Source organism: Cynocephalus volans, chromosome 11, assembly GCF_027409185.1.
Source record: "Cynocephalus volans isolate mCynVol1 chromosome 11, mCynVol1.pri, whole genome shotgun sequence".
Classification (NCBI taxonomy): Eukaryota; Metazoa; Chordata; class Mammalia; order Dermoptera; family Cynocephalidae; genus Cynocephalus; species Cynocephalus volans.
In genome coordinates, this window is record NC_084470.1 from 92300322 (window position 1) to 92422217 (window position 121896).

General features: G+C 44.4%; 3 protein-coding genes across 5 annotated transcripts; all 3 read left to right on the forward strand.

Annotated features, from left to right (window-relative positions):
- Nucleotides 1–4126: 4126 nt before the first annotated feature.
- Nucleotides 4127–10739, forward strand: VHL (von Hippel-Lindau tumor suppressor). Of its 2 annotated transcripts, XM_063114454.1 has the most exons (4): nucleotides 4127–4555; nucleotides 6832–6954; nucleotides 8356–8522; nucleotides 9447–10739. In XM_063114454.1, the coding sequence occupies exons 1-4, from the start codon at nucleotides 4231–4233 to the stop codon at nucleotides 9639–9641; spliced, it is 810 nt and encodes a 269-aa protein (XP_062970524.1). In that variant the 5' UTR covers nucleotides 4127–4230; the 3' UTR covers nucleotides 9642–10739. The 2 variants fall into 2 exon arrangements, with proteins under 2 accessions (XP_062970524.1, XP_062970525.1); XM_063114455.1 differs by having other exon boundaries at nucleotides 8356–9538.
- Nucleotides 10740–22065: 11326 nt separating this feature from the next.
- On the forward strand, nucleotides 22066–88379 carry IRAK2 (interleukin 1 receptor associated kinase 2). Its single transcript, XM_063114592.1, has 13 exons — nucleotides 22066–22222; nucleotides 29415–29597; nucleotides 57064–57210; nucleotides 63556–63662; nucleotides 65636–65830; nucleotides 65913–65977; nucleotides 68403–68517; nucleotides 70226–70335; nucleotides 71896–72091; nucleotides 74185–74247; nucleotides 82219–82419; nucleotides 85714–85993; nucleotides 87242–88379. The coding sequence occupies exons 1-13, from the start codon at nucleotides 22129–22131 to the stop codon at nucleotides 87352–87354; spliced, it is 1869 nt and encodes a 622-aa protein (XP_062970662.1). The 5' UTR covers nucleotides 22066–22128; the 3' UTR covers nucleotides 87355–88379.
- A 3087-nt stretch (nucleotides 88380–91466) lies between these two features.
- Nucleotides 91467–120125, forward strand: TATDN2 (TatD DNase domain containing 2). 2 transcript variants are annotated; one of them, XR_010024879.1, is made up of 8 exons: nucleotides 91467–91985; nucleotides 92114–92518; nucleotides 99588–100076; nucleotides 110945–111835; nucleotides 115311–115438; nucleotides 117229–117412; nucleotides 117614–117711; nucleotides 117837–117906. XR_010024879.1 is itself a non-coding variant. In XM_063114260.1 (8 exons), the coding sequence occupies exons 2-7, from the start codon at nucleotides 92120–92122 to the stop codon at nucleotides 117975–117977; spliced, it is 2232 nt and encodes a 743-aa protein (XP_062970330.1). In that variant the 5' UTR covers nucleotides 91467–91985; nucleotides 92114–92119; the 3' UTR covers nucleotides 117978–118010; nucleotides 118173–120125. The 2 variants fall into 2 exon arrangements, 1 of the variants encoding a protein (XP_062970330.1); XM_063114260.1 differs by lacking the exon at nucleotides 117614–117711 and adding an exon at nucleotides 118173–120125 and having other exon boundaries at nucleotides 117837–118010.
- The last annotated feature ends 1771 nt before the right edge of the window (nucleotides 120126–121896 follow it).

A 121896-nucleotide genomic window follows, 5' to 3' on the forward strand; every position in this document is an offset into this window, starting at 1 on the left:
CCTTGAAGCCACTGACAGGATTTTGGTCTGAGGGGTTGCAGGACCATGCTCTAATTTTTTAAGTTTAGTTTTAATGTCGGGGTAGGATTGGGCCAGGAAATAGGTCATAAGGCCATGCCGGCCGTCTTCTGAGTTGGGGTCTAAGTTACTGTATTGTTGAAAGGCCTGAGTTAATCTATTGAGGAACTCGGAGGGAGTTTCCTCCTTTTTTTGGACAATTTCTTGAATTTTTTGGAAATTGATGACCTTGCGAGCCGATTTTTTGAGGCCAATTATTAAGCAAGAGGCAAAACGGTCTCGAGCCTGGATTCCCTGGGCTGTGTTATAATCCCAATTAGGTTCCTGTTCTGGGACTGCTTGGGGGCCTGGCAGGTGATTCGGATTGGTACGAAGGGTGTCAGTGGCATGGGTTTGGGCTGTATCCCAGACCCTGCGGCGTTCCTCGGGGAGGAGGGTATTGGCTAGGAGCATGAAGATGTCATGATGTGTGAGGCTATAGGCCTGCAGGATCCATTGGAACTCTTTAATGTAGGTGATAGGGTCGGTAGAGAAAGAGCCTAGTCTTTTTTCTAATTCTGTAAGGTCAGCTAGGGAAAAGGGAACATGGACCGTAACTACTCCTTCAGCCCCAGCTACCTCACGTAGTGGGGCGATTGTTAAATGGGTGGGGGGTGGTAACGGGTGAAAGGGGGGCTTAGTGGGTCAGGAGTAGGGGAGGGTAAAGACGGAGGAGTGGATGGTGCAGGAGGTGCAGAAGGTGACGTGGATGATGGGGGAGGAGGAGCAGGCGCCAGAGGCGCTGGGGGAGGAGGAGGTCGGTAGGGTGGGGGTTCATCAGCAGGGTCAAAGGTGGAAGAATCGAGGGGTGACTGTGAAGATGGTTTACAGGCTAAAAGGACTTGAGAGGGAGCACAGGAGGAGCAGAGGGTGGGGTTCTGAGCCAAGAGGCGAAATGCCTCGATGTAGGGGATCTCCTTCCATTTTTTTAGGCGCTGGCAGTAGTTAAAGAGGTCTTGTAGAATGTCAGGATCTAGTGTGCCCTCAGGGGGCCATGTGTTTTGATTATCTAAAGGATAATAAGGCCAATCTTGTGTACAGAATTTGGTGAGGAGTTTGGGCTCAATCATTGAAGTGGAGAGTCCCCTAGAGAGGAGGAGGAAGCGCCCATTCTGGTCTCTTAATGGGACAGAAATCGGACAGAGATTTAGTGATAGGACAGATCCTTTGGCCGGTTGGGAAAGGTGGGATCCTAGAGGGCGTCCCCAGTAGGTCACATCAGTCCCGGCAGGTTCAGGTATGAACCAGGAGGAGAGAAGGGAGGTGCGGGTCGTCACTCAGACCTCCACTTCTCTAGGGCAAAAGCCCAGTGCCTGAAGGAACCTAGCGCCAGGATTTTCTGGTCGGGTCCCAGACCCGGGAAGTGGAGAGAAGAGAGTGGTGGACAGGAGGGTGAAGGAGAGAACAGAATGGGGCTTTTAACCTCCAAAAATGAAAGTAAAAGTTTACCAGGGCTTTGGAACCTGTTATAGTTTGGGAATTTATGGTGGTCATGAAGACCGTGGTGGGGTGGGGTATGGGCGTTAGGGGCTACTGGACAATCTAGACTCCCTGTGGTAGCCTGAAAAAGGGCTGGTGCCCTTTAGGAAAGCAGGCTTACCTAATGATGAGCTGATGGTGAGTGGAAGGAGCCAGCGCCGAAAAGAATGGATGAGGGTGTACCGTCAATGGTGAGCGGTGGAAGGGAGGCCAGTCCTGGCGGGACGGAGTTCCCGAGGGGCGACTTGGAAAGTGCTGCCGCTGCGATTCGAAAAGTGTCGCCGCTCGAGAGAAGCTCCGTCCCAGGTTTCGGCACCAAATGAAAGGACGAGTCGACACCAGTTGACGATCCACCGCAGAGAGCTCGTTTATTAGGCAGCACACACACATATATATATAGGGCTTTAAGGGAAGGCTGATTGGCTTAAAATACAATCCCTACTTAGCATACCGCATGGGGCTTGGGGTGGGTGTGGCCGAGAAGGATCAGGGTGTGATCCCTTGGGGCATTTGGGTTCTTACATTCCTCTGTGTGATCCCTCAGGGCATTTGGGTTCTTACACTGGACATTAGCCCCTTGTCAGATGTATAATTTGCAGACACTTTTTTTTTTCACACTATAGCAGTCTTGGGTTTTTTTTTTTTGTTTGTTTTTGTTTTTTAACACCTACTGTATTGGTCTGTTTCTGTTGCTTATAACAAAAACATACTGGATGATTTATAAGAAAACGAAATGTATTGCTTACAGCTTCTGGGGCTGGGGAGCCCAAACTCCAAGGAACACATCTGGTGGTGGTGACAGTGACCCTTCATGCTGCAAGATGGTAGAAGCAGAAAGAACTTCTCATGTGTTCTTTTAAAGCTCTCAGAACCATGCCCATGACCACCATTTTTAATCCATTCGCTACAGCATGGTCCTACAATCTAATCACCTCTGCAAGGCCCCACCTTTCTATTACCATAATAGGATTTTCCACACTCCCAACAGTTAGAGTAGGGATTAAATTTGCGGGGGGGTGGGGGGGAATTCAACCCAAGGCACTCATTATGTCATGAATTTATAGGGAATAAGTTCCAGAGGTTCAGGCTCCTGGCCATTGGTTCTCACAATGTGTTTTTCTCTGGGTGGAGCAGGCTGGCACTTCAGTTAACCCAGGTTCCTTTCTCTTTTGCTTTCTTCTTTTTCTGATCATTCTCCTTCATGTGTTCCAGGAAGCTGTCTTGGCTCTTAGAGTGTTTAATATGCTAAATACCCACATTAATGCTCTTGGCAGGAATCTAGCCCTTGTTTGTCTACAACAATGCCAAGAGCATGCTGGGTAACACTGCAGACTCTTTGAGTTTTGCCAAGGTAACATTTTAGGCCTTCCTTTTTGAACAGTACCCATTCCCTTGATGTCTACAATATCACCTTTCTTGTAGATTCACACGTATGTGGCCAAAGGAACAACTCTATGTTTTCTAAAAGGCCTAGAAATAAATAAATAAAAGGCCTAGAGAACATATATCAGGTGCCTCTCCTCTTGCCCTTTGTATTCGTCATTTTGGCAAATTACTGGAAGATGGTGGTTCCAGTTGAAAGGGAAGTTTTTGCAAATACTTTCTCCCATTCACTAGGTTGTCTCTTCACTTTGTTGATTGTGTCCTTTGCTGTGTAGAAGCTTTTTAGTTTGATGCAGTCCCATTTGTCTATTTTTGCTTTAGTTGCCTGTACCTTTGTTGTCTTGTTTGAAAAAGTGCTGCCCACTCCCATTTCGCATAGCATTTCCCCTGTGTATTCTTCTAGTAGTTTCACAGTTTGGGTCTTTGATCCATTCTGAGTTGACTTTTGAGTATGGTGAGATTAATGTTGCAGGGTCTTTTGTGGTTCCATACAAAATTTAAGATTAATAACTGTTTTTTTTTTTTAAAATTTAGTTCCACTTTAATCTTCTATGGCAAATGACAGTGAATTTCTATGGATGGTAATGATATAAAATTCTTTTTTTTCCCCGGAGGCTAGCCAATCCGAACCCTTGACCTTGGTGTTGGTATAAAATTTCTCCTTAAACTTGATTAATTGCTTTTGTATGCATAAAAACCTTTAAAAGGAAGCAGAAAAACTGACAATAAGTATTGCCTCCAGGGACTTTCTGGGTTATTGGGTAAGGAGGGATATTTTTACTTTTTTACGCTGTTCTATAAATTTTTAATTTTGTCACCTAAAATGAAGACGAAACAAACTTGACTAGTGAGATTATTTTAAAATAAATAATCGCACACAGAGTAGTAAAAATATAGCAAACACCGTGAAGGTCTTAAGAGAATGAATGAAGCCAAAGAAACTCTTCTGCCAAAAACTTACAGGGCTCAGTTGGTTAGAGTTTGGGGCTGATAACATCAAGGTCCAGAGTTCGATCCCTGAACCAGCGAGCTGCCAAAACAAAACAAAGCAAACTTACATGGGGGGGGGGAAGTAAAAAACAATTTACAGTTGAAAGAAAGTGAACGGGGGCCTAGCCTCCGCCCCCGCCTCCGCGTGGGTTTTGGTCCTGTGGCTAGAAGATCCCTCTGCGCACGCGCGGTCTCAAGCCGGCCATTTCCGAGCGTGCGAACGTAGTGCGCAGGTCTGCCTGGGAGAGCGCGCGCCCAGCCTTGCGCCCGGCCCAGGAAACCCGGGGTGGCCAGGCGGGTGTTGTCTAGGTTCTTGAGGTGATGCCCCTGGAGGCGGGGGGCCGGGAAGAGGCCGAGGCGGGCATCGAAGAGTACGGCCCTGAAGAGTACGGTCGGGAGGAGTCGGACACCGAGGAGTCCGGCCCTGAAGAGCCCGACCCGGAGGAGTTGGACGCCGAGCCGGAGATGGAGGCCGGGCGGCTGCGGCCGGTGCTGCGCTCGGTGAACTCGCGCGAGCCGTCCCAGGTCATTTTCTGCAACCGCAGCCCGCGCGTCGTGCTGCCCGTGTGGCTCAACTTCGACGGCGAGCCGCAGCCCTACCCGACGCTGCCGCCGGGCACGGGCCGCCGCATCCACAGCTATCGAGGTACTGGCGGGCGCGCCGCCCTCGGTCCAGGGCTGCCCCCCGTGCTGTGCGGTGCCTGTGCCGAGCGCGTGGCAGGCGCGGGGGGCCTTGTGGCGCGAGCTCCTTGAACCCCCTCGCAGTCCTGGAAAGCAAATGATCCTGTTGTTCCCATTTTACGGATGAGGAACTGAGGCCCCAGAGGGATTGTGGCAAATCCAAGTCGACACTGCTAGAAAGCGTCAGAGCATTCATCTTTATAAGACTGAATAACTTGCATTTGAAGGTGGTTCCCCCCTTCCACGTGCATTTATCCCTAAAGAAGTGCCATTCCTAAGGCCCGTCTGTCCCGATGTCTCCAGTGGACCAGTTCCGCGTAGGGTCTCCGACATCAAGAACACAGCCCCGTCGGGGAGACATAAATGCACAAATAGACGAGAACAAGCCCGTGTCGTAATTGTTGGAACAGGAACGCAGCACACGGGGCTGTGGGATCTTGGAGCCCACCTGCGGTGGGGTGGGGGTGTGTGGTTTCAGTTCAAAAGAGCTTTCCAGAGAAGAAAGGGAGCAGGATAGATAGGAGCTAGCCACCCCAGGATAGGAATTGAGTTTTCTGGACAGAGGGAACCGGGTGGGCTAAACCTTGGGGCCTTGAGGGTGGGGGTGGGGGTGGGGGAGCTCAAAAGGTGGTTTTACTCCTAAGGAAATGTGGCCATTGAAAGTTTTTAAGAAGGGAAATGACGTTGTCACACGTACGTACTGAATAGCTCACTCGGGTTGCAAAGGGGTTTGGAAGGGGAGGACTACTGGTGAGGAACCGGTTAGGAAGATGTAAAAACCCAGGTGAGAGGTAACTAGGCCTTACCTCAGGTGGAGGCGATCATCTTCCCATGGCCTTCAGGTAGAGAAGCAGTTTTAGTCTCACTTAAGTCTTACAACCATACTCTGAGGATCCTGATGGATCTTTTCTTCCTTGAGGGTGGTACACGTAATAACTTCTTATGTTAGATGAGGAAGAACACACTACTTCCAGGGATCAGCATTTTTGTTTCTTTTAGCGGGGAGGGCCGCTGGCCGGCACAGGGATCCGAACCCTTGACCTTGTTTTTTTTTTTTTTTTTTTTGGAAACATCAGCAATCATTTTTGTAGTCTCTGATTTATATAGAAAATTATGTGAATTTTGTATTCTACTACAAAATTTATCTACCTGGTGCAATTTAAATCTTTAGGAAAAAACTATTATGAATGTACTTAATGCCACAGAATTTCACACTTAAAATGGTTAAAATAAATTTTGTTATGTATATTTTACCAAAATTTTAAAAATTAGTAGTTTACATTTCTTAAGTTTTCTCACCAAATCTAGTAAGTTTATGCCCCAGAAACAAGTTTATTGTTCCTCTCTCCTTGAACAGAATCTTAGGCCTGGGGGTTTGCCTCATTCCTCCTTCCCATTTTTTGGTATGTGATGTATTTGCTTTTAAAATTTAGGTATAATTTACACACAGTAAAATGCACAAATCTTAGGGTTTGATGAGTTTCGGCCATTGTAACAACACTTAGATCAAGTTATAGATTAAAACATTTCTATCACCCTAATGAGTTCCCTCCTGCCACTTCCCACTCAATCCTCCCTTCCAGAGCCAACCATTTTTCTGATTTTTCACCCTGTAAGTTAGTTTTGCTTGTTCGTACTGAATGTCCCCTTTTCTGTCTGGCTTCTTTCTCTCAACCTGCTGTTTTTGCACCTCGTTCTTGAGAAGCGTAGATTTGAGGAGTCAGTGGCCTTCTCATAGTTTGCAGTGTTTGGTATGATTTGCAATCATGTACTTTACCCACTCTTGGCTTTTCCATCACAGGGCATGCGATTTGTCATTTTGTGTGGGGGGTGGGGGTGGGGGGGTGGGTGGTGTGTGTGTGTGTGTGTGTGTGTGTGTGTGTGTGTGTGTGTGTGTGTGTGTGTGTGTGTGTGTGTGTGTGTGTGTGTGTGTGTGTGTGTGTGTGTGTGTGTGTGTGTGTGGTGTTTTTTTGTTGTTGAGCTAACTGGCCACCTGGGGTGTGGTATTTGGAGCCTCAAGTAATGCTCTTCTGCTTGCCTTGAGTAAGTCATTTGCCTTTTTCAGAACTGTTTTCATATCTGTAAATGGGTTATTTGTTAGGATTGAATGAGATAATGCTCTGTATGACATTTAAGCAGAATGAAAAGTAAACATTTCATGTAGGTCAGGAGAGATGGAGAAAATAGGTGCCCTGACTCAGACCAGTGTGGCTCCTTAACAGCCTCTGTTTGTTTTAACAGGTCACCTTTGGCTCTTCAGAGATGCAGGGACTTATGATGGGCTTCTGGTTAACCAAACTGAATTATTTGTGCCATCCCTCAATATTGATGGACAGCCTATTTTTGCCAACATTACACTGCCAGGTACTGATGTGCAGTCTTCTTAAAAAAATAAGGTTGCTGTAACAAGTGGAGGACAGGCCACTTGAAGGAGCCAAGTCCTTACTAATTTTTGCCTGATGCTAGGCAAGGTATCCAGCCTTCTGTGTCTTATTTTCCACCATAAATAAAATGGAAGTAATTTATTTGTATGTTCTATATTGAACAATGATGTTTTGGTATCTCAAAAGCGCTTTGGGCTCTTAAGAGATGGGCTAAATTAAAGTATCCAATTATTGAATTATGAATGCCTTTTGATTCCCTGGCCTTACAGCAGAATTGTGCCCTGGAGTCCCAGGAGAAGAACAAGGTATAGAGAATGAGATATCAGGGCTTATTTGCTGTTGACTTCTAATATTGTATTTTTAATTTAATCCAGGCAAGCTCACAGTGCCAATCACAAGTTAAAAAAAAAATTACACAGTTGAAGATTAGCATCATAGTTCACTATTTGTTTAAGGCTCAAATGATTTTATTAGGTTGAGCCCTAAGAAACTGATGTTATTGTGGATAAAAAGCCCTAAATATCTATAGCTTCCCTAGGGTAGCTATAGATATTTGATTAATATGTGTATATAGGTCCTGTTTTAAGGAAGTGGGTATACAGGACTGGATGGTTAGCTTGCTTGGTTAGAGAATGGTGCTGATAACACCAAGGTCAAGGGTTCAAATCCCCATACCATCCAGCTGCCAAAAAAACCCACAAAACAACAGAAAAGGAAGTGGGTATACAAAAATGAGCATTGATAAGTTAAATTTGGTAAATTTTCCTTATAGAATACCTTTAAAAAGTAAGTTTCCAGTGAGTTTAAAATAGGAATTGACTTACCCCCAAATGCAATTACATGCTATTTTGGTTATCTATCACTGTGTCCACAACCACCCCAGAACTAACAACCAGCATTTAATTTGTTCATAATTCTGCAGTCTGGCCTGAACTCAGCTAATAACTATTCTACTGACTGGTGGTCATTGGTGTGGCCGCCTTTTGCTGGCAGGTTGGCTGGGGCATGTCCCTCTTTGTGTGGTCTCCCCAGCAGGGTAGCTTAGGGTTCCAAGAGTGTAAAAGCAGAAGTTGCCAAGCCCTTCTTAAGGCTTAGGACCAGAATTGCCAGTATCACTTCACCCACATTCATTTAGTTAAAGCAAGTCACAGTTCCAGCCCATTTCAGGGGGAAGTTACTACAGAAGGGCTTGAATACCATGAGGTGTCCTTTGAGGGCTATCAGTGTAACACACTGCCACAGCACATGCACTCTCTTTTTTCTACCTAAAGTGAGATCCATCTGTTGTAAATGTGATTGCTGTGGTCAACAAAGCCTCATGCTCATAGCTTGTTCCAAGGCTTGAGTCTGCCACTGAGGATTTGGTTTTCTGCCCTTACAGTGTATACCCTGAAAGAGCGATGCCTCCAGGTTGTCCGAAGCCTAGTTAAGCCTGAGAATTACAGGAGACTGGACATTGTCAGATCACTCTATGAAGATCTGGAAGACCACCCAAATGTGCAGAAGGACCTGGAGCGGCTGACACAGGAGCACATTGAAAGTCAACAGGTGGAAGAAGAGACTCAAGATTTTCATTGAAATTTGTACTCCTGCATCTCTGTTTTTGATTGTACTGACTAATCTCGATCTAGATATAGGACTGGTCACTTATTCTTGGTTTCAAGATGTCTCATTCTTGCAGTAAAATATGCTCCATTGCTTAGAAGAAAGTTAACCAACTTCACTAGGCATTGTGATGTTTAGGGGCAAACAACATAAAATGTAATTTAATGGCTGCCCTTTCTAGAAGTATTTACCAGGAGAAAGTAGGTGCATTTTTGCCTCCTAGTTAGCCAGGAAAGTTTGTATGTAAGGATGTTTATGTAAGTAATTCAATGAGAATTGCAACATATCCTTTAAGTGTAAGAAAGCAGTGACATCTGCTTTTAATTGATGTTTTGTGGCTGGTGATGTGTCTGCCTCCAGCTTTGGGAAGACCAAGACATCCTTGAGGCAGGGACAAGTCTTTCTCCTATGAGACCCCAGTGCCTGGCACATTATGAGCCTTCAGTAGGATAAACAAACCACTGGATGCTTTGATAAGAAGTGTTTGGAGGTTTTGCCTCTTTTTTTGTTGAGGGGGGACTTATAGTGTGTACAGTATATACAGTAAGCAAATGTCTTAAAGGGAATCATTTTTATAGGAAGCACTTTTTATGATTTTCTAAATCTTGGTGCTTTTCTCAGTCCACTATTGTAGTACTGTTTTATTTTTTGTTTCTAAGCCAGGATTGACTTTCTACAGTTATTGTGATAATGACTTTTTGTAACTTGACATCTGCACAGAAAATAGGAGAAAAGACCTGTCTTCATGTTTAATTCTAGTATTAAGGAGCTACTGAACTGTAAATAAGTTTTTGCCAGGTGTGGGTATTTCTGTTCTGTTGTAAGTCCATGACATTTCCATGTGGTTCATTGTTTTTCATCACGCAGGATCTGGTGACACTTTGCACCCGGCTGGAGGAGAGACTGAAACTCTACAACTTCTGGCAAGTTATTCTTAACATAGTGGGTTCATGGAGTAATCTGGAATGTTTTTATAGTTTTATGAATGTACTTAATTCATTAACTCAAATTCAGTACTTCTATCAGACTTACTTTTTTGTAACTAATAGTTTTTTTCTTTAAAAATCCCCCTAGTAGAGAAAAATTTAGAAGAAAAGTAAGAGAGAAAAAAGATCCCTGTAGATACACTGCTTAAATACAGCCATTATTAACATTTTGAAGTATTTCCTTTCGGCCTTTTTTTAGGGCACACTTTGGTTGGTTTGTATTTACATAGTTGAGGTCATAGTGTATGAAGGTACTTCAGAAAGTTCATGGAAAAATAGAATTAAAAGATAATGCAAATCTTTCCATGAACTTTTTGAAGTACCCTCAGATATATATACAGTTTTTTGTCTTACTTTTTCATTTAACTTTATAACTTAAATATTTTTCCATGTTATTATAAGCTCTTTATAAACATTAATATAGTTTCTATGATTAATGTTTGGGGTATCTCTTGTTATCTTCAGTTCCTTACCTTAACCTTTGGGTACAGTTCCTGTTGTCTAAAATCAGAATGAATTGAGGGAAACTAACACGTCACAGTTTTCTCACTACCCTTTAAGTTTCACCAAATCTTAGTCCCCCTTTTCAACACTCAGCAAATAAACTGACTTTTTCTTTTTTTTTTTAGCATGATGTAGTAGTGCTCATTCAATGACACACCTCTAAATATTTATTTTTGTTGAAATGTTGGGTAGGGAAGAAGAAATGTTGAGGGAGAGTGTTCCATGTGCTGGTTTAGAAGGCAGCTGTGAGAGTTCCAGAGTGTGAGAGGGTAGGGGATTTAGGGAAGTCTGGTTCTGGAGTAGTTCGACATTGGTTTTATTTTTTTTAACCTGTCTCTGTGTCAAAATGAAATTTCACGTTCCTTTTGTTAAAACATGCAGTTTGAGTACTGTGTTTTTTGTGTTGTCCGGGGAAGATTGAAAACCTGTAGCATGAATAATGTGTTTTTTTCTTCTGAAACCCTGTGAATGTATTAAATGTATTGCTCTTAAGAGACTGTGGTTTACCGTTTTGAATTTAAAAAGCGGTTCTTTAATACATTAAATGGTGATAAGAAAAGGACATAGGATGTGTTGTGGTGTTATCTTAGTTTTGAGAGTTTTGAAAGCTGTGTTTGCTTGGAGGCTTAGGGTAGGGAGGGGATAGCAAACACAACTAGCTTCATTCTGAGTCCCTTCCCTTTCCAACTGTAGATTTTTTTAATTCAACATTGTTTCCTTTAGCTTTTCTTTTTATATAAGTGGAATATCACTGTAAAAAAATTTTAGCAGTACAGAAAAGTATTAAGAAAAGCATGCACATTGGGAACAAAGTTTTTTCCCTTGAAAACAGAACCAAAAAAGATAAGTGTTAATATCTTACCAGCAATTACACGGAGAATCAAAGGAGAGAACACTGCTCTAGAAATCAGTGCACTAAGGATATGAAATAGATTCCAGTGTTTTGTACTCTTGATGCTTGAACACCAGTGTGAACTTTTGAGATACTTTCACATTAGGTGTCTGTATCCCATTCTTTAAAATTTTTTATTTTTATTTTACCTTTTTAATTTTTTGGTGGCTGCCCAGTGTGGAGATCTGAACTCTTGACCGTGGCGTTATAACACCGTGCTCTAACCAACTGAGCTAACTGGCCAGCCCCATATCTCACTCTTAGCACCTCAGTCCCACTCTGCTATCGCTGGACTGCCTGATAGTCCTTCAGTATTTCCCCTTTCTTTTGGCACATCTAAACTCCCTACCCCAACAAAACATTTTCCTGCCCCACCCCGTCCCCTCACCATACATACCTAGTAGTCCATTGGAAGATCACAGAAAAATTAGATACACTTATGATGGTCATCAAAAGGATTAGGTGGGCTGGCTGGTTAGTTCAGTTGGTTAGAGCATGGTGCTGATAACACGAAGGTACAGGGTGTGATCCCTGTACTGGCCAGCTGCTGAAAAGGAAAAAAAAGGGATTGGGCAATGGCAGTGGATACTTAAGAGAAAAACCCACCAAACTTGTTTCTGAATTTGAAACAAGAACTCTTAGGAAAGTATAAGTCAGCTTAACATACAAACTAATAGCAATACTCATAGGCTTTCTTCCTGTTCATCAGGTGGAAAACACGAAAGATTGCTCTGTTCCGACTGGGAAAAGTTAAGAATCCTAGAGGCTTGGGAGTGGCCCTACAATGTTAATAACATCTAAGATTACTGAAAGGCCCAGAGGAAGTCATACTGAACCATTAAGACAAATTGAAGGAGAGTGTAGTGGATTGAATTATGTCTCCCGCAAACTCCCTGAAGCTTGAATTGTGTCCCCCGAGTTTTATGTATTAGAAACTTGGTCCCCACTGTGACTGTTAAGAGGGTGGGAAATCCTATTATGGTAATTGAAAGGTGGGGCCTTGAAGAGGTGATTAGATTGTAGGACTGTGCAGTAGTGAATGGATTAAAAATGATGGTCAGGGGCGTGGTTCTGAGGGCTTTAAAAGGAGAGGAGAATGTCTCTCTGTGCTCTCTCTGCTTCCAGCATCTTGCAACGTGAAACCTCAGGTCACTGTTGCCACCACCAGTTGGACTTTGGATTTCCCAGCCTCAGAAACTGTAAGCAATAAATTTCACTTTTCTTTATAAATCATCCAGTTTCAGGTACTTTGTTGTAAGCAACAGAAATGGACTAATACAGAGAGTTAATTGGCAAAGGAGAGCTTAGCAGTTTGCTTTATAGGAAGTGACATGATATGACAGTTCTTCACTTGTGGGATGGTGATTATTACCTAGACCCAACCCAAAGATTTTGAGAACTCGCTGTAGTTATTTAGTGCTCAGAGGCATCAGATAGGAACTAAAGGTGAGGGTTGTGTCGGGTTAGGATGGCTATTTTCGGAATCCTGCCGACATAGCCAATTGTATTGCTAAGGGCTAGGGCTCACAGACCCTTCAACCCCTTTGTACAGACAGGGTCACAGACCCCTCACTTGCCAGGCTGGGTCACCAGACCCAAGGTAGGTAATTGGGAAAGATCCTGGGAGCTGTTGGCAGACAACATGAGCTCAGTCCTCAGCTTCCTCAGCAGCAGCAGCACGTTACAGCAGCCTTCAGCAGATGCAGCAGCAGCCTCCAGCAGCAGTAATGGCCTCCCTGTGGCCCCCCTGGGGGTGGGGGGCCCCTGTGGATCAGTGCCACTTGTCCTTTATACTTAAGTCCGATAACCCAGGATACTTGGGTGTGAGTCAGACAACCCGGGAACACCTGGGTACACGTGCAGTTACACTGGACAATAACCAAGGAACACCTGGGCTTACATGCATATTAGCATCAAATGCTCAGCAAGATTCTGAACATCTGAGGGGCCTTGACCATTTTCCTATATTTTCCCTACAGGTTGTCACAGCAGGTTTGGATTATCCTGTCCCAAAGCAATTACAGGGAGCAGAAAGGAATTTTGAGGGTGGTCTGGTGTGCCCCCGGAGCAGCAGTTTTCCAAATACTGGTTTATGGTTTTCCTTGACAGACGTTAGAACGTCTATCCATCATACAGACAGAGAAGGCAGATCCCTCTGGAACAGACCCCAACTCTGGAAGTAAATGTATGTTGATAGACCAGCCATGCGGTGAGCATAGGGTAGAACTGCAAAGCAGCACAGTGCAGCTGAAAGCACAAGGGACATGAAGTAGTGCTGTCTGTGTGCCCACCATGTACCAAGTGCTGTTCTAGATACAGGAAGTACAGTGGGGAACCAGACAAGTGGTCCCTGCTCTTATGGAGCTTATACTCTTGTGGTGGAAGACAGTAAACAAGAAAACAAGGAAATATGTAACTACACAATGAGAAAGGTGTGATGAAAGTAGAGGATAGTAATTTTTGGAGAATAACCATTTAGTGGAGTCATCCAAGAAGGTGACTTCAGTGTTGGTTGGACATGATGTGTTTGTGAAGTGCACCTTCCCAGTCAGTGTGCATTTTCTGTCCCTCCCAGTTAATAAATTTCCTCACCTTAGTCTAAAAGACCAGATATCATCCTGGGATCCTATCTGAGCTGGCATCATTGAGAGTGATAGTATAGTAACAGGAAAGGATACTCCTGTGGCTATTGGTAGGTTTAAAACATGAAATCAGCTGGCCAGTTAGCTGATTTAGAGAGCATCATGCTGATAGCACTAAGGTCATGGGTTTGGATCTCCAAACTGGCCAGCTGCAAAAACCAAAAAACAGTGAAATCATGCAGAATAAATATCTCTAAGTCCCAGGTCTTATAATTTTTTCCACTCTAATCAGACATTGACCAGTCTTCTTGAATTTTGGGTTAACCTTTGAACATCCAGATTTCTTATGAGCCCTGGTTAATTATGAGCCCTGTGATCAGAAAGCCACCTGTATACTGGCCCATAAATTTTTATTTGAATTAGGCAGGTAAACAAGTCCTGCATTTGGGGGAGATGTGAACAGGAGCCAAAGGCATCTCATACCCCACTGATTTGGGAGTATATACATCGATGTAATTTTTTTTGAGGGCGATCTGGAAAAATCCATCACAGCATTAGATGGGCTCACTTTTACTGCAGAAAATCTAGTTTTAGGAAATTACCTTGAGAAAAAAGTGTGAAAAGATATATATATACATGAAGATTTGCTGCAGCATTATTTAGAATAGCATAATACTGGAAATAAATGTATATTGATAGGAGTCTGGTCAAATAAAGTATGGTACTCTTCAATAAGCCATTAAAAAGGAAAAAGTAGGTGCTTATTTATTGACATGAAAAGCTATTTGTTATAAATTGAAAATAATTTACAGAAAATTGTGGAGGGTTAGAAATCTTGATTCTCATTTGATTTTAGAATAGTGTTTTTAGGTAAATGCATGTATAGGGCAAAAGCCCTCAGGTAGGGGGCCACAGCCCACAGATAGCATGGCAAAAGCCCATCTAATCAACTCTAATCACTGCTTAGGTATGGTATTGTATACTTTAATGATTTTAGAGATAACAGGTGGTTGTCATACCAATCCTGTTAAGAGATTTTAAGAATTGGTGAAGGGAAAGTTGTGGAAAAAATGTTTGCTAGGGGCAAGCTGTCTGTTGGGGGAAACTTTAGAGATAATTGTATTTAGATTTTATCATAAGAATGTAACTTTTGTTTAAGGAGAGGTTATACTTTAAATAATGAGCCAGTTTGACCAACTTAACTTTTCACTAATTGTACTTTGGAATGTCACTGTTTATTTTACTGATGTTACTAGTTTCCATTGTTAAGCTATACTTGGCCATAGATAACTTTTGTAACTCTGCCCATGTTTTGTGTCCTTTTGTAATGATCGAATCAACTGAATTTTCTTGTGAAACTTCCTTGTCTTTACAATAAAAGAAGCTAACTTTGGTTGCTGTACCCAGTTTGCTCTGGGATACAGACCCTTTGGGCTTCTCAATGCATTCACGGTGCTGTGAGTAATCCTTTTTTCATCTCTATTACACAGTGAGAAGTGTAACAGAAAAGTAAATGTTTTTAAAAATTTTATGCTTAAAAAATTGATTTTAGCACAGGTCTATAACAGCAAGGTCAGGGGTTCGGATCCCCATATTGGCCAGCCACCAAAAAAAAAAAAAAGAAAAAGAAAAAGAAAAAATTAATTTTATTGAGGTCTAAAAACATGAAGAAGTATATACTCCAACTAATAATGGTGGTCCTTCAGGGACTAGACTATGGGAAGGTGTTCATTCTCTCTGTCTGTTTAACAGTGATCACATAGTATCAGAAAAAACAAAAGTATTTTTGTTGAGAGTTCCGGTCGAGATGGCAGAATAGACAGTTCCCAGCATCACTCTCTTCCACAAATCAACCAAATTTACAACTATAAAAATGTAACATCAGCCAAGCTGGGACTGCTGGAATTCAGAGGAAGAGGAGGAGAGACCTATGGAGTCCATGAAGGTGGGAGAAACTATGATGAGAGAAAGAAAAAGCTGCTTTGAGCATTTTGGGCCACAGCTACTTTAAGTCTTGAGCTGATGAGCGCATGGAGCAGGAGCTGGCAGAAGCTGCAGCTGTGCCCTTCAGATGGAGTTACTTGGAGGCAGCAGGAGAGAAGAGGGCCTCAGCGGCCCCCAGGACAGCAGGACCACTAATAGGTTTCCCATGGACCCACGTAGGAGTGAGGAGCCAGAACAGCTGGAAAGGGGAGCCATTCAGAAGCCGGTGAGTCATCGCAAGGGACCGGTGCAGGGCCCATCCCATGGGAAGTGTTTGGAGCATGGGTGGGGGGCAAGATGGGAACACTGGGAGAACACTGGGACACAGCAAGGACAGCCAACCTGCCCCCCAATCAGCACAGGACCACTCAGAGGAGACTGGTCGGGACTGCAGAATTGCATGGGGTGCAGCTTGATGAAAAAATTCAGGCCCAGGTCAGAGATTCTACAGAACACAGATCCACCAGGTCTCTGGAGAGCTGGAAGTACCTATAAGAATCAACCATTAAACCCTGAGCTCCACAAAAAGCCTTTCCTATGGAAACAGTTGCAAAGTAGCAATTTAAACAACCACACAGCTCAAGTACTGGTTCCCACAGGAAGTTCCCCCATGTTAGAAGCAAAGGACAAAAAATTAGTTCTGGCCCAGGCACACCACCAGCACCTTGGGGCCTGCCTGGGAACCGGAGGCTTGGATCTGGGACTGGACCCCACTCTCACTTCCAGGCAAACTGTGCCAGTGCCTTGGGGCCAACCCAGGGACCCGAGGCACAGAGAAGGGGACTGGACCCCCCTCCCACAACCAGGCACACCATGCTAGCACCTTGGTGCCTGCCCGGGGACCCGAGGCAAGGAGAAGGGGACTGGACCTTTCTCCCACAACAAGGCACACCATGCCAGCACTTCGGGGCCTGTCCAGGGACCCAGGGCATTGAGAAGAGGACTAGACCATCCTCCCAGAACCAGGCACACTGCACCAGTGCCTCAGGGCCCACCCAGGGAACTGAGGCATGGAGAAGGGGCCTGGACCTCTCTCCCACAACCAGGCACACCAAGCCAGTGCCTTGGGTCCCACCCAGTGACCTGAGGTATGGAACTGGGGACTGGACCTGTTGCTTTGCCTCCCACGGATTTGTCACCCCTTTTCCCTTGGGTAATGAAGCCGCCAAAGATTACTCAAAACCCATCTCTTCTGAGCAGTGAGAAGCCCTGAAAAGGGTTTAATCTCCTGGAACCCTCAAGAGCGAGGCATTCCTTCCATTTGGGAAATTAACCACGAATTGGTGTTGTCTTCCTGCATTTACTCTCCAGACCAGGAAGTTACAGGAAAAGAACACAAGTAGGGTTTTTGCTAAGTATAGTTTAACAAGTTTAACAATAGAAGCTGGCAACATTCAGTAAAACAAGCAAGGTGACCTTCCATAATGCAGTTTGCAAGAAGTTAAGTTGATCCACCAACAAAAGCTTGATCTTAGCAAGCATTCTCTTCTTACAGCAGTTTCTCAGTATCTTTACATATCAATCAGTAACCTGTCTGTCCTTTGAGCCAGCAACCTTGCTCTGCTGCGATTCTTTATCTTACAAAAGAGACTAGCCTGGGAAAGTTTCCTGTCCCCTGCAAAGTCAACATTTCATATGTACTTTTAAGAAGCTAGTAGGCCAAACCAGAAACTGCAAGGCTTTGGAAAACCAGGCCCTGTGAAATACATTTGCTTTATGTATACTCCCCTTGGATACCCCTCCCACACCAGGCACAAAACGCCAGTATCTCGGGGCCCACCTGGGTACCCGAGATCTGGAGAAGGGACTGGACCCTCCTCCCACAACCAGGCACATGACACCAGTGCCTTGGGGTCTGCCCAGAGACCCAGGGCATGGAGAAGGGGACCAGACCGCCCTCCCTAAACCAGACACACTGCACCAGCACCTCAGGGCCTGCCCAGGGGCCCGGGACATGGAGAAGGGGACCGGAGCCCTCTCCCACAACCAGGCACACCAAGCCAGCTCTTTAGGTCTTGTCCAGTGACCCAAAGTATGGAGAAGGGGACCGGACCCTCTTCCCACAACCAGGCATACCGCCAGTGCCAAGGAGCATACCAAAAATAGCACCTCCACACGGGTGGCCTACCACAGCCACCACAATAATCATGGCTGCCGCAAAAGTGGCTAGATGCCACAACTGCCACGTAGATGGTCCGCCAACCACTGGAGTGCATTCACACAAGAGTCACCAGCAGAGACAAAAGACGATGTCTCCTTCCACAAAACCCATTTCAGAGTGACAGAAGAAGCATCTGTTCTGTGATAATATTGGGGGACCTGGTCACATCTCTCAGCATTGGACAGATCATCTAGGCAACAAATTAACAGAGTAACCGTTATTCTTTCAGAAGGAGAGAAGAAATCTAGGGCAATTAGAGGGGGTAGGGGGTGGGGGAAGGGGAAAGATTGGACAAGGAGCATAAAGAATAATTACAATTTGTAATAATATATATGCTAGTGATATTGATTTAATCAACATATCTCAATGTTCAACCCCCAAAATATGTATAATCGATTTTGATTCAATAAATAAAATTAAAAAATATATTTTTCTTAAAAAAGAAAATACATGCAAAGTGCATAGACAAGTTTTATTATTATTTCCTTTTCATCAGTCTTCCCCCATAGCCCAGTCTCCTGATATAACACTGGTTCTCAACTCTGCCTGCACATATTAGAATTATCTGGAATAATTTTTAAATTCCAGTTTTTAAATTCCAGTGCATGATCTCCACCCCAGAATAACTGAATCTGGATCTCTAGAGGTAAGGCTGGACATCTGTAGTTTTTAAAAGCTCCGCAGATGGTTCTAATGTGCAGCTGGGTTTCAAGCCACTGATTGTAAATTCAAGGGAATTGATTGTGAATTAATATATATATTTCTTTCCATCCTCACTGCCACTGTCCTAGTCTGTATCTCACCTGTACTATAAAAAAAGCTTCCTGAAACAACTTTCTGCCTCTAGACATTCCTAGCTCAAAATGACATAACTATGTAACTAATTTTCAGCCTCAATAGCTGTTTCTAACTACTCCTGGCGGGGGAAGTGCTGGTCATGGGAAATAGCTAAATAGGGGAAGAAATTAACTGCAGGATCATTGGAAATGTTTTGTAGTGAGGCAATATCATAGAGAAGATAGGGCATTTATATTAGAGTCAGACCTGGGTTAAATCCTGAAACTTGGCCAACTTGGCTTGGCAAGTTGCAATTGACTTGAGCCTTAGTTTCTTCATCTGTAAAATGGGAACAGTAAACCTATCTTGCAGAGTTGTTGTGTGGATATCAGATAATGTGTGCTAAATGCCAGGTAGGTGACTGGCAACTCTTATTAATTAGTAATAGCAAAGACCTTGCTTTGAAGAACTTATCCTAAAGAGTAGGGACTGAGATGTATCCCTAAGATGGCTTGCTCAGGCTGAGAACTACTTGAGCTTCTCTGGAAGATAGAATCTTAGGATGCAGATCCCAAGCCCTAAAGCTGGGGTGAGAAGGAAACTTGTCAAGGGCCTGTGGAGACAGCACAGAGAAGCAGGTGGGGCTTGCACCCCCTGAAATGGCCAAGGCTGAATTTAAACCTTTTGTGGTCTTAAAACCTCATCAAGGGGAAGAGGCTGAGGGAGGAGCACTAAAAACACATGCTCCATGCTTGCAGAAGAAAGGGAGAAGCGGGTAGGGGGCTCTGCAAATAGAAAAGAGAAAGAAGAGGGCCTTCATTCTCCTTTGCCCCTTTGCACCTGGGATGCAGGTGCTTTCCCACTCAGCCTTTTTCAGGATGTCACTAGAGTCTTCCACTCAAAGTCCACCTTCAACCACTGCTGAAAACACAGGACTTCACTTGAAAAGCAGTCTCAGAACAACAGAACATTCCCTGCTTCCAACATCAAGGAGGTGGACCCACATAGTAGTAATCCTTTACTGGCCTCAGCCCTTTACAGTTTATGACTAGTATTTTGGGGTCCAATTAAGCTTCATAGCAACCCTTCCAAGTGGGTAGAACAGGATATACAATTTGCAAAATAGAAAACAGAATTTGCTCATGGACAAAAAGCCAGAGTAGCTGAACAAGAGCTCAAATACTTGTTTTGGTGGTTTGTGGGTACAAGGATTGAACCCTGGAACTTGGCGTTGCCAGCACCATGCTCTAACCAACTGATCTAACTGGTCCACTGTGAGGACTCAAATATTGATAGGGCTTCTGTCGGGTCCGCCGCCGGCCGACCCAAACATCCCTAGCCTCGTTGCTTTCGGAGGGCGAGCGAATGGCCCGGGATTCCTCTTTCCCTCCTGTCCCCTCTGGAAGGAGACGGGGGAAGAGAGCCGTGAAGAGAGGTGAGCACACCGCTGGCCCCAAAAACAGCCCGGTTAAAGGACACTCAGATGCGGCGGGGGTTCTGTTGAGCAGTTCTGTTTATTATCACACAAGCACTTGCTTTTAAAGGCAAATGGGGAAGGCAGGTTTTTTACATAATCTTATCAGCTTAAAGGTCAAGAGAGCATGCATCCTGTCTCACTGCCTAGCTATTGCAACCTTGAGCGCGGAAGCGCATATTTGGCCAATAAGGGCTAAGGCAAGGTTCCCGCAGACACCCCCACCCTATTTCCTCTTGGCGCTGTCTTAGGCTGCCACATTAATACGCCCTTGTGGGCCCATAATGGTGCCGCTTGTAATGTCACTTAAGGTGGCGTTCGTTTTTAAAGCCCGACAGCCTTCAAGGCAGGTAGGCATTGTTTTCAAGACTATCAATGTCAGGCTAGCCAGTTAGCTCAGCTGGTTAGAATGCAGTGTTACAGCATCAAGGGCAAGGGTTCAGATCCCCGGACGGGCCAGCTGCCCCCCCCTCCAAATATATATATCAATGCTAGCTACCAGTTTTTGAGCATATTCTCTGTGTAAGGAAGGCTCTGAAGTGGGTGTTCTATGCAGGCTGTGTAATTTGATTTAATACACTTCCCTCACTCACAACTCTAAGCAGTAGGAATGATTAGTTCCACTTTTGTGAGAAACAAGGCTTGACAAGTGAAAGGAGTTGTCCAGGGTCACAAAACCTGTTGGTGGCAGAACTGGCACTTGGCCCCAGGACTTCTCACTTTGATTTCAGTTTCTTTCTTTTACAGCCATACTCCATAGCTGAGGTTTACAGCCCTAGTTGCTTATCTGCCCTGATGATATTGCCTGATCTCTTGCAAAGTATTTACTTTGTGTGAAATGAGGATAATAATATCTATAGTTGAGGCTTGTGAGGATTACATAAGATCATTTATGCAAAGCACATTGTAGATAAAGATAAACAGTAGTTTTTATAATTGGTAGTTTTTGTAATTGGTAGTTTGTGTAATTGGTAGTTTGTAGCCAGTGGTGATGAAGAGTCTGGTGCCAGTGTGCTTGGGTTCAAATCCCTGCTCTGCCGTTTTGTACCTGTATGATTTTAGGCACTTTATTTAACCTCTCTGTGCCTCAGTTTCCTGATTTGTGGACTGGAGGTAATAACTACATCTACTTCATAGGGTCATTGTAAGGAGTAAGTAAAGTAACTCAGGTGAAGTGTGCACATAGTAAGTTCTCAATAAATACTAGCTATTATTAGTGTAAATTCTCCTCTAACCCTGTTTAATAATTCAACTTGCACAGCAATCCCATGTACCATAATATACTTCCCCCCCGCCGATAATATTTATCATCTTCTAAGATAGTAATGCAATTAGCTACCCTCGCTCCCTTTAGCATCCTCCACCTTTATTCTCTGACATAACTTATCACCTCCTCTGCTGCTAAGTTATTTACTTCTGTAGTATTTTTTTTATTGCTTATTGTCTGTCTCCCTCCAGGACAAATTTTGTCCATTTTCTCAGAGGTATCCCCAGCATCTAAAATAGTGCCTGGCGCATAGTAGCTGCTCAATAAATATTAGCTACTATGATAAAGTCTATCCTGAATATCCTATTGAATAGAGTTCTCCTCCTGTTTGCTCTGAATTCCTGATTCCCCTTAACCAACTCTTCTTTTTCTTTTTTGCAATAGCACTTATTTCCTTTTAACACACCGTGTAATGTACTTATTCAGTATTTTTATAATTTATTGCTAGTTTCCTTCCCCACCTCCCATACCTAGATTGTAAGTCCCATGAAAGCAAGGACTTTTGTAGGCATTCTTCATTTACATTATCACCAACCCTTAGAACAGTGTCTAGCATATGGCAGGTAATTCATAGAGTATTTGATGAATGCATTATACTTGATGTAGTACTGGAAGTGGAGTCGGAAGTCCTCCCGCGACTGCCGCAGAATTCCAGTGTGGCCCTAAACGTGTTCCTTCTCTCCTCTGGGCCTCAGTTTCCCCTGACAGCTCAGACCCTGCTTTGGGTGTGCGGTCCGCTCAGGTCCAGCCGGCGGGGCTGCGTCCTGTCGCACGTCGCCGCTGGGGGGCAGTGTGGGCAGCCCCGCCCCGCCCACTTTCCCGGCCGCCGCGCGGGAACGGCCCGCCCCTGCTGGGGAAGCTGGTGCAGCCGCCTCCAGCTCATTTACCTGCGCGCCTGCCCGCCTGCCGCTCGCTGCCCCGCCATGTCTTGCTACATCTACCAGCTGCCCTCTTGGGTGCTGGACGACCTGTGCCGAAACATGGACACGCTCAGCGAGTGGGACTGGATGCAGTTCGGTGAGTGGGGCCGGGGGAGGGCCTGGGCGACCGGTCCCCCTAGCGATCCCGCCTGGAGCCGGCCGCCAAGCCCCTCTCTGGCTAATTGGGTCTTGATCCAAGGGGTTGTGTGTCCTATTTCTGGATCGGGTTCTCGCTGTGTGACCTCGGGCAGGGCCCGCCCCCACTCTGGACCTCAGTTTAATCGCCTGGAAGGTGGTAGGTGGTCTTTGAAGATTTCTATGAGGAGCTATGTGTCGCTAAGTATTGCCGCCTCTACTTTGCTTTACCGTTCACAGTAAAACTGATAGTCATCAACAGTTACTGCGTGCTTACCCTGTGACAGGCCTGTTCTCTTACCTTATTTAATTCGCACGACAGCCTATAATGTGCATACTTCCCTCACCCCATTTTATAGACGAGGTAGAGTAACTTGCCTAGGGAAGTGGCAGAGTGGTACTGGAACGCAGGCCTCTGGGTCCTCCAGGACTCGCTACACTGTTACTCCTTGATGTGGTTTGTTTGCGCCTGATGGTTGGCTGAGAGGTCCACGGCATCTGGAGGAGGCTGCTTGTGTGGTCTCAGCTTCCCAAGCAGAGATCCGCATTCCAGGCCCCACCACCTTCCAGCCTTGTGACTTTGGACCAGGTTCTTAACCCTCTGAGCCTCAGCTTCTTAATCTGTAAACTGGAGATGATAATTACAGCTTTTTCATAAAGTCGTTGTGAGGAATGGAAATATTGTATAAAAGGCACCTGACACCTAAGTGTTAGATATCCTTATAAATCATAAGGAAGTGTGAACAATTATCATTCTTAGTTTTATGATTTAAGTCAGTGAAACTGGTGCCACTAAATTTTTTAATAATATATATGTTTTCTAATTAAAATTTTAGATTATGAAATACGGTATACCATTTATACAAAAGAGTGTATAATATATATGTATAATTTAAAGAAGAATAATGAAATGAACATGTATGTTATCCATCCAGTTTGGGCAAGTAATATATATTTTAAACTAATTGTTCTCAGTCTGGGCAATTTTGTCCCCTAGGGGACATTTGCCAATGTCTGGAGATATTTTTGGTTGTCACAACTTGGAGGATGCAGCAGGTAGACACCAGGGATGTTGCTAAATATCCTACAATGCACAGGACAGCCCCGGCACAAAGAATTATCTGGTCCAAAAGAAGAAAGAAGAAAAAGAATTATCTGGTCCAAAGTGTCATTAGTGCTGAGGTTCAGAAACTGTTTTCACCCAGTAACAAAAGTTATCCATGCTTATTGCAAGATACTGTGGGAGACAACAACAAAAATCTTAGCTCAATCTCTACCACTCAGGGGTAACCATTCTTAATATTTGGGTGCCAATAGTAATAACAGTAATTGCAGCTAATGTTTATTGGCTTTCTACTAAGAGCCAGCAGAGTGCCACGTATGCTATGCCTTCTAGTCTTTTTCCTAAACATTTATTTGTGTGTATATATTTTTCAAAAATCATTTTGTGCATTCATTATACATGATAGCCTGCTTTTTTCACTTAAAATATGTCACAGTCATTTTCCCTTGCCAGGCAATATTCTTTAGCCACATGGATTTAGGTTTTTATTTTCAGTGTGTATTTTTATTATCTATCTTTAGTTGACAAAGTAGTAGATGCTCTAGGTAAAATGATGTAGATAATACACCTGGGATGGAGAGGAAGGTAAGTGTCTTTCTGCTCCCTGGTCCTCATCCCCTGTTCTCCTCCCTAGAGGCAGTCATTGGTAACAGGGCTGTGCCAGGGTGCCAGTGAGAATGTCAGTTGCCACTTGATTTTCTGGACTGCACTGTGTCTCAGCACAGATGATTTGTGACAACTACTTTGAATGTTCCTGGGCAGTGGACAAACTTTGTGTGTGGAACTCCCTCTCGTTTTATCCCCGTTGGCCCAGCCCTCAATTGTGAATGTCAGAACTGATTCTGTTCCAAAGAAATTAATTTAGAAGGCACAACTATGACTTTTTTAAAAACAGCTTTATTGAGACCATGTAATTAATTCATCCATTTAAAGAGTACAATTCAGTGGCATTTAGTATATTCACAGAGTTGTGCAACTATCACCATGATCAATTTTAGAATGTTTTCATTACCCCCAAAAGAAACCCTGTACCCCTAAACTGTCACTCCCAATCCTCTCTCCCCATGTTTCCCAGCTTTAAGCATTGCCTATTCCAGACATTTCATAGAAATGGAATCATACAATATATGGTCCTTTGTGACTGACTTCTTTCATTTAGCATAATGTTTTCAAGGTTCATCCATGTTGTGGCATGTATTAGTACTTAGTTTCTTTTTATTACAGAAGATACTCCATTGTATGGATGTACCACATTTTATTTATCTATTTATCAGTTGGTGGATATTTGGGTTGGGCTATTATGAAAAATGCTGCTGTGAACAGTCGTGTACAAATTTTTGTGTGGACATAAGTTGTCATTTCCCTTGGGTATATACCTAGGAGTGGAATTGCTGAGTCATATGGTAGCTCAGTGTTTCACTATTTCAGGAATTGCCTGACTGTTTTCCAAAGTGGCTGAACCAGCAATTTGTGAGTGTCACAATTTCTCCATATCCTTGTCAACACTGTTATTGTCACTTTTTTGATTCTAGCCATCTGAGCACAGGTGTGAAGTGGCATCTCACTGTGGGTTAGATTTGCATTTTCCTAATGACTAATGCTGTTGAGTATCTTTTGATGTGCTTATTGGCTATTTGCATATCTTCTCTGGAGAACACCTCTGCCTTTGTAGGCCCTGGAGACACCAGAATTGCTCACAGTCCTCAGAGGCTTCCCACTGTGATTGAGGATATAATCCAAACTCTCAGCCGGCCCGTGGCTCACTCGGGAGAGTGCGGTGCTGATAACACCAAGGCCACGGGTTCGGATCCTTTATAGGGATGGCCGGTTGGCTCACTAGCTGAGCGTGGTGTTGACAACACCAAGCCAAGGGTTGAGATCCCCTTACCAGTCATCTTTATTAAAAAAAAAAAAATAATAATAATCCGAACTCCTCACAGGCCTGCCAGCGTTGGTGCAGTTTGGCCCCATTGACCTTCTGACCTCCTCTCCTTCCTTGCCCCTCTCCCTCCTTGGAACAGACTCTGGGCCTTCACACTGGCTGTTCGCTCTGCCTGGAACATTCTTCACCCTGTGGCTTTTTAGTCTGTATTAGTTTCTTCTTGCTGCTGTAACAAATTACCACATGTGTAGTGGCTTAAAACAGCACAAATTTATCTTAACAATCTTGAGGTCGGAAGTCCTAAAATCAAGGAGGCTCTAGGTGAGAATTTACTTCCTTGCCTTGACCGGCTTCTAGAGGCCTCCTGCATCCCTCGGCTCATGGCCACTTCCTCCATCTTCAGAGTCACAAGTGTAGCATCATCAAATCTCTGGCCTCTGCCTCTGTTATCACATCTTCTCTGCCTCCCTCTTGAAAGGACCCTGGTAATTACCTTGGGTTGACCCAGATAATCCAGGATAATCTCATTTCAAAATCCTTCACTTAATCTTATCTGCAAAGTCCCTTTTGCAACATCAGGTACCGTATTTACAGGTCTTGGGATTTATGATGTGGATGGGAGGATATCATTCTGCCTACCATAGCCCTTCAGGTCAGAGCACATGCCACCCTGTTTGAGAGGCCTGACTCATTAGTCCGTCACCATGTTCTGTTTCCTTCATTCCACTTAACGAGATTTGACATTTGTTTATGTTTGTTCCTTATTTGTTTATGTTTGTCTCCCTGTAGAGTATAAGTGCCATGAGGGGAGGGACCTCACCTGCTTTGTTCACTTCTGTATCCCCAGAGCCTAGGACAGTGCCTGGCAAGTGGCAGTACTCCTTGACCACTTGGGTGAACAATGAGCTGAAGGGTGTAGGAATGGTGAGGACACAGGGTGTGTCCACCACTCACCCTGCAGAGATGGCTTTGGGTGCATGCTCAGTCTAGTCTCCGTGATGGGTCAAGGTCACTGGGCTGGAAGCCAGCTGCGCTGCCCTATCAGCTGCTTCTTCAATGTCCCAGTGCTTTCTGGTTTCCTCTTCAGGTGAACGAATGAGGGATTGTGATCATCCCTTCAGTCCTAAAATGTCTTGGCTTCTGTGAGTCATTTTAGAGAAAGATGGTCCCTCAGAGCTTATTGTGGTACTGGGAGGAGGGTTTGGGGTGTGGGAAGAATTCTAAAGTGATTCAGAAAGTCCCACATCCACAAATCTGCATGCTCTTTTGCATTTGACTCTGGTTGGCAGATATTTTGGCTGCTGCTTGTTCGTTTCTCTATGATTGCAGCCGCGTCCTTTTTTGCTCTTGGGTGAAGAGTTTTGGAGTCTGTCTGAGCCCATGTAAAATAGGCTTCTTATAGCTCTCCCACCCAGGCGTGTGCAGAGGGGCCTGGGGGTACCCCCTCCTTTGTTGAGCCTCTCCCCTCTTGCTCACTCATGCATGTGCCAGTCTTTGAGCACAGCCTGGCTTTACCCCTTCCCAGGTGTGTGACGTCAGGCAAGTGACTGCCTCTCTCTGAGCCTTTTATTTTCTCATCTGTAATAACACCCTCGCAGAGTTGCTGAGAGGCTTAGGGGACATGACAATTGTAAAGGTTCTCAGCGTTTTCCCCTTCCCCCACCCAGAGAGGAGCCTGGTTAGTCTGGAGAAAGGTCATTTGACCTTAGGACGGGTCATTTCAGGAGGCTGTGCCATCATCTCTGCTCTGGAGTTCTTTGAAGATGGGCAGTTTTCTAGTGCCCCAAGTGAACTCATAGAATTCAGGAAATCAGAGTGATGGTCTCCATGTGGTGCTAACCACTGGGGATAAAAACAGGTTTTCATAGAGTGTAGATAAACACAGCTAACATTTATATTGTGTTGACTATGTGCCAAGCACCATTCCAAGTGCTTCTGTACTATAACTCATCTAATCCTCACAATAACTGCTGAGGCAGGTACTGCTGTTATCCCTGTTTGACAGATGAGGAATCTGAGTCTTAGGTAGAGGTGAAGGGCCTCCCCCAAATGCACAGCAAGTTAAGAGGCAGAGACAGGACTTGAACCCAGGCCTCAGAGTCCTAAGGTCTGGCCCATGTACCACAACTGTACTGTCCTGCTGCCATATGCACATGTTTTTATATCTACGGAAAAACATCTGGAGGATTAGATACCAAAAGGTAACCAGTGGTTTTCTCATGGTCTTCCAGGTGGAATGATCACAGGGACTTTGATTTTCTTCTGTTTTCCAAATGTTCTACAATGACCCGGTGTTTGTCAGTGTGGAGAAAAGTGCGGAAGCCCTCAGTAGTGACTCATCCCCCAAGATCTCTGTCTTGTCTTGACCTTGTTTTAAGGATCTGGTTAAATGCCGATATGTCATTTTCAAGGAACTGAAATGTCCAAAGCAGAAGGCACCTCAGAGTTTAATTCCTATTTCTACTGCATTACCAGTGAGGAAAGTTCAGCCCACAGAAGGTCAGGGCTGTGGCTGAGTTCCCACTGCCACTGGCCACCAGCAGCAGCCCCGGCTCTTGCTTTTCCCATTACATCAGGCTGCCTCCCAAGGGTGGGAGGTGGGCGGGTAAATAGCAGCTGTGTGTGCATGGAAGGAGGGGGGTGTTCCTTCCTCTTCTGTGTCTACCACTGGAAGCAGCCCCTGACCCCACTGACATCACTTACCACCGGCCAGGAATCTGGCCCGGGTTTTCCAGTGACTAAAGTTGCAACTCAGAAACTTTCCCTCCCTACCAAGGCTCTTCTCCTGGAGGTTTTCTCTCTGCAGGAGACTGTCAGAACCCTTCCCTATTTCCAGAGGGGAGAGGATTGTGCAGTCAGACCACATCTCTTCCTGGCCCTGAGATCTTCTGTGGTCCCCCGATCAAGTCCAAACTCCACAGCCTAGTATTTGAGGCCCTTCCTGATAGGGTCCTGGGCTTCATCTCTTGCCTCCCCTTCCGCACTCAGCCCGCCTATGTTTATATTTTCCAAACAAAAAATACAGCAGAGGGATTTTGGTTTACTTAACACAGTATCTCTAGAGCTTGGCACAGGCCTAGTGCACAGCAGGTTCTCAATAATACTTTGTTGAGTGAATGAATGAGTGAATAAATGACTGGATGCTCACATAGATTCCTGCTCCATGATTTTTTTTTTTTTTTTAAAGATGACTGGTAAGGGGATCTTAACCCTTGACTTGGTGTTGTCAGCACCATGCTCTCCCAGGTGAGCTAACTGCCCATCCCTATACAGGGATCTGAACCCTTGGCCTTGGTGTTATCAGCACCACACTCTCCCAAGTGAGCCATGGGCTGGCCCTGCTCCATGATTTCTGAAACCCTGGAACTGAAGTTTGATTATTTTATTCCTAATTTTAAAAAATGCCTCCCTCTCTTCAGTAAACTCAGTGGAATACTACGTGATCACTAAAAGTGCCATTTGGGAAGAGCTTGTCACAACTCAGAAAATGCTTGTGGTATAGTGTTAATAAATAAGAGCAGGATGCAAAATCTTACCTACAGTCTGGCAACAACTAAGTGCAAAGTCATCCCTATGGAGAGAGGGGGTAATTTTTGGAAAGATATAGTACCCTAGTAGCCTCAGGAAGGTGGTGATACATTGTAGAACTTTCTTTTCCTGCATTTCCCATGTTTTCTTTAATGAGCAGCCATTCATTTTATGGTAAAAAAACAAAAAGAAGGAATGTATCATTTTTATTATTGCCAGTGATAGCTCCCTGCAAATTTTGTCCAGTATTTCAGAATTGGCAAAGTGCTTTTGTATCCATCCTCACAGAACTGTTACATGGATCAAGAGAGACCATGTTTCCACTGGGGAATGAAACTCCCTGCCTACATGGGGCTTCCATTCTAGAAGGAGAGGCGAGTTCTGTTATCAACCAAGTCTCTCACTAGTGAAAAGGCAGCCCATAGCAAAAAAGCAGCCGCAGCTTAAGGCTTCTGACTCTCTTGTCCTGTGATCTTTCTCATACGTCTTGTGCAGCAGCTGAGTTGATATTTATGTTCATGTGTTCACGTGCCAGTCCCTATGGGTATTAATAGAATCAGCATTATAACGTGAGAGGGATGGGTAGGGAGGATGTTCTGGACAAAGCTCTGCTGGTGTGGGGAACCTTTTGGGGGGACTGCCTCTCTGACTCTAAGCAGAGTCCTCTCACTTGCTTTCCAGCCTCCTATGTAATCACAGACCTGACCCAGCTGCGGAAGATCAAGTCCATGGAGCGGGTGCAGGGCGTGAGCATCACGCGGGAGCTGCTGTGGTGGTGGGGCATGCGGCAGGCCACCGTCCAGCAGCTTGTGGACCTCCTGTGCCATCTGGAGCTCTACCGCGCTGCCCAGATCGTCCTGAACTGTGAGTGACTGAGGGCCCCCCCCTGGCTAGGGTCATGCTCCTGAGCATTTTCAGCACGGGCCACACTCCGTGGCCTAAAAATGTTTTTTTGTTTTTTTTTTAAAGATGACTGGTAAGGGGATCTTAACCCTTGACTTGGTGTTGTCAACATCATGCTCTCCGAAGTGAGCAAACTGGCCATCCTTATATGGGATCCGAACCCATGGCCTTGGTGTTAGCAGCACCACATTCTCCTGAGTGAGCCACGGGCTGGCCCCCTTAAAAACCTTTATTAATCTTTTAATTAAAAAAAAATATATTTAATGAATGAGTTTACTATGCAGCTAAGAAACTGGTAATAGTAGTTACCTTTGGGGACAAGGATTGGGTAGCCAGGGAACAAGGTGTTGGAGGGAAACTTTGCTATAAATCCTTTCGTACCTTTTATTTTTTTCTTTTTTATTTTGTAGATATACAACGTGGTTGATTATTGTGGCCCATTACCGAAACCTCCCTCCCTCCTCCCTCTTCCCCCTCCCACCCAACAATATCCTTTCTGTATGCTTGTCTTGTCAACTTCAAGGAATTGTAATTGTTATGTCTTCTTCTCCCCCCCCCCGGGTGTGTGTGTGTGTGTGTGTGTGTGTGTGTGTGTGTGTGTGTGTGTGTGTGTGTGTGTGTGTGTGTGTGTGAATTTATTTATTTATTTTTAGCTCCCACCAATAAGTGAGAACCCGGTGTGTGTGTGTGTGTGTGTGTGTGTGTGTGTGTGTGTGTGTGTGAATTTATTTATTTATTTTCAGCTCCCACCAATAAGTGAGAACCCGGGGTGTGTGTGTGTGTGTGTGTGTGTGTGTGTGTGTGTGTGTGTGTGTGTGTGTGTGTGTGTGTGTGTGAATTTATTTATATATTTTTAGCTCCCACCAATTAGTGAGAACATGTGGTATTTCTCTTTCTGTGCCTGACTTGTTTCACTTAATATAATTCTCTCAAGGTCCATCCATGTCGTTGCAAATGGCAGTCTTTCATTCTTTTTTATAGCTGAGTAGTATTCCATTGTGTAGATATACCACATTTTCTGTATCCACTCATCCGATGATGGACATTTGGGCTGGTTCCAACTCTTGGCTATTGTAAAGAGTGCTGCGATGAAAATTGGGGAACAGATATACCTTCGACTTGATGATTTCCATTCCTCTGGGTATATTCCCAGCAGTCGAATAGCTGGGTCATATGGTAGATCTATCTGCAATTGTTTGAGGAAACTCCATACCATTTTCCATAGAGGCTGCACCATTTTGCAGTCCCACCAACAATGTATGAGAGTTCCTTTTTCTCCACAACCTCACCAGGATTTATCGTTCAGAGTCTTTTGGATTTTAGCCATCATCACTGGGGTGAGATGGTATCTCAGTGTGGTTTTGATTTGCAATTCCCGGCTGCTGAGTGATGTTGAGCATTTTTTCATATGTCTGTTGGCCATTTGTATAACTTCCTTAGAGAAATGCCTACTTAGCTCTTTTGTCCATTTTTTAATTGGGTTGCTTGTTTTTTTCTTGTAAAGTTGTTTGAGTTCCTTGTATATTCTGGATATTAATCCTTTGTCAGATGTATATTTTGCGAATATTTTCTCCCACTCTGTTGGTTGTCTTTTAACTCTGTTAATTGTATCTTTTGCTGTGCAGAAGCTCTTTAGTTTGATATAATCCCATTTGTTTATTTTTCCTTTGGTTGTCCATGCTTTTGGGGTTGTATTCATGAAGTCTGTGTCCAGTCCTATTTCCTGAAGTGTTTCTCCTATGTTTTCCTTAAGGAGTTTTATTGTTGCACAGTGTATCTTTAATTCTTTAATCCATTTTGAGTTGACTTTAGTGTATGGTGAAAGGTATGGGTCTAGTTTCATTCTACTGCATATTGATATCCAGTTCTCCCAGCACCATTTGCTGAAGAGGCAGTCTCTTCCCCAGTGTATAGGCTTGGTGCTTTTGTCAAAGATCAGATGGCTGGGCTGGCCCGTGGCTCACTCGGGAGAGTGTGGTGCTGAGAACACCAAGGCCCCGGGTTCGGATCCCATATACGGATGGCCGGTTCGCTCACTGGCTGAGCGTGGTGCTCACAACACCAAGTCAAGGGTTAAGATCCCCTTACCGGTCATCTTTTAGAAAAAAAAAAAAAAAAAAAAAGATCAGATGGCTGTAGGTGTGTGGGTTGATTTCAGGATTCTCTATTCTATTCCGTTGATCGGTGTGTCTGTTTTTATGCCACTACCATACTGTTTTGGTTATTATAGCTTTGTAGTATAGTTTAAAGTCAGGTAATGTTATGCCTCCAACATTATTTTTTTTTGCTCAGTGTTGCTTTGGCTATGTGTGGTCTTTTGTTATTCCATATAAATGTCTGGATAGTTCTTTCCATTTCTGAGAAAAATGTCATTGGAATTTTGATGGGGATTGCATTGAATTTGTATATCACTTTGGATAGTATGGACATTTTCACTATGTTGATTCTTCCAATCCAAGAGCATGGGATATCTTTCCATCTCTTGTATCCTCTCTAATTTCTCTCAGCAGTGGTTTGTAGTTCTCATGATAGAGATTTTTCACCTCCTTGTTTAACTCAATTCCTAAGTATTTTATTTTATTGGTGGCTATTGAAAATGGGCAAGCTTTCTTGATTTCTCTTTCTGCATGTTCACTATTGGAGAATAGAAATGCTACTGATTTTTGTGTGTTGATTTTGTATCCTGCTACTGTGCTGAAATCATTTATCAACTCCAAGAGTTTTTTTGTAGAGGATTTAGGCTGTTCGATATATAGGATCATGTTATCTGCAAACAGGAACAGTTTGACTTCATCTTTTCCAATCTGGATGCCCTTTATTTCCTTCTCTTCTCTGATTGCTCTGGCTAGTTCTTCCAACACTATGTTGAATAGGAGTGGTGAGAGTGGGCATCCTTGTCTAGTTCCTGTTTTTTTTTTTTTTTTTTTTTTAATTTTATTTTGTCGATATACATTGTAGCTGATTATTGCTCCCCATCACCAAAACCTCCCTCCCTTCTCCCTCCCCCACTCCCCCCCAACAATGTCCTTTCTGTTTGCTTGTTGTATCGACTTCAAATAATTGTGGTTGTTATATCTTCTCCCCCCCCGTTTGTGTGTGTGTGTGTGTATGTGTGTGTGTGAATTTATATATTAATTTTTAGCTCCCTCCAATAAGTGAGAACATGTGGGATTTCTCTTTCTGTGCCTGACTTGTTTCACTTAATATAATTCTCTCAAGGTCCATCCATGTTGTTGCAAATGGCAGTATTTCATTCGTTTTTATAGCTGAGTAGTATTCCATTGTGTAGATGTACCACATTTTCCGTATCCACTCATCTGATGATGGGCATTTGGGCTGGTTCCAACTCTTGGCTATTGTAAAGAGTGCTGCGATGAACATTGGGGAACAGGTATACCTTCGACTTGATGATTTCCATTCCTCTGGGTATATTCCCAACAGTGGGATGGCTGGGTCGTATGGTAGATCTATTTGCAATTGTTTAAGGAACCTCCATACCATTTTCCATAGAGGCTGCACCATTTTGCAGTCCCACCAACAATGTATGAGAGTTCCTTTTTCTCCGCAGCCTCGCCAGCATTTATCGTTCATAGTCTTTTGGATTTTAGCCATCCTAACTGGGGTTAGATGGTATCTCAATGTGGTTTTGATTTGCATTTCCCGGATGCTGAGTGATGTTGAGCATTTTTTCATATGTCTGTTGGCCATTTGTATATCTTCCTTAGAGAAATGCCTACTTAGCTCTTTTGCCCATTTTTTAATTGGGTTGCTTGTTTTCTTCTTGTAAAGTTGTTTGAGTTCCTTATATATTCTGGATATTAATCCTTTGTCAGATGTATATTTTGCAAATATTTTCTCCCACTCTGTTGGTTGTCTTTTAACTCTTTTAATTGTTTCTTTTGCTGTGCAGAAGCTTTTTAGTTTGATATAATCCCATTTGTTTATTTTTCCTTTGGTTGCCCGTGCGTTTGGGGTCGTATTCATGAAGTCTGTGCCCAGTCCTATTTCCTGAAGTGTTTCTCCTATGTTTTCTTTAAGAAGTTTTATTGTCTCAGGGTGTAAATTTAAATCCTTAATCCATTTTGAGTTGATTTTAGTATACGGTGAGAGGTATGGATCTAGTTTCATTCTCCTGCATATCGATATCCAGTTATCCCAGCACCACTTGCTGAAGAGGCAGTCCCTTCCCCAGTGAATAGGCTTGGTGCCTTTGTCAAAGATCAGATGGCAGTAAGTGTGTGGGTTGATTTCTGGATTCTCTATTCTATTCCATTGGTCAGTGTGTCTGTTTTTATGGCAGTACCATACTGTTTTGGTTATTATAGCTTTGTAGTATAGCTTAAAGTCAGGTAGTGTTATGCCTCCAGCTTTATTTTTTTTGCTGAGCATTGCTTTGGCTATTCGTGGTCTTTTATTGTTCCATATAAATGTCTGAATAGTTTTTTCCATTTCTGAGAAAAATGTCTTTGGAATTTTGATGGGGATTGCGTTGAATTTGTATATCACTTTGGGTAGTATGGACATTTTCACTATGTTGATTCTTCCAATCCAAGAGCATGGAATATCTTTCCATCTTCTAGTATCCTCTCTAATTTCTCTCAGCAGTGGTTTGTAGTTCTCATTATAGAGATTTTTCACATCCTTGGTTAACTCAATTCCTAAGTATTTTATTTTTTAGGTGGCTATTGTAAATGGGCAGGCTTTCTTGATTTCTCCTTCTGCATGTTCACTATTGGAGAAAAGAAATGCTACTGATTTTTGTGTGTTGATTTTGTATCCTGCTACTGTGCTGAAATCATTTATCAATTCCAACAGTTTTTTTGTAGAGGTTTTAGGCTGTTCGATATATAGGATCATGTCATCTGCAAACAGGGACAGTTTGACTTCATCTTTTCCAATCTGGATGCCCTTTATTTCCTTCTCTTCTCTGATTGCTCTGGCTAGTACTTCCAACACTATGTTGAATAGGAGTGGTGAGAGTGGGCATCCTTGTCTAGTTCCTGTTCTTAAAGGAAAAGCTTTCAGCTTTTCCCCATTCAGGATGATATTGGCAGTGAGTTTGGCATATATGGCTTTAATTATGTTGAGATACTTTCCCTCTATACCTAACTTATAGAGGGTCTTTGTCATGAATGAGTGCTGAACTTTATCAAATGCTTTTTCAGCATCTATAGAGATGATCATATGGTCCTTGTGTTTGAGTTTATTAATATGGTGTATCACATTTATTGATTTGCGTATGTTGAACCAACCTTGCATCCCTGGGATGAATCCCACTTGATCGTGGTGAATAATTTTATGTATGTGTTGCTGTATTCTGTTTGCTAGTATTTTAGTGAGGATTTTTGCATCTACATTCATCAAGGATATTGGCCTGTAGTATTCTTTTTTGGTTATATCTTTACCTGGTTTTGGTATCAGGATGATGTTTGCTTCATAGAATGAGTTTGGGAGATTTGCGTCTGTTTCAGTCTATTGAAATAGTTTGTAAAGAATCGGTGTCGATTCCTCTTTGAATGTTTGGTAAAATTCTGCTGTGAATCCATCTGGTCCTGGGCTTTTCTTTGTTGGGAGCCTTCTGATAACAGCTTCAATCTCCTTTATTGTTATTGGTCTGTTCAGATTTTCTACGTCTTCATGGCTCAGTTTTGGGAGCTTGTGTGTGTCCAGAAATTCATCCATTTTCTCCAGATTTTCAAATTTCTTGATGTATATTTGTTTATAGTAGTCTTGAATGATTCCTTGTATTTCAGATGAATCAGTTGTAATATCGCCTTTTTCATTTCTAATTTTTGTTATTTGAGTCTTCTCTCTTCTTTTTTTTGTTAGCCATGCTAATGGTTTGTCAATTTTATTTATCTTTTCAAAAAACCAACTTTTTGATTCGTTGATCTTTTGAATTGTTTTTTGGTTTTCAATTTCATTCATTTCTGCTCTGATCTTAATGATTTCTTTCCGTCTGCTAACTTTAGGATTGGATTGTTCTTGTTTTTCTAGTTCTTTAAGGTGAAGTGTTAGGTTGTTCACTTGCCATCTTTCTATTCTTCTGAAGTGAGCATTTAATGCAATAAATTTTCCCCTCAATACTGCTTTTGCAGTATCCCACAGGTTTTGGTATGATGTATCATTGTTTTCATTAGTTTCAATAAACTTTTTGATTTCCTGCTTGATTTCTTCTTGGACCCATATGTCATTAAGTAGAATGCTGTTTAATTTCCATGTGTTTGTATAGTTTCCAGAGTTTTGTTTGTTATTAATTTCTAGTTTTAATCCATTGTGGTCTGAGAAGATACATGGGATAATTCCAATTTTTTTGAATTTATTGAGACTTGATTTGTGACCCAATATGTGATCTATCCTGGAGAATGATCCATGTGCTGATGAGAAGAATGAATATTCTGAGGTTGTTGGGTGGAATGTTCTGTAGATATCTGCCAATTCCAATTGGTCTAGAGTCTTGTTTAGATCTTGTGTTTCTCTACTGATTCTTTGCCTAGATGATCTGTCTAATATTGACAGTGGAGTGTTCAGGTCCCCTGCTATTATGGTATTAGTGTCTATTTCCTTCTTTAAGTCTAATAGAGTTTGTTTTATAAATCTGGCTGCTCCAACATTGGGTGCGTACATATTTATGATTGTTATGTCTTCTTGATGGATCAGTGCTTTTATCATTAAGTAGTGTCCCTCATTGTCTCTTTTTATGGTTTTTAGTTTAAAGTCTATTTTGTCAGATATAAGAATAGCCACTCCAGCTCGTTTTTCTTTTCTGTTTGCATGGTAAATCTTTTTCCATCCTTTCACTCTTAGTCTGTGTGAATCTTTATGGGTGAGGTGGGTCTCTTGTAGGCAGCATATAGTTGGGTCCTGCTTTTTGATCTAGTCAGCCAGTCTGTGTCTTTTAATTGGGGAATTTAAGCCTTTAACATTAAGAGTTGTTATTGAAAGGTGTTGATTTATTCCTAGCATTTTATTGGTTGTTTGGTTGTCTTAGGTGTCTTTTGTTCCTTGCTTTCTGATTTACTGTTTGGTTTCTTTGTTTGTTGATTCCTTAGGTTGTAGATAGTGTTTTTGTTAGCTTGTTTTCTCTTCATGAATGCCATTTTTATTGTACTAACGGGTTTAGATTTTTCTTAGGTTTTTATGGCAGTGGTAGTTATTTTTCAGGAACCAAACCCAGTACTCCCTTGAGGATTTCTTGTAAGGGTGGTCGTGTGGTAGTGAACTCCCGCAGTTTTTGTTTGTCTGAGAAATATACTATTTGCCCCTCATTTCGGAAGGATAGCCTTGCAGGGTAGAGTATTCTTGGCTGGCAATCTTTGTCTTTTAGTATTTTGAAAATATCATCCCATTCCTTTCTAGCTTTTAGGGTTTGTGATGAAAAGTCTGATGTTAACCTGATTGGGGCTCCCTTATAGGTGATTTGACGCTTCTCTCTTGCAGCTTTTAAGATTGTCTCTTTGTCTCTGAGCTTTGCCAATTTGACTATGACATGTCTTGGAGAAGGCCTTTTTGGGTTGAATACGTTTGGAGATCGTTGAGCTTCCTGGATCTGAAGATCTGTGATTTTTCCTATACCTGGGAAGTTTTCTGCCACTATTTTGTTGAATATGTTTTCAATGGAATCTCCATTTTCCTCCCCTTCTGGAATACCCATGACTCGGATATTTGAGCGCTTGAGGTTGTCTGATATCTCTCTCAGATTTTCTTCCATGTCCTTGATTCTTTTTTCTTTCTTTTTGTCTGCTTGTGTTATTTCAAACAGCCCATCTTCAAGTTCAGAGGTTCTCTCTTCAACTTCGACAAGCCTGCTGGTTAAACTCTCCGTTGTGTTTTTTATTTCGCTGAATAACTTCTTCAGTTCAGCAAGTTCTGCTACATTTTTTTTCAGGACATTGATTTCCTTGTATATTTCCTCTTTCAGATCCTGTATACTTTTCCTCATTTCATCATGATGTCTAGCTGAGTTTTCTTGTATCTCATTCAGTTTCCTTAGAATTATCACTCGAAATTCCTTGTCAGTTATTTCAAGGGCTTCTTGTTCTATAGGATCTAGAGTATGAGATTTATTAACTTTTGGTGGTGTACTTTCTTGATTTTTTGTATTTCTGGTGTCTTTTTTTTGGTGTTTATTCATTGTGGCTCCCGCCGTGACTGCTCAGTTGGCCTCTAGTGTCTTGTGTGTGTGGTTGCCTCGGGTCTTGGTCTTCTCCGGGGAGCCACCTTTCTGGTCAGCTTGTACTCTGCTGGGCTGGTGGATCATGTACCACAGGGTGTGTGATCTCTGTTGAGCTTTCACTTTCTGTACAGGACTTGTCCCCGTTCCGTGTGCTCTGGCCCAGGCTGTTAGATCGTGCAGTGGCGACCCCACTGGGTGTTTGGTTTCTGTCGAGTCTCCGCCTCCCTGGCCGCACGTCTCCCCCCTCTGTGCACACTGTGCTGGGCTGGGGTGTGTCTTCTGCACCCCTCGTCTATCAGCTGGGCCTTCAAGACCCTGCTCGGCACCGCCTCGCCCAGGAAGTCTACCAGGTTTCTGCTAGGCACAGACGACCGGTCTCTCTGGGTGCCTTTGTAGCACTATGTAGATCTTTCTTGGGTCTTGTTCACCTTTGTATCCCCCCGGTATAAACCGAGTCTAGTGCCCGCCTGCAGCCTGCTCTCCGGCAGGTTCAAGCGGACCTGGGAACTCTCCTACCACACTATTCCCAACCAGAAATTCGTTAGGCTTTTTTCCAAACTGGTGGTCGCAGAGATGGTATCTGCCTCCCAGTAACAGGAAGTTTACCAGGGCCGGAGTCCAGGGTGTGGTGGAGTGACAGTCGGCCCGCCCATACTTCCTAGCCCTCCCAACACTGGTCGGGACGCCCCACACCCCCAGCCCCGCCAGAGAACCGCGGAGGGAGTGGGAGAGGAGGCCGGCCCGCAGGGTCCGGAAAGCCCCGCGCCAGGCCAAGCAAATGGGCTCAGTGATGGCCGAGCAGGGCGGAGCTGCCCGCACCTGGGAAAATGGAGGCAGCACCGGGGCAGTGAGTGGCCTGGTGGTGCAGGCAGGAGCCGCGTGGGCATCCACCCCCCGAACAGAGCTGTGCCAGGGATCACTCACAGTGCTGTGCCAGGTCGGGCGCTCGCTCTGTCTCTGGTTTGTTGCCTTCCGTGTTCTCGGCGCTGCCACCTCGGGGCTGTTCAGTCGCGGCGCCGCTCGGGCGCTCCCAGGAATCTTCTTTAATGCCAGCCTGAAACCTCGAATCCTGAATAGGGCAGCTGGCCGCCTTCAGCGCGGCCCCGGCCTCCGGGATCCTGGCTTTATCCACAGCAGCCCTGGCGCCGTGTTCCCTGTTTCAAGACTCGCTTTTGCAGCTAAGAATCAGTTCTTTTCCTGCTCCACACTTCAAAGCTGTTGCCTGTAAATGAGGCAGCCTCTCCTGCCGGGGGCAAAGTGGCGTTGAGCCCCCACGACCGGCCAGCAGCAGCAGTCCTCCCTTTAGAGATGGCCAGAGGAAGGACCACAAGTTTCCCGGCTGCCTGAGGCCCAGTGGCCACCTTTTCCACCTCAGCTACTCCGCGCCAGCCGCCGCAGCCGCTGCCATCTTGAAACTCTCCTTTGTTGAATATGTTTTCAATGCAATCTCCTTTTTCCTCCCCTTCTGGAATACCCATGACTCGGATATTTGAGCGCTTAAGGTTGTCTGATATCTCTCTCAGATTTTCTTCCATGTCCTTGATTCTTTTTTCTTTCTTTTTGTCTGCTTGTGTTATTTCAAACAGCCCATCTTCAAGTTCAGAGGTTCTCTCTTCAACTTCTGTAAGCCTGCTGGTTAAACTCTCCATTGTGTTTTTTATTTCGCTGAATAACTTCTTCAGTTCGGCAAGTTCTGCTACATTTTTTTTTCAGGACATTGATTTCCTTGTACATTTCCTCTTTCAGGTCCAGTATACTTTTCCTCATTTCATCATGATGTCTAGCTGAGTTTTCTTGTATCTCATTCAGTTTCCTTAGGATTATCACTCAAAATTCCTTGTCAGTCATTTCAAGGGCTTCTTGTTCTATAGGATCTAGAGCTTGAGAGTTATTTCCCTTTGGTCGTGTACTTTCTTGATTTTTCGTATTTCTGGTATCTTTTCTTTGATGTTTATTCATTGTGGCAGGCAGTTTTACAGTCCACAGGTTTGACACTATTGTCTAACTAAGATGTTGCTGTGGTTGCCAATTTGGTATGGCTACCTCAGTGACTGCTCAGTTGGCCACTAGTGCCTTGTGTGTGTGGTTGCCTCGGGTCTTGGGCCTCTCCGGGGAGCCACCTCTCTGGTCAGCTTGGACTTGGCCGGGCTCCTGGATCACGGGGCGATACCACAGGGTGTGTGGTCTCTGCTGAGCTTCCACCTCCCGTGCTGGACTTCTCCCTGTTCCGTGCGCTCTGGCCCGGGCTGCTGGGATTCACCAAGGCACCACAGAGCGTGTGGTCTCTGCGGAGCTTCCCCTTCCCCTGCTGGATGTCTCCCTGCTCCGGTCACACTAGGCTGGACTTGGGATGGAGCTGGGTGGTGGCGGTGATGCCTACCTGCTGCTGGATTGTGTTGCGGCGGCCCCCCCACAGGGTGTGTAGACTCTACGAGCTCCTTTCTCCCTTTCTGGACGTCACTGTGCTCCGTACGCATTGGGCCGGGCTGCTGGATCGTGTGGCAGTGGTGTGGTCCCCGTGGAGTTCCTGCCTCCTCTGCTGGATGTCTCCCTGCTCCGTGTGCACTAGGCCAGGCTGGGAATGGAGCTGGGTGCCTGCGGTAAAGCCTACCTGCTGGATCATGCAGTGGTAGCTCCACAGGGTGTGTGGTTTCTGTGGAGCCTCCACCTCCCCTGCCAGATGTCTCCCCACTCTGTGCACACTGGGCCTGGGAATGGAGCCGGGTGGCGGCGGTGAAGCCTATCTGCTGGATTGTGCAACAGTGGCACTACAGGGCATGTGGTCTCCGCGGAGCTTCTGCCTCCGCTGCTGGACGTCTCCTCGTTCTGTATTCACTTGATGTTATGTTTTCATAGTTTAAATCAGTTGACTTGTGGGAGAGAGTGACGCTAGGGACCATCTACTCCACCATCTTGACTGGAAGTGGAAACCCTCTCGTACTTTTTAGATCAGGGTGATCTATTCCAAAAATGATTCATGTCATCACCCAGTTTCCCTATTTTAAATCCCACGAAGCAATGACCATTAACAATTTCTTGGCTATCTTACTAGAAATTTTCTCTGCGTGGGCAAGCATATTAAGTATCTACAATCCCCTTTTTAACAGCTGCAGTGTATTCCTTTGACAGATATACCATGATTATTTAACTTGCCTCCTGTGGATGGGTGTTTAGGTTGCTTCTAGCATTTTTCTTTTCCATACAGTATCGTGTCCACCCTTGGACGTTCAAAGCCCTTTTTTACACATGTGAGGATAGCTATAGGATGACTTTCTAGTATTGGCCTGCTGGGTTGAAGGTTTGTATATTTTAAGTTTTGATTGATATTGACATCAATATTACCAAATTACCCTCCTACAAGAGAATATGATCACGATGGAGACATATTTAGCTGGTAATAAGACCTCCCCACCTTAAAGGGTGGCTGTGAAATTGAAGGGGTGGACTGTGTCAAGTGCTTGGTGTTCAGCCAGTGCTCAGCAGAAGGTAGTGGGGATGAGGGGTCTGGTTACCTCCACCCCTCCTGATGCCCCAAAGAGACCCCTTCAGAGTGGGGCAGGGAGCCAGTCTTTCACAGCTACTTAAAGAACACCTGCCCAGTGGATGGTACCATGCTAGGTTCTGGAACACAGTGTGGGCAAAGTGACAGGACCTCTGCCCTCACAGGGAGCATAGTCTTGTGAGGAACCAGATAATAGGAAAACAAGTAACAACAAATATACCAGTTAAAGAAGCAGGCCAGTAGGTTAAGTGACCAGGTAGGGGAGCCTCCTAGGACAGGTGGTCAAGGATGCTGGTCTGAGGAGGTTGCACGGAAGGCATGGGAAGAAGACACCATGTAAAGAGTTAGGGTATGAACCCAGGGGAGTGGGAGCAGACTGCAAAGGCCCTGAAGAGCCTGGATGTGGAAGGAGCTCTAGAAGAAAGCTGGGATGGTAGAAGGCAGAGAGCAGGGGCATTCAAATTCCCAGAGGCCTGACAAGACCCTGGGTGGCCCTGAAGTTGTCCTGTGTGGGGTTCCTGAGTAGGAACCTGGCTGGACCAACAGACTCAGGCTCAGCACCTGCCTGACTGTGCCTCAGGCCTTCTGGAATCAGGGAGGGCTTCCAGGAGGAGGGACTTAGAGCAACAGACTGAGGGGTGGGGCTTAGAGAGCTCTACCCTCAGAGATAAGCTGGGAGAGCAGGGGACCCTGGGGTGGCCCTGCAAGTGGGGGGATCTAGAGCTGTGGTCCAGGTTGGGCTTTCAGGGGCACCATGGGGCAGACCACCCATGGGCAGCAGGACCATGTCCTCCAGGAGTTAGTGTGTCTGGGAGACGCAGGCCTTACGCCCACCAGGTCTCCTTTGATAAAGGAGAATTCCTCTGGTGGGAGGACCTTCTGTCTGGGGCAGGGAAAGGGAATGATCCTGCTTCCACTGGGAGTGATGATGACACTCTACCAGGGCTTGTGTCTGCACAGGGCAGACCCCCTCTCCCCCAGGTTCCCCCAGCAGTGTCATCTATAAACCAAGAGTCGTGGCCTCCCCCAGGCTTCTGTGGCTCCGCCCTTGTCTTGCAGCCTCCCCAAGCCCACCATCCTCCTCAGATTGGGGAGGGTGGTCTGTCTAGTCTGCAGCCTCCGTTCCTCTGAACTGACCTGAAACCCTCCTGCCCGTTCTGTCCCTCTTCTCACATCCTCCCCAGAGCCCATCTGGGTGGTTTTACAGTGAAGTGGGGAGGTGGCTGCCTGGGTTTCAGACCAGGCTCACCCTTGGTTGTGTGACCCTGGGCAAGGCTCTTCCTTTCTCTGGGTCTCAGACCCCATGGCCCCACCTTAGTCCAGGGAGGGGTTGGGCTGGATGACATACAGCCTCCTCAGGACAGTCTGCTGCTTGGCTCCCATTTCGCTGGCGCCATGTGGCATTTCAGGTGGTCGTGTGGCTGATGCCTGCCCAGCTGTGACCCCAGCTTTGGCCTTTCTGCATTCTCAGAGCCTGGCATGTAGCAGATGCTGAGAAATGATTATGGAATGAATGTGCCCTAAAATGTTTTTCACATTTTGAGAGAATTAATGATAGATAAACTCTTAATGTGTCCAAAAGGAGGGAAGGAGGGAGCTGCTGGTGATGAGAAGAGGGAGAGTCGCTGGTGAGGGCCAGGGTTCCAGCACAGTCTACATTGGGGAGGGGGATGATGGGGTGGGGCCTGCGCCAGACCCTGATTTTGTCCTTGTAGAGTGAGCTGGGTTGTCGCAGGGGTGTCCCGATGAGATGTGTGCAGAGAACACCAGGGATTGAGACACAGGCCTCTTGTTAGACACACCCACTCCCACTGATGTCAGAATCTGTCTGTTAACCAATCTCCAACAGATTAACAAACAATAATGCAAGATTTAAAGAGATACACTCATCTCCACATCACACTTTTTTAAAGCAAGCACCGATTGAGCACTTTTGAAATGCCAGGTTGTCAGCTGAAGGCTCAGCCCCTCCCAACAGCCCCTGGAGAGTTAAGTTCTACAGAGCCCCTTCTCCACCCGAGGAAACTGAGGCCAAGAAAGGCTAAGTGACTTGACCAAGGGCACCCGTGTGGTGCTGGCAAGGAGACAGAGTCACAGCCAGGCCACAGCCTGGCGAGTCTGGTCCAGAGCCCTTGTGCTCTGCCTTCCACAGCTGCAACTGTGCCAGCCACTGCAGTGTTTGGGCTTCCAGGAAACATGAGCGATGCTTTGCCTGCAGCCTCTGTTTCTCTGAGAACTTTCGCCAGATCCATGCTGTCCCTTTCTAACTGCCTCTAACCTCTCTCTTTTGTTCCCCAAACCTCTTTTCTCTTTCCCTTAGCCCTGCTGATTAAAATTGAGTGGGGAAGAGAGGTGAAGGCCTGATTCCACATCCACAGATGTCCTGGCTGCTTGTTCTGCTGTGGGAATGTGGGTTGTGTTTTCACTACTGCTTTGAGGCCTGGGGCAGGGCACTTTCCCCTTTCTGTATCTTGAGTTTTTTTTTTTTCCATTAAGAAAAAAAAAGTGCTATAAATTCCTGTCACTTTTTAGAGGTGAAAACAGAGAGCTTGTGCGTTCCAACCAGTCAAAGACTTGTCCCCTATTAACTTGCTCAGCTACCTGTGGCAGTTTTGAGAACCTGACTTCTGCCCACCACTTCTTAAAGGGCTTTAAAATTACATCTGAATAAAACAGTACAGCACTTGAAAACCACATGCACCGAATGTCCTAGATATAAAGTGGCTTCTTCAGAGACATCTCTCTCCAGTTGCTATGTCTGTGTTAACAGTGTGGCCTTCTGAAGGTCGTGCCTGAACTGACAGGCAGTGTTTGGGGTCTCCTGGGGGTTGTGTGTGGGGGGCTCTTGAAAGTGTGGAAGGCGGTATCTACCTGGTCTGATTGTGTAGAGGGCGGGGTCTGTGGGGTCTTTGTTCCTTGATTTTCTCAGCCTTAATTGCCAAGGTCATTACTGTTTAATTTGTGAAACAGTAAATATTATAGGAATTAGAATAAATTCATACCAAAGGCTTGTCACAGGAAGCAACTACCCAGTCCTTGCCCCAACAAATCTGCTTGCCAGTGTCAACCCCTTTTCTGTTTCTTGGTGGCCTTCTGTGTTAGCATTCTAGGTTCACTGCTGCTAATGAAGGGTGGACTGCGGTGGCTTAAATAAGACAGCCGTTCGCTTCTCTCCTGGGGCAGCTGGGCTGTCCAGGGCTGATGCGGCAGCTCCATCCACTCCTTGGACACATGGCTTCCGGCTCTAGTCTGAGATGGCTGCCTAGGGCCACCACATGTACATTCCAGCCCACAAGAAGGGGGAGAGGGAAAGGGCCAACATGCTCCTTTTCTTTTAAGGATATGACCAGGAAGTTGGACACTTTACTTCCCCCCACAAGCCATTGGCCAGAACCTAGTCACAGGATCACACCTGGTTGCAAGGGAGGCTGGGAAATGTAGTCTCACCTGGGAGGTTATGCATACAACTAAAGCTTTTATTACTATAGAAGAGGAGGAAGGACAACTAGTCTCTGCCACAATCTTCCCCTTTTGACCACCCAAATGTCCACATACACCTATCTTCCTACCCATAAAACATACCTTTCCCAAGGGAGACAGGCCTGGAGTCCTAATCAGTCACTTCCTTTCCTTCAAAGCCCAGAGTCTGTGGGTGACACGCGGCCTTTGTCAGCCCCTGATGATCCAGCACCTGTCAACCAAAGAGAGGTTATCTACACACCCTTCTGCCAACAAACCCAAAGTTTCTCTTGTGGAATTGGAACAGGAAGCTACAACAAAAACTGCCACTTGAAATGAGAAACATGTAGTAGTTACTTATCTATGTCAGTCAACAAATCTGGTGGAGCAGCAATTTAAAAGCTCTGTTCCCTGTTAGGGGGAGTAAGTTCTTTGCTTGGCCCATCTAGCAGCCCTTGGTTCTTTGCAGTAGATTTGTGATTCTCAACTCATCCTAAGCATAGGTATCACCTGGGAACTTGTTAGCAATGCAAATTAATCAGCCCACCTCATCAATTGACTCTGAAACTGTATGGTTGGCGCCTGGCAGTTTGTTTTAACAAGTCCTCTGGGAGATTCTGATACATCTTAAGGTTTAAGAACCACTGCTCTGATACTTGGTTCTTGGTGATTTCTGGCTCTGTCTCAGGGGGCAAGAGGAGTGGAGCTTCCTTGTTCATTTTTCTTTATGGCTTCATATGACGTGGAACCAGAGAGAATCTGCCCTTATTGAGGGCTTTCACAGTCTAGTTCCTGCTGTTGTGGATTTGGGGGCTTGAGGGAAACTGTAGTGGTCAAATAATCACAGGCTTTTATCAGACCGGGCCTGTGATTTCTTTGACAAAACAATTCTCTCAAAAAACTAGAAGCTTCTGATCAGTTCTACTGTGTAATCACAGCCAAAGATCCAGCCTAGACATTTCTTAGTTCTTAACCCTGAAATGTCTGGGTTTGTTGACTGGCTTCTGTGCTTAGCCTGCCCCACCTCTCCTAGTTTAATGCACTTATCTGGAGCTTTGCTTGAAGCCACCTGAAGCAGTAAGTTGGATGGGAAGGCAGCACTCTTAATTCAGCTTTTGCCTCTGAACTCTGACAGAGAACCTCTTCTGAGGTTCAACACAATGGAATTAAGAAAGGTGGAAAGGTGATTAGAAAGGTTAGGGCCACAGTCTTCCCTCCTTCTGAGGCCGACTCTTCAGAGCTTCCAAAATGGGGATTCTTAGTCAACTCACATTGTCAACTACAGGCTGAGAGCACCTTCCTTTATGTCTCCACTCATACATGGTCTAGCTCCGCTGGAGTTCCCCTCTCTTTTGTTAGAGTTTCCTGAAAAAGAAGCCACATGCACCAACATTCAAAATATTTTCAACTTCTCCCCTTAGAGTAAGAGGCTGTCTCAGCACATGGACTGCCTTGCAAGTATTACAGGTGATGGTTTTATGAACATTTTTGCTTTTTGGCATAAGAAGAGTCACTAGCTTCCTAACCTGTAATATCTAGGTTCTTGCCAACTGGAGCTCTACTGCTCGGTGCCAAATTTTGTATGAATTATTACCATGGTTTGGCTGTCATAAAGAGTCCAAAACAACAGCAGCTTACACAAAAAGAAGGTTTACAGTGTTAGGGATTCAGCTGCTTCTGTCTTATTATTCTGCTGTCCTTGACAGGGGACTTCCATCTGTGGTTTGACAAACTTGTTCTGGTCCCTACTATCATGCTTACTTTCCAGCCATCAGAAAGGGAAGGGCACTCTCCTTTCCTTTAAGGGTACAATGTGGAAGATGCATTGATCATTTCACTAAGTTGTATTGGCTAGAACTTAATCACGTGACCACAGTTAGCTGCAAGAGAGGCTGGAAAACAGTTTTTAGCCAGGCACCCATATGTCTATCTAAAACTTCTAGAATATTGGAAGACAGGGTGAGTTGATATTTTCTGCGACATTAATACTGTCTCTAAATAATGTCCTTTACTGCTGTTTTCATGTTTATCCATTTAAGTATTATTGACTAACTTCCTAGAAGAGGATTTAGTTTATACACACACCTTTCTTCCCCCTTCCTCTCAAAACATTTATATCACTACTTTTAGTTTCTCTCTAGGTTGCTTTTGCAACTTTTTGCAAATATACTTACATTGCTAGTTCTTTTTCCATCAGATATAGGCAGTCTCTCATGATGCCCCACTTTGTAAGATGAAAAAATCAGTCCCCTTGCCCTTTCTAACCCTCTCCTCTCTACTTTTACCTCCCAACTTCCGGCAAAGACCAGTTGTAAAATAGTCCTCCATGGGTGTTGTCACATCTCCTGGGCCTGCAGGGAAGAGCTAGGTCTTGGATGCAGATTCACTCTATGGGTCAGAACAGGAAGGGGAAATGTTGCCTTTGTGTTGTAGGTGAAAGATACCTCATTGTGTTGGGGAAAGTACTATAATGCACAGGGCATCTGCAGTGGCGAGTCATAGTCTAGAGTTGCACTCCCTGAATCATGTGCATGAGAAGAGTGGTCCAGCAAGACACCCCCCCTGCAAACAAAGGGTTCATGAATAACTAAACTTGGGAAACTCTGCATATTTTCTCAGTGCCCCCACCTTTGAAGATTCACAGTACACACCAGCATGCCAAGGCTCTGATAAGTCCTGCAGCAAAGAAACCTATTTAGGCCATTGTTTCCCATTTATATTTGACCATGGAACCCCTTTTCGTATGATACTTATTAATATACCCATGAAACCAACATACTTTGAGAATCACTGCTCTGGGGAAATGGTGACCATGGTGAAAGTGCTGGTGTCACATGGGAACCCCATGATGGAGAGCCTGGGGGTCGGTGTCAGTACTTAGACATTCAGGCGAGCAGTCAGCATCAGAAGAGTCTGATTCTGGGGGTTGGGGCCAACTATCACCATGTCGTCAACCAGTACCCCAAGGGGAGACAGTGGGAAATGAAGCAAGACACGATCTATTTTATGTGATCAGGAGTACCCTGCAGGCTGCTGGCCTGTAAGGCCTCTCAGTTTATTTTAGGTTCCTTTTTATAAGCCAGTGAAAATAACAAATCGTATTGATTACATCAATTATATCTGGTACCAAGCTATTTATAGAACATTTTCAGCTGCCACGGTGCTTGAAGATTCATAGCTAACTACTTATCAACAAAATAAGAACATAAGTTTCTCATTTACAAAGCTTCCAGGGTCCTGGGTTCAATCAAAGGTCAGATCTCAAAGGGAGGGAGAAGGGGGAAGTAGGCAACAGGGATGCCTGCCTTGCTGGCTTTCCTAGAATAGCAAGGACCTTGTCACCTTGCTTATTCAGTACCCCACACCACCATAGGGATTAAAGAAGAGAGTCCTTCTCCTGAGAGGGACTTTTTCAGATTTCCAGGCATAGGAGGGGACTGTGAGCCAGACTCCAGCTAGACCTGTTGTGCTGGCATCTTGGGGGCTTAGGAACAGGAATTGAGGCAGAGGCCAAAGTATCCCAGCTGTAGCTTCCAGTCAAAGGAGAATTGGCTATAATCAATGCTGAGCTCTAGAGATGATTAAATGCCACCCAAGGCTTCCTTAGGAACTGAGTCTGTAGAAGGCAGGTGCAGTGGTGGGGAGTGGTCCTAGCTGACCTGAAGGGAGTGGAGGCTGGAACCACGACTGCTAACCTGTGAGGTGAAATTCTCCTTTGTCCCTCCCACTGGGAGGTAGATACATAGAAGCTGGACAAGAGAGTTAATAATGGACTCAAAAAAAATTTATTGAGTGCCTCCCATGTGCTAGGTGCTGGGGACACAGCCATGGAAGCACGGACGAGCTCCCAGGCCTCAAGGAGCTTGCAGGCTAGTGGGGGAGACAAATATTAATGAGATAGTCACAGAGATACACACAACCAGCTATGGTATAAGTGCTCAGAGCAGAAGTATAGGTAGAGTGGGGTAGGGTAGGTAGGAGAGTCGAGCATGGGAGGATTTGATCTCGCCAAGTGAAGCTTCCCTGGGGAAATGAAACCTGAGCATCCATCTGAAGGATAAGTGGGCCAGATGATGTGAAGACCATGAAAACATTTCTAGGCAGAGGGAACAGCATGTGCAAAGGCCCAGTGATAGGAAGGAGGCATGTTTGAGGACCAAAGAGCGGCCATGGAGACCTCAGAGGACAACAGGGAGTATGGTGGGCTGAGATTGGGAAGAGGGCAGGTCCTGGCCTCAGGGCTGAGCGGCCTGTGGTCAAGAGTTTGTTTTTGCTGGGAATGAAAGGGAGATGTTGGAGAGCTTCTACCTAGGGAGTAACCCATTGTTTTGGCTGCTGTGTGGAATGGGTGGCCTGTGAGGTTCCAGATGTCAACTGAGTAGGAGAGCAAGATGCTACAGGAATCTGAAGGGGTTTGGGAGGTGACCGAGGTCTTTTATCTTCCCATCTGCTGCTACCATCTTGCCTGGAGTCTTAAATTTCTCAATTGTCATGCAGTCTTTTATTTGTTGTGCAACCCTGGCAGTTTCTGACTTTGGGTTTGGCATTTCAGCAAAAAGTCATTTCCTTCCTGGAGCTGGGCTCTCATTGAGTGGGGAATTGTGGACTGCCGCCTAAAACAAAATAGAACAAAATGAGCCCTTCCTCTCCCAAAGAGGCCGGGCTGCTTCAGGGTCCAGACAGGGCTTGTGTGTTTGCTCTCTTGGGAAGTTTCCCCATGCCCACCCCTTCCCCACTGCTAGGGAACAATGAAACATGGATAGGATTCAGACTACTCTTCCAGTGGAGACTTGCCCCTGGGGATGGCACGGTTTTGGCCTGAGACCCCCCAGGCCAGGATCAGGGTATCTAGGTTCTAGTAATAATTTGTATTTACACCTAATATATTCCAGACAAGAGTCTTTTCTCACAACTCTTGTTATCCCTATTTTATATATGAGGAAACAGAGGCTCAGTGATTAAGTAAGTTGCCCAAAGTCACATAACTAGTAAGTAATAGGGCCGAGATGGGTACTCGGATTATGCATTAACCAGGATAGGCTAGGTTATGCTGCAGTCACAGATAAACCTTGAAATCTAGTGGTTCAGCACAACAAAGGTTGAGTTCTCACTCATGTAAAACCCAGTTTGGGTCAGGCAGCCTCCTGCATTCTTGTAACCGGCTATGTCATCTAGAACACATGGTTTCCAAGGTCACCATGGCAGGGAAGAGAAGGATGGAATGGTGATAGAGGAGGCTCCCTAGCTCCCAATTGCTTTGTCCAGGAAGTGATGGGTAGCGTCTCCACTTAAAAGCCACCGGCCAGAACCAGTCATGTGGCCCCAGCCTAACTGCAAGGAAGGCCGGAATATGAGAGGGAGCAAATGGTTATCTGGTAAACCCTGTTTCAATTACAGGTTACCTCAATTCAAGGGGGTTTATGATAAGGTTCTGCCTCATCATGGCCTACAAGATCCTGCATGGTCTAAACTTTGCCCAACTCTCTGACCTCATCTCTACCACTTTCCCTCATTTGTTCAGCTCAGCCACTAGGGTCACCCTGCATTTGAGGAGACGCACCGAGCTCTTTTCTGCCTCAGGACCTTTGTGCACTGTTCCCGTAACTTGGAATGCTGTTCCCCCCGCAGCTTCCTTGCATTCTTCCCATGGCTGATCCTTTTCATTCTCTTGGGTCTCTGCTTAAATGACATCTCGTCACAGAAGCTTTCCCTGACCACCCAATATAAGTTGGTCTATCAAGTATCCCTCCCTCAAGTTTGTTTTCAGCATAGAACTCCTTTCAGTTTCTAATTAGATACCTTTTACTTAACTAGCTTAATGTCAGGATTACATTGGTATTGATAAAGGGTGGAATCCCCAGTCCCTAATGTAATGAATGAATGAGGAAGAATGAGTCATTTTGGCAGCCAGTGGAGTACAAGTTCACTGGAGAAGCAAGGACAGAGCAATTAGGAAGACAGGTCATGCATTCAGAGTTGACTAATTTCATGCCTAGCTTGAGTTGGAGTTTTGAGTGGGGTGTGTGTCTGTCTGTCTGTCTGTCTGTGTGTGTCTGTGTCTAAGACTGTGGGTGCCCAGGAGAGTTGAGCCCAGGGGTTAGGAAGGAAAGGAAAAGAGAGGGTCCAGAAAGCTGTTTGTCCCTGATATGGCCAGCTGGCACCAAAGTTCTTTAGTTATGGCTGAATCGCTTTCATTTGTTCTAGAAGGAAACTCTTCCAGCCACATGAGTCAGCTAAAGAATAAAAACAAATATGTAAATATTGCATCACTGTTTAATTTGAGGAGTATGAAGGTTGGGGGGATTTCCAGAGTGTGCTCACCAAGGAAAGACCTCATTGGCAGCCCTGAGTCCTCTCTGCTGGAGTGGCTCCTGGATCTGCTGCTGTGTTAAATGTTCCCAGGGGCCATCAGCCAAGGGCCCAGAATGCATCCTTAGTCTTTTCTGCTGAAGGAAGTGGGGCATAAATGAACAGAATATAAATAAAATAGCTACTCTAGGCTTCCCTTTCTTCAAGCATAAGGCAGAGATAGCAATTGGATTTCTTCCCCAGAGCTGTTATCTGAACTATTTTTATTTATACATATTTATGGGGTACAGAGTTGACTATCAGTATTTGTGTACAGCATGTGATGATCAAGTTGATATTATTATCATGTTCATCATTACAAATCGTAGTTACTTTTTGTGCTCCTTACCCAATTATTCCTTATCTCCCATCCACCTCCCCCTTTCCCACCTCTAGTAACTATAGGTCTATTTTCTCCTTCTGAAAGTTCATGTTATCTGGATTAGATAGGCCACACATATTGGGAAGCACTTATGAAAAAAATCCTGACCTAGAGTTAGGTATGATGATAATAAAAACAACAGTAAATAATAATAGCTCGTATCTGCCCATAGCCACTCTGGTGGGGAAGGGGCCAGACTAACCATCATCAGTCTGGTTAAGCCAGTGGTTCTCAGCCTCACCTGGGGAGCTTTTAAAATATCCAGACTGTGATTTAGTTGATCTGAGAACCAACACATCAACTCCCTAGTGCCCACAGCCACTGAAACTGTAGCAGTTTGGCTGTTCCCTCATTCACTAGCACCCTACCTCCATTCCTTGGGGTTGGAGGCAGGGCAAAGAACCCTGGCTGCCACCCCCCTGCCTGCCCCTCTGGCGTGTGTGATGAGGCAGGCTGCGAAGGGCACAGGCAGGTGAGTGCACATCTCTCTCTGCCTCCCCTGCTGTTGGGCTCCCGTGTCACTTTGCCCTCATGGCCAACGGGCCTTTCCACATGGTGCACCAACTTGCTGCCCACCAAGATTCAGTTCCCATCAGAGTGTTCGAAATGTGGAAGATAGCCTTCCACCCCACATGCTTCCTTCAGAGACCCTAGTTGGGAATCAGAAGTTCTTCATTTGCACAGTGCATGCCCTGCCCTGGCCCAGGGCCACTGCTTTACAGGTCTCGTCCCACCGAGCCCTGGGATGGTGCTGGCAGGTGTGGGACGTATAATTGTTCTGACTCCGCAGAAGAGGTTTACCCTTGGTTTGACCCTTCCACTACAATCTATATTTCTGGACCTCGTGATCCTGCAGAATTAACTTTGTGTGGAATTCTCTTGAGGATTTAATCCTAGGGGGAAAAAAAGAATGTTGTCCTGGAAGCATGGGGCTGCTCCTATACATCAGTGATAAGGATCTGTGACCACTTTGCTCCCCAGCCTTGGCCTTGGCAGGCAGGAAGCTCAGGGTGAGATTAAAGCACATCACATCCTCTCTCATTTTGGCTCCCTTTGCCTCATTCTGCCTTTGGTGTTCTATTTTTACTTCACCAGCATTCTATTGTGCCAGCCTGAAAGAGTGGGTGTCATATCTGCTTAGCGATCAGAGATCAGGTTTCCAGGGACTAAGGACAGAGCAAAGAAGTCACGTTTTCTTGTCTTGTTTTTTTTTTTTTTTTTTTGCAGCCCACTGGTACAGAGATTCAAACCCTTGATCTTGGTGTTATCAACAACCTAACCAGCCAGCCCAAGAATTTGTTGTTGGCTGGCCAGGGAAGGGTATCTTGCAGTTTTGATGTTGGAAAAGAGGCGAGCAAAGGCCCTCCCTGCACCTTCCAACTCAGGCCACACCTTGGCAGCTCCAGGGTGGAAATGAAGATGTTTAATGTACATATTACTTATTGTTTGCATTTAAAAGACATCTGAAAACCTAAAGCATACTGAGATGGGGGTTTCACAGGAAACCAGAACTTCTTGTGGGGCCTGAAGTCAGGTTCTGTCTGCTGACATCTGTGGCCGGGTGTGACCTTCCAAGTGTGCTTACGTGCCTCTTGTGTGACATCCCCAAATGTTCTGTCAGGTTCGGTTGCAGGCTGTAGCCCTGCCGCCATCCCCTCCTGTGTGTGTTCTCCCATCCCTGCACACTTCTGCGTGACCCACTCTGCCAGGCATAGGCCACCACATGTCACTGCTGAAAGAACAAGAATAAGAAAGATAAAAGCTGGACTGTCCTTAGGATGAAAACATAATGAAGCCTTTTCTATTCCTGATGGGTGGAGCCCAGAGGTCAGTCAGAAGTGGGCTGGTGGCCTTGATGTTCCTGCCAAATATGTCTTGACAGACAGAGATTTGTGCTGAACAAGAAAGTCATTAGGAATAGGACACTGAATTAAGTAAGGCTGGGATTATTGCCCTCACCCCCCTTTTACTGATAAGGAAACTGAGGCTTAGCTGGGCCTCACACAGGGAGAAGCTGCCTCATCTGCTGGGGCTGTGGGCCATTTGGGGTGCAGGTGGGACCGTTCGGGAGCTGGTTCATCTGAGAGCATTTCGTACTGTTGTGGGCCTGGCCTCTGCAGGAGGTCACTGTCAGGAAGTCACCTCACCAGCGAGCCTGGCTGTTCCCATGCCAGGGGAGCCACCTCTGCCCTTGTGCTTCACACACTGATGTCACGAGGATGTCACTGACATGGCCCTTTGAGGAACGCAGGTCCCACTTGAGGCGGCTTGTGGAGGCAGGTGGTAGGAGAGGGGAGGCTGGGGAAGATGAAGACTTGGGGCAGCATGAGGCCCTGTCTTCACCCCTGTACACACCCTGGGAGCGGGCCGCTCAGTTCCAGACCCTCTCTTGATGCAGCATGCAGCCGGCGGTTGTTCATTGTGTCACTCTGTACAAGGGACGTTGGTTCTCCTCCTGGGGCTGTGGAAGGTTGTGGTGTTCCATAAGGTTAAGACAGTGACTCTGAATCCTGCTGGCAGAGCCACTGGTGGAGTGGAGCCGGGCCTAGGCCCCATGGGAGTTGGGGTGGAGATAGCATGGTCCATGAAACCTGAGGACCCCAGGTGGGGAGAGATGAGGTGTGTGTTCTCTGGGGTCCCCTGTGCGGCCTGGCCTCCCACTTTGGTTCTGGCAGGGGAACCCACCTGCCTGCCTCAATGCCTCTTTCCTGCCCTTTCTCTTTCGGGCAGGTCTCAGCACTTCCTGGAGTCTCAGCTTCCCCAATTAAGACTTCCAGGGTTGTGGGGAGGATACTTTGGGTGAAAAATATCAAGGACACATCTCAGACAGTCTTGGTAAAAGACAGAAGTGAACTGGAGCTGAGTCTAGTGAGGGATGATTCATCGACGGCCTGCTCACTCATCTGGGCCAGGGTCTCCAGGGCAAGTGCTACTCACTCTGGCTGGGAAGACTCAGTTCTAGTCACTATTTTAGCTGGCTTGCTTGCTGATTTTTTTTTTTAAGAAATATACTTTACTATGCAAATCATGCATGATCATTGTTGGAAAATTCTACAATATGAATAAACCAAAAGAAAAAATACCCCACAATATAAAATCACTGATAATCACACCCCCCAGAAATAATCACTGTTAACATTTTAGTGTATATTCTTCAGGCTCTTTTTCTCCTCACATGTAGATTTCTTCTATACTTTTACATGTATTTTACCAAAAACTGGTAATGTGTATTTGCTCTTTTGTTGCCTACCCTTTTCATTCAACAATGTGTTGTTAACACCTTTTTATGCCAATGAGTAGATCCATACATCTTTTTAGTTACTATCAAAGTGAAAAAAACCCAAGTTAAAAAAATAATGTAAATGATTCAGAATTGTGTTAAATAAAAATTAAGACTCTCATCCAGTTCTCCTTATACTCAGTATGTGGGCTGTTTAAAGAGATAACCAATATTTAAAAATATAATAACACCCACACTAATAGAGGTCCTATGTTTTCAGCCAAGCGGCTCACAGGCACTGTTTCCTTTAGTCCTCATAAAAGTTGTCCAAAGTAAACACAGCTGGGGAGTGATGGAACTAGTTTCCATTCCAGCGCCTGAACCCTAAACAGCTAAGCTATGCTGCTGCTTTTATAAGGCAGGCTTATTTAAAAGAGTATTATGTCAGTGACAGTAAAGGAAACAGAAGGAAAAAGTCACCCATAATCCCCTCCAGTCAGACTTATTTTTGTGTATTCCTGATGTCCCCCCTTCCCTGGGGAAATCATAGTGCTCACCCCTTTGTTCCTGTTTTTCCAGGGACTGAGCCATTTGCAGGGGGGACTTGGGGGCTGGGGATGGCGGTGATGACAGTGGTGTCTGAGTACTTGTGCCGTGGTCAGGTGGGCAGACAGTGAAACCAGCCTGAGGTTTGACCTTATTGGCTTGGGACAAGTGATTTTACTTGAGTGTCTATGTGCTCAAAAATAAAACGCAGATAATTCTGTTAACCTCCAGAAATAGTTGTGAAAATTAAATTAATCTGCCTGGTGCCATATGAGGGCAGAGCCATGCAAATTTAGGCATTATTATTATTGTTTTAGTCCCAAAGCTTGTGTTCGAAAAGCTAGGTCCCAGGGTAACAATTGGAGCTGTTCACAGAGACACAGTTTACCTGTTGGAATAAGTGTTGCTGGAGATATTTCATCCCAGCCTCCCTGATGCACGGTGTAAGATTAAGCAAGTCAGCAGCCTCTTCCCCAGGACTTCAGTGCCCCCATTTTTGTGGTTCCTAAACATGGGTCCACCCCAAACCACCAGAGAGTGAAGGGCTTTGAATGCAGGGCTGTAGAATTGGGGTTTTATTTGGGAGGCATTGGGGAGATAGAAGGATTCAGGCTAAGGAGGTGGACACTATCCAGGCATGGGGAGCCATAAAGCTTTAAGCAGGATTGTGACAAGGCCAGGTCTGTATTTTGTCTGCACCACGCTCAGCCAGTGAGCTAACCGGTCATCCCTATATGGGATCCGAACCTGTGGCCTTGGTGTTATCAGCACCGCACTCTCCCGAGTGAGCCACGGGCCGGCCCCGAGGTCTGTATTTTGGTAAGATGCAGCCAGGTGAGGAGTGGGGAGGCCGCCTGGACTGGAGGCAGGGCCAGCTGGAAGGGATACTTAGAGCAGCGGTGGAGGAGGGGAGAGGCAGCAGTTTCAGAGAGAGCAGCTCCAGAAGCTGACTGGAAGCCAGCGTAGACACACCCTCACAGCACCTTTGGGGTTTCCCAAGTCGGTGCAAAGGGGAGTTGATTACTCTTGAGAAGGCAGGTGACTTCTGAGAAGTCTGCCTCCTGCCTGCCTCTGGCTGTGTGATCTTAGGCAAGTCACTTAACCTGCTCAGGCCTCAGTTTCCTCATGTCTAACAGTGACAGAATGCAAAAGCATGAGGTTAATGTATGTGAAGCTGGGCTTGGGCTTGGAGCAGTTGGTCTTCAGTAGTCGTACCTGCTGTTTTAGGATTCCCATCTATCAAACAGGGAAGAATGCATGTGTTTCCACAGCGTGTAGAAGGGAAGCTGTGGGACAAACCAGAACTTTTATACCTAGAGGCTAGAGTAGGGTTTTGGAGGGATGGATATCTTTAACTTGCTCACATGTTCAGGGAAATGTATGGTCTACAAAGCCCTTTCACATCTGGATTCTCATTTCCCACCTCACAACAGCCCTGGGAGGGAGGCAAGCAGATATTATTATATTATCACCTCCACGGTATAAATGAGGAAACAGAGGTTCAGAGGAGGAAAGTGACTTATCTAAGGTCACACAGCTACTAGGGTTGGAAGCCAAGTGTGTGTGACTCAGAATGTCAGAGGTGGACCATCACAGGGGATTGTTGTGTCCAACCACCACATTTTACAGTTGGGGTGGCAAAGGCCCAGAGAGGGAAAGAAGACTCACCTGGTCACACCATAAATTTGTGGCAGAATCAGGATTAGAACCCAGGTCTCTGACTTTCACACCCAACCTCTCAATGGCTGTCCCACTTTGTGGAATAATAATACTTGCTTTCCAACTTGCTTTCAGGGAAATCAGTTCCTGAAATCAGATCTTCCATCCCAGGCTTCCCAAACACCGTGAAGTCAGGAAGACCTTTGGCAGCTTCTGTAAGAAACGCCGAGGACGAGCAGGGAAAGGGGCAGCCAATGAGGCCGAATTCTTTTCCGGACCCAGGTATTTCTAATTTCATTTCTTTTTTCTTTCTTTCTTTCTTTCTTTCTTTCTTTCTTTCTTTCTTTCTTTCTTTCTTTCTTTCTTTCTTTCTTTCTTTCTTTCTTTCTTTCTTTCTTTCTTTCTTTCTTTCTTTCTTTCTTTCTTTCTTTCTTTCTTTCTTTCTTTCTTTCTTTCTTTCTTTCTTTCTTTCTTTCTTTCTTTCTTTTTTTGTCGCTGGCTGGTACAGGAAATGCTTATTTAATTTTTAAAGCAAATGTATTTAAGGAAATGGAGATTTATAGATTTCTATACAGATATTCAGCTCAGCCTGTAAGAGCAAAAAATGGGAAACAACATTGGGGGATTGGTAAACAACAATCATGTGCTGTCAACGGTGACATAGATACGTGTATGTACTTGGAAACATGCTCACAGCAGAGTGAAGTAGAAAGGTGAAAAAAGTTGAGTAATAAAAGACTGTATACCACTTATTACTATTTTTGTCAAAAGAGAAGTAAACTCAGTAACTGAGGGCTTTCTGTGTGCCAGATACTATTCTAAGTACTTCAAAGATGTTGACTGACTTACTCCTCAGCCAACTGTATGAGTTAGGTATTATTATTATGCCCATTTTACAGATGAGGAAACTGAAGCACAGAGAGGTTAAACAACCTGGCCCAGGTCATATGCCGCTGGGCCCCTGGCACAGGTTGGCCCTGTGTGGTCTCTGGGCTGGGTTCCCGACTGCCTCAGCACCTCGTCCTTGCTGCCATGCAATGGGGAGTTGAGGGGTGCTGCCCGCCCCACCACCTTCCTTCCCCTCTCAGTCATGGGTCTGCTGTCCTATGGCACCTGAGGCACAGAGAGGAAGAGCAATTTTTTCAGGGTCACCAGAATAGGAAGTGGCTTCTGGGCCATGAGATTTGAATGCTGGCGTCCCTAACCACTGCACTTACTGCTATCCCAAAGCCTTTCAGACCACTTGAGATTTGTCCCACGCAAGGGCTTGGGGACAGTTTGCTGAATGACAAGACTCCGCCAGCAGATGACTTCCCCAGGAACAACCACTACTCAGTCCCATGTCTCTATTCTCACTGCCTCTCCCCTGGAGCCTCCTGAGTTGGGGGTCCAGTGATTCCAAATCCATGAGATCTCAGTTCATGGATGTGGTGCCCAAAGCCAGGGTCAGCATCAGCCAGAGAGGAGCAAGTATTGTGGGCTTTTGCATTAGGCAGACCTGATTTGAATCCCAACTCTGGCACTTTCTAGCAGGAGGATTACGCAGACTCTCTTTAGCTCAGTTTCTTCATCTGTAAAATGGGGATAATAATAGATCCTGTTTCATTCTGTTGTGGTGAGGAATCATACACCTCAGTGTTGCCACTTCGGAAGTGCTCACTAAATGTTAGCTGATACTAGGACCATTCCGGACACACCCCAGATAGGCTGAGTCTGGAAAATTAAACCTAGGCCAAGGACTATGGATTATTGCCTGTAGCTAAAGATAAAAAAAACCCCAAAAAACAAAAAACCCCAAAGCACAGACCTTTGATCAGCAATTAAAGATAAGGGGAAATGGTCTTAAGACCACCATAATACTGGTTGATGGCCAAAGGGAAAAATAACATTAAAATAGGGAAATTCTAAGGAAGTGCTGGTCAGGATGGAGGAGGTAACGGGTCTAGCAGTTTCTTTTGATGTTCCTCATCCAGGTTACTATAAAAACAAGTGGCTATGGTGCTGGTAACACCAAGGTCCAGGGTTCGATTCCTGTACCAGCCAGCCCCCACACCCCTCCCCAAAACAAAAAAACCCCAGGAAACAAAAAAAACCAAGCAGCTTGTCATGTGTCTCTGTCAGCCTTTGTAGTGTTTACTCTTTTTTTTTACAAAGATGACCGGTAAGGAGATCTCAACCCTTGGCTTGGTGTTGTCAGCACCACTCTCAGCCAGTGAGCGAACTGGCCATCCCTATATAGGATCCGAACCCACAGCCTTGGTGTTATCAGCACCGCACTCTCCCGAGTGAGCCACGGCTGGCCCTGCAGTGTTTACTTTCTTGAATGGCCCTTAGGTGTGAATGTGCTAAGGGAGGTTGAGATGATAAATACAATCTGCTGACAAAGACAGGTAGTCGACTCTCTTCGCCTAAGCTGAAAATAATCAGAGTAATCATTCATTTAATCAGATCACCCAAAGCCTGTCTTCTCTTGGGAGAACGCCCATGGTTCCATTGAGCCCTAAGTTCAAACCGATTATCTTTTTTTTTTTTTTTTTGGTGGCTGGTAGGTAAGGGATCTGAACCCATGACCTTGGTGTTATAAGGCTGTGCTCTAACCAACTTAGCTAACTGGCTAGCCCGATTGACTACCTCAAAGGGTTTTTGTAGGAGCAGAGGATACAGAGCCCACGTCTTGAGCCCTGGGATATTGCGACTCCCACTTGCAATAGGTGGGAAGGAGATGGGAAGAGACATGCAGGAGGAAAATATGTGAGCAGAGGAACCACAGACAGGTTATGAGCACCTCATTAAACAGATTCTTAAAGCTAGAATTCAGATACAAAGGGCTTTGAGTGCTGAAATAACCATTACAAGGCCTCAGTTATAGGAGAGGCCATTGGGCTGTCAATCAGCATCTGTTTACTTTTACACTATGTGTTTAGTTTTACCAGCTGTGGTAAAATGCTAAGTACTCCCTATGTGTCAGAGGCTGATGTTTGTGCTTTATAAATAGCATCTCTTTTAATCTGGACAGGAACTGTACAAGGAACAAACTATTATTGCTTTTTTTACAATTGAGGAAGCTCAAAGAAATGAAACACCTCACCTGAGGTCAGATCTTTGGCAATGACAGAGCCAGAACTCAAGCCAAGTCCGGTCTGATACCAAGAAAGGAGATGGGGAAGTTGTGGAGATAGAGCCGCTGGCAGCCACAGGGCAGGACACAGAGATATGGCATCACTGTATCTATCATATATTCATACCTGCAGTGACACAACTCAGCAGGACGGGATTCAGTGCATTCTGCTTAGGATAACAGATATTCTAGAAAGATGCGTGTAGGAAATGGTTTTTCTTAAGTTCTGGCACGCAGAAGTTTAACTCTCAGTGTTTTGGAAAGGACATTTATGTAGACCAATGCCTTCCCTGACATTGCTAGATAAATGAGGCGTGGAAGTGTGTCCTGGCCCCCCAGACCTTCCATGAGCATCTGTGAAACAAACACCAGACACCAAGTTATGTGCTAGGTGTAGGACCACACTGGCAGCCCGCTTTTCAGCGTTATCTCCAGTGCTAACCTTGTCCCATGGCGGGGGTGTTTGTGTGTGTGTGTTTCTTACTTTTCTTTCTCTATCGTGGAGAATTTTCAACATATACAAAAACAGAAGAAGCTGTACAGTGAGGCCCCCTCTGCCTATCACTGAGTACCAACACGTGGCCCATCTTGCTTCATCTACTATCCTGAGCTTTTTCCCTTCCCTCCCTGAGATGACTATTTTAAAACATTTTCAGATGTAAAATTTCACACACGTGCAAAAGCGAAGATCCTCCATGTTCCCATCGCCCAGCTTCAGTGGTGATTAGCTCATGGCAGACTTCTGTTGCTTGGAACTAAATCCCAGGGATATCCCTGTGTCCTTGATATAGTTCCTCCTGCTCTTGTTCTGCCCGCCCTTTGGACATACAGTGAGGGCCTTAAAAGGTTGTTGTTGAGGAGTTTCTCCCACCACAGATGGCCACCCTGAGCATGAGGAGCTGATGGGATTAGATCCCAAAGGAGGTGCGAGAGGGATGAGAAGGGTGGAGAGTACGGCTAGTGGTTCCTGTCTGATTCATCAGCCTTGTGAAATTGGTCTACATCCCTTCCCCTTTTTTCCAAAACCATAGGAATGAACAGATTCAGCTGCTCCCTGACCTAGTGGCCTTTGTATGTCACAGGAGCAAACCTCACCGATCCCCACAAGCAGAGAGGCCTGGTGTGGCCTTCTGAGCAAACTCCAGGCATCTAGTTAGACCAAAAAGTCCCAGCTTGTGGGAGGCTAGCTCTGACCTCAGAGTCACTGGGCAAAGGGAGAGGACTGAGGGATTGTGTGCAGAGAGAGCCCTGCCCTGTGGCCAGGCACTGGGGTGGCAAGAGTGGAGGGGCAGAACTCGAGGAAACAGGATGGAAGTTGAGTCAGCCTGGAGCAGTGGCTCCCAGAGTGTGGGGCCTGCATCTCCAGTGATATGTGACATCCTGGGTGTCAGGGCAATATAGACCATATGCATACATAGTGAGGGATTTCATGGATGTTGTTAAGACAAGGCTAAGTGCATCATACATGAAATAAAGTTGATTGCAAGAATATTGAGTAACTCAGAGTGAGGTAGCACAGAGACGTGGCCAATGACTGGGAGATGGGGTGAATGTGACCTCATTTTGGGGGACACAGGCCAAGGGTACTGAGCTGAGGCCACGAGAAGACAGGGCAAGGGTAAAGGTGGCCATTGGGGAAGCAGCCTTTCTGCAGGACAGGGGTCCTTAGCCAGCCAGCAGAGGCCTGCCTTAGCCTGGGTCCCCTGAGAAGCAGATGCCAAGATGGGATTTCATTAGGGCAAATACTCTGGAGAAAATGGGGAGGGTGTTGGGCAAGTCTTGGTGAGCCTCAGGCCATGATGCAGTCTCTCTCTGAGGAAGGAGAGAGGGAAGGAAGGTGGAGTGGTGCTTCCTGGCCTGCCTGTTAAGGCAGCCTCACCAGGTGTCATTTGGCCGTCAGAGTCTTGTGTTTCCCAGCACCAGTCTGCCTTGGTATCCCCTCTGCACTCAGTGCCTGGGGGAGCAGCTGTGAGAAGCATGATCTGGACGCAGATGCAGGGATAGATTAGAGTGAGTGGCCAGGGCCCTGAGTTGGCTAAGCTGCCAGCAGTTGGAGGGCTACCAAGGGAAGGAGGCTTAGGGCAGCCCTGGGTCTTGGGCTCGGGGTGATGAAACGAAGGAGCCTCAGGCCTTGTATCAGGTGAGTTTTGTTATCAGCAATTAACCTGTCTGGGTTAATGGTTTAGCAAGGCTGATTCTATTTTTGCTATGTTGCTCTTTTCAATCTCCTGAATTAATTATTTATGGTTCAGGTTCCAGCTTTAGTTACTCCTTTCTTGATGTTGTAAACCTAGGTAGATTTGTCCAGCACTTTTAGGGTCAAGGCCAGGTTCCCTCAGAAGGGCCAGGTCCCCAGTTACTAGCAGCTGTTCCTGCTGTGGGGCCCCCTGACCCCTTGGGTATTTCCAGATGATGAACCTCTGAAGCTTCTGGCCTCTGGCTAAGGCCTGCTCCTATGTGGACCAGCAATCATGTTATCTCCAGCCTGCACCAGCAGACCCCAGATTGTCTAGTTCGTCTTCAGATTAATCTTCATGTGATGCCTGGTGAAGAAATTTTACCCTCTATAACCTGACTTTTATCTGACCCTGAACTTTTCTTTAAGCCTTCTGTCTCATGAATCTTTTTTACTCACTAAGGGATGAAGAGCATGGACTCTGGAGCCACTGCCTGTGTGCCCTTGAAAAAGTTACTTACCCTCTCTCTGCCTCACGTCACCATCTTCAAAGAGGAGATGATAATGGTGTAATGAAACCTCATCTCGTAGGATTACTGTGAGGATTAGATGAGTTAATACACATAAAGCATTTAGAACAGTGCCTGACCTGACATGTTTGCTAACTAAATGTACCTGGATATTTACTTAGGGCTCCTCTGGGCCCGCCTGCCTCTGCACCTACTGGTTGCACTGCCTCAGCCCCTCCTGCCCCATATCCACTTGTCAAAAACGCTTCCCCACCTTTCAGGCTGGGTTGAATGTCACTTCCTCTGTGAAACCCTCATTGTCTCCCAACCTGCTGTGGTCTCTCCTGCCTTTAACCTCACTTTCCTATGGGATATATCCTCGAAGTATGGTCACTGCCATCCCTGCCACAGTGGAGGTTTCTTGAAGGTCGGCTTGGTAGCCAGTTCACCTCTGTGTCCTTCACTGTTCTTTGAGTGGGAGGTGGGGTGGTGCAAGGGTTAGAAGTCAAACAGATTTCCATTTGGATCCCGGCCCTGCCACTTGCTGGCTGTGTGGTCCTGCACAGTAACTCCACCTCCAGTGCCTCCCTGTCTCCACCTGTCAAATGGGATGATAAACAGGACCTATGTCATAGGGTTGTCACATGGCTTTAATGAGCTGACGCTCGAGTAGGGTGCTGACTGGTGCGTGATGGGTGTCAGGAAATGGCAGCAGTAAGCGTTTAGGGAGTAAATGAGAGACTGTCTTGGTCTGGGGATTAGATGGGGAGCTCCTCCCACTTCCTCTCCCAGGCCCAACCTGACTTACAGTCCTTCCTTTCCAGGCTTTTCTCCAGCCAGAGCCCACCAGCAGGCCTCTGTCCTGCCTCCTTCTGAAGAGGATATCCCTTATTCCTTAAAAACTGACCTCACTGCTTCATCTGATTCAAAGGTAAATCTACCCCTCTGCTTTCACCCCCAAGCCGAGTGTCCTCCAGCTTGTGAGTCCTTCTCAAAACTGCAGTCTCTCGGGCCAGCCCGTGGCTCACTCGGGAGAGTGCGGTGCTGATAACACCAAGGCCCCGGGTTCGGATCCGATATACGGATGGCCGGTTTGCTCACTGGCTGAGTGTGGTGCTGAGAACACCAAGTCAAGGGTTAAGATCCCCTTACTGGTCATCTTTAAAAAAAAAAAAAAAAAAATGCAGTCTCTTTATTCCCTGGGACTGGGTTGGGGGTTGGGGAGAAAGGAGACCCACTGAATTATTCCAAGCAAGACTGGAAGCACAGTTGGGGAGGGGCGGTGCACTTTAATGAACACTCATTTTAAATGGGTTTTTCTACTATTTGTGTTTAAATGAGAGATGAGTTGATAATTGGCATCCCCCACCCCAAATATATTGGTTACAATAGTCATCTGCGTATAGACTGTCCTTCTCCCCTTTTTTCAACTCAGTTGTCCTGTATTGAGTAACTCAGTCTGAATTATCCTGAATTTTTTTCTTCTTTTCCAGCAGCTGGCTGGTATGGGGATCTGTACCCTTGACTTTGGTATTATCAACCCCATGCTCTAACCTACTGACCTAGCTGGCCAGCCAGAATTATCCTGAATTTTGAATGGCTTGGGTCTAGGGCTGCATTATGACTTTTGTGGGTCTTAGGTACTTTTGCTTTCATGGGCCCTTTCCTTCATTAATTAAAAACTCCACAATTACATTTTATGACTGCATTGGTACGAAGATGAATATAATGAAAGCTGCACTAAAAATGAAAACATTTTCTTTGCCTCTAAAAGTTCATTTATTTTCTTGTGATTATTTGATTTATTTAGTTATGGCAGCTGGCTAGTATGGGGATCTGAGCCCTTGATCTTGGTGTTACCAGCACCATGCTCTAACCAGCATGTGAGCTAACCAGCCAACTCCTATTTTCCTGTGATTTTAAAAGAAATTAAAATGTTTTCAGGGCCCCCAAAAGTGTTATGAGCTCCAGACATTGTGCATCTGGTGTCTGGCAGGGAGAAGCCAGCTCTGCGTGGGTTAATGAAGATTTTCTGGTTAATGAAGATTTTCCATAAAGAAAACTTTCTTGAGCAGGGTTTTTGCTTTTAATGATTAATCATTTTCAAAGGTAATTTAATAACTTGGGAGAATGATCATGGTATAATGTTAAGTGAAAACACTAGAAATCAAACTGTGTGTGCAGCATGATCCCAATTTTGTTAAATAAATACTAATATATCTAATTGGCAGGAGATACAATAAACTGTAATAGCAATTAAGTGGATAATGGCATTATGGGTGATTTTTCCCCCTAATTTTCTAAAACTGTTAATAAGAGCATAAAATTTAAATTTACATACATCTTTTTAAAAAGGGAAGTTATTGAAGCAGAGCTGCTTTTCATAGGCTTACATAACATGCAGTCTCCAAAGCTCTGAGAATTGTGTTTATATGAACCTATATCCTACTTCCCAGGAATCTAGAGGCCCAGCATCTATGCTATGTATAGGACTGAGGACACAGAGCTTGGACATTGACCAACTGTGTTACCCCACCTCAGCTCTTTGACCCCCTAGTTGCTCACCTCTGTAAACTGAAAAAAAGAAGATGTCAAAAAAAAGGAGACATCAGCCATGTGCCAGTAATACTCATATCTTCAAAATTATCCTCCAGGGTACTATTGTTATCTTCATTTTGCTGATGAGGAAATTGTGGCTCAGGCTAAAGAACTCACCCAAGGTCACAGAGCAAGTTAGAGGTGGAGCTGGGATTTGAGCTCTGGTCTGTCCGTGTCCTTTTTACCTTTCCTCACTTGATAAGATGATCCCCTCCACCCCTTTAACTCTGGTGTTCCAAGACCCCCTGAGTAGCAGGGAAAGCGAACTTCCATAGAAAACTTTGTCTCTTCTCTCTGAACTCCCAGGATTTCAGCACCTCCATTCCTAAGCAGGAAAAACTTTTGAGCCTGGCCGGAGAAGGCCTTTTCTGGAGCGAGGCAGATGTGGTCCAGGCAACTGATTACTTCAACCAAAACCACAAAATCAGCGAGGGTGCCTTTGCTGACGTCTACAGAGGGCAAAGGCACGGGACGCCATTTGTCTTCAAGAAGCTCAGAGAGGCAAGCACTTCTTGGTTTCTAAGAGGGGTGGAGGCTGCACAGGTGAGGCTAGATCTTCATGTTCCAATGTCTTTTTCCACAGACAGCTTGTTCAAGTCCAGGATCAGTCGAAAAATTCTTCCAGGTGGAGGTACAAATCTGTCTTAGGTAAGCCTCACCTTTGGAAAACACTTTGTTTAATAATAATGATAGGTAAGCTTTATGTAGTGCTTCCTATGTGCCAGGCATATTTTAAGTACTTGATTGTATGTAAACTCATTTAATCCTCATAAGAACTCTATAATGTTAGCTACTATTCTCATGTTGTTTTACAGATGGAAAAATTGAGGGACAGAGAGGTTAAGTGTCTCATCTAAGATCACACAGCTAGTATGTGGCAGAGCTGGATTTTAGCCTACATGGTCTGGCTCCAGAGTCCATACTTTTTCAGTGTAGCAATTATATGCATAGATTAGAACTATAAAGGAATCTTGGCTCACTCCAACTCCTTTCTTCCAAAGGGGAAGAAATCTTTTTCTATATCATTTTTTGACATAGACAGAGACTTATTGATTCCAACTCTAATGGCAAATCCATCTTAAAATCTTAGTCTTCTCAGAGCAGGGGTTGACAAATGAGGACCCAATGGGGCTAAATCTGGCCCACCTGTGTGGTACAGCCTGAGAGCTAAGAATGGTTTTTATATTTTTATTTATTTTTTAATTATTTTTTATTTTTTTACTTTTTGCATCTGGCCAGTTTGGGAAACCGAATCTGGTTTTTACATTTTTAAGTACTTGAAAAAAATAAAAAGAAGATTAATATTCCATGACACATGAAAATTATATGAAATTCAGATTTCAGTGTTCATGATAAAGTTTTACTGGAACACAACCATGCTCATTCATCTCCCTGTTGTCAATGGCTGCTTTTGTGCCATAGCACACAACTGAGTAGTGGCGACAGAGATCACATGACTGCAAAGTCTAACCAGCCCTTTACAGAAAAAGTGTGCTGATCCCTGGTCTAGCACAATAAGGGCCTTCAAAAGTTTTTCTCAAGTCTGCTTATTTTACAAATGGGGAAACTGAGGCCAGATAAGTGAAGTGAGCGTTACAGTCACAGAGGTGGGTATGGACTGGGAAAGAGAAGGAAGAACTGTTTGGAGACCTGGGGACTTGTGCTGGCTCTATTATCACTGACTGATGAACTTAAAAATGCATATGACACCAGCTGTCATTTCTCCTTGGCAAGTCTCTGTCTAGGCTTCCTCTGTTGATGTGCAACCTTGGGTAACTGCTGCATGATTATTGTAGAGTATTTTAAGAAGTAAAGATAATTAATATAAGAAAATAGAAATCACTTGTTTTCCACAGCACCTGTAAATAACCACTACTGTATTAATATTTTGATATATTTTCTTTAATACTTTCTCTATTCATGCATGTGCATGAGTACATGTGTGCATAAACACATATATACACACACACTTAATCGAAATTGGAAGTACAAGTATAATTCCTTTTCTACTTTGGCATAGTGGAGTTGGCAGTCACTCTTTCATTGATTCAAGAAATGTGAGTAGTCAAGCCCTTTCCCAGGCTCTTGGGGTGCAGACTTGAAGCATACACACCCCCTGCCTTGGAGAAGTTCATGGTGCAGTGGGGAGACTGACATGAAAATAACTGAGTATGAGAATTGTGAAGTAGGGTGGCTTGGGGGACATGGAGGAGGGCAGAGAGTAGGAGTCCACTTCCAATAGTCCTGGGGAGATTGGTTGGGGTTCTGACTCAAGGAAGAGGGAAGGGGAATGAAGGGGACATTTTGAAAGCTGTTTATGATGGTGAATGGTGACTAATTAGATGTGGGAGGTATGGAGGCTTCTAGGAAACTGGATGGGTGGTGGTACTCTTTGCCAAGATAATAAATATAGGCAGAGAAGCAGGTTTGCAACTTGTTGAATCTAGGATAATGGTCACCTGAGCCCTGGGATGCAACTGGACATTCAGGGTTGGAGCTGAGGGTGGGGCTGGAGGTATTAGGAGTGTCCCTCACAATAGTAGGAGGTACCTGGAGAAGCAGCAGCAAACAGAGCGAGATAAGGAGCTTTGTTTCAGTGCAAAGCAAAGGAGGAAGGTCTTAGTGGAAAAGGCCAAGAAAGAGTGATAAGAGAGTCAGGAGGGAACAGTGACTCAGAACCCAGTGGGAGAGTATTTTTGGGGAAGAACCCCAGCCCTGGCATTAGACAACCATGGAATCTGGTCCTGGCTTCACTCTTAGTGAGTTTGTGACATAAGACAAATTCCTTAATCTCTTAGTCTCTGTTTCTGGATGTGGGGCAGTTAAGGTGTCATATGCTGCAGAGCAGTAAAGCAGAATGGGGAAACTATACTTGGAGCTCCTTGAAGGCAGGCAGTTTTCATCTTTCTATCCTGGTACTGTGGCCTTAGGTGTCAGAGCATTTGGTACCTGGAAGGTGACTAGTGGCCTTGGGGGTGGAGAATGCAGAAGAGAGGTGGAAGGTGAGGAAGTAGATCAGTCTGATTATTCTTTCTGTCTGACTCCTCACCCCTGCACTGGTGCCTGATTTCAGATGCTGCCACCCCAACATCTTACCTGTGCTGGGCGTCTGTGCCGGAAGACAGTTTCACAGCTTGATCTACCCCTACATGGCAAATGGTTCTTTACAGGACATACTCCATGGTCAGGTATGGGACTTGGTCGTGGTCAGAGAACAGGACCAGGCACCACCCAGTTAGGGATTCAAGGGAAAGCTTCAAGGAGAGAAGTTGGGCCAGGATAGATAAGATCTGGCTAAACATTTTCAGGAAACCTATAAAAAAATTATCTGACAAGAGGCATTTCATTCAAGACAAGAGCAAGACAGAGGTATCCCATAGCACTAATTTTGCTGATCATTGTTCTGGAGGTGTTAGCCAATGCAGTTGGATAAGAAAAAGAATTAAGGGCCGGCCCGTGGCTCACTCGGGAGAGTGCGGTGCTGAGAACACCAAGGCCTCGGGTTCGGATCCCATAGACGGATGGCCGGTTCGCTCACTGGCTGAGCGTGGTGCTGACAACACCAAGTCAAGGGTTAAGATCCCCTTACCGGTCATCTTTTAAAAAAAAAAAAAAAAAAAAAAGAAAAAGAATTAAGAGGTAGAGTATAGAAAAGTGGAGGTGAATATTTGCTGTAAATGTTATTCCAGTATATAGCTATTTGCTTGTGTATTTATGGAATATCTTTGGAAAAATACACAAGAAACTGGTACATTGGCAGCCTCTGGGGAGGAGAACTAGGTAGCTGGGGCATAGGATGGGAAGGGAACTTTTACTATATGCACTTTTCTACCTTTAGAGTATTAGATCATATGAATATAATACCTATTAAAAATATGTAATTTTTAAAACAAACCTGCTTACAAAATCCTCAAATAGAGGAGAAAGAGTTATTCCACAACAGAAAGATTGCTTCCCTTGGCAGGGACTGGACAAAGCAGTTATTGATGATTTACTCATGATCATTAGCTTTTCTGAGCTCTCACTGTGTGTGAGACACCATGATAAATAAAGAATTTACATGTGTCATCTCCCTTGTACAACCAAAGAGGTTTCCCCCATTTTGCAAAGGAGGGGTTTCTGGCACATAGAAACAGCAGCTTGCCGAAAGGAGCATAACTGACAGATGTCAGGCCAGGGTTTAAATTGGGTCCATCCGGCTCCAGATTTCAGTGTTTTTGAGAGGAAATCTATTAGGGGGTTGTCCAGGCCAGTTTTTAGAGGATGGGAGACCTAAGACAAGGTTTGAAAAATAGATGGTGATTTAGCCTGGAGGATTCGGTCTTAGAACAACAGTGGCAGCACCTGGGAGCAAGGGGGAGGCTTTAGCCCACCCCACAATCTCCAGCAGAGCTTGTGAATTTCCCCCCAATATACATAAAATTGGTATTAGGCCCATGTGCTTGGTGTACAAACACAAACTCCCTAGCTCCTCTTCCAGCCATCCCTCCTAGAGAGAACTTCCAGAGCTGCCACTGTAATAGTCATGATAAAAATTATTGCTGTTTATTGAGCGCCTACTGTGTGGCAGACACTATGCCAGGGCCATACCATATACTTCCTTGAATCCTTACAGCGACCCTAAAACATTTCTGTTTTATACCTGAAGAAACCGAGGCTCAGAGACATTAAATGTCTTTTCTGAAGTAACACAGCTAGTGCATGTCTGAACTGGGATTTACACCTAGATCTCTCTGATGTCAAAACCCATAGTACTGTGCCAGTAAACCATGCCAGCTGAGCTCTGTTGCAGAAGACATGAGGTGCGGGGAAAACACAGGAGCCCAGGATCCTGCCATCAGGACTTTAAAAAGGCACAATTGTGACTATTTCTCTTCTTTCTTTTCCTTCTCTTAGAGTGGTTCTGACCCCCTCCCATGGCCCCAGCGCATCAGCGTCTGCTCAGGGCTGCTTCGTGCTGTCAAGCACTTGCACAGCCTGGAGATCATCCACAGCAACATCAAGAGGTGAGAGAGTTGGGACAGACCCTGCCAAGGGCCTGGGCTGCAAGGATGAAACCAATCTGTTCCTGGGTCTCCTTCCTCTCTCTCTCTCTCTCTCTCTCCTCTTTGCTTTTCTCTCCTCCTCTCCCCTCCCATGGGTATCTTCTTTCTTTCTTTGTTATGCCCTCAAAAATCAGTGTTTCTGGGTTGTGCTGTGCCTGTGATCATTCTCAGCAGGAACTGCCCACCTGGCACAACATTCATCTTCTTGAGCTGCCATTTTCCCAACAAGCCCTCCACACCCTGGTGCATTTCACTGTCCACTCAGAAGCTGGCTTGGACCCCATTCTCAAGCTTTGGACCATGTCTGCCGAGCCCCCTGGGATTTTGAGCTCCTCGTTCAGGGTCTTCTTGGAGACCTGTCCCCTGCTTGTATATCTGTAGGTGATAGCATGTTGTCAGGGAGGCTTTCTGCAGGTTAGGCCTGTACCCCAGAATCTTAGTGCTATGCATCCAAGAATAAGAGAACCCCACTGGGGGACAGGCAGCATGGAAAGAGATTCCAGAAGCTACCGGAAAATCTAGCAGAACTGGCCCTGGAACCATCGTACTCACACTTCCCCAAAGTTCTCTCACCATTTGGCACATGTAAGACCTTTCGTCTTTTTTCTCCCCTAATTTTTGTTTCATTGCATCAATGAGTGTAATAGCAAGAAAGGAAATGAAAGGGTGGGAGGTTGCCACTCACCTACCCCCTGACTCATCAGCTGGCCACTATTTTTTATTTCTTTTCAGTCCCTGTCCACACAAATCCTTAGCCCTAAGGTAGCACGGTTGCCTGGTTACCAATTCATATTGTGTTTTTTCCCCTTCATTGAAACATGGTGAACACTTCCCCACATTGCATATCCTCATGTTTTTAGTGGCTTCTTAGTCTTCCATTGAAGGGATCTGCCCATGATTTACTTACCACTCCTGATAGTGTGTGCTGGAATCGGTGTCTCCTTTTTAAAATACTGTTTGGAATTAGTTCTACGCTGAATATTTTTACACATGCAGGTTAGCTTTTTTTTCCTTTGGAGTACTTTCTCAGAGTTCACTCCCATGGGTTAAATGACTGGGTCCAAAAATATTTTTATTGCTCTCTTCTTATTCCCCCAAATCTGGGCAGGTTTAGTTAGTTACAAAGGATGCTGGCATTTAGATTTGCATCAGGCAGGCCAGAACTGGGGGTTGGAACAGTTTTGGCAGAGACCGAGCCAGCATAACGATGGCATTGGCAAGCTGAGGCCCATCAGGGTTGACATCTGTGGGGATCAGGAAGGCTGCACCTCTTTGGCCACATTCCTGGCACCCCAAGACTAATTCTTAACTCCATCCCCGTTTGCTGGAGGGAATGGGCCCCTGATGTCTCCCTTTCCCTGTCAGGCTGGTTCAGCAACTCCATGTTGAGGGTCTTCAGTGACCCTCCAACTTGCAGGGGCTGACATGCTCACTGCTAAGTTGTTTTCTAAAAGGGTCTCTGTGGTAACCTCTTAATATCCAGCTTAAAATGAGAAGGGTTCTCTGCTTGATTTTCCACAGCTCCAATGTTTTGCTGGACCAAAATTTCATCCCCAAGCTGGCTCATCCAATGGCTCACCTGTGTCTCGTCAACAAAAGGTCAAAATACACCATGATGAAGACCCACCTTTTCCAGGCTTCAGCTGCATATCTGCCAGAAGATTTCATCAGGGTGGGGCAGCTGACAGAGCGCGTGGACATCTTCAGCTGTGGGATAGTAAGTGCATCTTTCAGGCCTGCACTTTCCTGTCCTTCCACAGTTCCTTTGTAAGCACAGGATGTGGTAGGGAGTATAGATATGTCCAATCAACATGCAGCAGGTACTGGCAGGCTATGGCCCCTAGGCCATATCTGGCCCATGGCCTTTTTTTTTTTTTTTTTTCTTCTTCTGACCGGTAAGGGGATCACAACCCCCAGCACGGTGTTGTCTGCACCACGCTCAGCCAGTGAGCGCTCTGGCCATCCCTATATAGGATCCGAACCTGCGGTCTTGGTGCTACCAGCCCTGGCCCATGGCCTTTTAAAAAAAATTTTTATTTATCATTATATAATGTAATTGATTTTCATGGCCCTTTACCAATTCCTCCCTTTCTTCCCTCTCTCTCCCCCTTTCCCATCCCCTGCAACCTCAGTTCTGTTCTCTTCACTTAAAAAGTTTAGTGAATTATTTTGATTGTTGTATCTTTTTTTGTTTTGTTTATTTTTGTTAGCTCCCACATATCAGCACCACACTCTCCTGAGTGAGCCACGGGCCGGCCCATTAGCTCCCACATATAAGTGAGAAAATGTTGTATTTCTCTTTCTGTGCCTGGCTTATTTCACTTAACATAATTTTCTCAGTTCATCCATGTTGCTGCAAATGGCAGAATTTCATTCTTTTTTACTGCAGAGTAGCATTCCATTGTGTTAATATATCATATTTCCCTTATTCGCTCGTCCGATGAGGAACATTTAGGTTGGTTCCAACGTTTGACTACTGTAGATAGAGCTGCAAACAGTTGCACCTTGGGTCTTACCCTGTCTCTTCCACTCCAGCCTCAAACTCTGCACTTCTTCTCTCTGACCACGGTCTCCTGTCCTTCCACTTTCTGCCCACAGCTTGACATCTATATGCTAGGTTTCACTTCCCTCTGCCTCCCAGTCCAGTCAGGTGTGTGGTTTCCTTGCCTCCTTCCATTCCACTGGGAGTTGTTCAGTGAAGCTCAGCAGGGCGGGCGTAGGCTCTTGCTCCTTTAAGAACCATGGGACTCCCTAGGTCTGGGCCACTAGGCACTGTGGCCCAGACCCAGCTCAGTTACTTTCAGCTGTGTGACCTACGCTGCATCACCTCTGTCTCTGGGCCTCAGTTTTGTCTTCTGTAAAATGGGGCTAATGATATATATGGAGATTAATGGGATAATGTATATAAACTGGTTAGCACAGTACTACCATATCAAGGATATTACTGTTACTGTGGTTATTATTGTTTTTATTCCTACCCTCAGCCATCATTCCTGGTTTCTGTATACTCTCGACTTTCTGTCTCAGCTTTTGGTGTTAGTATTGACTTCCTCATTTGTTCATCCCTTCGCCATCCATTCATTCATTTATTGATTGCCCACTGGCTCCTTCCACCCCTTTTCTTAGCCCTGCCACTGGTGGATGGGAATGATTTTGAATGTTGGTTCCTCCTGTGGGGAGCACAGTGCATTTCTCAGTGTTTTTTGGTGAGCACTAAATGACGTCCGTAAAGGGCTGGGCACAAAGTCTGGGGTGTGGAAGAGGTGATGGAAATGTTTGTTCATTTCCCCTTGTTCTCTCCCTTCCTGTCACGACAAGGCTTCTGACCCACTTGTGCAGGGGTGCCCTCTGCTGCCCACTCCTGGCTGCTGCCACTGTGTTGTTAAAAAATAGCATGTGTGCATATATATTTATATATATATAAAACTTGCAGTTACAGATTTCTTTGTTCCTTTTCCATTCCTACTACTTCACTTGACTAGCCTTAAAAAAATAAAAAAATAATTAAAACTTAGGACAGTACACATACATATGCACACATGAGTTTTTGGATTCCATCCTCCCTGCCTTGCTGCCAGTTAATTAGAACCTTCCGCTGGCAGCTGGGTAACATCTTTAGTTGGAGGAGGTGTTTAGTGCTGTTCCCACGTCCCAGATTTTGGGTGAGTGTCTCTGCTGGCAAATGACAGAGCGGGGCCTGGAGCTCAGTTTTTGCTACTGAAAAGAAGCTTCTCTCTTGGTCAGAATCTCCTGCCTGACCTTGTGCATGAGTGTCTGAACTGTGCTAACTCCATGTTCTATTCTTTTCAGGTATTAGCCGAGGTTCTCACTGGCATCCCTGCAATGGATAATGACCGAAACCCAGTTTACCTGGTAAGTGAACCAATCACATCTGGCAGTGGAGGGGGAAGTACATTTGGGCCTCACAGCTACGTGGATAGGAAGGGCAGGGACCTCGAATCTAACCATTTTATACATGCTAATGAGTCCTCCATCCAGGCTTTGATTTGCATCTCTGCAGAGTAGCTTTAACCTCCCATCCCCACCAACCAGACAACAATCGCTTTTTCATGCGAATAGAATGTAGGATGTTTAGGGAAACCCATTTCTTCTCTATATGTCATGAAATTAGATAGGGTTTGTCCTCAAAGTGGTAAAAGTTATTTCAGCTCTTCAAAACAGGTTCATATAAGAAAAACAATTATTTCCATTTTGTAGGTCAAAGATCTGAGATTTAAAAAAAATAATAAATAAAAATATATATATATCCATTTCAATAATATAAAAACATAGCCTGACTCTGTATTAGATACTTTACGTACATTGTCTTTCTAAATCATCTCAAAATTTCCATGGTAGGGTTGTTATGTTTGTCTACAGATGAAGAATGCAGCCTCTGAGATTTATGTGAGATCTCAGAGTTGCTAAGTGTCAGAGATGGACTTCTGAGTCAGGCCTACCAGATTCCAGATCCTCAGTTCTTAACCACAACACTTGCTTGAGTGTTTCTCTTGACTGTCCGGTTACACGGATTCAGTATTATCCTCCTCATTTTACGGCTGAGAAAACAAATGGAGGCCAAGGAGAAGTGACTTGTCTAGTGGCCCCCAGTGAGATCAGAAGTGGAGCTGGGATTTGAACCTGTCTTCTGCAGAGTTCCAAATCTTGTGCAAGCTCTAGTCCTCTTTATCAGTGAGAGGGTTCACTTTTCTGACTGGACAATGAGACCATTGGAACAGCCAGCTTTTTTGGGTGGCCGGGCCTCCAGAGCATCCCCTGGGCTCTGGGTGGGGAGGCCTGTATGCAGAAGAACATGACTTATCTCTTTGCTGAACTCTGTGGGCTCTGTTCCTTTGGGGCCCTAGATGCCACATGCTGCAAAGAGGTTTGGGCCATTCGGATGTGGTTTGGGGCTGTTTGGGACAGTTTCTCATCTACTGACTAGTTTCTGAAGATGCATTCCCCAGCAGTCCTCTGGGGCTCCCTGGACAAATGTCACAGGAGGAGAAGGCTTTTGAGGTACTTATGAAATTTTCTAGGTTTTGTTTGTTAATGGCATCTAAAAATGTGGAGGATATCATTTTTTCAAAATCTAGTTTCTTTCTCTTCCTCTAGACCCGAATATTGTATCTCATCCTGTCTTGTTGTGGAACATGCAATCTGATGGGCAATCAAGATTCGAGTCAGAGAGGAAAGCTTGCTGACACCTCCAGGGTCCAGGGTGGGAGGAAGCAGCCCTCCTGCCATGCTCAGGGGACAGTTAGTTGCCACGGTTTCCTGAGGACATTTGGTGGTTTGCATTAAAATTAAAAATGCATGTGCCCTCTAAATGCAGCAGCTTCATTTGTGCACTAGAGAAACATGCACACAATGACCTGATGAACAAGGATGTTTACTGTAGCATTATCTATAATAGTAAAGCACTGCAGACAAATATCTGTCAATGGGGAAGTGGATAAAGAAATTATGATCCAATGAAACATACCACGGAATACCAGCCCCTGGCAACTACTGATCTAATTTTTATCTGTATACTTCTGTCTTTTTAAGAGTGTCATAAATGGAATCGTAAAGTTTGTATCCATTTGTTTCTGTCTTCTTTCACTTAGGGTGTCTTTTGGGGTTCATCTTTGTTGTTGCATGTGTCAGTGGTTTGTTCCTTTTGGTTGCTGAGGAGTGTTCCATTGTATGGATATATGACAATTTGTTTATCTGTTCACCAGTTGCTGGACACGTGGGTTATTTCCAGGTTTTGGCGGTTCTGAATAAAGCCAATGTAAATATTCTTATTAAAAAACAAAAATGAGAAAGACATATATGTTCTGACAGGGACATATCTCCAAGTGAAAAAAGAAAGTTCAGAACAGTACATGTAGTATAATTTTGGTAAAAATAGATGAATGAATAAAAACATATATATATATTTTTTTATCTGTAAATTGGGATGATAATAGTACCTACCTGATAGGGCATATTGAAGGTTAAGTAATATGTGAAATCCCTAAAAGCGTGTCCAGAATGTTTTGAGCACAATATATGTTAGCTATTATTACTATTATTATTCTAATAGCTCTTAGGATATTGCTTGCTAATATTATAGTTATTATATATAAGTAGATATATAGCTCAATCATTGTAGCTGTATGGCAGGAACTAATATAATAATATAATCCAAACTATTTGCAGGGGTTGCCTTTGGAGAGTGAAAATGAGGGGAAAGTTTTTAACTTTTGCCCCAAAACTTTTACCACTTTTGTTTTCATTTTTAAAAACTTTTTATAATAATAATGTTGCTTTTGTAATAACAATTTCTATTTAATTAACATTTTAAATTCAAGTACTCCACACACCTGGCTTAGAAAACCCAGCAGCACAGGGCAACAACTCCACGCCTCTGTCCTCCCCTTCCCTGTTCTCCTCTCAGAGATGGCTTTTTATCATGGACAATTTCAAACATACACAAAAGTAAAGAGAAGAATATAAGGAATCCCCAGATATCCATCCCATCAATTATCGACATTATGCTTTTCTTATGTCTTCTTATGCACCCAGAAAACTTTTTTTGTGTGTATTTTATTTTATTTTATTTTTTATTTTTTTTTAAAAGATGACCGGTAAGGGGATCTTAACCCTTGACTTGGTGTTGTCAGCACCACGCTCACCCAGTGAGCTAACCGGCCATCCCTATGTAGGATCCAAACCCGTGGCCTTGGTGTTATCAGCACCACACTCTCCCGAGTGAGCCACGGGCCGGCCCTTTTTGTGTGTATTTTAAAGCAAATCCCAGATACTATGTCATTTCATCCATGAAATATAGTTATTTTCCTAATTCCTTAATATCATTTAATATCCATCCCATATTTCGATTTCCCAAATTGTCTGAAAAGCTGTTTTTGAAGGTGGTTTGTTGGAAACCAGATCCAAAGAAGGTCCACATATTACTTTGGTTATGTTTCTTAGGACTCTGGTTCTCTCACAGCACTTCCACACCCCCGTTTTCTTTCTGTATGTCATTGAGTTTTTGTATAAAGTGGGCTGTTTGTCCTATACGGACAGTCTCACATTCAGGGGTTGCTGATTACGTCATTGTGGTATTCTTCACTCATTTCTCTGTGCCTTATGTTTCCTGTACCCTAGCAGTTAGCTCTTGATACTTATTTAGGTTCACGTTCAATGCTTTTGTCAAGAACACTTCCTTGAGGTGCTGTGTGCATGCGTTACAACATGGGGTGTGCAGCCTGTCGTTCTACTTTGAATGCTAAGACTGATCAGTGGGTTTGGGGGAGTTGCCTACTCCTCCACTGTAAGGTCCCCTGTCATCCTCTGGCTGTGTGTTCTCAGTGTCTCTTTGTGGCAGCTGCTAGCTGAGATCCATCATTTCATTAGGGGTAGTGTCAGGGTAATTGCTTTTAACAGTTTCTGCTTCTGTTTCGATGGCGGGAACCTCCATATCTGTAAATAGTATGCTTCTACTCTTATTTATTGAGGTATCCACTTTGAGTATCATTATACTTTTTTTTTTTTTATTTATTTCATTTATTGAATCAAAATTGATCATACATGTTTTTGGGGTTCAACATTGAGATATGTTGATCAAATCAATATTACTAGCATATATATTGTTACAAATCATCATTATTCTTTATGCCCCTTGTCTAATCCCCCATCCCCTTCTCACTCCCCCCTCTCCCCTCTAATTACTCTAGATTTCTTCTCTCCTGAAAGGATAATGGTTACTTTGTTGATTTGTTGCCTAGATGATCTGTCCAATGCTGAAAGGTGTGATCAGGTCCCCCAATATTATCATAGTGCAGATGCTTCCTCTGTCACTCTGAAATGGGCTTTGTGGAGAGAGACATCCTCTTTTTTCTTTATCTCTGCTGGTGACTCTCCTTGTGTCAATGCACTCCAGTGGTTGGTGGACCATCTGCGTGGTGGTTGTGGTGTCTAGTTGCTTTCACAGCAGCCATGGTTGTTGTGGTGGGCTACCCACACAGAGGTGATGTTTTTGGCATGTTCCTTGGTGCTGGCAGTGTGCCTGGTTGTGGGGTTCATCTGGTCCCCAGATCCATGCCTCGGGTCACCGGGTGGGCCCCAAGGTGCTGGCGCAGTGTGCCTGGTTCTGGGAGGGGGGGTTCAGGCCCCAGCTTCAAGCCTCCGGTTCCCAGGCAGGCCCCAAGGCACTGGTGGTGTGCCTGGGCCAGAACTAATTTTTTGTCCTTTGCTTATTTCTAAAACGGGGGAACTTCCTGTGGGAACCAGTACTTGAGCTGTGTGGTTGAGCTAAATTGCTGCTTTGCTGCTGTTTCCCTAGGGAAGGCTTTTTGTGCAGCTCAAGGTTTAATGGTTGACCTTATAGGTACTTCTGGGTCTCCCGAGACTCAGTGCACCTGGGTTGTGTAGAAACTCTGATCTGGGCCTCAGTTTTTTCATCAAACTGCACCCCTTGCAATTCTGCATTCCCAACCAGTCTCCTCTGAGTGGTTCTGCACTGATTGGGGGGTGGATCAGCTGTCCTTGCTGTGTCCCAGTGTTCTCCTGTGATTGGGGGAATGGATCGGCTGTCCTTGGTGTGTCACAGTGTTCTCCCGGTGGGCCCATCTCCCCCACTGCTCATGCTCCAAACATTTCCCATGGGGTGGGTCCTATGCCGGTCCCTTGCGATGACTCACCGGCCTCTGAATGGCTCCCCTTTTTCAGCTGTCCTGGCTCCTTGCTCCTGCATTGGTCCATGGGAGCGCTGTTAGTGGTTTTGCTGTCCCGGGGGCTGCCAAGGCCCTTTTCTCCCCTGCTGCCTCCAAGTAACGCCATCTGAAAGGCTCAGCTGCAGCTTCTGCTGGCTCCTGCTCCATGCACTCAGCAGTTCCAGCATTAAAGCAGCTGTGGCCCGAAATGCTCAGAGCAGTTTTTTCTTTCTCTTATCGTGGTTGCTCCTGCCTTCATAAACTCTGTAGGTCTCTCCTCCTCTTACCCTGAGCTCCAGCTTGGCTGATGTTAATATTTTTATAGTTGTAAATTGGTTGATCTGTGGGAGAGAGTGACACTGGGGACTGTCTATTCTGCCATCTTGACCGGAACTCCCATTTTACTTTTTAAAAACATAAACATTTAAAAAGCAAAGCACAGGGCCGGCCCCATGACTCACTCAGGAGAGTGCAGTGCTGATAGCACCGAGGCCGCGGGTTCGGATCCCATATAGGGATGGCTGGTGCGCTCACTGGCTGAGCATGGTGCGGACAACACCGAGCCAAGGGTTGCGATCCCCTTACCAGCCAAAAAAAAAAAAGAAAAAAGCGCACACAAGAGAATTATACAAAAGGGTCAGAAGCTCAACCCTTGCCAGCTACAGGATTTTACTCTGCAGCTATTGAATTTCTGGTGGTGTCAGGCATGTAGGTGTCCTGGGATCCTCAAATAACCCATTTGCTGGATGGGGAAGCTGAGGAAAGGTGGGGACTGTTTTATTTTGTTTCATTTTTGAAGCAAACATCACAACCCATGGCTGACCATAATCTTTTTTTCCGAATTGTAAATGTATTTGTATGAAAAATTGCATAAAATAATTAATTTTACATTTAATGTCACATCTATTAAAAATAATAAAATTATACGAAAAGATGTATGTAACTTAACCAAAAATAAGTTAGTATGTACAATTTATGAAAACATTTATGAGACATTTACTATGTGCCAGGCAGTGTGGTAGGTGCTGGGGGTACAGTGGTGACCACGATAAGGTTCCTACCCTCATGGTACTTTGATTCTAGTGGTGGAGAAGAAATGATATTCTAATAAACAAAAATGTATATTTCCTATGCTATGAAGAAACTAGAATAAGAGTAGGAAACAGAGTGAAGGAGTGGGGAAGGGCTATTTTAGGTTGGGAAGGCCTCTTGGAGAAGGTGACATCTGAGCAGAAACCTTAATGAAGTAAGGGAGCAGGACATAGTAAACTTGAAGGGAGGTGCATTCCAGACACAGGGAAGAGCAAGTGCAAAGGCCCTGAGGCAGGATGAGCTTAGGGGTTTCCAAGAACAGAAGGAAGCCAGCCAGAGTGGTTGAGTGCAGTGAGGTAGAGGGACAGAGGAAGGAGATGAGATGAGCAAGGCCAGCAGGTGCCAGACTGTCACAAAGTCTGGGGTTTCTGAAGGGAACAGGTAAGAGATGGTAAATACTGTATTATAGAATATCAGGAACTCTTGATGTTAAAAACACACGCACAAAACTTTTAACCTTCATTTTTGTAATTGTAAATGCAAAACAGTTTGTAGAAAATTTGGTAAATATAAGAAAGTATAAAAAAGAAAACAGAACGATGCTTGGAGATAACAACTGTTAATATTTTGCAACCTGCCCTCTGATCCTTATTTATGTGTTTATATTATTAATATATTTAAATAGATATTTATATTTTATATTATTCATAGCATGGAATTTCATTAGACTTATTTTATTATGAAATATACTACATGTAATACACATACCATATAGTATGTAACAAAGTAGATTGAAATATATATAAACATTATAAAATTAATACATATAACTGTATAAAATGCCATGTATTTTATGATCTATAATTACAAATATGTACATATATAACATTATTTAAAGTATATATTACATATGACAAATTATATATAAATGTATTATTTATACAAAAGAATATATCACAAATATAACAAATATAAATGTTTCATTTGTCATTATAATGATATAATAGATTAATGCACTATAACTAGATTATATCAATAGTATACATAATTATATTAGACATTAATTTCCTTATAATATATTTAATATATTTAATCAATAAGTGTTTATTTGTAACATATTTTTGTATATTTGCAAATGTGCAAATATATACCATATTACTCATGAAATATGTATCATAACTTATACTATATAAATACACTTTCATATTTGTATAGAAAAAATATATATATATACACACATATATATATATTTGGCAGCTGGCCGGTATGGGGATCCAAACTCTTGACCTTGGTGTTATAACACCATACTCTAACCAACTGAGCTCACTAGCCAGCACATAATTATTATTTCTATAGCATATCTTCTATTGTATGCATAGTTCAGATTCTTGCTTTTCACGAATTATAACATATCAGAAAATATATAATATGTAAATACAAAATGTATAAAAATATAAATAGGCATAATATCATAGTATAGGAGATCTCCTGTTCTATATATACATAGGTCAGAATCCTACCTTTGAAAATGTTTATTTTATATCATAATTTTGTAATTGGTTGGGTTTTTTTTTTTTGGCCACTGGCTGGTGGGGGGATCTGAACCCTTGCCCCGGTGTTACAGGGCTGGGCTCTACCAACTAAGCCAAGTGGCCAGCCCACGTTATTGTTAATAAGATTAAATTATTAATGTAAGTGAAGTGTTCAGCATGTAGCAAGCACTATATAAATGATAGCTACTATTGTTATTAGTTGTTATCATTAATTGACTCTTGAATGTCTGTTCAGTGTCAGGTGTCACACTTGGAGCCTTAGGTGCATCATCTCATTTAATGTTCGTGTAGGAGGGGGTATTGTTGTTATCTCCTTCTCCCCGATGAAGTATCCTAGGCCTAGAAAGCTTAAGCACCTGCGCTTGGGGTATGAGTGTGCTCAGAATGTCCTGTGCATAGGGAATTCAGCGATTCTTCAGCTCTTTTCTGGGCCCCTTGCTTTTATTTTTAAGATATCCTGGGGTGCCTGAGGAGTGTTCGCGGCTCTGGGGCAGCCCGGGAGGTGGGTGGGGCGCGCACGGTGGCCCCGCAGGCCTGCAGCTCACACTGTGGCGTCTCTGCTCTTCCTCTCGCAGAAGGATCTGCTCCTTACTGAAATTCCAAGCAGCACCGCCTCACTCTGCTCCAGGAAGACGGGCATGGAGAAGGTGATAGCCAAGGAGATCTGCCAGAAATACCTGGAGAAGAGAGCAGGGAGGCTGCCGCAGGACTGCGCGGAGGCCTTGGCCGCGGCTGCCTGCCTGTGCCTGCGGAGGAGGACCGCCCGCCTGCAGGAGGTGAGCCCCTCACTCAGCTGGCCTCGCTGCCCGACCAGGGACATCCCTTTACCGAGGCAGGATTTCATATCCCAGGGCTGTAAGTAGCAGAACCTACTGGAGCTCACGAGTATATGGAAAAAGGGGGAAACTGAGGGCAGGTGTGTTGCTGGGCCTCAGGGGTGCAGGACTAGAACCTCGAATGTTGACAGAACTCTGCCTGCTTTCTCTGAATCTGCTTTATTCCTCCTCTTCTCTCTGTAGGCACCCTTTTTCTTTTCTTCCATCCTCTTAGTGAGGATATATGGACACCTCCATTTTCATGTTATAGTTGGACCGGCACTGAGAGGCTTAGTTCTCAGGGAGAGAACCTGATTGGTCTAAGTTGTGTCAGGTGTCCTCCTATTGGCCAGTCAGGTAAGGGGGGGCTGGTCCAATGTATAATCCCGGCTGCCAGGGGCTTGGGCTCAATCCCCGGATGGTGCCAGAGCCAGGTCCCAGAGGAGGGAGCATGCTCAGTCATGGGCCAGGTAGACAACCCAGAAAGCAACTACCATGGGAATAAAACATTTTCCTGTGGGTGTGATAAGTAAAGGTGGTTTCCGTGGTAAAAGGTGTAAATTGGGGAACCATTGCTAAGTCTTTCAAAGGGCAAAATCAGCACTTCCTGAGAGGGCCCTAGGCAGTCATGTAGCTGAGGGACTTTCAAGTGGTGTCTGGCAGAGAGAGGCTCCTTGGGAGTACCTCAGGAGCTGCTGTTGGCAGTGAGAGGGGCCTGCAGCTCCCACTCATGACTCCAGCAAGACACCCATTTTCACTTCTCATAATTATACTGGGTTCTCATTATTTCATTTGAGGAAAGGGTTTGGTAGCTGAAAAAACAATCTTCAAAAGCCACTGCCAAGCTCCCATTTGACAGATGGGGAAGTGAAGGCCCAGAAAGGAGAAGATGAGGCCACAGAGTGAGTTTCTGTTGAGCTCTCTGGATTCTAGTTTAGCCCCAGGTCTACCATCCTGTGCCATCATGTGGCAGGAGCTGGAGGCATGAGTCATTGTTCTATGCCTGGTCTAGCACAAGTGCCCCCCAAGTGTCTGAGTGCCATGGTGTCCAGTCATTCATTGAGCAGTTGTGCATTGGGTCCAGGAGATATATCTATTGGCTAATAAGGCAGACCCAGTTCCACATTCCTGGAGCTCATGGACATTGTACAGTAACTGTATGGTGAATGCCAAGATAGTATATGATGGTAACCCCACCCTGGAGGACCTTCCCAAGGAAGTGATGTTTAGGCAGACAAAGAGCAATCCAAGCAGAAGGAACAGCTCATGCAAATGGGCTGAGCAGAGAGAGAATCTGGCATGTTCAGGGGACTGGAAGAAGGTCATAGTGGCTAGAACACAAAAGTACTTGGGGCAAAGTGGCATCTTTGGCAAGGAAGGAGGAGCCAGTGATAGAGGACTTTGTAGGCACACTAAGGATCTTTGGGAAGTCCCTAAGGGTTTTAAGCAGGGGCAGGGCATAACTAGCAATATATTCTGAAAAGGTCTCTCTGTTCAACCACTTATTCTTTTACTCAGGCCTTTATCCCTTTATTCATTCCATTCATTTGCTTAGTGTAACAATTAAGGTACAGGCGAAGCTGCTATAATGAGACTCCAAAATACAGTGGTTTCAAGAAGATGTTTATTCAACAGGCCAGCCCATGGCTCACTTGGGAGAGCATAGTGCTGACAACACCAAGTCAAGGGTTAAGATCCCCTTGCCAGTCATCTTTTTGGGAAAAAAAAAAAAAAAAGATTTTTATTCTCATTAGCTTAACAGTTTGGATGTAGGCAGTCCAGAGCTGATGTGGCAGTGCCACAGTATTGGGGACCCAGGCTCCTTCTATATTGTTGCTCTGCTGTCCTTACCATGTGGCTTCCATTTCAGGGTCCAAGATGTCTGCTGTAGCTCAGGCTATCACATCTGCATTCCAGCCAGTGAAAGAGGTTTAAAAGGAAGAGGAGGACACACTCCCTTCCTTTTAAAGGTGTGACCTGAAAATGCACACATTACTTTTTCTCACACTCTGTAAACCAGAACCTTGTTACATGGCCACACCTAGCTGCAAGGGAATGTAGCCTTTAGCTTGGCAAATATTTATTGGGCATCTACTGTGAAGATTTATCTCAGGAGATGACATTTGAACTGGGCCTTGAAGGATGAGGAGACGTTTGCCTTATAGAATAAGGGGATAGGGCACTTTGGGTATACAATGAGGAATAAGAAATGGTCCTTGCCCCTGGTACATCACAACCAAGCTAGGAAGATGAGAGAGCAGCTGACTCAAGGACTGGAAGACAAGCAGGCCTGGGTTCAGTGGTCAGCTCTACCACTCACTGGTGGGTGGTCTTAGGCAGGGAACTTAACCTTTCTGATTTCTTAATTTTTTAATCTATAAAAACTCATTGTGCATCATGTGTAAATTCGCACACTGAATTTTTTGCCATGCACTGAGGAAATGAGATTTGTTATTGTTATTAAGGGTACGTATGTACACCCTTTGTGTATGTGTGTAGAGAAGAAACATTTCTTCCCTGCTTCCTCTAATTTTCCTAACCTCCCTAACCAGAAAAGCCCTCAACATCTATATTACTTAGTTGCATTTCTGGTTGGAAGTGTTAGAAACTCAACTTAGACTCATAGACACAGACATACACACACACATATATATACACTTGGACATAGGGAGGGAGGAAGGAGAATATGAATGAATTAGTGAATTTAGTGGCTCATTTAACCAGACAGCAGAGAGGACAGGCATTGCTCTGGTTTTAGGGCAGTTAGACCCAGGGCCTCAAACACCAAAGGTGCGGCTATCTGTGTCTCTGTCTACTTGACTCTATTTTACGCTTTATTGAGGCTTCATTTTCCCTTACTGTAAATGGGTTTTCTGTATGTGGTAGAGAGTCTGGTTCTGCCCCTGGAAAGGAAAGGGGTGTCTTTCCTTAGCAAGTTCTAGGTGGAAAAATCCCAGGGAAGGATTTTGATTGGCCTGTTTGGGTCATGTGCTTAAACCTGGACCAATCATTATGGTCAGAGGAATGGTGTACTATGATTGGCTCATCTTGGGTCATGTGCTCTCACCTATGGCCCGGGTAGGTGGGGGACAAGTTCAGATCCTTTCAAAGGAAAGATACAGTTTTTCCAGACAAAGCAACAGCCATTTGATTCTTCAGTGTCTCTCTCTTTCCTGAGGCTTGGGAGACCAGGTGTTAGGTTTTTGATTTCAGAAAGAGTCCTTGATGAACTCTCTTGTATCTCTCCTCCCCAAGGTATGTGGCTCTGTGTCTGCCGTGGAAGAGAGGCTCCAAAGTCAGGAGACACCACTCCCTTGGGGTGGGCTTTCTGAGGGCCCCGGCTCTTCCTCCAACAGCCCAGAGGAAACAGATGACGTTGACAATTCCAGCCTTGACAACTCCTCCTCCATGAGGGCGGGGACAGCTGCCTCACCTCTTCCCACTGAGAATGGAGAAAGCAGGCTGCAGGCCACTGGGGAAATGGAGGCTGACTCCTCCTCTGAGGCCTGTGCCTGCCTGGAGCCTCCCCAGGATGGTAAGTGCGTGGAGGTGGGAGTGCTTATACATATTGATTTGTGTATCCCTAACTTCAGCCCACCGTTTATTCTTTCTGTCACCCTCATTCCCTCCTTCATTTGGTTATTCAGCCATTCACCAACCAGCCAATTGTGCAAAGAGGAGCCTGGAAGTCATCCTTGACACCTCCCTGTCCTCCCTGCTCCCTGTGTCATCAGTCACCCAGTCCTATCCATTTGCTTCCTAAATCTCTCTCGCCTCCAGCTACTTCTCTGCATTGCCTCCCTTGTCTAAGATACTGTTCTCTTGCTCGGATGACTACAGAGCCTCACTGTGTCCTCCTGCATTTACTCTGGCCCCTCCCTCACCAGGTCTTTCTCCAGGTGCCATCATAGTGGTTTTTAACAACAGTGCTTGTTTAAAGTCCCCATCGCACTTAGGGACCAAGTCAGAACTCTTCTCAGGACCAGCAATGCCCTGTGTGGTCTGTCTCTGCCTGTCTCCCCATCCTTAGTTCACAACACAAGTCCCATTCTCACCAGCTGCTTCTGGAGATACCTTCCATCTCCACCACTCAGGTCCAAATATACCAGGCTTTCCTTTTGAAATAAAAATTAGGGGGCTGACCCCGTGGCGCATTCGGGAGAGTGTGGCGCTGGGAGCGCGGCAGCGCTCCCGCAGCAGGTTCGGATCCTATATAGGGATGGCCGGTGCGCTCACTGGCTGAGCGCGGTGTGGCCGGTCACAAAAAAGACAAAAAAAAAAAAAAAAAATTAGGAAGGGCTTTTCAATGCAATGCCCCCCTCCCCTACTAAAGTGGTTGCACGAAAGTCTCAGGCCCTAAGTACTGTTATTGCTCCCCGTCCCATGGGGAGAAGGGAGGAAGAAGGAATGCCCCCCACACTAAGGGGAGAAGCATGGAAACCCCCCAACCCCCCTGAGGACAGGTTTCGAGGCTTCCCTGCAAAGGCAGAAGCGATGAAAATGCTCATTACAGGGCCGGCCGGGAGAGCATGGTGCTGATAACACCAAGGCCATGGGTTCAGATCCCGGCCAGTTAGCTCTCATGGGAGAGTGTGGTGCTGACAACACCAAGTCAAGGGTTAAGATCCTCTTACTGGTCTCTTAAAAAAAAAAAAAAAAAAAAAAAAAGCTCATTACATTTAGGGCTGGACTCAGAAAGCTGATTTAAGTCTGACTTTCTATGAAGAATAATAATAGTAACTTCTGTTCAAGTTGTTCTCTTTTACTTTCCGTTGAACATCAGCTACAGAGACTTCATGGAAAATTGAGATCAACGAGGCCAAAAGGAAACTGATGGAGAATATTCTGCTCTACAAAGAGGAGAAACTGGACAGCATTGAGCTTTTTGGCCCGTGAGGACTGGAGCACAGATGAGGATCCTTGTTCTTAATTGGAAAGACGATTGTCAACTCAAGAAAAAGGTCTGAGGCAGAATCCAAGATCTGCTATGCAATACACAAACCAAACATCAGCTTTCCTGAAAGGGAGAAAAACTTCCCATTTCACCAGAATGAGTTGGGGGAGAGGAGACCTCAGCTTTTAGAGACAAAAAAAAATCCATGAAGTCCTCTTCATTTCTGGTATTTATTAGTCAGAGCAGGGTATCAGAGACTGAAGCGGAAACCATGCTACATGGGCCCAGGATGTGGGTGATTTTGTGGTTCCAGGGAGCACGTGATGATAACTACCCCAGCAGATGCTGTTGCCTCAGCAGTTCTTGCCCCTCGACAACTGACGGAGCATTATGCAACACCAATGGCATTTTCCAAAGTTAAGACATCTGGGTCATATTTGTCAACAGGTGCCTGTAAACTCCCATGCTCTGAAAGATTTTCAACTGTGTCCCGATGCAGTTCTTGACTTACCTCTCAAGGTCTCAGGTTTTACAAATGCCAGACACCTGACAAAGGGCTCTGAAGACTTTCCACTTCCTCTATGGGAAATCTTGCAACCTGCAGATATTTATTTATTTAAGTTCCTGCTCAGCACCTTTATCCTCCCATCCCACTAGTGCTAATATTTTGAATGGAGCTTTCATTTTGAGAATGTCTTATTTATGGCTGGATGAAGAATCAGGAGAACTCATTTCATGTCTGATTCTGCTGCTAAATAAGTCACTCATTTAATTTCTGGGACCTCAGTTTCCTTGTAAGTAAGATAACACCTGCTTGTTCTCGCTCCCTGGGCTGTTGGGAGGAACAGTTGAGACTGGCTACAGAAGTACTTGGAAAATGCCTTGTCCTGTTTTATAAAATAAATAAAAATGTATTAAACGTGTATTTCTGTCATGTACCTAACGTTCATGCAGTGGGTATATTTCTGATAAGTCATGTTGCAAATCTTTATGTGAAACTAATGCTATTTTAAATTCATTGAGAGAAAGGCCCTATTTTAAAAAGTTTCACTTTTGTGATTTTTTTCTTTATCTTTTGTAAAATAAAAACATGTTTGTAAAGTCAACAGATACCTTGTAGTTAGTTTTGTGTCCAGATGAATTTGGTTAGAGATGGTACTCTGCATCTATGAGAGGGAAATTGTGGGGTGGCTAAAAATTAGGGCCCCGGCTCTGAATGATGGCTTTTAATAGCTGTGTGATCTTAGACCCAGTTAGGGAGTTTCTCTGAGCCTTTGTTTTCTCACCTGTGTGATGGGGAAAATATAAAGTACCCCTCTCCTAAGGTTGTTTTCAGGGTAAGGAGTGGGTCCTGCCTGGTGAAAGCATTGAACAGCCCCCCAGCAAGGACAGCTTTGGCTTGATGTGTAACATAGACCAGTTGGGCCCCAGTCCAGGTGGACAGTGATCTGTGCAGACACCCTTGGTGCTGTGAAGATCCAAAGAGAATGTGTCATGTGTCCCAAACAGGACCTGGCATGTGGTGAGCACCTTATAATTATGAGAAGAGTGTTTCCAGGGCTGTTTGAGCAATGGGGGGCAAACACCAGTTAGGGGACTGGTTATTCAGACATGCAGTTCCAGACTAGGGCTTTCTGTATTTTTGGAGAAGTGAGTGAACCCCTTTGAGAATCTGATGAAAGCTATGGACCTTCTCCGCTCAGTGAAGTGTAAATACATAATACACAGTTCTGTATATGAATTGCAGGGATTCATGGGCACCATGTCTTCCCATGCATCCCAAGAGGGAAAGCTTGAATTTTTTTTTAATAGATGCACATGATAAAAAATCCAAACAGCACAAAGGGTTACATGGTGAAAAGGAAGCTTTTTTCCTACTGGGATTTTTTTTTTTTTTTTGGACTAAGTGAATAAACTTTAATAAATGAATATTATGACATTTATATTGATTTTAGGTACAACATTGTCTTTTTTTCTTCTATTGAAAAATAACTGATTATACACCCCACTGGGATCTTAGTTTCCAATTTCTTCTTCCCAGCGGCAACTAATGTTAATAAGTTAGGATATCCTTCCAGAGATGATAAAAATTTTTTAAAAAATCTTGTGTTCATTAGTCATCAGGGAAATGCAAATCAAAACCTAAGTGAGGGCTGGCTGGTTAGCTCAGTTGATTAGAGCACAGCCTTAATAACACTACAGTCATGAGTTTGGATCCCTGGACTGTCCAGCCGCCAAAAAAACCCAAAAAACAAAAACAACTCAGTGAGGTACCACTTCATACTCACTGTGGCAGCTATAATAAAAAAGACAAGTGTTGACCAGTATGTGGAGAAATTGGAGCCCTCATACACTGCTGGTGGAAGTGTAAAAATGGTGAGCTGCTTTGGAAAACAGTCTGGAAATTCCTCAAAATGTTAAAGAGTTAACATGTGACCCAACAATTGCATTCCTAGTCATACTGTATGATTCCATCTTTATTTGCCAGAATAGGCAAATCTATGAAGACAGAAACTAGATTAGTGGTTGCCCAGGATTGTGCACGTGGGCATTTAGGATGGGGAATAGGCACAAGAGTTCTTTGCTGGAGTGATGAAAATGTTCTAAAATTAGGTTATGGCATGGTTGTACAATTCTGTAAATATACTAAAAGCCATTGAATTATATACTTTAAATGGGTGAGCTTTATGGTATGTAAATTATATCTCAGTAAAGCTGTTGGAAACACACAAAGTGCTTATCCTCAGGCATTTAAAAAAAGAAAGCCACATTGGAGCCTCAGTCCTCTCTCATTTTTTTTTTTGCTACACATAGGGTATTTCATTTATGCTCTTCTAGATCTTCTTTTTCATGTTTTTTCATGTCTTTCTTGTCCATCTTTCCTCAACAATACTTTTAGATCACTTCATTCTTTCTGCCTGATATTCCACAACGTATATAACCAGCTCCTACTGATGGGTAGTGAGGTTGTTTTCACTCTTGCTACTACAAACGATGACTGCACCAATTTACACGTCCACCAGTGATCTATGGGAGTGTATTTCTCCACAGCCTCGGCTACAAAGTATATTATCACTGTATGCTTTTTCATCACTGCCAATCTAGTGGGTGGGAAGTTCTTTTTTTTTTGGCAGCTGGCCAGTAAGGGGATCCGAACCCACGACCTTGATGTTACCAGCACCGCGCTCTCCCTTTTGCCAGCTAACCGGCCAACCCTATTTGTGCATTTTAAATGACTGAGTTCTTAGGTTTGGGCAGTGATAAAGAAAATTAAGACTTAAGTGGAGCCTTCTTTTCATATGCTTAAGAGCCTTTCGTAATGTGTTTCTGTGCATTGGTTCATTTCCTTTGCGAATTTTAATACTGAATTACCTTATTAATTTGGGAGAATTTTTACATAGGACATAGCCCTTTGTCATGTGTTGCAAATGTTTTTCTAAATTTGTACCTTGTCTTTGATATTTTTTTGCTAGGCGGATAGTCTATTATTTTTGTGCAGTCTTTTTTTGTGTGGCTTCTACCTAATTCTGTCACTTTCTGAGTATGCAACTTGGTCGGAGCCAGTTTCCTGTTCTGTAAAACGGGGCGATAATGCTCAGCACAGGGTTAGGTGTGGTTTGATGAGTGAATACGGATGTGAAAGCGTCTGGCAAACAGGGGCAGCGCTGAGCGCCGGGGAGTAGCGTTCGTAGTGGCCTGAGAATCGCGGCCTCCTCAGTTTCGCGCTCTTCCTGCCCACGTGGTGGCTCCGCCCCGCCTGGCTTCCAGCCAATGGACGAGCTTCGTAAAGGCGTTGGGTCCCGCCTCCAAGCCTCCTGACCAAAACGCGATCTCCGTCTTGCTCGGAATCCCGCCCCCTCCCTATTCGAGCAATGGGTGCCCTCGCTTGGCGCAGGCCCCGCCCCGCCGCTCGCCGGGCTGCGGGCCGCAGGGCTCCTTCCGGGGGGCGGGCGCCGCGGAGGCCGGAGTGGTGTTACCTCAGGCGGAGGTCGGGCCGCGCCGCAGGACTGGGGCGGGCGGAGAGGGCTGCCGGGCGGGACGGCGGGGCTGTGGGGACAGCGAGGCCGGCTTCTGGGCCGCTGCGGCAGGGCCGGAAGGGGCGGCCAGGCAGGCCGTGGGGCTGTCCTGAGGCGACGGACCCGGGTGCCGCCGGCTCCCGAGGGGCGACTCGGGCGCCTTTCGGCCCCGGGCTGGTCGGCGGTGTCGCGGGAGTGGGGCGGGCTGCCGCGCCGGGTCCGGCCCTGCCTTCCGGCCCGCTCTCGGCGGCCAGGTCCTCTCGGCCGCGCTCCCGGCGTTGGGGCTGTGGATACAGCCGCCATGCGTGGACCTTCCAGCGCCTGGTGGTCTTTCGAAGCGCTTTGACAGCTCTGAGGCGCTTTGTATTATTGCAAACTAAATCGAAGTGCTTTGTAGTCCCGGAAGCGCATTGGCGTTTCCGAAGTCGCGCAGTGCAAACCGAAGCGCTTGGTGACCTCGGAAGCACGTTGTGGGCTTGGAAACCAAACCGAAGCTGTTAGTAGATCTCGGATCGTTTTGACTTACCCGAAGCGCTCTGGAATTGCAAACAGTCGAGGCACTTTGGCATCTCTGAAACCTTGAAAACTGTGATGGGCAGTGGAAGGCAGAGGGAAAGGTCAGTGAGACCAGCCCCTGGCTCTGACCTTCTGGCTTGCCCTTCCCCGGGGCCGCGGGGTGGCGGGAGTCTGAAGTGGGGCAGCCAGGAAGGGTGGTGTTGGAATCGAGGCCCGCTTTGCCTTGCAGGTGCCCATGGCGTCGGAGCGGCGCAAGGTCAAGTACCACTGGAGCAGCACTTCGGAAGGGGGTCCCAGCAAGCGCAGCTGCTTCCGGGAGCCCAGTGATGTGGCCCCCTCCAGCCGGCCAGCTCCTAGCTCTGCGTCGCGTTCTGGAGGAGCTAGCAGCCCCAAGCGCCTGAAAGCCCAAGAGGACCACCATGTGGCCCACACGCCAAGGTTATCCTGGGGCTCATCCAGCCGCAGAAATTCCTCCTCGCATTCCTCGGGCTCAGGTGTGGGCGGGGACGCCTCCAAAGGCTGCCTGATTCGGAGCACTCGCGAGTTCCTTTTGTTGGAGGGATCCCCTCTTCGCCCTGCCAACCCCTCTCTAGAAGAAATGGCTTCTATGGAGGAGGAAGCCTGCAGCCTTAAGGTAGGTGGCTTCAACGCCTTGCAATCGGTGAAGCCCCTTCCATGTGTCTTGAAAGGCTGAGGATGGGAATTTTGGTAGAAGGAGATTAAGAAAGATCAAGTCCTTGAAGCTCTCTGAAGTCTTCCCAGAAATCCACTCCACCCAAACTCAGAAGACCAAGCAGTCCACCAGGGGTGGCCTCAAGTTCAGTAGAGAGGTAGTTTTCAAACTTAGCAGCGTTTTGGAGCTACTTGGAAAGCTTTGAAATACTTATGCCTGCCTCCCACCCCAGAGAAACTGATTTAATTGATTTGGGTGTGTTGTGGGCTTCCAGGTTTTTAAATGCTTCCCAGGTGGTAATTGTTAATGTGCAGCTAGGTTGGAGAATCACTGCAGTAGAAGGTGGATTGTATACTCAAGAGACACAGATGTATTTATTTTAGTTGTCAGTTTAAGGAATTGTGCTCTTGTACTTTGAACCACTCTGAATCACGGAACCAAGGAATTTGGTTCTTAATGTGGCTTTTACCCAGAGGCATGGATTCTGGCACGCTGGAGTTTTGCTTGGTGGTGCAGGTTTGTCCTATTTTTGGACTTAAACGCTTAGTTCCCCAGTGGAACCATGTAAGAGGGTTTCATGAATACTTGAGGCAGACTGAAGAGTGCTTCACAGAGAAGGTACATTTTGTCTACTCATTCAATTAGACTTGAACAAATATTTATTGAGGGCCTAGTTTGTGCTGGGCTGTGTTCCAGGTACTTGGGATTCTCCAATAACAAAACAAAGGTCACTGCCCTCTTAGAGTTTGCATTCTAAGTTTTGGGGCTCTGGGCCTTAAAAAGTGAGGAGGAATTCCACGTGGAGGAGTGGAGAAGGAGTCTTATTTGGTGTGAGATGGGCTGCCCCTAGAGTTATTTTACAAAAGTGATAATAACAGGCCCTAAAGAAAGTGGGTTTGTTTTTTAAGACTTTCCCAAGTGGTTTCTTATGTGGAGCTGAGAAATGAGGCTGTATTTAGCTGTTTATCCTGGGGAACCTTTAGGCTAAATGTCCCAGGTTTTTTCAGTGTGGACCTCACAGTCAATTCTATTGGATTTTTAAAAAAAATTCACAAATAATGGTGAGTTGAAAAGCTGTCTTTGGTGTAAGAATACTGAATATGACTCAAACACAAATCAGGTAGATATGGGCTCTGCTAATACAATCTTTTCATTCATCCTTCTTGATACAATTTCAGTGGACTTGGGAACAGCGTAAAATAATATCAGTTGATTAAATTTAGCTTCCCTGACAATCACATAGTGAAGCCTGGTATCAGATGGGGCATGAAATTTATTTTTCTTAATCTTTCAGGTATGCTGCAAACTGGCTTAGTCTGTCCTGCAGACATATAATTAAGACTTAAGGGTGTGTCCTCTAGTCTGGGGGTCTAATCCTAGGACAGACCCACCTTTGTCTCATTGAGGCGAAAGGGGCCTTGTTTTACCAGAAACCCAGTATAATGGTTTCGCTAAGTATTTGGAGGGCTATTGTGTAAGAAGCACTCTGTTGGACCTTGGAGTGATGAGCCAGCTTCCCACAGTTTGGGAGGGCTGGAGAGGTAGTCACGTGACTACTCCACATGTAGTATAGTGGAGCAGAGAGCCCAGAATGCATACTGGAGAGCTAGCTAGAGGGCAGACTGCAGCAAGATTTTAATAGCCAAGGGAATCTGGATTTTATTCTAAGGGCAATGGGTTTTATTCTAAAAGAATTTGGACTGTATTCTAAGCCATTGGAGAGTTTATAGACAGTTCTGTACAGAGGAAAGGCAGGTTTGCATTGTAGAGATACCACTCACGTTGAGTGAGGATATTGATATTTTCAATCCTAATTGTCCATCTCTAGCACAGCTAAGGTCTTCCTGAGAGTGTGGGTGTGTCAGTTTGAAAACAAGCTACACTACTTTACTCATCTTTGTGAATTCACAAAATGCCTCTCTTACCTTTCTCCTCAGTCGGCACCTCTTCCTCCCTTGCTTTGTAGTCATGTGCAGACTTGTTTGTCCAAGTCCTAAGTCCTATCAGTAAGCACAGCTGAGAAGTACTTGCAAAAATGGTATGTTCTTCCCCCAGGTCCTTTTAAGGTCCCCTCATCACTCTACTGCCCACCGTCTGCTCTCTTGTGTATGCTCTGTAAACCTTGAGGGGTATATACTTGGCTTTGTGGCCCCCTGCCCCCCAGCCTACAACACAGAGCTCTCTGTGCCAGGTCACAGAATATTCAGGGAAGATGTTAGACTGGGCATTTTATTTTATTTTATTTTATTTTTTTTAAAAAGATGACCGGTAAGGGGATCTCAACCCTTGGCTTGGTGTTGTCAGCACCACGCTCAGCCAGTGAGCAAACCGGCCATCCCTATATAGGATCCGAACCTGCGGCCTTGGTGTTATCAGCACCGCACTCTACCGAGTGAGCCACGGGCCGGCCCAAGACTGGGCATTTTAGAATCACTAGAGAATCCCACATAGATTTTCCTGTTGGCCGACCTCACATTGTTCCCTCATTATATCCAGAACAATCGTTTGAGAGGTTTTCTCAAATTCTAGTGTTAGCTAATGATCTTACTCTTTATTGTGGAGGTTAACTGTGTATTATGAGCACCTTCATGTATTCTATATTTCGACTTTACTATGACATATCTAAATTTCTACATTCAATTTAGGGAGGGAAAAATAGGGAAAATTTGAGCATTTTTGATGTGATAGGCCTTGGTCAACTGTGATTCTCAATGTTTGACCTATAGCCTGTCACATAATCCTCCTAAGAGCCTCCTGAAGTAGGTAGAATTATCTTTACATACCAGTTAAATATTTTCATGTTGATGAACAAATATTTGAGCACCTACTATGTGTATATGTAGTATGTGTAGGTACTGGAAAAATGGGACTTAGAAAGGTCAATAATTTGATATAGCTGGTAAGCAGCAGAGCTGTGGGGCAATTCCAGACCAGTCTGACTTCAAAGCCAGTGTTCTTTGCACTGTTGCCCTCTGTGAGCACCTGCTCTGTCCTAGCCCAGCGTTAGATGCCAGGGATGGAGGCGGCAAAGCCCTTTCCTCAGGAGCTCTGCAGGATGAGAAGCCCAGACAAAGAAAACCATTATATATCTTGCCTCTCTAATGATAGAGCTTTCACATACTTCCTTTCCTGCATCCTCACAGTGCTTGAGTGCAATACTGTGCTAGGGGCTGGAGGTGCAAATGAGAGCAAGGCCATGGTTGACAGACTAAAAAATCATTCATTACAGGGCAGTGATCAGAGGATTGCAACAGGGATGTTTGACATACCTGAGGGTGGGAGGAGTGAGCCACTAACCACTGGGAAAGTCCTCACAAAAGAGGTGACATCCGAGTTCTCCTAATGGACAAAAATGAGGAAAGGACATTTCAGGCAGAGGGAACAATGTGGGCCCAAAAAGTGTCAGGAAATGCTGGCTGTCTGGGGTACCTGGGTCACTAACTGGTTCCTGTGGGCCTTCCTGTCCCTCTTCTCCAGCACCTTTCTTCATTCCCTAGATACTTGGGTGATTGGAGAAAGGTGGGAGATGATGCTGGACAGGAAGGGTGGGGGCCAGCCTGTGAAGGGCTTCTGATGTGCTCAGGAGCTTGGGATTTATTCTATAGGCAAATACAGAGCCATTGTAGGGTTTTAAACAGAGGTGTGACATTGTGGGATTTACGCTTTAGAGATCCATCTGGCTTACTGAAGAAAGGATAGGAGGGAGGAGGCAGGGAGCTGGTTAGGAACTGTTGAAGTTGTTCAGGTTAGTGGTGATGAGGGCTGGAGCGATATCTCCACTTCATCTTTCTCTCCTGCCTTCAGAGACGTGCAATTCACCAAGCAGTGCTGCTGGGAAAATTGAAATCTCCTTTTTGAAGCCAGGTGGTTTGTCTCTTTTGAACTTTTGCCCACGTTCTGCCTAATTCTTACCTTTACAGCCTCCTATCAGCTGTTGAAATTCTTCCTCAGTGACCTTGATCCACTTAAGTCCTCATGGTCTTTGACCTCCTGTAGCATTTGATAGTGTTTCTCACTTTCATGTTTTCCCTACTCTCTCCCTTGGTTTCGAGGATGTTGAGGAGTTTGAATCTGGTTCTGCCACTTACCAGCTATGTGGCAGTTTCCCTTTCTGTAAGAGGGATGATAGCTGTGACAACTCTGTAATTGTAAATCCTTATGAAAATATAAAGTATTATTATATTCCTAGCCTTTTTTCCTCCTCCAATGACAGTCCTGGTTTTCACAACCAGGGCTGGCAAACTGCTGGTCCATACACTGAATGTAGCCCGCTAGGTCCTTACAGTATTTAAAATTTCGGAAAATTCACATTAAAAACATGATTCCAGCCCAAACCTCTACCTTCAACTCAAGTCTTGGGCGACCTCCCTCCCTACTTTCTGTCCCCTTCTCTTGTTTTATTTTCTTCTTGGCACTTATCACTCTCTAACATGTATATGTTTCACTTGTCTGTCTTGCCTTTCCTCTGGTTCTCCCTCCTCTCACCAACTAGAATATAAGCTCCAGGCAGCAGGCATTTTTGTATGTTTCATTGAATGCTAAACCCCCAGATCCAGAACAGTGCTTGCTGGCATATAGTGAGTGCTCGATAAATACTTCCTGAATGGATGAAAAATGCATTAAATTCAAGATTTCTGGTTTTATTTGAAAAAACCAGAATATATAACTCTGGATCTCTACTCCCAAATGGCATCAGTTGGTTTGAGGTGGGTGCAATTGCGCTTCAGAAGGTGCAGGTACTCTTCAGTTTGCTGTTGACCTCACCTTCCTGTGTTATCTTACAGCTGGCAGAGGTGGAGAAGCAGCCAAAGAAGGGAGATGGGGCCACAAAGGATGAATAGGAGTTGAACATAAAGTGGGACCAAGGGAAGGGTATCGCAAACAGAGGAAAAAAGATGTGCCAAGGACAGTGTGATGGGCCAGCATTGGCACGTGGCTGCTGACAGTCCAGAAGTGGGCTGGGAAGTTAGGGCTGTGTCCTAAAGGACAGGCCCAGGGAGTCATCAAGGTTATTTGTTAATATTTATGAGAATTTCTTAAATATGGAAAGGTATAAAGAAAACAAAAATGGCCCATAGTCTCCTTTCTCAGATAATTCCTGTAGATACGTGTTAGAAAATGCAGCAAGTTCAGAGAGTTTCAAAATGAAAACAAGCTTAGGGCCAGCCTGTGGCTCACTTGGGAGAGTGCGGTACTGATGATACCGACACCATGGGTTCAGATCCCTATATAGGGATGGCCAGTTAGTTCACTTGGGAGAGCGTGGTGCTGACAACACCAAGTCAAGGGTTGGGTTCCCCTTACTGGTCATCTTTTTTTTTTTTTTTTTTTTTTGTCTTTTTTTGTGACCGGTAAGGGGATCGCAACCCTTGGCTTGGTGTCGTCCGCACTGCACTCAGCCAGTGAACGCAGCGGCCATCCCTATATAGGATCCGAACCCGCGGCAGGAGCGCTGCTGCGCTTCCAAGCACCGCACTTTCCCGAGTGCGCCACGGGGCCGCCCTACCGGTCATCTTTAAAAAAAAAAAAAAAAAAAAAGTGAAAACAAGCCTGTTTTCGGATCCATCTCCCTAAAGTTAGCAGCTGCCAACAATTTGTGTACATCCAGGAAAAATTATTATGCCTATACTAACATCTATATAGTTTAACAAAAGTTTAATGTTTTTTTAAGACAAAGATATAGCTCAGTTGATTAGAATGCTGTTTTCACACCAAGGTGAAGGGTTCAGATCGAAAACAAAGATAGTATGTATTGCTTGGGGGAAAAAAATTTAAACAATACAGAAGCTTTTAGTATAAGAGCCTAAGCCTCTTCCCTTCATGTCCCAAAGATATCCATTATAAATAGTTTATCTTTCCAGACTTTGTTTGCAAATATATACATTTAAAACCTTTTTTGCTTTAGTCTGCTACTTGTTTTTTACTCTTACTTTGTAGCATGGACATCAGAGTAACTTCATTCTTATTAAAAGCTGCATTGTGTATTATAGTGTATGTCTGTTTATGGACATCCTTTGGAGTAGGCTCCACTTTTCCTCAGTAGAGAAAAGTATTAAGAAGCTGGGTGTAGAGTTCCTTTCCCTGAATATTTACTTGAGAGAAGAATTTAATATAAATGAATTAGAAGTGCAAATTGTAGGGGCTGCAGAATGCCTTGGGATAATGGCAAATCCAGGTCACAGCTGGGGAGGATTGGTGTGCCACTGATGGAATGGTTCTCTGGGTAGATTTATGGAGTGTTCTTACACCAGGCTGGATCTGAGTTTCATAGCAATTTAATATTGCAGACAAATAGTCTAGTGTTTCCCCTGTGGACTCCTGGAGTGAGTGAGTGCAGAGGGGAAAAGAATGGGGCTGAGACTGCACATCTGTCTCTGAGAAGGTTCGGGGGTCAAGGAGTCTCTTGATTAACCCTGGTACTGTCTTTGGGAGATTGAGACACCTTCTAACACCAAGGTTATGATTTGAGGGAAGGAGTTTGCAGAGTATTTTAGGGAAGCTTGGGGTATGGTGGGAAGAATACTCACTTAGGACTCAGGAGATTGGAGTTCATTTGGGAGACTGGAGTTTCTTGGACCAGCCCTTCCCCTCTCTGGGTCCTTAGATTTCCTTAACTCTTAGATGTGGGATTGGGCTAGCTGGTTTCTAGGGATCCTTCCAGTGGGAAAATTGTGAGTTTTTACTTTGCCCAGCTGTGTTCTGAAGTGTGTTGTAGTCCTTGCCTTCCAGGAGCTTGCAGTCTAGTATAATTAGACAGTTAATCCCGGCTCATTCCTTCCTACACAGTAAGAGGATATCATCTGATGAGCATGAGAAGATGAATAATAAGAGATGGCAGCAATTTAGTCCCTTTTACAGTGGCACTTCTCAGTGGGTTGAGGTGAAAACTGCCACCTGGAGAGAATCTTTGCCTTAGCCACAAGTACTTTTCCTTTGATTGGTAGAACCATCACTGATATATAATTTGCAAGTGCTTCATGTATGAAATTTCCTTTGGGACAGCCATTTCAAAATCTGTTTATTCTTCCAGGTTGATTCCAAAGATAGTTCTCGTAACTCCACGAATTCTGAATTTGCAGCTGAAGCTGAAGGTCAGAACGATGTGATAGAGGAACCAAACATGGTCCAGAAAAGGAGGAGGGATAGACTTCGAGACCAAGGCTCCACAATGATCTACCTGAAGGCTATCCAGGGCATCCTGGGGAAATCGATGCCAAAAAGGAAGGGAGAGGCTGCCACTGGGGCAAAACCAAGCTCAGGAGAGCATCCTACCCGTGGACAAGGACCAGCCAGGAGTGTCATGGTCACCACTCCTCAGAAAGAATCAGCCCCAGAGGTCAGAGTGGAGGAGGAAAAGACTGTGCTAGAGAGGAGCAGCTTCTGCAACAGGAGAGTGATTATAGATCCTCAAGAGAAACCCAGCGAGGAGCCACTTGGTGACCGAAGGACAGTCATCGACAAATGCCCTCCACCCCTAGAGTTTTTAGATGACTCTGATTCTGATTTAGAAATCCAAAAGGTGAGTAGAAGCTCACGCCAGGCATCTGGGTTTGTAGTTCTCTTGATTAAGTGTATTTGCTCTTTTTAGTTTGATCCTAAGCCCTGTTAAACTTAACCAGGACTCCAGGAAACTAATTAATGGTTCTCTTCTAGCATACCTTTCAGAGTTATTAATAAACCTCAGTTCAGTGCTTTTTTTTTTTTTTTTTTTTAAGGATTCATATGTTTGTTAGGATATGAGTTTGGCTACTGTAACAAAGGCCAAAGTAATAGTGGTTTAAACAAAATAGAATTGGGCTTAAGAATGATGGCACCTCAGTGTCAAGGATCCTGGTGCCTTTTGTGTTGATGCTCTGCTGCCCCTCAACACAGTGTCCACCTTTTGGTCTGAAATGGCTACTGTGTAGGACTCAGTTCATCACGTTGGCATTCCAGCCAGTAGGAAGGCGAGAAGAGAAGAGGAAAGTACATTTCCTCCTCCCTCTTAAGAGCTTGACTCGGAAGTTGTGCACATGGTATCTGCTCACACCCATTGACGAGTCTAGAAACCTGGCTAACACCTTGCTGCAAGGGAGCCTGCAAAATTAACCTTCACGTGGGCACACTTACACCCAGATAAACTTCTATTGCTATAGAAGAAGGGCAGAATGATATTGGAGGGAAACTAGCGATTTTTAACTTAGTTTATAATTGGGGGAGGGGAGGGGGCAACATTCCTCTGCCCCTCCTTTACTACTACTCCTCAGAGGCAGCCCCTCTGATCTCTTTTAGCTCTTTTTTCTAGTACTTACTCATATTTCTAAGTAGTTTTGTACTGTTCATTGGCTTTTGCATTGTAGACATCTGTGGACTTCCTGCTCAGGAACGGGAGAATTTGGTTCTCCACACTCCTTCAGTAGCACCCACACCCACAAACACATCGATTTCCCCTTTCTGCAGCCTCCCTATGTCGTTTTAACACCCTTTTGGGTTGGATCTGATTCAGGTTTATTATTACCCTGTTCATAGCTGAGTCACATAGTATACTCTGATTACATTTCCTCTCATAAAATGTTACTTTCCTTGAAGTTCATCATTACCTTGTTTTTACCTTTAGTTTTCTCTGTACCTGTCACTAATTCATCTTTAAATTGCCAGAGCCATAAAATTCTTCTTAATATTGTCAAAATAAGTAATCTGTTCCCTTTTCTTTTCTTAGAGGTGTACTTCCTAAAGCCCTCTGTTGTGTTGCTCTGGTCTGGACTGCTTGCTCTTAGGCCAGCTGACAGACAGCTGGCTTTCTCGAATCTCCTTTTATGTCTCTCCTTAATTGTGTCTTCTATCCGCTATATTCTGTGTTCTTTTTTGGGTTACTCTCACATTTTGGTGGAATACTATTTCCAGTAACTTCTTGAGAAAGGGTGCTTGGGAGTTAGTTTTTGGAAAGCTTGTATTTCCGAGATTGCCTTTATTTTACCTTCAACCTTGATTACAGGTTTGGCTCGGGTAACGTGGGAGCCCCAAATCTGAGAGGAGGGCACTCACGTAGTGTTTGCCTATTGCAAAGAACTCACCCGCTGGCCCAGTGGGTAGAGACATTGGTTTATTAAACTTACAGTGGCCAGTCAGTCTGAAAATCTGGACTGCCACGGGGTACATACAACAGTTATACAGTGAACAGATCAGAGTAGGGGTGTAAATCATTTTCAGGCTACATGCAGACCCTCACCCAGCTTACATTACTCAGAATATGTGGGAGATCTGGCTGAGTAGATATGTAAACCTACTGCTACTGTCCTGCTGCCAGAGTGTTTGTTTGTTTACTTAGGGTCCCTGCTCCCTCCCACTCTGTTTGTCTTAGAGGGGATATGCCTTTCCTTGGATAACTACCTTGGCTGGGGTAGTCTCTCGGAGGGAGGGAGAACTCTGATATTCACAGGGAGGGGGGAATAGTGTTATGTCCAGCATTTACCCTACTGCTGGTTTTGGAATCCCAGGTTGGGAATTGTTTTCCTGTGGGATTTTGAAGGCATTGCCCATCTGTCTTTTAACTTCAGGTTTTGTTGAGATGTCTGAAGCTGTAATGATTTCTGAACCTTGGTATAAGATTGTTTGCATTTTTTTTTTTCCCCTTCCTTGGAATCTTGAAGATCTCTTTTGATTTCAGGGATCTGAAATCTCATGATGTTGTTATCCACTTTGCTGAGTGTTGGATATTACCTTTCGGTCTAGAAACCCATGTGTTTTAATTGTGGGGAAATTTCTTTGAATTACTTTGCTGATGCTTCACGTATTTTTCTTTTTTCACTCTTTCTGTAGCTTCTATTATTTGGATATTGGATTTCCAGGGCTGGTCCTGTAATTTTATTACCTTCCTCTTATTTTCTATCCAATTTATTGCTTACTTTGTAGGAGATTTCCTTATCTTTATCTTCCAACCCTGCTGTTTATTTTGTTTTACTTTTCTGCTGTCATGTTTTTATTATCTAACAGTTCTTTTGTTTTATAACATCCCTGTTCTTGTTTCATCTTCTGTCATCTCTTTTAGGGAATTAATGGTAGTTCGTTTGTTTGTTTTAGTTCTTTCTGTTTGTTTTGATCTCTTTCTTCCATGTTACAGCTTTTTTCATATGTCTGGTAGTCTTTGGTTTTCTGTTTATGATTAAGGGTGGGAAGATTAAAAAACTATTTGGTGGCTGGCTGGTTAGCTCACTTGGTAGAGCATGGTGTTGATAACACCAACATCAAGGGTTCGTATAGGCCAGCAGCCAAAAAAAAAAAAAATAGTATTTGGAAGCTATGAGTATGTAGACTTTGAGCTTCACTTTTGGATGATCTGGATGGGTCATTTGTTGAAGAGCGTATCCCTTCCCCCCACCATGTTACTGTTTTTAGGCCTTTCCTCTAGGGCTGGTCATATTCCCCAGAGAAGTATTTTCTAGCCTCCTGCTTAGGACCAAAGGTGTCTGGGAGTGGGTGGGAGGTCTCAGCTCAGCATTCACTGAATCCTCCTTTTTGCACACTACCAATGCCCTCAATTGAGCTTGACTGGGCCTTATTCTAGAGACCCTCTGTTTTACTCTTTTCAAGCGACTTGTCTTTTGTGAGCATGGGGAGGGAATTTAGGGATCTGATTCTTAACCAGCTTTCACCCAGTCCTCCTTATTTTAACCTTCTCCTTTAACTCCCTGAGGGTTCTGAACTGCAAATGCAACTGGGGCTTAAGTGTCAGTTTTCTCACGTTCTGCCAATTAGTTACCAATTAATTATAGCTGGGCCTTCTGCTTTCCAGCTTCTACAATGTGACTGCTGTAACCTCTTGCTCTTCCTGTAACCTGTTGCTCTTCCTGTAACCTGTTGCTCTTCCTGTTCTTGTGTTTTGGTTGTGTGTGTTTGTTTTGTTTTGTTTTTTAGATTCTTTACCCTAGCTTTAGTGGAGTTTCAGGAAGGAGTAAAATGAGATGAATTTGTTCAATGCATCCTTAGCCCAGAAAAGTTCTGGGAAATTTTCTTGATAATTTCTTTGTTTCCTTCTTTTCTGGAATGTCTTTTAGTTTTGTGCTTGATCTCTTGGGCGGATATTCTAATTTTCTTTTCTCTTCAGTATATCTTTTAAAAAAATTTTCTGGAAGATTTCTTCAACTTTATCTTCTAACATTTCTGTTGAATTTTTTATGTCTGCTAAAATTTTTAATTTCCAAAAATTTCCTTGTTCTTTAAATGTTTCTTTCTTTTATAGCCTTATGTACTTGTTTCATTGTTTCATGGTTGTAATTGCTTGATTTGCTCTTTTTTTGGACCGGTAAGGGGATCGTAACCCTTGGCTTGGTGTTGTCCGCACCACGCTCAGCCAGTGAGCGCACTGATCATCCCTACCTGCGGCCTCAGTGCTACCAGCGCCGTACTCTCCCGAGTGAGCCACAGGGCCGGCCCTTGATTTTGCTCTTTAAAGGTTTTTTTTTTTCCCTGTTTTCTGTTCTTGTGTTCTGTTGTTTCCTTAGGGTTCCTTTTTTGTTTGTTTCTTCTCATCTCTGCTTTCTTTACAAATTATTAAAAAGAGTATATATGATGATGACGGATACTTTTTTCATTTTGACAAAATTTCTAAGAGTGCACTTTTGGTTTTTCGAGTATTCCTTTCTTAGAACCTCCTGTTTTGAGGTTGCTATACCTCTCTTGTCTCTCTGAGAATATTAATTTAGGTTTGTTTTGAAGTTTTATTCTGCTTTCTGTAGTTCTTTTTCTCTTTTTTTTTTTTTTTTCTTTTTCCTAAATATTTTGGTTTCTATCTTTTATGGTAGGGCTTTCCTCAGATCTTGGCTATCCAATCATATTTAAAGATGAAGCACTAGGGCCGACCGGTGGCTCACTCGGGAGAGTGCGGCGCTGGGAGCGCTGCGGCGCTGGGAGCGCTGCGGCGCTCCCGCCGCAGGTTCGGATCCTACATAGGGATGGCTGGTTCGCTCACTGGCTGAGCACGGTCACAAAAAAGGACAAAAAAAAAAAAAAAAAAAAAACATTAAAAAAAAAAAAAAAAAAAGGGCCGGCCCGTGGCTCACTCGGTAGAGTGCGGTGCTGATAACACCAAGGCCCTGGGTTTGGATCCCATATACGGATGGCCGGTTCGCTCACTGGCTGAGCGTGGTGCTGACAACACCAAGTCAAGGGTTAAGATCACCTTACCGGTCATCTTTTAAAAAAAAAAAAAAAAAAAAAAAAAAGATGAAGCACTAAAAATCTGAATGAAAGTTGTGTATGCATGGACAGGTTTATCAATTGGTTGGCTTCAGCATAGAGAGATGTCTTCAGGTAATTTTGTGGATTCCCCAACTGAATCTGTAGCTTGATCCTCAGGGGCTGCTCAGTTTTCCCTGGGAAAAATCTCCTCTCTGGAGGAGGCATATACACCTAGCTGCTAGTGTTCTGGGAGTCAGGCTGAGGGAGGTGCCTGGATTTTCACTGTCCAATATGTGATGGTACCTCACCCTTGACTGTGTTTGTTGTCCCTGATTATTCATTAGTCCCCTTGGGTCAACTTTTCCAAGCATGGGCCCTTTTCTTTTGCTGGGTGGGGAAAGAGCTTACCTATTTACACAGGGTGGGAGCAGGGACCTGGGACTCTTAATGTCACAGACTTCAACTAATTCTCTTCACTGCCAACTTCACCTTCATTTTGAGAGGCCTGGTACCTTTAATTCCTGAGTTTTTCTGGAGTCCCACAGTCTGTTTCTGGATTTTTCTTACTGCAGGTTTAAGTTTTGGTCATCTATGATCTGCTTAGCTGATATCATTCATCTGTTTGCTTTCTGGCATCCAATTTGTACCTAATTTGCTTTGCTGTTTATTCTATATGCTTTCTCCTTGTAGGTTTATGCCTTTTCAAATCCATTTCCTGTAATTTAGAAGAGTTTTTGGGTGGGAAGGACACCACACATGCTATATATAACTGGAAATCCCACATAAAGTGAGGGGCTTTTGTTTGTTTGTTTTTTTAAAACATGACTGGTAAGGGGATCTTAACCCTTGACTTGGTGTTGTCAGCACCATGCTCTCCCAAGTGAGCTAACCACCTTCCCTATATAGGGATCTGAACCTGTGGCCTTGGTGTTATCAGCACCACACTCTCCCAAGTGAGCCACAGGCCGGCCCTAAAGTGGGTTTTGTAACCTAATTTTCCCACTTGATATAGTGGCTATGTTTTGTGTCTAATATAGATCATCGTCTTTGGCTGCCTAGAATTCCATTATATACATGGCCTTTGCAAAGTTATACCCAAACTCCTGTTTGTAAGACTGGACATTTAGGTTGTCTCTGTTAAATGTATATTAGAAGGCAGCACAATATGGTAGATAGGCACATGAGTATTGGGATCAGACCATTTGGGTTCAAATCCTGGCCCAGACACCTAAATTGTGAACTTGTGAGAGTTACTTTGAGCCCTCTTTGAGCCCCAATTTCTTCCTCTGTGTGAAAAATGATAGTTTTTTAACTGGATAACATTTGAAAAACTAACACAGGAGTTGGCTAACTTTTTCTGTAAAGGGCCAGATAGTAAGTAATTAGATTTTGTAGGCTATACAGCTTCTGTTGCAGCACCTGTTCAACTCTGCATGAAAGCAGTAATAGACATTATATATATGAATGGGCCTGACTGTGTTCCAGTGAAACTTTTATGCCAACAGGCAGTATATTGGATTTGGCTTGTGGGCCACAGTTTGCCAAATCCTGAATTAATGTATGAAAACACTTTGCCCAGTGCCTGGTATGTAATAGGCTCTCAGTAAATGTAACTTTAAATTTTATCAAATGGGCTTGAACCTAAGGCAGTCTTGAGTCTGGGCAGTCACCCATTTTTCCCAAAAAGAAAATCTAAAACCCTTTTCTTGGCCAACTTGACCTTTCAAGGATTTAGATGACATAATCATAAATCTGTTTATGTATTTCTAGTTGTGTGCATATTTGACATTGCTTTTTCCCTACTCTGACGTATTTTTCCTACTCATATATTTCATTAATTTTATTAAACCTTTTCCCATCTTTGATGTGTGCCTTTGTTGTCACTAGTTACTTTTTTTTTTCTCGTTCCTTTCTACTTTATAGCTGTATAGTTTGTTGTCGCAATTATAGATAAGACCTTTTTTCTATGACACCTGATTAACTCTTCAGCAATGTTCATTCTGCTACTCAGTGCATGCATTTGGATCTTATATCAACAATGACAGTTTTGTTTTCAAGGAGTGTCACTGCTTCTTTCTTCCTTCAGCCACCGTCTTGTCTCGCAGGGTCCTGCTCTTGTTGCACGAATGCCATTTCTTCCCCGTTCTAGAGTTACTTTTGAGTCATTTAATGTGATTTCCTGAACTCCCCTGAATGAGAGAATTTAACTTAGGAGGTCTCAGGAGAGGCCTAGAAGTTGGTATTTTTCAATAAATATTCCTGGATGCTAGGGAAGTTTGGGCAGCAGTCAGAGGACATCATCTACCCTTCCACCTGAGTTGGAATTTTAACTTTTATTATCTTCTTTTAACTTTTTATTTTGGAAAATTTAAAAGACTTATGAAATACACCTACATACCCATCACTCATCTTCAACAATTAACTCGCTGCAAGTGTCGTTTTATCTCTACATACCTTTTCTCTCCATGAATTATTTTGAAGCAAATCCTAGCTACCGTGTTATTTTATCTGTAAATATTTCAGTGTGTCTCTCTAAAAGATACAGGATCTTTTTCAAAAAACCCCAAAACAAAAAAACATAATCACAATTTTATATCACACACATATATACACGCACACACACACTCTTTCCTTGATATCATCAACTATCCAGTCAGTGATTGATTTCCCTGTTTGTTTTATGATTGTTTTAGCTTGTTTAAAACAGGATCCAATTCAGAACCATTACGTGGCAGAGTCTAAATATGTCATGTCCTGTGTCTTAGTCTCTGTAGATCCTTCCTTCTCAACCTCCCCCTCTCCCACCTTAAAATGCTGTAATTTATTTGTTAAACAAGCAAAAAAACAAGGTCATTTGTCTTGTAGAATTTCTTTTTTTTTTTTTTTTTTTGCTGTTGGCTGTATGGGGATCTGAACCCTTGACCCTGGTGTTTTTTGCTGTTGGCCTGTATGGGGATCTGAACCCTTGACCCTTGACCTTAACACTATGCTCTAACCAACTGAGCTCACTGACCAGCCCTTAGAATTTCCTGCAGCTGAGATTTTGCTGATGAGATGTAGCGCTTTTTGAATGCATGTGTGATGCTCTTTCTGGAAATTTTATTACAAGTTGCAAATAGTCCTTTATACCACATTCAAGCAGTCTGCTTTTCATTTTTCCTGAAAGTGTGTTTTTGGATAGCCACAATGTGACCACCTTTAATTATTTTTTAGGTTACTTTTTGAGTAGATATATTCCCATGTTTCAAAAATAGAAGGTATTTAGTGAAAAGTAGTTTTCTAACTCAGTTCTGTTTTGTCCTTTTGCTCCACCTGGATAACCACTGTTAGTAGTTTGAGTATTCTTCTAGTGTATCTTTAATCATATTGTTTTTTAAAAGTGATCTTAAGAAGGGCCAGCCTGTGGCTCACTTGGAAGAGTGTAGTACTGATAACACCAAGGCCACGGGTTCAGATCCCTATATAGGGATGGCCAGTTAGCTCACTTGGGAGAGCGTGGTGCTGACAACACCAAGTCAAGGGTTAAGATCCCCTTACTGGTCATCTTTTAAAGAAATAAAGTGATCATAAGAAAAACAACAAAATGAAAAAGTGATCCTTAAAAGGTTTGTTAGAAATGATATCCAACACTTAGAACTGTGAGGTCATACCCTCAGGAGTAATGATTAAATCTGTTATATTTCTTTGTCTCCCTCTCCCCTTTTTTAAAAAATGAGTTTAGGGAACCTTTATAAGCATCCAAAATTAGCTTCAATGAGGTCTGTTTGGAGTCATTTGTTTCCCTCAAACAAAGAGACTTTGTAAGGATTTGAATATAAAGTGATGCCTTCTTTTCTGAGAGATAGTTTTTTGGGAGAAAACTTTACCTTATATGTGGGCATTTTTGGTCATTCTAATTGGATTAACTTTTGTTGAAAAAAGTGGTAAAATGTGTCTTAAAGAGCTGGATTGCAAAGATGTTAGTCCTGTGTTCATGTGTATGAGAAACGCTTTATCTCTCAGGGGCACTTATACAGAAGCAGAGTGACGATTCCAGTTTGTCTCACTGGAAAATTCAGCATGAAATAAAAGCTTTTCGAGTTCAGGCAAGACTACAGATTTTTATTGTCTGGGTTGATGGAAATTTTCCATTATAAGCAGGATAGTTTTTGGAGGGTTGTTCTCCCTTACCGATACATTTTTTAAAAGTTTTTGTGGGAAATTTCAAACTTTAATAAACTAAACAGAGTAGTGAAACAAATTGCCAAGTACCCATCACCCAGCTTCAGGAGTTCAGATTACATTTTATTTATTATTCATTTATTTTGGTGGCTGGCTGGTATGGGGATACTACCCCTTGACCTTGGTGTTATCAACACTGCACTCTAACCGAGTCAGCTGGCCAGCCTGACAAGATTCTTGTTTGGATATTTCTGTTAAGAAAACAGCAGCAGGAAGAAATCTAAAGCAGGAAAGTGTAAAATGGGAAATTTATAATTCATTTAAATTTTTCTTACCAATATTTCTTTTTGAAGTGTAGATAGAGATAAGGAGAATTAGTATAGACAACAAACAAATGTTTGTTCCATTTTAAGGAGGTAATCAGTTTATCCATAATGCTCTTTCATAGTGAATTCTTAAATTTTATTTGTGAATTATATTTGCTTATTAAAGTATTATTAAGAAAAGAACTTGGTAGGCCTCTTGCTCAAGCCATTTGGCACTGGTAGATGTAGATGGCTTTGTCAATAAGAAGAAACAATGGCACTTAAAAGCTTTTTTTTTTTTTTTTTTTTTTAGCATGAATTGATATCCATGTGCTTACTGTATTTCTCAAACCTGGTCTGCATCAAAATTACATGGAGAATTAAATAAAGATTCCTTGGCCTCACTCTGGACCTATTAAATCACCATATCTCAGTGTGGAATGGGCCTTAAAAATCTGTTTTTTTTTTTTTTTTTTTTTCCGGTGACCGGCGCTCAGCCAGGGAGTGCACTGATCATCCTTATATAGGATCTGAACCCGCGGCGGCGGGAGCGTCGCCGCGCTGCTAGCGCAGCACGCTACCGAGTGCGCCACGGGCTCAGCCCTAAAAATCTGTTTTTAAAGCACTCTCCAGTTGGTGATGATGTGAAGCTAGATTCAGGAACCATTGCACCATTCTACAAATTCAACAAATATTTGAGAGCACTTACTATATGCCAGACACACTGTTGTAGATGTTCGGGAGACATCAACAGAAAAAAAAAAATTCCTGATCTTGTGGTGCTTACGTTCTAGCAGGGCTAAATTGATTGAATGCAAAGTATGGTTATTCTGGTTACTATTGCTAGTTACTGGCTTAAAATAACTTTATTTTGCTCTCAATTTTGTGAGTTATGAATTCATGAAGGTCTAGACTGGGCAATTCTCACTTGGGGTGGGTGTCTTACGTAGTTCTACTCAGATATTGATGAGGGCTGAAAGCTTGACTGGGCTGGACATTAAGGTGCTCACTCACGTGACAGCCAGTTGATGCTGGCTGTCTGCTGGGAGCTCAGCCGGGTTTTAGACCTGTGCACCTGCACGGGACCTCTCCAGCAAGGTGCTCTTAGGGCGGTCTGACTTCTTAAATGGCTCCTGGCATTCCCTGAGTGAGCAAGAGAATCATGTGGAAGCTACAAGGCTGTTCTGACCTACCCTTGGAAGTAATACAGCTTCTCTTCTGTTGCATTCTGTTGTCTATAAGTGAGTCACTAGGTTGGTCCAGATTCAAGAGGAGATGTCATAGACCTCACCTCAATGAGGAGTAGTGTCAAATAATTTAAGGACACATTTTAAAACCACCACAACTGTTGTAGTTTTGTTTTGAATATATTGGAGATGTTAGAGAAGAGAAGCTGGGCACTGCTTTACTCTAAGATCCCCAGTACAGAGTGTGTTCTAGAGAAGTTTTTCTCAAGAGGATCATTAAGAAAGGGAGTATGCGTTTAGCATCCCCTCTAGGTGTGACATTATGAGACCATGGTCACAGGTTTATTCCCTGAACCTGATATGACTATTCACCGCTATAACCTGTACTGCAACATGGCTCACTTCTGGAAAGTTCTGGAAATTATAAGAAAACCAGGTGACAAGGAGAGCTAATGAGCCAATGTAAAGCTTTTACCATAGCTAGAAAAATAAGCCACAGTTTATGTTCTGCTGATGACTGCCTGTGGATGGTTGTCTTCACCTAGGAAGGCTAACCCACTGTTTTTTCTTTTCTGCAGCGTAAAGGTAGGGAGGTGGTGATAGAGCACCCCTCTTCAGGAAGTGACTGGTCTGATGTGGATGAGGTCTCCACAGTCAGATTCTCTCAGGAGGAGCCTGTCTCGCTGAAACCCTCAGCAGTTCCAGAGCCACCCTCCTTCACCACTGACTATGTCATGTACCCGCCTCATTTGTACAGTAGTCCTTGGTGTGACTACGCCAGCTATTGGACCAGCAGCCCTAAGCCTTCTGGCTACCCCTCCGTGGGCAGCAGCAGCAGCAGCAGCAATGACACAGCCCAGGCTGGGAGGAGCAGCCGGAGCCTCCTGAGTGATTATTCCCCCAATTCTACAGTGAGCTCCCAAAACACCTCCAGAGACCTAGAGGCCACAGAGGAAGGCCAATCCCAGAATTCTCGCTCATTTCTTTTCTCCAGAAGCTTGGAAGAAGAGGTTAAGGGGAAAAGAACATTCCAAGAAGAGACGCCACCACGTCCTTGTGGAGGACACGCATCTAGCTCCCTGCGAAGGAGCCACCGGGAGCCAAGCCTAGAGGAGGGTTTCATTGATACCCATTGTCACTTGGACATGCTCTATTCCAAGCTATCTTTCAAAGGGACCTTTTCCAAGTTCAGAAAGATTTATAGCAGCTCCTTCCCTAAGGAATTTCAGGGCTGCATCTCTGACTTCTGTGATCCTCGGACACTGACAGATTGCCTGTGGGAGGAGCTGTTGAAAGAGGATCTGGTTTGGGGGGCCTTTGGCTGTCACCCTCATTTTGCACGTTACTACAATGAGAGTCAAGAAAGAAATCTCTTGCAAGCCTTACGGCACCCCAAGGCCGTGGCATTTGGGGAAATGGGCTTGGATTATTCTTACAAGTGCACCACACCTGTCCCAGAGCAGCACAAGGTAATGAGGCTCTCTTTAGTCTGCTTATGGTTTTGATTCTTGTTTTAGTTCTTAACATAACAGTAAGGATTTCTCTGCTTTTGGAACTAAAGAATTTAGGATTCCCCCAAATTCACTTGCTCCTCTGCAGACCATCTTGATGTCATTTGTCAAACGCTTCACAAGTTATACCTTATCTCTCAGCTTTATGATGTAAGAGTGGGGAGAGGTACTTTGTGACTTCTTCTGGCTGATATCAATGTCACAACATTTGTTTTCTTCCTTCCTGGGAAGCAACAAACTTTGAGTTTAAAGTTAAATGTGCCCAGAATATTTGAGAAATCCAAAAATGTATATAAAGAAGATAGTTTCCTGTTCAACCAAAGATAATGACTATAACCATCTTAATGCATTTTCTTTCCAGTGTGTTTTGAACATGGCACTTCGGCAGGTTAAGAGTCATTGCAGCATTTCTTTCTTTTTCTTTTTTTTTGGTGGCTGGTTGGTATGGGTGTTGCAGCATTTCAGTGGAAGTTTCTGATTTGGAATGAGCAGGACGAGGAGAACGACCCTCCCACGCCATCCTTCCCCTGGTTCCCGGGTTGAATTTGTGGTTGGAAGATGTGTGCTGCCTTCCTGGAGCTGCACAGAGGCCTCCTAGGTCTGGGTCTGTGTGCCAACAGGCTCCAGGCCTAGGGGAGTGGGAGTGTGGATTCCAGCCTGCACAGACTTTGGCACAGCAGCTTTCCCTTTGGAGCTGTCTCAAATATGGCTTGAGGCAGGACTTTATTGGCCAGAAGAGAATAGTAAAATAACTAAATCTGAACACATAGGAAAAACAGATTTTTAGGAAAGTGAGACAAATATTTTATGTTCTTTTTTCTCATCTGGTTTCTATGGTGCGGGGCAGATGTGGAACAGTTCAGAAATGTACACTCAGGGGAGTATTATGTTTGATTGTGTAGCTGATGTTTATTAAATGCCTTCTTGGTACCAGGAAATGTGCTAAGTGTTTCACAGTAACTTTTTCCTCAGATGCACATATAAAGGTACATGGGGCATGCTGCACAACAAACAACTTGAAGTGATAGCACAGGGTGAGAAATGCAGTCTTGCAGATGTTGTCTGGTTTGATGAGATGGGACTCAAGACTGGAAAATGATGAGTCAGAGGAAGTAAATTGCTAGCTAGGGGAGGGCAAATCCCCGTGGAGAGAGATGAGAAAATATTTCTGTAGACACTAGACTTCTAGGCTGGATGGAGGAAGTGGATGATGTGTCTTGATAGAAATCTAAAATTCGGTACCCTAGCAGTATAAATGGTGGTGACTAGCAACCGCATGAGTTGGATGTGTGCACTGAGTGGCATTGCCTAAAAGCAGAGTGGTCAGCAAGTTCTTGATGTGTCCTGATGAGTGCTTTATCTTGTGAAGGGAAGAAAGAAAGCCTGTGGAAGGACTGTATCTGGCCAAGCTGATAGGGTGCCAGATCTGACTCATTATAAGAGAAAGCTTGGTTTCTTTGCCCAACATTTTCTGGAAGAATTGGAAAATAGTGAAAAGCAAAAGAATTGGGGGTTAGGAGACTAGAGTTTAGATAGTTAGAGTCTAGATAGTTTGTGTTTAAGTTGCACATGTCAGCCAATATGATTACCAGAATCCCTCGGTGTCTGGGAGGGATGCCAAGGAGAATAGACTGTCTTTTCCCACCCAGGCTACATCTGTCTTTATTTATGTTTGAGTGGAATTTATTATTAAGGTAATAAATATGCAAGCAGTGCCTGGGGCCACTGATCAACTCTGGAATCCTTGGAAATAATGGATCAGTTGGGAACACGTGTTTATGCAGGAGGAAGAGAGTAAATATGCTGGGTAAATAACTTATCTGCACTTTATTCACTCCTGTTCTTCAGCTGGGTTCCTGGTGAGGACAAACACTGTAGATAGCTCCAGTTCAGCCACAAACTCTGCATTCTAATGAATTCTTCCTCCATCTGAACATTTTTGAAATTTGGATATGTTTTACAAAACATTCTAAATTTAATGTTATTGTTCTTTGGAAAGTTGCAAGGGACAATTGGTGGCTTGCTTTACAAGCACCTATCATAGAATCAAGGAACTGTGTTTTATGTATGTGCTTTTTTAAAGAAAGAAATTAGGAAGTTAAAAAAAAAGTTTTGAATGATTTTTCCACTTGTGAAAATTTTCCTGTTTCATTAACTATACTTTGAAAAATATGCTTTTTAACAGCTGTGTAATATTCCACCTTGAGGCTATAATAGTTTGCTTAACGACTCAGGAATAATTTTTGAGGGGCAGGAATTAAAAGGTGGAACCGGAATCTTTTAAAAACCTCCTCCCTAGGTAGGGGTCATAGGAGGGCAAATGCGCACTTAGCAGATGCATCTAGGAGGGGATCCAACCAGCTATAGGTGCTGGAACTAGCTGGTCTTTAAAGCCCTTACCAAGCCTTCTGTGACTTTAGTGTCTGTGGTCATTTTTTTTCTTAGTTGAAAACACAGGTTAAAAAAAAGTTACATCAGCACTGGTATTGGCTTAGTGTCACTCTATTGAGTAGTACAAGCATTAGACTTGTACATGTCATTCTCAAGTGAACATCATCTGACTCAGATTACCAAATGCATCTCATTATTTGATGCTGCACATGCAAAAATAAATTCCACAACTGAAAAAACTTCTCATGAAAACATTAAGTTTAACATGAAGTAATTTGCTTATAATGAATTAATACTTTTATTCTTTGTTTTTAACCTGGTCTTAGAGGAAAGGACAGGTTCTAGCTGTACTTTTTTCATTTAAATTATTAACAATATGTGTATCTTACTACTGAAGATGTAAATGTGCCTAGAGTTTTTTTTAAAAATGAAGCATATCTGTAGGTATTGACCTAGCCTGTTTGATTTTGGTTGAGTAAAGAAAGCAAGTTGTAGAAAATAAGCATAGTATTCGTTCCTTCAAAAAATATTTGGGCACTTTCTTAGAGCCAGGCATTATGCTGGAGAAACACACACAGCTCTGCATGGGCAAAGGTCTGGAAGTTGATTACCTCTTGGGAGTAGTGATGAGGACAACGAGGTGAAGGACATTAACTTTGAACTTTGTGTTCTTGATTCCTGCCCTGGGCCCACAACCCCAAATAAGTGTCGCATAATGGTTACTGTGGACTGCCTGGGTTCGAATTTGAATCCTGGCTCTATAGCCTACTAGCTGCACTTTACTTGCTTTCCCTTGGAGCCTCAATGTCTTCGACTGCAGGATTCTGTGAGGATTGTAGGTTATAAACATCTGAAGTGCTCTGAGCACTCCCTGGCTTTATAGTAAGTGCCTGGTAAGCATTAGCTATTATTGATGCATTATACAGTTTAAAAATAAAATAATTGGAGGTAGTGGGGATACCCATTGGACTGGGTGTTCCAGAGGTAACAGAATTCTGAAGTGCCACTAACTAGCAGGTGTTGTTACTTTGTCTTCTCCCAGGTATTTGAGAGACAGCTGCAGCTGGCTGTTTCTCTAAAGAAGCCCTTGGTGATCCACTGCCGAGAAGCTGATGAAGATCTGCTGGACATTATGAAGAAGTTTGTGCCCTCTGACTACAAGATCCATAGGTTAGAAGGCTGAAACTGCAAAAGAAACACTTCCCTTTGTCTAGGACATTAGTTGGAAGAAGACTCGACAAGAACAATGATAACATTCTGTCTCTGTATAGTGTGTTTTCTAAATAATTGTTAGGTTGAGCCATGTGAAATTTCTGACATTAGACATTTTTTGCTTACAAAACAGCATCTTCATATGGTTCAAGCTAATACTCTAATCACCAAAGAGCAAGAAGGGGCTCTTGTGATCCCCTTCCTGGGTGGCAGGCTAAAATGGAGTCTCAGTTTTCAGAAATGAGGACTGTTGATCTTGGTAGAGGCTGCTGTGAGGTCCATGGCTTCTTAGCAGAAGACATTTCAGGGTGCCTGAAAAGACATTTTCTTTTCTCTTTTGTATTTGAAGGCTGCTTTCCTCCCAGTTAGCATTAAAGTCCAGGATGAGTTTTATATGAATGGTATCTAGGGGTTCTTAAGTTCAGTTTGGTAAACTCCTTCTGAACTCCTACCATGTGTATGTACCAGGCTTGGTTTGGTTCTGGGGACACCCTGGAGGAGCTGCCAGAAGATGGATGGGTCAGCTAGTGGCTTCTGTGTACATAGGTTTTAGGGCTGAGGTGGGCATAGGTGCTGTGGGAGCCAGAGCAGGACTGTTTAGCTTAGCCCAGTGAGAAGGGGTCAGGAGATGATGCCTGAGTTGGCTCCTGAAAGATGGGTAAGAGGGGTTCACTGAAAAAACAGAGTCCAGACCCCAAAGTTGGACTTGTCTGATGGCAGTGGGGGATGGGGATGGCAGGCCTCTATACTGCTGCTTGAAGGTGCCTGAGCAGTGAAGCCTCTGATCCCTGATTGTGGCAGTGTACATACCAGAAATGAGGCACTGTCACTTGGCTCCTTTGGGCTGGTTGGTTGGGTTTTCCTTGCTTCATTTTGGGCTGACATTATAGTTCATCTAATGGTGGCAAGTAGAACACGGCTAAGACTGACCAATGAGGTGTTATGGCTGGAGGAAGCCCTGAATTTCCAGATTGGTTAATGATATACAGTTGACCCTTTAACAACATGTGTTTGAACTGTGTGGGTCCACTTATATGCAGGGTTTTTTTTCAATAAATTCATGTACAGAACTGTAAATGTATTTTCCTTATGATTGTCTAAACATTTTATTTTCTCTAGCTTGCTTCATTGTAAGAATACAGTGTCTAATATACAACGTACAACACATGTGTTAATCATCTCTTTATGTTATTGGTAAGCCTTCCTGTCAACAGTCAGGAAATAGTAGTTAAGTTTTGGGGGAGTCAAAAGCTATGTGCGGATTTTTGACTATGCAGGAGGTCAGTGCCCCCAACTCTCAAATTGTTCAAGGATCAACTGTATGTTGCACTAAGAAAATTCACCTATAGTCCACTCCACAATATTTTCATTATTTGTTTCTTTCAAGTTAACTTGACTACATACGCATAATTTTTACATACTATAGTTGTTATCTTAGAGGGCCACCTTTTAAAATTCTGCTTTTCTCTTCATGTGATAAGTATACCCTATCTCTGTGTTTTTGCTGTATATTCTTTGTCATCATTTCAATTGGCTGTGTAGTGTTCTGTGTCACCCACTAAGTGTTGTCTTGGGTCTTACGTGTTGGAGACAGCTAACTCTTGTCTATATTTACCATGGAGTCCTTCTCTGGGATGCAGTCTTTTCCTCTTGTGGGACTCATTTAGGGGTAATAGGTCTAGAAGGAGTTTGGGGGCTGCTGCAGAGGGGACCGAGAGTGATCCCTGATCTGGAGTTCTCTCCTCCAGGCATTGCTTCACTGGCAGCTACCCGGTCATCGAGCCCCTCTTGAAGCATTTTCCCAACATGTCTGTGGGCTTCACAGCAGTCCTGACGTACTCTTCCGCCTGGGAGGCCCGGGAAGCTCTGAAACAGATCCCGCTGGAGAGAATCATTGTGGAAACTGATGCTCCCTACTTCCTCCCTCGCCAGGTAGGGGTGTCTTCAGGCTGAGTTGAGTTACTGAGGAGAGAGGGTGGGGAGGTGGGCAGTCACCCTTAGAAGGTTGGCAGGGCCAGAGCCCCAGTGACTTCCAGGTCCCATCCTGGGCTGTGTAGATGTTTCCTCTCTGTTGCTCTGCAGAACCAAAAGTCTAGGGGGCTGAGAAGCTGAAGGGTAACCACTCTCTTCCAGGCAGTGCAAAGCCCTACCCTGTAGAGGGTAGTCCAAGGAAGCGTGGGACCCTGCTCACCCCGAGCCCCCCATGACTAGGACTCTTCCTGCACCTGCAGGTAAAGGGGTCTCTACAGGACAGCCCCAAAGAGGTCCTTGCTGGGGAAGGGCCAGGGAGGGAGTTCTATGTTAATGGCTGTGCACAGAAGGCACAGTGATGTTATGAATGCTTTATGTCTTCCAGGTTCCCAAAAGCCTCTGCCAGTATGCGCACCCAGGTCTGGCCTTGCATACGGTTCGAGAGATTGCCAGGGTCAAAGATCAGCCTCTCTCCCGCACCTTGGCCACCTTGCGTGAGAACACTAGTCGCCTCTACAGTCTTTAAGCAGAGGGCACAATCCAGAATCTCCCAGAAAAGGTTATAAAATTCATTTTATATATTTTAAAAATCAGGATGAACAAGTCTTTTGTTGCATTTTCTTAAGGTAAAGAATATGAACATAGGGTGAGCATTAAGCCTGATTTGTCTTGTGTGAACTTGGTTTGGAAACTTACTCCTTTTCTCTTCCAAACCCTCCAGGGCGAGCAGCAGCCTGACATAATATAGGCTGGGTTCGAACTCTGCCTGTGTCCCAGGTCAAGAATGTGTTTGGAGAGCCCATTGGAACAGAAAAAACCAGGACAGGATGTTTTCCTCGAAACCTCGTCATAAGGCTCCAGCTTCTGGCTGGTGGGTGGGGTGAGGTTCAGTGGAGTGGGTGTGGGATGAGGGTGAGGGGAACTGCCCAAAATATCTGGGTTTTGCTTCCCAGTCAGAATGCTTCCAGGTAGTCAGTGAAGAAAGTGTGATATAAGGGTACAACGAGTTTGCCAATCCAAATCCCTCCTCTCTGCAACCTGTGCTTTTGAGCAGTCCGTGAATAAAGTCACCCTCCTACTTGTGGGTGTGTAACTCAGTTCCTGGTTCTCAGTTCTAAAAATGAACTCCCAAGTGGGAAATCTCTTGGGAGAAATTGACTGGAGACCTGTCTCAGAGATTCATTTTCTTGCAACCAGTGAAGTCATCCTCTTTCCTTCCTGGATAACTCTTCAATTTGGCTGTCACTGTTCTGGTGTCAACTCCAGCATCGTCACAGACAGAAGGACTTTGGCGTCTGGTCTCATTGGTTCCACTGCCATCAGTATGGAGGTGTGCAGAGGGTCGCTTATTGTCCGTGGAAAGTCCTGGCTGGAGATCCAGGACAGATTGGGGGACTCAAAGAAGAGGCCTTCTTGAGGAAGAGGACCCCAAAGGAGGTATTTCCTACTTATTGATGCCCCCAGGGCTGCTTTTTGGGTGGGTTAAACTGATAAGGGTTCAATTTGCAGCAGATGCTACCTGTTAGTCTGGTATCAAGGAGTCCCAGCTTCCCTTTGCACCATTTGTGCCCCCTTCTCCTGGCACACCTGACCAAAAGTAATCCTTCTGTTTCATCCCATGTAACAGCCCCTTGTGTGCCCCATCCAGATTGAGAGGTAAATAAATTTGATTATCCAAAGCTCTGCTGGGGCCACTCAACCGTGTTACATTGCCTATGCAGAACAAGCAGGCCTGGTATCTCGCTTCCCTTTGCCTCTTCTGTGTCCTATTTTTCTCTCTGTTTTAGAAGTGAGAACCTCTCCTTTGACTTTTGATCAACTGTGTCATCTCAAGTTGAGCTCTGCTCTGCTGCCTGTTTGTGCTTTGTAAAGGTATATTTATTACAGGCCCTAGGGGTTAAACTGGTCCAGGGTTAAGTGTAAAGAGACTCTGCGCTTGGTCCAAAAGGATCCTTCACCCTAATCTCCCGCAGTGAGACAGATAGGCTACCCCGAATCCCTTGTCTGTTTCTTGGAGGCTTAAATTGTAAAATCCATCATTTATGGTGGGTTCCATCACTTATAGTTATTTATGGAAGGCACATTTGAACCTTGTAAGCTAAAATGGAGAAATGAAGTGGATTTAATATTTCCTATCTTGTATTTCCATTTGGCCCCTGGTACATAAGTAGCTGGCCTAGGAAGTAGGCCTTGATTCACTGTCCATCTTCCATGGATCAGCTGTGCTGTTAGGTTGTCTATGTCTCAAATTTGCCAATGGGGAATCAGGGGGATCTTGATCTCCTGCTTGGAAGATTTGGGGAACTGCTAAGTATATCTCCAAATGCTTTATTGTCACCCAAGTGAACTGCAGCATAGCTATCTTCTCTACCACAAGCCTTGTTCATCAGTTCTGCCTACATGTGAACAAACTAGCCCTGCATTAGACGATTAAAAGCGATGACCAAATGGATGCCTCCAAGGCTGTGCAGTCTGTCTGCCAAGGAAAAGCACAAGGTGCTATCTACTTTTATCTCTAGGATTTAGGATTATCATTTATGTGCTGTTACACAGTGAAACCTTACCTGTGTGGGCATGAAAGCTGGTTGGCATTATTCTTCATTTAGTTTTTTGGATGGTTGATTTGATTGTTTTTGCTGTGCTGCGTCTGTATCTCTTCCCTTCTTTGGCCATCTCTGTGGAAATAAAGTGATAGATCCTCTAGCCAACTCCCATGTTCTCCATGTTTGTGTAGATTTCTTGAAGTTGATACAGTGGTTTAGTCTGGTTGTTGGCCAGCTTTGTAACCTGAGAATTCAAATGTCTGGAGACATTCTTGAGTACACACGAGCCTCTGTCAAATTAAACTGCATTTAAGAATACGTGGTACCTTCTTAAAAAGTTCTACTGCCTTGGAGCATAAACTCTCATTTCACTTTCATGTACTGCTACTTCTTAACCTTTGAAAAGTACATAGATACCTTCTTTTCCTCTTTTCCTCTTTTTTTGTTTTTTTAATTTTCCCAGAGCGATGAAGTAGGAGGGAGAAAAAATCCAGTACATGGGGGTGTTGATGAGTCAGTTGTTTTTTTTTTTTTTTTTTTTTTTAAAAAGATGACCGGTAAGGGGATCTCAACCCTTGGCTTGGTGTTGTCAGCACCACGCTCAGCCAGTGAGCAAACCGGCCATCCCTATATAGGATCCGAACCCGTGGCCTTGGTGTTATCAGCACCGCACTCTACCGAGTGAGCCACGGGCCGGCCTGATGAGTCAGTTGTACTGTGGGTTTTGTACTGTGCGCTCCTCTGATGTTTCCGGGTAAACTTTGGAGGAAATTCTGTTTCACTACTGGAAGTCAGTCCTCTTAATTTGTACTAAGTCATTCTTGAATACAAGTACATAAGCCAAAAGTTAAACCTACATGTGAAAAGGAAAGCTCTCTTCCAAGAATGCTAAACAGGTTCAAATTTCTGTTGCTGCCTCATCTTTTAGACACACTCATTGATTACGTATTCTCAGCATATACCTTAACTTTGTCTCAGTTCCTTTCCAGTTGAACATAAGGTTGACTATTTCACTTAGCAATAGTCTATTTGTGGCCAAAGCTCTGCTCTTGGCTTCTCTAGTGTTTCCATCTTTCTGTATGAAGTTTGAGACTGATACTAATTATTTGCTGTCAGCGCTTTCATTTTTGCATCATTCATTTTTATAAAGTAAGGGCAAATGGCCACTGGAATATACAGTGATTCAGTAAGCAAACTCTGTCAAACAAAGATGATGATCAGTGGCCAGCCAGCCCCTCCATGGTCACTGTAAATGCCCATTTGTCAGTGATGTTTGAAAGTGCATTCAGATGAAGGAAGGGTGTCTTCACTCTTCTGTTTGCGCATTCATAAGAGAATCTTTTTTTTTTTCTTTTTCTTTTTCTTGACCGGTAAGGGGATCGCAACCCTCGGCACGGTGTTGCCCGCACTGCACTCAGCCAGTGAGCACACCGGCCATCCCTATATAGGATCTGAACCTGCGGCCTTGGCGATACCAGTGCTGCACTCACCTGAGTGAGCCACGGGGCTGGCCTGTCATAAGAGAATTTCTAAACATATACCTATAAATGTATACTAAGTTAAATACATGTGCTGCTATACTAATTATAAAACACAAAGTACAAGTTTTTTCATAAAAATAATTTGTTTCCCCAGCAAATATCTTGCTCACCTCAGGGGTATATATGTCCCACTTCAGAGATCCTTAAGTTAGTGGTATTATAAAATAATGCATGGAGGAGTAGATTTCAGAAAGCTGACATAAAAAACATGTTTGAAATGATACATTTTCTCAAGGGTGGCCCCTAACCATTTTCTTTGATAAATTTTATTTCTGCCCATTGTTGACTTGAAATTGTCTTCCACCCCTCTATCCCCCCACACCAAATTCCACTGATGTATTACAAGGAAAATGAAAAATAA

Bases quoted from the DNA above. Each gene is read 5' to 3' on its own strand.
- TATDN2 (XM_063114260.1), top strand. From the start codon at position 92,120: ATGGCGTCGGAGCGGCGCAAGGTCAAGTACCACTGGAGCAGCACTTCG. The intron at 92,519-99,587 runs GTAGGTGGCTTC...TTATTCTTCCAG, and splicing joins AGGAAGCCTGCAGCCTTAAG to GTTGATTCCAAAGATAGTTC. The intron at 111,836-115,310 runs GTAATGAGGCTC...GTCTTCTCCCAG, and splicing joins CTGTCCCAGAGCAGCACAAG to GTATTTGAGAGACAGCTGCA.
- IRAK2 (XM_063114592.1), top strand. From the start codon at position 22,129: ATGTCTTGCTACATCTACCAGCTGCCCTCTTGGGTGCTGGACGACCTG. The intron at 29,598-57,063 runs GTGAGTGACTGA...ACTTGCTTTCAG, and splicing joins TGCCCAGATCGTCCTGAACT to GGAAATCAGTTCCTGAAATC. The intron at 72,092-74,184 runs GTAAGTGCATCT...TATTCTTTTCAG, and splicing joins ACATCTTCAGCTGTGGGATA to GTATTAGCCGAGGTTCTCAC.
- VHL (XM_063114454.1), top strand. From the start codon at position 4,231: ATGCCCCTGGAGGCGGGGGGCCGGGAAGAGGCCGAGGCGGGCATCGAA. The intron at 4,556-6,831 runs GTACTGGCGGGC...TTGTTTTAACAG, and splicing joins CCGCATCCACAGCTATCGAG to GTCACCTTTGGCTCTTCAGA. The intron at 6,955-8,355 runs GTACTGATGTGC...CTGCCCTTACAG, and splicing joins TGCCAACATTACACTGCCAG to TGTATACCCTGAAAGAGCGA.